Here is a 144,179-nt window from a genome sequence, read left to right as displayed (position 1 = left end):
ACCACTGGTTCAAGGGGTCATCTCATTTCTCCATGTCTCTGGGGAATCCTGCTCTCCCATTATTTCAGACAACAGCAAGCAGACTAAGTTTACCGAGCCTGTAATAATTTCTGCAGCTCTTCTCTCAATTTTCCCAAATTTTCAATATTATTCTCTACTTCAGGTCTTACTTGATATTCCTCTTTTTCATACCTCCACAGACTAATACTCGCTCTTGTGGCTACTTTTCCTTCTATGACCAGGTGACCCACCTAGTGGATGAGGGAAAGGCTGTGGATGTTGTCTACCTGGACTTTAGTAAAGCCTTTGACAGCATCTCCCACAGCATTCTCCTGGAGAAACTGGAGGCTCATGGCTTGGACGGGTTTAGTCTTCGCTGGGTAAAGAACTGGCTGGTTGGCCAAGCTCAGAGAGTCGTGGTGAATGGCGTTAAATCCGGCTGGCGGCCAGTCACAAGCGGTGTTCCCCAGGGCTCGGTTCTGGGGCTGGTCTTGTTCAAGATCTTTAATGATGATCTGGATGAGGGCATTGAGTGCTCCCTCAGTAAGTTTGCAGATGACACCAAGCTGGGTGGGAGTGTTGATCTGCGGGAGGGCAGGAGGGCTCTGCAGAGGGATCTGGACAGGCTGGATCGATGGGCAGAGGCCAACTGTATGAGGGTTAATAAGGCCAAGTGCAGGGTCCTGCACTTCGGCCACAACAACCCCATGCAACGCTACAGGCTTGGGGAGGAGTGGCTGGAGAGCTGCCCAGCAGAAAAGGACCTGGGGGTGCTGGTTGACAGCCGCTGAACATGAGCCGGCAGTGTGCCCAGGTGGCCAAGAAGGCCAACAGCGTCCTGGCCTGTATCAGAAACAGTGTGGCCAGCAGGAGTAGGGAAGTGATTGTGTCCCTGTACTCGGCACTGGTGAGGCCGCACCTTGAATCCTGTGTTCAGTTTTGGGCCCCTCACTACAAGAAGGATGTTGAGGTGCTGGAGCGTGTCCAGAGAAGGGCAACGAAGCTGGTGAGGGATCTGGAGCACAAGTCTTATGAGGAGCAGCTGAGGGAACTGGGGTTGTTCAGTCTGGAGAAGAGGAGGCTGAGGGGAGACCTTATCACTCTCTACAACTACCTGAAAGGGGGTTGTGGTGACGAGGGTGTTGGTCTCTTCTCCCAAGTAACTAGCAACAGAATGAGAGGAAGTGGCCTCAAGTTGCTCCAGGGGTGGTTTAGACTAGATATTAGGAAAACTTTCTTTACCGAGAGAGTGGTCAGGCATTGGAACAGGCTGCCCAGGGAGGTGGTGGAATCACCATCACTGGAAGTGTTCAAAAAACGTGTAGATGTGGTGCTTCAGGACATGGTTTAGTGGGCATGGTGGTGTTGGGTTGATGACTTGATCTGAAAGGCCTTTTCCAACCTTAATTATTCTGTGATTCTGTAATGAGCCATAGAGCTCCTGCTCCGGAGCTGGCTCCCTCTGAGCTCTCTTGCTTGTATCTGCACAGCACTTCCAGTTTTAAGGTTATTGTGCATAGGAGCCAGCAAGGAGCATCTGTCCTTGTGGTCTTTGGCCCCTTTCTAGGCCAAACGCTTTAAACAAAGCCTGTTTTAGGGCAGTCAGAAATGCAGGAGGGAGGCACGTCTGCATGGCAGCGGCTGCGGGCTGGTTCACGTGCCCAACGTGGCTCACTGGAGATGGGATTGCTAGCCATCGCTAGCCATCCAAAGTACTTGCATAAGGCAGCACTGCCGTTGCAATTCAAACCGCAGACACAGGGAAGGAAGACGTTATGGATTGCTGGACATAATCACATAGATCATCTTAAAATGTTGCTTTTCTGTTTACCTGGTTCTTAACACTAAAACGTTCATGCTGAGATCATATATTACACCACATTTCTTTCAGCAGCCACAGTGGTTTCTGCTATAGGCATAAATATCTGTATTTAAATACAAGATCATTAGGATTTAACAAGTCCAAGGTATCATACTGAAATGGCTAATGGTTAAATCATGTGAGAAATTTATACAAACGTGTATGAGCTGTGTTTTTTTTAAAGAAACTGTCTCCTACTGAAATATGAGTACATGACTACAGTTGTTAGAGGTGAGATGTAAATATGAATATAGATTTTTGTGTGCTTATATAATGTATATATCATTCAATATCAAAAATATATCATTCAGTAGAGTTACCATTTTTGTTTATAACTTTCATCAGACTTGTGATAATTGAGAAAAAACACAGAAGATTGAATTATTTCCTTATAAAATATCATTCTAAGAAAAAAGTTTTCATTTCAGCAATTAGTTTGGTTCCTGCTCCAATTACATGATAATTTTTTTAACAGTAACCCTTTTAAGAGGACCTCACATAGTCAAAGAAGTGGTTTTATTTTTCTTCCCTGCCTGGGCATGGGTCCATTAACTATCATGCAGCACCATCTGGTGGACATTTTCCTACCTATGAGACTGGATTGCCTTTTTTTGCTGAAATATTTTGACTACCAGGTGAAGGCAGAGCAGAACTTGCAGAGGTCTGTGTGAGATCAAGGATTCTCATGGGCTCTAATCTGGGCCGACACTAGTTCCCATTGTGTCTCTTGGATAGTTATTTAACTTTTTTGCCTCAATTTACATGTTTAAGATTCATTAAGTAAAAGCTAATTTTTGTTCAGTTTCACAGCATTATTTCAAAAACATTAAATTGACTTAAAATAATAGGATTTGCCCTGCTTTTTACAAAGAGGTACAAGCATGCAGGGTGACATTTAAATGTTTATTACTGTTACAGAGGGAAAAAAATGGAGTATTTCCTTTTACAGTTTACAAGACATTCCATCTCAAATTTCACCACGTATACAAGGTAAATAAAAAATGAGCAGAGAACTTCCCAGTGGGGCTTGCATACGTTCTGTAACATGTAAGCATAACCCCAGTCATGAGCCTTTTTCTACCATCTACTCGTTATGAAACACAGCAGCTTTCATCTAGTGGAAGATGTCCCTGTCCATGGCAGGAAGGTTGGAACCAAATGGTCTTTAAGGTCCCATCCAACCCAAACCGTTCTATGATTCTATGATATGCCATGGGAAATCCTTTCTGTAATCTTGGCACCAGATGTCACCAGATGCCTAATTAAAAACTGCGACTTTGTGGAAGGAAACCGCTCAACTGTTGGGAACCTCACACATGTTTAGCCACAGTAAGGAGCCTGACCCTTACTGAATATTGTTTTGCTACTCACAAGGGAATATATTCGGTGTGCACCAAATCCCTTTACAATCACTTTACTCCTTCAACAATACTAAGGAGAATAAACCTAATGTAGTCTAGAAGGAAATGGGATGGGAAACTCGGCAACATACTGGAAAAGTGGTTAGCAACATTGAACCAACAAAAGATACAATCTATTTGCATCAATGATTAGGAACGAAAAGCATCAGGATTCTTCTGTTTGGGGTACTAGGCAAATTGGCAAGGAAGGTTTCATCCCCAAACCCGTATTTCTAGGGGCTTGATTGCTCACCAGAGTTTTACTTTAAGATCACGGGAAATATTGAAAAAACGTATAGACGTGGCACTTCAGGACATGGTTTAGTTATTTCACCTCCCTCTGCTGCTGCTCATTTCTGCATCTACATCAACTCCTCCTTCTGCTGGCAAAAGCAATTATGAGGCCAAACTGGCCTGGGGAGCTTATTGCTTCCTGCTGCTCTTGGATCCGTTTCAACTTGGATTAAGTCCCCGGTTCAGTTTCCCGCACAGCCAACACGGACTCGTGCTGGCACAAGGGAGATTGCACAGACAGGACAAGCACTTCCCTACGCATGGGTAATATACTGATAACGCACGAGTCAACATAAGAAATTGGGACAGGATGACGTGGATCAGTAACAGTAGCAACTGGGCACCTGAGCATCTCTCTCTCTGGTCTCTCCTAGTCTCCTTCGTCACTTATATCAAAAAATACCCAAACTATTCCAAGAATACAAGGTTAAAGCTTCTACTTCAGAATTTTACTTTTAATACAAAATGTGCATTTTTATTATATTTATGCATTAAACAAAAATGTTATTTGATCAAATCTTTTGCTTTTAAAAAAATTACATAAACAAATTCATTCGGAAATTGCTGTCAAAAATGCCTGACGTATTCCAATCTTCTTAAGAAAAGGGGAAATATTTTAGAAAAAAATTACAACAGAAAAATTCTGAAGATAGGCTTCAACACATCACATTTCTAAAAATAATGCTGGGAACAAATCTTTTTCCCTCAGTCAAGGCTGACTGGATAGCTGTAAAAAGTAAGGCCACATCACATTGGGGGTCTGTCGTGGTTTAACCCCAGACAGCAACCAAGCCCCACGCAGCCGCTCACTCACTTCCCCCCGGTGAGGTGGGGGAGAGAATTGGGCAAGTGAAAGTGAGAAAACTGTGGGTTGAGATAAAGACAGTTTAATAGGTAAAGCAAAAGCTGCGCACGCAAGCAGAGGAAAACAGGGAATTCATTCACCACTCCCCATGGGCAGGCAGGCTCAGCCATCCCCAGGGAAGCAGGGCTGCATCATGCGTAATGGTTTCTTGGGAAGAAAAAAGCCATCACTGTGAACATCCCCCCTTCCTTCTTCTTCCCCCAACTTTATATACTGAGTACGACTGAGTCATATGGTCTGGAATATCCCTTTGGCCGGCCTGGGTCAGCTGTCCCGGCTGTGTCCCCTCACAGCTTCTTGTGCACCCTCAGTCTTCTCGCTGGTGGGGTGGGGTGAGAAGCAGAAAAGGCCTTGACTCTGTGTAAGCCCTGCTCAGCAATAACTGAAACACCCCTGTGTTATCAACACTGTTTTCAGAACAAATCCAAAACATAGCCCTATACTAGCTACTATGAAGAAAATTAACTCTATCCCAGCCAAAACCAGCACAGGCTTGAACATTAATACATTAATGTTGTGCTTAAATCTAAAAGCAAAACTAAACTGCAAACATGGTAATGGAACATTAAGCATTATGGGTAGACATGATTTATGCTCCTCAGCAACCATGTTCCTATCTGAGGTTACCAGAAGAAGGCTCAGAACTTCTTTTGGACTTCAAGAAGGCTGAAAGAAGGTCGGTTATATCAAAAAGAGAAGGCAGATTCAGCAAAAGGAAAATTGTCAAGAGTTAGTTCTTGAACAATGCTCTGAATGGTCTTACACCTTCAGAGATTACCCGACTCTTTCTGATTCATAGCACATGTTATAGGATATAAAAGCATCCTAAGAACTTGCCGGTGCAGTTCCCTAGGTGAAAGGAGGTGCTTGCGTACCAAATACGAGCAGCAACTACCTGTAAGAGCTGAAGACCAGAACAAGGAGTTGGGCCAAGGAAATACCTTCCCCTCAGTTTCATTACCTTGGCGCCTTGTTGCTGATCTGGCTTTAGAGATCTCACCATTGCACTCAGAGTTCAGGGCCCTCACAACAGGGAAAACCTGGTTTTAGACCAGACCTTTAGCCACCTATGGCAGCTGCTACACAAACCAAAGACGTCTGTGGTGATACAGAATAAAACAATTGAAGAGATGGGAAAAAATTTAAAAGTATATAATGAGATTCACCAGCAAACAGAAAGAATAATTATTAAGCTTAGGGTAGCCATGTACCTTTCTGAGATGCACTGCTTTTCCTATATAGATTTGGAGTCCACATATTTCTTGTAGCTTAAAACCCATGCTCCTTAGTACCAAATACCCGTGGGCTTCTCTGGCTAATGGCACCATCCTGTGAGATGCACCTAGGGACAGGAAGAGTGGAAGGTCTTAAGTACCGCTCAGCTTACGATGTTGTGATGTGGTTGGGATATTATGGTAAAAAAGACCACACAGACCCAGTTAGAGGAACAGGGGGCATGTAGTGGACTGTATCCAGGTAACAGGAAAAAATTCTTGTTTTCATAATATTATTATAATATAAGAAGTGCTGTTACTCAGTGAGAGTCCCTCACACAGCAAGCAAAAGAAAGTAGAGACTTAAGTGATGGCATAAGTTAGAAATCAGGAACTGGCAAGCTTAGTATTAGTACAGCCAGTTCTGAAAACTTCTGAACATAGATCAGTGCAGAACAGAACTGCTTTCTTATATAAACTTTGTGCTCTAAGGAAAACTAAAACTGGGATTTTTGTCTGATTAAGAATATAAAAACTGTTGTCTTGAAAATCTTAATTAAGTTTAAAACTTGGTTTCTCTTCTTTTGGTAACATTAGGGGCATAAGAACATTTTAAAACCAATTAATGTTTCTCTTCCAACAGTTTGTACCAGTTTAATCAAAGTGCAATTAAACCAAATTTTAATTCAGTTCAATGTGACTGATATTTGCAAATTGGACCTAATTACCCATTTTTATTTGCAACCAGCTAGCAGTGCAGTTTAAATTACTAATGAACATGCCCCTGTGTGTCATGCATTAAGCCTCAAATCATGGCTATTGTGTGCCTTTATTTAGATCTGAAAGGCAACTATTGTGATATTGACCCACAGAAATGTTAAAAAAAAATATAAATGTAAAAAAGTGATTGTGACAAGAAACAGGTACAATAGATAAGCATAACATAAAATTAAGATACTTTAAAAAAATCTCTATTGTTTCCCCTGTTATGCTTCTCTTTTTTGTTTCTGTTGTTATATGTATCATTTGATTGGTGCAGGTTTCACTACCTTGCCTTTTATCTCCATTTTCTAAATCAGGCATATTTCTCATTAAATCAATACTGTTTTTAATGCCACAAGTGAATTTATGCAGAGCATCTCTATGGTAAGGACATGGTTAAATTAGAGATGAATTTGGCTCACTAGACAAGAATTTTTATCATCACTCTGCAGTTGTCTGTTTATTATGACCTGATGCAAAACCCAAAAGTCAACTGAAGGACTCCAGTTAATATCAATAGGGTTTAGACTTAATTGTCAATGAATAAGAAAAACAAGCTAAAGAAAAAACAAAGAAAATTAACAAAGACAAATAGATCATCTTACCTATAATACCTGGAAGCATTATAGCCAGGCCTGTTTGTTTTTAATCAGATATTTAAAGAAAATTTTACCTTAGAAAGTTGCATATCGTGCAGTATTTTTCATATAGTAAATCTGCAAGAATATGATTGAAATTCTGCAAGAAAAAAATTGAAGCTATAGCTCTGGAGAAAAGTGTAGAGTAAGAAACGAAATATCGGTAAATCTGATGATAACAAAGCTGGTGTCAGGATTCTGGGATGTGTTAGTTAATTTAAATGTTGGTCGTTCATAGACTATGATACTGTAATATCATAAGGGCAGTTCTTTGACAGTATTTAGGTACCTGAAGGTACAAGTGGTTACTTAGCAGAATTCTCAAAATGCATATTTAAACCCCAAGCACTTTCACAAACTTTGCTCCTAGGTTTGTATGTCAAAGGCCTTTGGAAAGATAAGATCATGTTTATCCATGTGCCTACTGACCCTCCAAGGAAACCCAAGAATTCTGTGGGGCAGGACTATCTTTAGAAAGTCACACTGATTCTTCTCCACTATATCATATTTATTCATTATTCTCTCCATTATAGTTCCTTCAAAAAAACCCACATCCTCAGGATTTCTACATATTTTAGGCATACATATGGACTTCCGTAATGTGTTTTTGTATTTATATTATAAGCTCATTTGGACTGTAAGTTCACCAGGTCAGTATCTGTTTCTTATACAACAGTCAGGCCCTAACAAGTAAGAAATACAAATAAACATATAGCATGAGAAATCACTGCATATGTCCTCTAAGCTAATTTTCTCTATCTTAACTACTAGTGGATTAAAAAACCTCCGAAAGACTCAAATGCTTTCGATGACACAGGAAATAATATAACACACTACTGTTACACAAAAGCAACCAAAATTGTGCAAGGCCAATATCCCCGATGGGATGAGAAGGGTGAGAAAGTGGGCAGTCCATGCCATAAACCAAGCTCCTGCTCAAACTTCTCTGGAGACACCAGTGGGGACACCGTGGCAGTTCTTTCCAGTGTGTCATGTGCACTCCGGGCAATACGGTGTCATGGAGACCAAGCACTGGGTAGTCACCACTCACAGGCTAGATGTACCCAGGAAGGGTTTGTAAGAAATCAACGATTTCCAGAAGAAAGAACCATAATTCCTTCATTTTAGAGACAATGAAACAAATGTACAATATTTAAAGGCTCGTTAAAGATGACAGTATAATGCTAGGATTAAATTTTGGAAGCTCCTGGGTGTCCAGTCCCTTTTCAGTTTATTTTGCTGATTCTCTGCCTTATTTCATTATGATCACTGTTCTTTTTCACCTTTAGCAAAAAATTACACTGTGGCCTGACTGATCTGACCCAATAAAATACACGTGTAACTCCATTTCCCTTCACAGCTTTTATAAAAACACACCTAAGTGAGAGAGCTGGCTTACACACAAGATCCAGGTTTTGTTCGTAAGGATGCTGCAATCAAAACACGTGACTCGGTTCGAACCTTGCTGGTGAAAGCTTGCCTGTGGTCATTCATTCTCACATCAAAAGAGGACCTATTCCAGATGGGAGGGTGTATCCATCCTGACCAGGAGACCACTCTACATCACAGAGTTAGTGGTCCACCTGACAGCAAACCTGAGTAGAGTCCATCCATTCTGTCTGATGCTGCACGAATGCGGGGTGCCCACCACCTGGATGGGTTTTACTTACCACCTGTATTCCTTTTTTTATTATGCCGTATTAAAGAGGTATTTTATTAAGTCATTTGTGGTCAGGCATTTCTTATTGAGACCCAGAAAGAACGCTGCACCATCTTTCTCACCTCCCCACCTCTGCTGCTGGTGAAGAACAGAGGATTTAAAGTTGAGTTTGCACTGATTTAAGTAAAGCTATAAATTAAGATATAACTTGGTTTCCAATTGTGCCAGCAATTCTTTAACTCAAAATTTACCTCTAAATCTGATATCCGGGTCATTGCACTGACCATTTTTTTTCAATCTAATGAAAGGAACACCCAGCTACCTGCCTAAAAAGATAGTGTTCAAAAAAATGCTGAAGCATATACCAAAGTTGCGAGGTACTATGAAGTGTGAAACATTGCCATTGAAAATTCTTGGGGCACATGTCGGTCTGGAAAATGCTGATCTGATGATCAATAGTCTCATGAAGCCATAAATAGAGCATCATGCTGCCTTCTGAAGCAATTCACAGGTTTTGAAAGACCCCTCAAACCCTTGACACTTGGTTTGCTTTTCCAGTTTTGACATTCTTCAAAGACAACCTAGCCTAGAGATGAAAGCACTGCACTGAGTAACTAAAGAACAAAAACTGAGAAACAAAGCCTTAATTTAAAGAGCAAGCGGAAGCTCCACGTTTACCTCTGCCAGGGACAGCCAGGGTGCCCAGCAGCAGGGCATGCCTTTAGTAAGACAGAACCTTGACTTTAAAAATGTGCCATCAGGTCTATTAGGGAAAGCATCAATAATTAAAGTTAATGCCTGGAAACTGGCATCAACTACGGGCATGATGACTCAACCTCTTGGAGACCCATTCATTACATTCAACTGCAAAAGCTAGAAGTTATAAAAAATGCATGAATAAATTCTTTAAGTATTAACACACTTCTTCTTTAAATGTTTGTTCTGACCCAGGTGGCACTGCTCTGACTTTCGCTGCAGCTTCTTTTCACTTAAATGACCTTAGATTATTGTAGCTGTCTCTCAGGATTAAACAAATGACTCTTTTAAAAACGTATTGTTGAAGTTTCCTACTTTGTAAGAGAGAAAATGCACTCTGGCATCCTGTCTTCAAACTCATTACAAAATGTTAGATTTCACAGCAAAAACGATAAATTTAAGTATTTTGAGCTAGATATGTCATTTGCTAAATTCACTTCTGGGTTGGGCAAAATTAAGTAAAAGCGTCCTAGGAACTACAGAAGAGACCCCTATTTTGTGTCTCCAAACCTCACCACAGTAAAGCAGGTAGACACAGTTCCACAACGTATCTTTTGGCCAGATGTGGTAGCACTCAAGTATCTTCCACATTAAATCAACAGTAGTAACTGATAAAAACAACTTTATGGAAATTTGGGCATTTATCATTTGGTGGAGTGAAAACTCTTTTTGTCCTGTGATTTTGGGGTTTAAGTTTCTAGATTGCACTCCTTTCCTATTTTGCTTAAGTTTGTTTTCTAGGGTGACTTATTTCAAGATTCCTCACTGATAGGTTATTTTTGGCGTTTTTTTCCTCCCTGGTAGGGTTTGGTGGTACTTTACAAATAGAAAATTCACAGGTCATGAGGAATAATTCTCCCCTTCCTTCTGCACTTGAACTTTTCTTTCCAGAGGAAGAGGAGTCAGTAGTATTTTGCAGATGAAAGAAGAGCCAGATGTTTCAAAGAAAGAGAGCTTGAACCTTGCTGTTTCTGGCTCTGCAGCCAAATATCAGAAATTGCAAGCTACCTGTCATTTTTGCTCAAAAAGGTAATCTTTTAAAAAAACCAGATCACTTAGCATCTTGGTAAAAAGTAACTGAAGTAGCTACAGCTGTGTTGCATTACTTAATCCAAGATAGTAAAAGAAATCTGGAAATTAAAGGAAATAAATGTTTTGATTTAGAAGATATATAGTAAAAATTTCACTTTTGAAAATCATCACTGTGTTTAAATACTGCTAACAGTTCTTCATCTCACATACCACCACTGTTGTCCTGGGGTTTATGAACCACCCATACCTTACACATCTCAAGTGCAGACTTGGCCATTATTGGCCATTATTGGCCATTGGCCATTATCCTACCAGCTAAATGCTATAGCACCTTTTTGTTATCCCTTACTATATCCATGCATCAATCACTGCTGGTATGCTGCAGTAAATATGATTTTTTTTAAAGTATACATACAATGGGTTGGACTTTTAAAACCTATTTACATCCCTCTGCAAAATCAAGGAGTTGAATCCTGTGATAGTTTGAGAAAAGCTTGGTAGCTCCATAGAGCATTGAACTCTCAGTTCCCACTGAAATTAATGATGGTTGAAAAATACTGAGCACATCCCTCCTTCACAGAGTCAGGACCAGAAAGCAGCGCAGGGGAATTCCATCTCCAGAAAACAGGCAGCTGAGAATATAACCAAAAGACTTCCTATAACAACTTAACAATCCACTTCTTCTGGTAACAGCAGCAAGAATCTTGCCTTAGAGTTAATTTTCGCAAAGGCAAACATAGTAATGAGCTGTCTAACTCGAAACCCCTTGACAAAAGTGCATTACCAGTGCACTTCCAGCAAGTGGGGAACTGCGCAAAGTGCGGTTATGGCCGGAAAAGTGGCTATGTAGGAATGACACTTTCATATCACACAATACTGATCTTACATACTGGTGTAGGCTGCTACATTGCATTGATTTATCTTATCAGTAAAAATGCAAAGGCACCGTGTTTTGCCTATTTTTAGTCCCATGGAGTGAACCCTCTTACAGAAGAATATATAAGATTCCTTTTTGAGTCAACCTGTTCTTATTTCAAAACAAATTCTGAACACTTTTTTTTTTACATAAGGTGTGCATGTCTGTAAGATACATAGCTAGATATTGATTGTAATTATAACTGATATAACTTCATTGGGGACAGTCATAGCAATTAAAAAAATAATTTTAAATGCAGATTTCCATGAGAATTTTCAAGACTGACAGTAAAAAATAATACATTTTCATTCAGAAACTAAGCTAAATGCTGATGTTTCTTATCAACACCAAAACTGAACAACTAGTAGTCTGTATCTAGTTACTAACCTAGTCAATCGATAAGTAACGTTCACTGTATGTAAAGGTGACAGTGTGGCCCAGAAATGCCTTTATAAATGAGATTAAAAACACAAGAGTTACAAATTCTATGTTTATAATCTGTCTTTAAAACAGAACTACATTTTAAATCAGCATGATAGAATTTTATTTTCATGAATCTCATAAGACATTTATGAATTTTTTCTTTAAATTCCTGAAGAATTCACCTCAGCAATCTACACAGCTGATCAATAAACTGTTACAACATCTACTGCACTGTCAATTCAATCTAATTATACTGTATACCTTACTACAATTAAAAGCAATATGAATGATAAGCCACTTAAAGCTACAGAAGATTGATATTTATCAGTAGAGACAGACACTGTCCGACCTTCACGTGACTGACTATAGAAGATTCCAGAGCCCAAGTTAGGCACTTAATTTCTTTAGACAATATTTGGTGTCAAAATAGGATTAAGAAATATCCTCGTTTGACCCCAAAGGGATTTCATATATGGTTTGAAATTCCCTTAGAGGTCTATCCTACACCCTGGCTGACTGCTTTGGCCAGGAGTAAAAGATCTGCCTTTAGGGTTGGGGGGTCTGAAGGGGTTTAGGGGTCAGTACTTTGGAATGATGAAAGACACAGCACTTCTGGGTATTGGCCCAGAGGGCAGAAAGTTATCACGCTATCACGATATGGTCAGTACCACAATTCTGACACCAAATTAGGTGCTCATCCTGACAGTTTTGCCTTATCCCTTATGAAAAAATCTAGTGAAAGTGGTTCTAAAATCCTTCCTAGGATCAAGTTCTTGTGCTCCACTATCTTTATAATGAGGTTTTGAGATCTAATTAAAATCTTTTTGCTGCACATTTTGTTTTGTCCATTGTAGGCATGACATGAAGAACAATGTCATCACCCTCCTCTTCAAAGAAAGCTTTTATACACTGGCAGATAGTTTAATCAGTCTACAGAGGAGTAACAATGAGAGAGTGAAGCAAATTTTCTCCTCAACAATCTGATTTTCTAAATCTTTGATGATAGTGTTGTTGACCCTTGGGATTCCTCCTTCCTAGTCTTCAAATATGGATCCCAAACTAAATGGTGTGCCCCAGGCACCTGTAATCTCCAGGAATGCCTTCAGGGCTTGTGTACCACCGCCGAGGAAAGGATGTTCTTGCAATGCTTAAGGTTGAACATGAGCCAGTAATGTGCCCTTGTGGCTAAGAAGGGGAACGGTATCCTGGGCTGTGTTAGAGAAGAGTATTGCCAGCAGGTCAAGGGAGGTGATCCTTTCCCTCCACTCAGCATTGGTGAGGCCACACCTGGAGTCCTGTGTCCAGTTCTGGGATCCTTAGTACAAAAGCGATATGGACTACTGGAGATTGTCCAACGAAGGGCCATGAAGATGATTAAGAGACTGGAGCATCTCTCCTATGAGGGAAGGCTGAGAGAGTTGAGACTGTTTAGCCTTGAGAAGAAAAGGCTCAGGGGGATCTTATCAACATGTAGGGAGGGTGCAAAGAGGACAGAACCAGGCTTTTTTCAGTGGTACCCAGTGACAGGACCAGAGACAATGGACACAAACTGAAACACAGGAGGTTCCCTCTGAACATCAGGAAACACATTTTCATTATGAATGTGACCGAGCACTGGCACAAGTTGCCCAGAGAGGTTGTGGAGTCTCCATCCTTGGAGATGTTCAAAAGCTGTCTGGACACAGTCCTGGGCAACTGGCTCTAGGTGGCCCTGCTTGAGCAGGGGATTTGGACAAGATGACCTCCAGAGGTACATTCCAATTTCAACCACTCTGTGATTCAGTGATATCTTTATATAGTTTTGTTTAACAGAGACTTAGTATAAAAGAAACCAAACTTGATCTTTGCCTGAATATTACAGGGTCTTCACTTCAACTGGCATCAGCTTTTACTGGACAGTGCTGACCATTTTGTAGCAGTATATATATTTCAAAAGGGGGAGTTTACAGCAAATGCCACTGCTTTGGGATCTATACAATATATCTGTTGACTATAATTGCCATTGCTGAAATACTGGCGAAGTTTGCCCATGCTTTTTACTTCTGCACCACTGTTTATTCATGCAGAGGTGGAAAAAGAAAACATTTACAAGAGCTACCCACATACCAGACCTCCAAATTCCAAGAGCTGTGAAGGCTTTTAAACTTTTTTTCTGTATTCCATTACCTATTTCACCTTAAGTAGACAAATTTTTACAAAGTTCAAACTTCAATCTCTTTACAAAACGAAGAACCACAAGCCCTGCTGACTCTATGATATTAATGATGTATAAAAAGGTAGACAGACATCTACCATGTCAGTGGGAGACATTCTCTGTTTTGGAAGGCATTTCCACCGTCAAAATACATACAGAGAAATTCATAAGGAGCAAAGGAAAGCGGAAGAAACACCCCTTTAAAATTGCTAGACTATTGCTGTCTAACTATGGACATATTAAACATCTGCAAGCGTAACAAAAAAGTTATTGTAAAAAGCTATGGTTTTTTCACTTAAACTGTTAAAATATCTGTCATCATAATGGGCGTTGCAAAGAAGATAGAGGGCCTAGTGGTTCTGGAAGATGGTCACTGGCCCCGAATGGACCGCTCAAAGCACAGATGCTTTTTAGACCCAGACATGAAATAACTGGGTGAGTAGGAGCAGATGGAGATGTTGAGGAGATGGGCTTCCTCCTGGATATATTTAGTGCAGAAGAGAGACCCGCAGACATGAAATCGTACCTGCCTTCCAAATACACAGACGTATTTTGTCGTTTATGGCAAGTGATTTACAGTTCTGTGCGGGCCCATACCTGGCCTTCGAGCTATTACGTGTCTCTCAAAACTAACCAAAGCAGCTTCCCTCTGGGAGCTGCAGCATTACAAGACAGGTGAAAGCCTGTGTTGGCCTGGAGGAGACGAGGAGCCACGAGGCATTTTCAGTGTTAACCATGGTGCACTACTAGAGACTAGATGTTTACCTACCCTCTTCATCTGCAAAGGAAAGCTGTGCAAGTACCGTTGTCTTCTGGATTCGCATCTCCCCAACTACCCGGTTTTCCAAGCTATATGAGATGTTTCTTCCCATGGCTGATCACACAAAGATTTTGGCATTCAGGTCATAGAATCCAAAATGTTATCCGCCTTTGAAACAGCTAATACTAAGGGCGTGAACGAATAAAAATATGATCCTTTGTCTCAGGACACAGGGCGCTCTCTCATGCTCATTCCTATTACATGATGAAATGGGGCGATTCTCATTCTCTGCTACTTTGAGCAGCTCTGTCTCAAACAGGGCTATCAAATCAAAAATTAATCGAACAACTTTGAATCTTAGAGCAAAATACTGAAAAATTTCTTCTTATTTAGTAAGTATGATATTCTCCAAAATGTAAATTAACTTTTTTTTAAAAAAGGGGGCGGCAGCAGACAGTTTGCTTGTTGTGTGCCTCAAAGTCTTCACAAAATTTCCATTATCTCTTTCGGGTTTTCCTCAAGCTCTTCCAATCCCTGGATTCAGCTTACTTTTTTGTTTCTGCATGTTTCTTTCCTTCCCATACATATTCACACACATGCACAAAAATTAACAGCAGTGAAAAACGTGAATTCTATTGCTGCGTAAGATGAAGAGTGAAAACAGAAGAAATACTGATACATTGAGAGGCTATGTGAACCATTACTTACTAGGAATACTATAAAGTCTTCCAGTGTTAAAAAAATAAGTTATTTATATGGATACTAACTGTTTGTGCCTATAAATGCCCATTCAAACTGGTTGAAAATCTCTTGCTAAGGCCAAGTAACAGCACTCTGTAGAAAATCACAGACACACAGTCCACATCGGAACCATTTCATTCATTGTCTCTGTTAATAGTTGATCATTCTTCCTAGCGAAGAAAAGTCAGTGGGTTAATTGTGCTCCCTTTCTCCATTCCTCTCTACAATATTTACATATGGAACAACACGTCTTACTGATAATTTCTTTAATGGGGTATTCTGGGGTAATTCTGATATTATTACCTCACATTTACTACTTTCACAGTTTTAGGAAGAACAAGAAACTAGATTTAGATGTTTTGGTTAAGTTTTTTTTTTTTTAAATCCACAAAACCATGATCATCATGAACCAATACACTTTGCTAAAACATACAGAATGTTGCCTTTGACATTTTCAATTTGAGTTGCATTATTGTAGCATAACTTGGCCATTATTAGGAACTTGATTTACCTTTGCAAGCATCAAATAATGACTTTTATTTGCTTAGTATTGACAAAAGAGCCTGATTAAAAATATTTAACCTTTTATACCCATCTAGAACCATTATTTGATTCCATTAAATAATTCTGTGAAGTCTCTCCTTGCTTTCCTCTGTATGTCATTAAACACACCAATAACCAAAAGCACTTCTGGGCTATCACTGAAGACCACAAAGTATTCTACAGATACACTGCAATGCTCTAATAGGGTCAGTAAGTCCCCCCATTTCTCCATTCTCAACAGAGACGAATCAAGTTTCTTGCTTCAAAGTTCCCTACAGAGAACATAATCAATTAACTCCAGTACCTGGCACATCATGATATAAAAACTACTGCTTTCATTAGAACAGGAATACACTGTGTAAATAGCATTAAAAAACTACTTAGAGAGACTTCTAGCCTCAGGATCTCATCCTTTGAGTAAAGACTACGTCACTTAAAAATGCCTTCAGTAAATAGTTTAGAAATATAAAAAGAATCCTAGAATGGGCAATAAAAATTGTTCCTTATTTGTAATCTAAAAAAAAAAAAAAGACATCTTCAGCTTTATCTCTAAAAAGACTTCTATGTCAAATTGTAGTGCAAATTACTACAATTAGATCTTGTAGTAATTATATACTACCACACCCTGTCATGGATAAAGTTCAGAGCTTTTTCTCCATGTACAAAGTGTACCCCAGCTTGCCATTTCTTCCGTACAGATGTTCTTTCTGCAGGTCTACAACAAATGTTGCTGTCCTAGGGGCAGTAACGTCATCTCCATAAGTTTTCCCATTTATCAATATATTCTAAGTTGTGCGCACCGAAATCATCAGAAAACACTCATCATCCTCCATCACCAATAAACTCTTATGTGTACAAAAGTGTAGATTTCACTATTTTGACACTATGAATATTATTCAAGTCTTAATAAAAAGGATAGCAAATAATTTTCAAAGCACTGGCCTTCCTTCTTTGCCTTTGAAAATACAACCTTAAATATTTTAAGGGCTTTTAAATTATTTTTTATATTTGAATGTACACACCTAGCGCTATGAAATCTCCTTCTTCAGCTTCACATAATACTTCAGAGGCAAAAGCCTGAGCTTTGACATTTTCACTGTCTCTGAATTTTCCAAACAATAGTAAATAGCATTCACCTCGTGCATGTCCTTGCCTTATAATGTTTCCAACTTCACACCTATATATAAAAGGTGAAAAGACACATATATAAAAGCAAAAATCTAAACATGATGCAATGTCATCAGTAAATAATTATAAAATATAAAATGTAGACATCAGAACATTTCTTCAAAAATCAAGCATAAGATTCCCTCACTGGCACTTTATGAAGTGTTATATGGCTAGCAAGACTATTTTTATGTCACACTAGGGTCAGTACTACCCACAAAATCACTGACATATGCACCTCTCCTGTACAATTACTATCAAAACAACACCAAAACACCTGATTAATAAGTTGCATGCACATTTACTTCAGCAGTTCTCCAACCCATCAATCACACTTATACATTAGACATATAAACAGAATTTTTTCACAAAACCTTTGCACACAGCATTCTAAAGGTCTGATTTTTTTGTACTAAGGTATTGATCTGCAAGGTCTTTCAGAGACTTAAAAAAGGAAATAGCAAAATAATTGCAAAATGCACTTATGCTGTCCTGAGACATGTCATACATGCAGGCCATGCTTTCAGAAATGTTGACAAAGGAGCAAATTTTCCGGTGTAGTAGGTCCACAAAACCATGGAGGTGCTGCAGCTTTCCAAAGTTGAGCACCTCAGTTCCCTTTGACCTCATCAGCAGACAGGTATATATGCACACTTTAGAAGTGTATGACTATATATTTATTTTCATAATAAATCTTGGAATGGTAGATATAGGCTGGTTCACCAACACTAATTACATGATTATACGTGCTTGTGATACAAGAAATACTAACAACGGTCATTTGTTAATAGCTGGTGGAGTGGGGGTTGCTCGGCAATCCAGTTGGGATCTATCTCGTGCAGAACAGTGTGGAAATATGAAATGACTTCATATGGAAATATGAAGTGACTTCATATGGAAATACGAAGTGACTTGTCTGCAGCAAGAGCAGGTGTGTGCTCCCCACCTGTTTCCCTACAACGCCTTGGATCACAAACGCTATTCAAAATGTCAAACGTTAAAAAACTTACTAGGTCCAAAGGTGTGATGAATCTAAAGGTCTCATGCTGCCAGCCCAGTCTCATACAGCCTTCATCTACTCTCACCACAGCTTAGGCATAAACATGTTATATAATTACACAATGCAAGTGACAGGAGCTCAAAAGAGATCTGATGACATGTTAGCATGTTCCCAGTTCTTATCAATAGACTATTTTTTGCACAGCAAGACCTGCTTTTGCCCCATATTCATGGGCTTTTGTCCTCATCACAAGCCTAAAACAAGGCAAGGCCCTGGAAGTTAGACAAAATTTTGGAGGGAAGTGGGAGGTGGGAGGATAATCTACTTGAGGCTGGAAAATTTCTTGAACAGCTTGAAGAATTTAACATTTAAATAATCATCTTTAACATTTTAAAGAGTATCCTTCTATATAGCATGCTGCTTTTGCTTAGTTGCATAGCGTTGCTTTTGCTGCAGTGGACATTTACTATTAACTACTTTGGACACAGTTTGATGAGACTGTGGCTTAAACTGCAAGTCTTTGTGTCAGAAAGATAGTTGTCAACATTTTGTTTTGCAAGGTCAAGAGTTTGAGATATAATTAACTTTTCATGATGAGGCTTTGGGTTTTGTTTTTTTTTAAAAAAATGATTGTTTGAAGAATAGTACAACTTTCTTTCCTCTAACTTTTGATAAACTACAGCTTGGCAAAGTTGGAAGTGTGTTTTACTAGATGTTCTGTTCTTCTTCAGAATTATTTTTATTTTAAAAAAGAAAAAAAACTATTTTCTTATTAATAAAGGGCTTGTGGAAGCTGACAAAGCACACAAGAGCCACCTCAAGATACATTGTGGTGGAGGTGAAGTTAAACCCTGCTGGAAATTACTCACTGGCATAAAAAGATTGCAAAGAATGCTTTTGTTGGCTCAGTCACAGCAGTGCTTGACTTCCATTGCAAAGTTAATGTTACTTAGATTTGCCTAGTTCCGTCATTCCACTTCTTTCTTTTTTTTTCCTTGTTAGATCATCCATTGCTAAAGGAGTAAACCATTCTCCTTGTTTGAAAGTCTCTTTTGTCACATATTCCTTCATCTTCCTTAAATAGGATGCATACTACCTCCGACACGTCCTACTTCTCTAGGTCTTCCAGTGAAATTGCTGACCGTCGGTGATTCAGGGCCCCGTGGGAGGGCTCCTGCCACATCTGAAGTGAAAGGAGACAGGGGAACAAGTTGTACCAGTTGCTGCCATGCCCACTTCATTGCCATTCGGCCTGCAAATTGCTATCCCTCATCAAAATGCACGCAGGACTATCCCACCCTACCGCCTTCCAATAAAAAGAGAAGGGAGAGGGTTGTAACTTTCATATTAGCTAAGTAAAGGAACAAGAGATGATGCCACCCATGTCTGCCTCTTGGAAGAAGAAAGTAGAGCAAAGAAAGCTTTTCCAAGGTCTGAGGAAGAAACTCAAGCAGCAGTGGGGCTGCATCTATGAGCATGAAGACATTTGTCACCACAGGTTACTGGTGACAGACAGTTAAGAAGAGTTTTGTAGGACCAAAAGCCTAAACAGTCCCCAAGAGCAGCCTACTGCTAACCCTCCAAGGGCTGAACTGGAAATTACCTCATCAGTGTGAGCCGTGAGACTTCACTTCATTAACACATTTGTCAAATTAAGAAACGTTCAGTAGAGTAGAACAGTGATTATACTGTCAATGCTGTGAACTGACAAAAAAATGGCTTGCAAAAACTTTAAACTGGCAGCGTTACAGAAGTGATACCTAGTTTTATCAGTCACCTTCCTGATGAATGAGACAGCTGATGCTGCAGTCTCTTAAAGGAAGCAATATTTGTCAATATTTGCCAAATGCAAAATTATGTTAAAATGCAAAAGCAAGAGATCATGCCTCATGCTTACAGGAGAGGTTTATCCTATTAGTGCAACTAAACAAAAACCTATTAACTCTAAAAAGCCTGTTGATTTTGTATCCACTAAAAAAATTTGATCTAAATTTCTTTCCTCATTATTGCATATAAGAGGATTACTCTATTTACATAAGGATATTAAAAATTGAAGTGCAGAAAAACATCTTGTCCCTCTATGTCCTTCTTGTCCTGCTTAGTTGTGAGAAAAAACTCAATAACCCTATAGATATTGTCTTTGAACTAGTTTGAAAGTCTAAAAAAAATCTCATGTATTCAGACATAAATATTCCATCTTGATTATTCATCGCCCTGGTATCAAAGAACTGCATCCTTAATTATCTCGTTTCAACCTTATTCTTTCTCTTTCCCCTCTGCAGAATGTTTTCCCCAGTAAAATAACAGCAAAGACTCAATCCAAATTGCTGTTTCAATATGAGAAATAGTCACAGTTTTCTCAATGTACCAGCATATTTTAGTACTGTGGTATTTATGCCTAATAATATATACTGAAGGGCCAGGTTTCCCCAGGGTATACACATTGCCAGTGTTCGATACCGTCATCTGCTCTTCTTTCATACCACAGCAAAGACTGCCAAGTGCAGGTCCCTCAAGATCGGGAAACTGATACCAGCTAGATTAGCAGTCTTATACTCAAGGCAGGAATGACAGCTTCAAGTGAAATAGTCTAAAATGTCAGAACCATCAATAATGTTGCACACTCCAAGCAAATGCTCTTTCTCCTTCTAAAAGATATTTGCATAAATGCAACGGTTATGTATATGGGGCACCAGTATTACTGGATTAATTATTTATCAGCAGAAATCTATTTTGCTTACCTGCTGGAGGTCTTGCTGACTTCTATGCTCTGAGCAACTATTCAGTAAATACTTAAGCTTTTCAAAATCTTTGTTCTGAAACAAAAGGAATATGCAAAGATTGGTGTCTGCAATTATGTGGACTCTATCCCACCTTTCCCCCCAGACACGTAACATATTTTAATTATAAAAGTTTCTACAGTAGTCATGGAGAATGGCTCAGAATTCAGATAACATGTGAGAGATTAATTTGTTTTTCTTCAGAAAAAGTACTGAAGTACATCTTAACCTATACAACAGATTCTTTATAAAATACAGTAATGTACAGATTGTGAAATACTTGGCAGAAAATAGTTTTATTTGAATGCCTTCTACTACACAAATAAAAACTCAGCCAACAGCTACAACCTTCTGTTTTGAGTTTCAGCTTTGTACCGTAGCTACTTTACTCCCTGCTTGGTCCACTACAAAGTCCAGGTCTGGAAGGTGTTAAGCTTTCTGGTCTGATTTATTTTCTTACTGCCTCTTCAAGAATATAGGAAAAGGTGGAAAGAATGTGTTGTGATCAGTCCAGGCAGATCATTACATCTGGTCAAATCCCCTGTAAGTGGAGAAGGCTCTACATATATGTAGGGTCAACATACAGGCAGATTGCAACAAAGTTGAGGACTGGATGGGTAAAATGAAGAGTAAGTCTCCTCAAGTAGACAACATCCTGACAAAATTTTGTGTTTGACATTGCATATCATAAAAATTGGTAGGAATTGTAATATTTAACAGGATAAGAAGTAACACAGGTGAAACAAACTATTAGGGAAGAAACCATATGCTTTGCAGAGATGTTGTGGTTGTACCTGTATTAAAGTGCCCAAAAGAGTCAACAATCATATATTGACATGTTGTCCAGCTGATGGAGTATAAACAGATTCACAAGAGATTTCTACAAGCCCTCACCAAAGTCTCTGAAGGGAACTAGAAATAGAAAAACTGACCTAGTTAAGGCTGACATGGGGTAAAAAAGGAAATTCCTCCCATGGACCCACGAGTAGGGAAAAGAGAGGGAAAAAAAAAAGCAGAAGCAAATCATTAGCTTTCACAATGAAAAAAAGTTACTTCAGGTCCTTCAGGGATCTGCATTGGGACCCAAACTGTCCAATATCTGGACAAGCGAACTGGAGAAAAGGGAGCAGATAACAAGGTAACAAAATGTGTTGAGAATACAAAAATTTTCAGGTTGGTCAAATCTAGAGCTGACAGTGAGCGACAAACAGGTGACTTTTTGATGGGCTGCTACATTCAGCTGAGAGATCCTCTCCAAAAGTATATGGTAGAACAAGAAAATAAATGGAAGCAAATGTAGCAAGACTGATTATAGATATAAGGAGAAGGAAAACAGGCGAGGGTCCTTCAGTTTACAAATTAAATGATTAAGAGAGAAGATATGATAAAAGCCTATAAAATGACACAAACATTTTGGAAATAGAAAATAACTATTCACTATTTCTTACAACACAAGGACTAGGAGATGTCCAAAATATTATCGGATAGAAGGTTTAAAATGAACAAAAGGGAATACTTTTTTATCCTGCATATCAACTGAATTACAGAACTCACTGCCACAGGATGCTAAGGAGGACAAAAGTATAAATAATTTAAAAATGAAATTAGATAATTTCATAGAAGATAGGTCTACTGATGACTGCTAACCATAATGGACTGAACACAACTTCAGGCTTAGAAAGTCCCTAAGACATTGGTTGCCAGGAGCCAGCTGAGTTTAGGAAAGACCACTCTGCATGGGTCCAGCTTAGATTCTTTCTGTACTGGTACTCTGCATCAGAAGCAAGGCAGGATACTGAGAAGCAGGGGAAATCTCCATTTAAATATGTTTAAAATATGAGAACAGTTAATCCAATGAGATTATTTACATGCTTCAAGGTAAGCAGCTGGAGGGGAGCAAAGCAAAACAATAAAAAAATAGTATACACCAAGGAAACGGTGGCACACATGTTGCTATGTGTACATTATTTAAAATGTACATTTATAATTTAAACCACCGTAATCATTTGCAACATTCTAGCCTAGAAAACACGGCATCTGCAATTGTACAAAATGCACACGTGCAAGTGCACGCAAACACTATTGCCACATACCCAATTTTTCCATCTCTTGGTTAATATTATTGAGAGACAATTGAAAATCTACACAAAAGAGAACACCAGTAAGTGCTTCAGCTGGAGTCCATGATCTACCAGAGCAGCCACTCCAGAAGAAACTGAAACTGAGGTGATGTAGATTCTCCGATGACCAATAAGACATTAATTATGATCAAAACGTTTTCTGTGGTTAGGACATCTACAGCAGTTCCCACCAGCATGGTCTGACATCTAAGCAGGGAATAGCTCCCACACAGCCATAGTGCAACTCTGCTACAAAACCAACCAGCCACCAAGCAGAAGCTCTTTGGAAACCAAGTTTAATTAGTTTCAGAATTAATTATTTAATTAGGTCAATAGAATAGCTGGATTCTGAAATGTTTTTATGTTTGGCAGACACAATGAAACTTCATTATCCTGTTGCAATATGCTTAAATCATTTTGTGTTGTGTGGGATATATATTTGTTACTTTTATTCAGTATTTTTTTCCAGACTATTGGAAAAGCTTACCAAAAAATTTTTAAAAAAATTGACAGTCTCTAGCTTGGATTAACTAAATAGTGAAAATTGATCAAAATGGCAAATCTGTGGATATTTTATAATTTATGACCAATATAAGTGATACTTTTTTCCATGAAGACTGTTTCTGTCTGTTCAAGACTGCAAAAACCATAAAGTACTGTGCTGGAATAAAAGATGCTGTTTGCTCTTTTTATTCAATTATCCTTTGGTGAAAACATTTTTAAAGGTGACAAATTCAAACAGTTTTGAGTCCCAAGAGACAAAGTAGCAGAAAAATTGTATTTATATGCTTAATGCATCATGGATATAAGTTTTGACAGGCTTCTGTATCAACTCACATGATCACAGTGTGTAGACTTCCCACTATTGCCTCATGATTCAGTCATTGCTTTTTATACAATAACATATGAGCCATTTATTTACAATTTTCATATAATATTTTGTTGTGTCACTTTTGCACAGCATCTTTTCAACTTCAAAGACCCATAGTAATTTCTTTAAAACTTCATGTAGATAACAATTCCAAAAGTCCATGAAAACTAGTGTTTGGTAAAGATTTTACCATAAATGCAGCTACCTGACTTCATGTATATTGCTTGTGATAGAAGTAGAGGTGTCATTGCCTCATCGCAGTACAGCACCTGATGTTTCTGCTGCCAGTGTAATCAAAACAAGCCTCTGCTTATTCCAGGGTTTAGTGTATAAATGAGTGAATGGAAAAGCACAGAACCTTTTCAGACTCTCATTCTCCAGTAGCTGAACGGGGAGCACTTGAGTTCACCAGACATTAAAAATCTGCAACGTAAAAAGTATTTTGCAGGTGTTATTCTGCATAATCATCTTTAGACAACAAACCAGAAAGACATCATCGACAATATTAAAGATCTGAGTTTGAATAAGCTAAGGTACGGCATTGAATGAGGCTTGCACACACCAGCGAGAAAAGCTAGAAAACCTGACCCAGTTGTTCAAAGGCCAACAAGTCTGCATTCATCTGTAATAACTTGAATATACTTGAAATAAAGACTAGAGAACTGAAGTGATTATTTAATGACCAGATTGGAAGTTCAGGTTTCTTACAGAAAAGGCCTTGCCTGTAAGTATTTTTTAATTTTAATTAATGTAAATGTACTCATATCAATGGAAGCAAAGTAATTACAGCATAATTAACAACTTCCGTGTCAATGCTAGATTAAACTAGCTGGTTTGGGTTCTTTTTAGGACGTGTCTTAGCAAAAAATGGATTCAAAGGCCTTTGTCAAAGAATTCAGAGCTGTGGCTGTAGCTCTTTGGTGTGTTTCCTGAAGGACAGATCTCTCTGAAGTTCTGAATCTTGTTGACCACAGCACTTTTCCAACAGCAGTATAAGATATGTTTGGAGTGTCATGGTTTAGCCCCAGCCAGCAACTACCCCCCACGCAGCCGCTCGCTCACCCCCCCCCACGGTGGCACGGGGGAGAGAACCGGAAAAGTAAAAGTGAGGAAACTCATGGTCTGAGATAAAGACAGTTTAACAGGTAAAGCAAAAGCCGCGCACAAGCAAAGCAAAACAAGGAATCCATTCACCACTCCCCATGGGCAGGCAGGGGTTCAGCCATCTCCAGGGAAGCAGGGCTCCGTCACACGTAATGGTTTCTTGGGAAGACAAACGCTATCACTCCGAACGTCCCTCCACCCCTTCCTTCTTCTTCGTCCCAGCTTTATATACTGAGCATGACATCGTATGGTATGGAATATCCCTTTGGCCAGCCTGGGTCAGCTGTCCCAGCTGTGTCCCCTCCCAGCTCCCCGTGCACCCCCAGCCTACTCGCTGGCTGGACTGTCCTTGACCACTTAGCAACAGCTCAAAACATCAGCACATTATCAACATTGTCTCATCCCAAATCCAAAACACAGCCTTGTACTAGCTTCTGTGAAGAAAATTAACTCTACCCTGGCTGAAACCAGGACAGGAGAAAAATGTCTTCCTTAATAATGATTTTACAGATATATCTTCTTCCCCACAGTAAATGCGGCAGGTGGAGCAGACCTTCCAATGGACAGGACTTGTGGTTTTCTGGTTCCACAGTCCCAGGCCATAAGCGCCTTGTTGTCTGATTTGGTTCAGTGCCATCAGTAGCGTCCACTCATGGGTAGAGATCAGCCATGACAAACCAGGTGCACTTCCACCGGGCAAGGATCTTTCTATGTCTTCATCCAGCTCTTAACCATGATGCTAATGGGAAGGAAAACAATTAATGTGTTATGTGTCTGTCTATGGAAGGAGAGAAAGGGAGGCTATGAAACATAGGAAAATGCTAACCGTACGTGTAAGTAACATTAGCCGGCTGAAGAGCATTGCTTAGAGAGTCAAGACCTTTCACTGCCATAAGAAGGCAATGGTGAACAGGTGATGCAAATGTAATCCAGGTAATGGACTGAGGCCTGGCAGAGACCAAAAGAGGTTGGCCCACAATTTTCCTACCTTTGTGCAATATTCTCTAGTTCTAACTCAAAATTGAGACAAGAAAAAAGATGAAGCATCCTGTAGTTTTATTGTATGGAACTTACAGTAGTATGTAATTGGGTTTTTTTTTTTTTCAGTTTTGGGGTGAAATGTAAGAATTGAATAAAGACCAAGAAAAAACCATAATGAATCCAAGTTTTCATCACCAAACGTTAAGGACTACCCAAGTCAAAAAAGCAGAAGTTTGCCCTGGACACCTACTCTTTTTTTCAAATGCCCTGCATCAAATCACACTCATTCTTTGCATGCAGAAAGCCCTAAAGATGTCAGATGGGTAAGGCAAACTGGGTGATTAGAGTTCTTTAAGTGCTGCAGTTTGGTATGCAAGATATGAGACTTTATGACCACTGTAGAAGTTGTGGCTCTGATTAGGAGCAGACCAGACAAATGGGCTAGATTGGGTTGATCCTGCCTTGAGAAAGGCGAATGACCTTGTCATGAGTCTTGTGAGTAGTTTCAGCTTCAAGTAGTTTCTTCCATGTCCAGTACTCCAACTAAATTGGACAATGCAGAACTGCCATTTGCCCTCATTGCAACAAATCCTTCTGGCTCCATGAAGAGGAAGCTAGAAACAAGTTTAAGATCAGATCACATAATCTGCAAATGCTGGGTCATTACATTTCAGTTAATTATCCTTATACTGAACCCTGTACTTTGTAATTGACTAAAGCTACTCTCTGACAATGCCAGCCACCTTTGAAAGCATTTGGAGATGTGTCCACCATTCCCTTACTAGCTTTTGCCCATGATAAATTAAATTCACTCCCAACATTTTTGTATTTTCTTCCTTTGCTAGATGTATTTGATGTTAACCTTTTTGAGTAACTGGCAGAGTAAGAACTTATAAAGAACTATAGAGAATAAAATGTATTTTAAGCCACAAAACTGTCAACTATGTGCTCATCCCCTAAACACAATATCCATACAAATTATGTAGTTTTATAGATTCCCGACTCTTTATGAATTTTTAAAAAATGGATTAGATATCCAGCAGAAGTTTATAGTGTTTTAAGAGTGCTTTGCATCACGTTGATGTATTGATTTTAAATATAAATCCACATTAATCTGAAGTAATTGACTATCTACATTAATAATAATGTTCAGTTTTCATGAGGGAAGAGAATGGTTCTTGTGCCAAGACAAATGAAATTTATTACTAGAGACTACAGAGGTAGAGATGAAAATCATTATTAAAAAGTACGAAGAGGCTTTTGACAGAATATCTGTTAAAGTTGCTCAGGGTAACTCTTCAAGAAAAACTGGGTTTATTCAGAAAATTTACAAGCAAATGAGAACGCAAAAAGGCAGTTTGGTTTGCATCACAGCCTAATTTACTTCAAATACATTTATCAAAATATTTCTTCACTCATTGGTCAATGTAACTTTCTACTGCGCTTTCTCCCTTGTCTTTTTATAAAACATGCCACCAAGAGTTACTGTTTAAACAGAGCTGTCAAAATCCTGAGCTACGCTTTCAAAAGCTTTCAGCTGTTGGAAGATTAACAGTTATTTGCATGCTTAGAAAGTTATAGGATTTTTTAAAAAACTTTTTTATTTTACTATTGTCTTTAGGGTTTTACCTCCAGAGAGAAAACTGTATGACATTGAATGGGTTATATTTGAAGAACAAAATACTGAATCTACCAATGCCAGGATTTTATGCTGTAATTAAATATGGCTCCAATTCATCAATGCTTTATCATGTGCTTTGCTGAACAGGAACCTAATCTCTTATCATATAAGTTAACTTGCTTAAGGCCCTAATTTTTAGCTTATATATGTGTGAAATTCGACACATGTAAATTCTTCATAGAAGAATTGGAGATTCCCTATTTATGTGTTATGTTTCAAAATATGCTTCCAAATTTCATCTGTAACACAGCATCTGGCTACTATTCTATGAAGAATGAATATGCATCTTCTTTCGGAAGGAAAGCTTTGAAAGGATGGGATGTTGGTATAGTGTGGCACCATTTATCCAAATGACGGTCATGATTACATTTTGAAGATGATAAACCATAGTTCTCAGTATAAACTTGACAAATTTGAGCTTCAGTGAAAATCTCAAAAAAACTCTTTAATCTAATTTATTCCAAGAAAAGACATCAGTACTACTTTTTAAAACATTGTACAGTTAGAGAAACCATTCATATTTGGGTTTTAGTGTTCTTTACCAGAACCGATGAGAACTTGAGTCATCCTTTGTTTGAGCATCCATGTATCCCGAGGTTGGTAGAGGACTCTTTTAATGGTATCCCAAAAAGAAATTCAGGAGAAAAATAGTTCTACAAAAACATTTTAACCAACTGATGTCTTCTCCAGCATACATTTCTATGCTTCTACTTTAAAACTGAGTCAGTGACACAAGCCATACCTCACTGAATAGCACTTCTGCATGAAACAGTTATCTCTGCTGCTTCAAACAGTTTTCAGTACAACTTACCTACTTTTATGCTTCACTACACAGGATCTAATTTTATTGGCATAGCTGTCAAGACCTGTGAATAACTAGCCATAACTAGGAGACAGATCGTCTATAAATGTCAGTGGGAAAAAAGACCCGAGAAAAGTAAATCATTAGTAACAAGAGGGAGAAAACCTCTTGTTGGTCATGACCATTCAGAATTAGTTTTTTGAAGTCAGCTTTGGAAACCTCTCTATGCAGTTCATTGTAGAATGTTTTTCATGATTTCTAGTTTATACTCTAAGATCTCATCTATGATGTTAAAAAAGTGGTCTGGAGCCCTAAAGCTGTGAAGAATGGTTACAGACAATAAACTAAATGGTAACAGAGAAAACCATGCCTGGCTGAAACCTCAAGCAGAAACAACAGCTAGAGGAAAGTAAAGCCTAATTTAAATAAGGTGGCTATGTTTTTCATCCCGCGGGGATCCTTTGCAGCTCTGAGAGATTATTCTGAATGTTGCATTTTCCTTCCTTCTTTTTAGTTCATGACATTGTCAAGCAAGGAGCAATGGGAAAGAGGCTTCCAGCGAACACTGCTTTGTAAAGGTGTGCTTCTTGCCAGGAATTTGAGAGAGAGCTCAAATGTACATCCTCTGGAGGGCTTCAACATGCAGGACACAGTGAAGTCCCACCTAAACATGGTGACTGTTCTACTGTTCCAGTAATGACTACTCTGAAGCCCACCACAATCAAAGGAAAACTAGTTACTGACTTACTGGGTTTTGGATCAAGCCCCAAGTAATCAGTTACATGTATATACTAATGCACATTAGTAGATCCAAAGGAGTATAAGAACCCGTGATAAATATTGTTTCTAAAGCTGGTGAATTGATTTGTACCAACACCGTGTGACTGAGGAACAATAAACATTAGAGAGATTCATCCTTTTAGGACCTGCTACTACATCTATTAAAGTTAATGTCCCGGGTACAGTAAGGGGAACTGTATTTGGACATGGGAAAAGTTTGCAGGGAAAAGACAGGGCACAAAAAGGAACAGAGGTAATTAATATTTGGCGGAAAGGTCTAAGACATTCCTCTGGTGAGTACTTCATGTTGTAAAGGGTTCCTTTGTAGATCACTGTGAGCCTGGGGCAGAGGGTCCACAGCTTTCACAAACGTCTGTAATTCATCTATCTGGTCAGTTACAGGTAAACCCAAGTTAAATTTGGATTTAAATTTGATTGTGACACTGGTAAGGAGTTTAATTTGTCCTGGTTTATGTCTATAAGACATTCACAGGTGGGTTTAGCAGAAGTAGGGATGGCTGGCCAGGGTGTTGGATGCCAGAATGAGAACCTGATCCCAGACCCTGGTTAGTGTGTCCTTGCTGGCTGGGTAAGCTACTGCCCAACTGTTGGCTTTCAGTTATGAACTGTTAGGATTTGGGCTTACAGTATTTCAGCTAAGGTGGATCTGAAATCTCATTGCTCAAAACATCCACTCAGCTTCTAGGAAACTGTTTCTTTTTACACTCAGCAATAATAAAACCATCAAGAAGAAGTACTAAAGGGAAGTTCAGAATGGCAGGTATTGAGTGGGATTAAATTTGAGTGACCTGGAGAGCTTCAGATTGCAAACCACCAGGATTTCCTATCATAGCCTTGAACTGTGTATGCTGCTTTTCCAGTGAAAGCATGCTTACACATGTATAGCAGTGCCTTCCTGCTCTCAGTTAAACTCTAGCTTTGTACCTGAAATATGTGTTATTTTTTGCATAAGTCATCTAAAAGGAGCCTCTAAGTCCATAAGAGGTACATGTTGCAGAAGAAGAAAGAAAAAAGAAAGAACAGGTATAATATTGGAAGAAAAGCAACAGGGAGAACAGAAACAGAGCAAGGAAACAGACGACAGAAGAACTTGTAAGTAGGTAAGAAGCTCTGGGCAGGCACTGCAGTTGCTCTTTACCTACTGCAAGAATCACCCTTCAAAATTTTTAATGTACTGACAACCAAGCAAAGAGACATAAAAATTAGCTTTATGCATGCTGTAGAGGAAGGTGATTCTAAAGCCTACCAAGCCTTATTTCCAGTCCATCCAAGTCAGCAAAGTAATAGAGAAATAGAGAGGAAGAAAATGATTTTGTGAGTCAGCTCCAAAATGGGATGGCCATTTCTCCTGACTGAATTCTAAGAATGGAGAAAAGACTATGATGTGTAGGGTAGATAGGGGAAAAAAAAAAAAAAAATTATGGGCACTATCCAAAACATTACAGGCAGTCTTGATACCAGCTGCACCAAAACTGTCCTGCTACATTCTAACAGAGGATGGGTGGATAAAGGATCAAAAGAATGAAAAGCAATAGTGAATTACAAATTTTTCTGTTTCTTATTAAAACATCCAATATTAAAGTCAGCATTGTACCTCTCTACATATATACTCAGAGTGGTTGTTTAATGTAGCATTTGAGAGCGCATTAAAGGTTATTGCAGAAATAATTTAATCCCTATAATACTTTTTGAAATATAATTTCATTTAAGAGGAGGTATGAAGTAAATAGTTACATCACAGGATAGGAACGTTTGAGCACTGTCTGCAAACACAATAGCTCAGAAATAAATCCAGAGGAATCTTTTACTATATAGCAGTCATCTTTTTTTGGACAGCTGCCTCTAACAGGTAGAAATGTTTAAATTATTATAGATGTTATCAAAAACTTTTGCTCATTTTCCAAATGATTTCTAAATATGAAAACTGTAATTTTTCTGTGTCTGTGCTCTAAGAGTACATGGTTCAGGACATAATATGCAGACATTTATCAATGTGTTTGCCATGAGTCTCACAGGTACCCAGCATGCACAACAGATGCTAAAGTCAGTATGCAGGCAATGCTCTTTCCATAGAGTGAAATGGAAGCAGGCATGGACACAAGAAGGTAGGAGGCAGGGGAATGGCTGTACATTCGTTAGTGCTGCCAAGGTAGCAGCTACGCAGCCCTAAAGCCTGACCTAAAGCCCAGTCACAGCTTTCAATGTAAAGCTCAGTTAATGCCTGAATTTCTACTAGCCATGTACTACTGACCAAAGTGGCACAATATTAACATGCAAGAAAAGACAAAAAGTTTAAGAGTCTTACTATATCAAATGATATCAAACCTCAAAACACTCTTGTGAAAACTGAGGCAGAACAACTTGCAGTTTGATGAAACTATGAAAAATAAAAATCTAGAGAAAGAGCAGAGCTCCACACCACTGTTGTCTCAGCTCCATCACTTCCAAGATGCCAGTGACACTTCACTCTCCACCTACACAGTTTCTGCAGCATCAGCTGAATATTTCACAAGGGAAAAACTGATGGAAAATTCACCCAGGGTTGAAGATATTTTTCTGAGGGTATTTTTGTCTGTACATTCGTTGCTTCAAAACTGCACAAACATATTCAAGCATCTGAAATGCAAGATAAGCTATGGACTGGCTGCATCAGAACCAGCTTCCTAATGAAGACTCTGGCACTGAGTACGAACACTGAAACCTCCAGCCATGACACTATTAACACCAGTGGTGACAAACTCAAGTTTGGGGCACGAGGAGTCTCAGCAAAGCCTTGACATTTCTGCCAAAGGCTGGCAGAAAAGGAGGAGGGATCGTGAACTGCGAGCCAGTTTGTACATCGCTCCCATATTCAAGGCGCAGACAAGGTCATCAAGGTTGTGGGCAGGCATCGGGGCATCCCTGAGCCTCAGCTGTGCGGCGGAAGGTCGCCATACCCAGGCACTTTCCTGACATGCAGACATCTCGGTTTGGAAGTGAGCATCGTGCTCTTTTCCTAAAATAAGGCTTTAAAGGTAAGAGATGAAATATGTCCTTGAGCCCTGTACTAATAAAATATATCCAAAACCTGAAGCTTAGAGTAACCTTACTCTCCCAAAGCAGGGATGAAAATCAATCGATAGATTTAAGAATCACAACTCTGTTTCCAAACATGTGGGACCAAAAGGAAGCAGAATAAATCAAAATCTTCTAGTTTCTTTTTAATCCCCTTCCCACTCATCTAGCCAATATGCTTACTATCTACAGCAGCAGATGATTCTCCCTAATTTTACATCATCATTTTATGTGATTCCATCTTGCTTTACATCAACAAAGCACCATATAGACCTATGGCACTAAATTATTCTAACAGTATTGACAAAAAACTTTTTTTTTTAAACCCTCAGATTTTTCACCTCACCTTCTACGTCTTCACTTTAGGACTCAGTTTCATTCTAAGGTTGGATTCCTTTCTCAGTTACATTGAGACTGTAAGAGTGAAAACCCAGTGAGGTAATTAGACATAATAAGCTTGAGCGTAAGAATTAGAAGAGCACACCCAACTTCTATAGGCAGCCACGAAAGTCCAAAGGGAAAACTCTTAACACGGGCTACTGCAGCTACTGAAATTAGAAGAGTGCTTGCCCCCAGGAACTTCACCCACACACCTGCGGAGTGGCAGGAACAATCCGAATTTCTGCAAACACTCATGTCTGACGTATCGGGCCCCTCACGTACGTGAACACAGGCTGCACCTGCTCTCTGAGGGTTCCCGTGGCACGGAGGTGACGGTCACTTTCTGTTTGTGAGGAGTGCCATAAGGTAATTTTCCCCTTAACTCTGTTAATGGCCACAAAGCTGATGGCACAGTGACAACGTGGTCCCTTCTGTAAGGAGTTACTGTTTTCTGCTGGCGCTTTCACCTGCCGCTGGAAAAGAACTGCACTACCTTCGCTCGGCAAACCGCCTTTGGCGTGAGCACTTCGCGCGTTGCCCCGCTCACCCTCCGCTCCTGCGGCAGGGCGGGCGCCCCGACGGCTCCTCGGCGGCCGCCGGGACCTCACCCCGACCCCGGCCTCCCGCGGCAGCAAGAGGGCGGGCGGGCACGCGTGGGGCGGGGAGATCCGCGGCCCGGCCTCTCCCCGTGCCGGCGGCCGGAGTCTTATCGGCAGGAGCGGGGCCCCACCGGCGGCCGCTGCCGGCCATGCCTCCCCCGCGGCCGGGGGCCCCGCGCGGCCGGGGGGCGGCCTCCGCCGCGGTGCCCCGCGGGCGCCCGGCGCGGCGCGGCGGCCGCGGGGCGCGGGGACCCGGTACCCGCCGCTGAACGGCTGCTCGGGGCGATGTCCTCGCTGGTGAAGGAGGACCTGGCGAAGAGGCTGTTCGGGCCGCGGCGGCAGAGGCTGCACGAGTTCATCGAGGTGGAGGGCTCGGGCGCCGAGCGCTGCTACCTGTGCGCCGCAGGTAGCGGGGCGGCCGGCCCGGCGGGGCTGCGGGCGGCGGGGGCGTGCGCCAGCGGGTGTGCGAGGGGAGGTGGGCGCGGGCGGGTGGGGATGCGAGGGAGCGGGGCCGCCCGCAGCCCCGGGGCCGCCCGCAGCCCCGCGGCACGGACCCCGTCCCGCTGCCCGCCGGCAGCCCGCAGGAACGGCGTTTTCTCCCGTTTCTGACACAGCGCGGGCCGGAGGTTTGCTGGCGGCGGGGAGACGGGACGCTTCGCGACGCGGCAGTGCTGCCAGTGCCTCATCTGCTGTTCAAAGAGCGATACCTTACTGCGGTGCTCATTAGGCTTTCCGTAAGAAAGCATGACAGTACATCAACATTGCAGGAAACGGCTGTAATTTTTAGAGCTTTTGTGCTATCCCCCCTCGTGGTCTAATGTCCGACATATTGCCCCAATTACTCTGGGAACAGTAAACTCGACTTGTGGTTTAAATAAATACGCGTTTGAGTTCGTAATGAGCACGAACTGTGAGTAAAACAAGATTGCTGTAGGTGGTCATTACCTGGCTACTTACTAAATCTGATTTCAAGTGTATGTGTTTCATACTGTTTTTAGAACAAGGTTTCAGAAAAGCTTCTTGGTTGTTTTTTTTTTTTTTTAATGTATTTATTTCACAACACTGAAAGATACTCGAAAAGAGAAATGTTCTCATCCATAAGGTTGAAGTGAGTGCTTCTTCTAGTCTGTTTTCTCTTCAGATTCAAAATATATATAACAGGTAGAAATAATCTATGTACTTGAGACATAGATTGGGTTAACATCCAACATGGGATGAGTTCAACCGTATTCTGTGATCATTATCTTTCTAATCATCTGGAGTCTTTAGAATATTTAAGCTGTTCTACAGATTACTGGAAATACTGAGCAAGCTTTGTTCCCTGTGCTTATGTAATTTTAGTAGAACAGGCTTTCCATTTTAGAATTGTAAAAATTGTTTTAAGAAATGGATTCCTGAACATCATGGAGCTTCTAAATACAGAAATACCAACTTGATTCATAGTTTATAAAACTCATCTGTACTAGTATGCTTAGTTGCATGTGGTAAATCTAAACAGTTCACTGCTATGAAACATCCAAAGAGGAGAAATAACATTATGCACCTTTAAAATCTTTACTAAAAATTTCTTTTTAAGGTAGAGGAAGAACAAGCAGTTAAAGAAAGCCTCTAATCAGATTAACTGATTGGAAGTCTCTGAAGACATAAAGGAAAATTTATGTAGAGTATTAAGAGTGGGATCTCTCCAGTATGTAATATTAAACTCTCTTAATATATTCAGGCATAGTCAAGTAAGTGGTGGGTAGAGTGGAAATCTGATTCTGAAAGACGGTTGCATCTGGCTGCCAGCAGCTACTGTAATCTGCTGTGATTCTGTAGGAGCAGAACACAGTATCTAAAATCTTATCCCTGCAATGCAACCCCAGTGTATTCCTGTTGATTTAATATTAACATAATGAAAAAGAAATCAGTCAAACTATAGGCAAAACTTTAGAAATCTATGCCTTTTGAGATTTATATTACAAAAAAACCTTGGTTGGATAACTGAACAATCTTATTTTTGTGCCGTATGCCTAACACTATTTCCCTTCCTTTTCAAAACAGCAAGTTCCAGTTCTTAGGTGAAGGCAATAGCATCCTTTCACTAAATGCTTTATAAACCCTGGAAGAATGTAAAGCTGAAATGCAACAACATTCAGGGTTTTTCACAACCCAGTATTGGTACACCTGAGAACAATGGTAGGGATAACATCATATTATCCAACAGAGACTCTGGAAAAGGGTGTTCAGTCCATGGAAAACCTTAAGAAATAGTTTGTGCTCTATGAAGGCATTGCCACAGCCATGCCCTCCCCAAGAAAAGCTTTTAGAGTTTAATAGAATGACATGGTAGATCTAAGCTCATGCTCTATATAAAAAAATAAATTTTCTTTAACGCTGTTAACTGAGCGCAAGAACAAGCAATATCTAAAATGCAGGAAAAGTAAAGAAACATTTTTATCTTTTTTTTAAAGTTGAAAACAGTCCGCCCAAGTTTCACCACTGGGCAGGTCATGCTCCTGGTTTCGTTATTCCTAACACGTGTGCTCTGTCCTTATGTCATATGATTTCTGCTCCTGCATGAGGGGTGGAGAAGTGGCAGTCTGTGGGACCTGGGGGCCACTAGGACATCTCCTGTATTTCTGACAGGACTGGGGGCTTTGGGCATTAGGCTTGTTTCCTTTTATTTTAACTCCGAGGGAGACAACATATTCCCTCACAAGCAAGCAAGCAAGCAAACAAAATGGGAGCAACTGGAAGTATGAAGAGAACTTTCTAAGATTAGCTTACTAGACTTGCTTGCAAATGAAAACCATTGTAACTTCTCCATAGAAGGTAACACAGCGGTGGTCCTTTGGTTAAAAATCATTGAGCAACTATGACTAGGACCAGGAAAAAAAGCAACAGTGATTTGTATTTCCCAGGCAGGGCAGCTATAGGCTGAGAGAAATTATAATAAATTTATATATTTTTCCACTGTTTTTCTTTGCAATGGAAAGAAGGTGTATCTCCAACATATATCCCTTGTTTGTCTTTATTTAATAACTCTTATTTATTAATCATTATTTCCTGATTATGAAATTACATATGTAATAACCATTTTCTTATAAACAGATGAGAAGTAAGAGATGTTTTAACAGGAATAACATGAAATTAGACAATTAGACGTTTCAAAATGGGATTTTAAAAATTCAGGCAGTACTTAGAAATAGAAGAGTTTTTCTCCTGCATCTGTAACCTCATGCTATGATGTTGAAATGCTCCTGCCAGACGTAGGCGACATCTCTCCCTCACGTTAGGCTACCAGATGGCTTGGGGAAGTGGCCTGCCCTGCAGCTGTCCTGCTGGATGTGCAGGAGATTGTTCAGGCTCCGGTGCTTTTCACACTCATTATTGTGCGTTACAGAAATCCAATCTCCTGCGCAGCACTCAATGTAATCAATTAATAATGGTAGTTATTGCAGAGTGCCTTTGTCCGCTTTTTACTCTCATTTCCTGCCTAAGTCAGAAAATAGTAATTTCTACAAAGTTAGCACTGGGCAACTTGAAGCTTTAAGAAGTATTTTTGATGTTATTTTTGTTAAGTGGCCTACTTGCATATTTCATAGGGAAATAAAGAGTTTTGTTTTAAAAAAGTAATGGCTTCATAAGAGAATTTAATCCACAGAATGGGAAGTATAGCACAAGTCATATAAATACAGAGCCTTGTTAGCGGCTTTGCAACCTGCTGACTCCAGCACCCCAAAAGATTCCCCCTCGGAGTAAGTAGGATAAGTGGATTATCCATACAGATCCAGTGCCAGAATTAGGCTTTCATTGTACTGCTAGTGAATTCAGATGAAAGGCTTTTGCACAGAGAAGGTTCACTTTTCACAGGATGGGTAAGGTAAATCCTAAATCTACTAAAAGCTGACAGGTTTCATAGACTGAGAATATGGTACTATTCCTACTGCCTGGGCAAAATAAAACTGTTAAGCCCAGTACAGCCCTGCCTGTCATCATTTAAGTTATTATCTACAATGCAGTCTGACTAAGTCTTTTATTATTGGAACTTTTGGGAAGTACTTGCTTGCATATCTAAACTATTTTTTTTTTGCAGTGACTAAAAGTGAAGAAGTAGAAATATGTATGGTTAAACACTTGCGACTGGATCAAGAGGAGAAATATGAAATAGTTGAAAAGTGGTTTTTGAAAGATCTGGAGATGATTGATGGAAAAGAAGCAGATGCTGTAAGTGTTATGTATTATTAAATACAAATATTAGAGTATACTTTTCTTGTGTTGCAATTTGGGATACAAGTAATAAAATGCAATTAAAATGCATTATCTAAGAAAGAAAGTTATGTAAAAACCAAAGTAAATCAAACCTCCAAGGAATTTTGGTTTTATTGCATGTGGGAGGCTCCATATTGCCTTTGCACTGTTGCAGGGGGAGGATGAAGGAAAGATTTTCTTGTTTGTTGTAATCGTCTTCATCTCCAGTTGAGATCTGAGGGACAAGCTGGATGTTTTCTCATTTGTTCTTCGTAACATGGGAATAAAAGTTCTCCACCTGTAGCTCCTACTGTAAACTGGAACTAATCCCACAGATTTTAATGTATATTTGGAAACAAAATTTCGTTAAGTATTTTTATGGAGAATGTGACCCCATCATTTGAATGTATGAACCTGTTCTCTGTGTGACAACGTCTTGCAAGTGCATTTTCTGGTGTATCAGCTCATGAAACTGTGCCTCTTTCACGTAGCTTAATCTCACATTACCTGGATCAATTAAATATTTGTATATTTTTGTGTGTAAATATGAAACAGTTTTGGCTAGATCTGGCTGACTTACTGCTAAAAAAGTCCTAATCTCTCAGATACAACTTCAGAAGGGTAAAATGAGGCTGCAGAGTACAATACAGAACAACACCAAAAGTAGAATGTAAGTCCTATTTTACAAAAGCTAGAAGAATATGCCGAGGAGAATATCTCACTGCATGTATGAGGAGACATTTTAACAGTCGTCCGTGCATAATAAATGTAATCCAGGAAAAAAAGACTTTTTTCCCTTTGAAAGTGCTTTCAAAGGAACATAAAATAGAATTCAGATTACATTATCCCAGTGAAAGAGAAATCAAGAGCCCACAAGAAAGGTTTCAGAGCCTTGCTCCAAGGAAAATGACGAACTGTGGTTGTTCTCCTTCTGTCCTACGCATATCACCCTCAAGTCTAAAAGTAGGAACCTCAAGTCTAAAAGTCTAAAAGAGACAGAGGAGGTGAGCTCAGGTTCAGAGTATCCCTGCACCCTGTGAGCTCTTTGCAGTTTAAGCCAGAGGGGAGAAAATTACAAACTAATAACACCTTAAGTCTTCTCTCCAAGTTACCTTGCTTCTGCAGATGTTCCTGTCCCTTCCCCAGCCAGGGCAGCCAGAGGATTTCCTTATCACATGCCTACATGAATTTACTTGAGTTTTTTTCTGAAGTGTTGTGCTAAAACATCCTTCAGAGATGATTCAGCCTTCCACAACTAGGATGACCAAAATCTGTCTCATTTTTTGGTGAAAGGAAAGCCTAAATGAACCTTAAACTTGCAATTATAGTGTGATTAACACTGCTATAAATATTCCTAACAGTTATTCATAGCCATAGAATTTAACAGAACTTAGCTGCTGCTGGGATTAATCGTGCCAAAGAGCTTCAAAGCACAGAGAATTACAATTTAGGCAGGAAGGGCAATCAATACTCTTCTTCTGACAGGCATATATAGTTATAGTCCAAGGCAAGTGCTTTTCATACAGCATGTTTTAGGCAACATGACAAATTAGTTCATTTTAAAACAAGAGTGTATAATCCCAATAAAGTGCAGCATATCGCTAGGGCGAACTCTGACAGTTTTACTCAGGTGAAACTCCTAATGGCAAAGAATAGCAGCTAATTATAAAACCCAACTTTGAAAGTTTTAAAAGACCCTTTAGTATGAATAGCGGAAACGTGCGAAGCCCTTTAGAGTCCATCAAACTGAGAACAAGCCTTGAAGGTAGCTGGGCAGAGAACGAAAGATTGCCGTTCTAACATGTGTAATGCATGTAATAATTTCATTCTCTGTTGTTTTTTAGGATAATCCATATTTTGACATGCACTTCCACAAAGTCTACAATCTGGAAGCATATAGTTGTGCATCTAAATATGCCTTTGCTCGAACACTAAACAAGCTGAATGAAATGTACCTTAAGAAGGACTTGAAGATTGTGAACTTTGATGACACCTACCTAAATGATGATTCAATCTGGTCATCCAACAACAGGGATTGCTTAGTACTTATGAGGATATGCTTCTATGCTTCCAACCTTTTATGTCTCTCCCTGTGTCCGTTGTCCTAAAGATGCATTTTCTAATATTGAGGTGACTGGTTGACTTTCACTGACCAGCGTTTCATAAACCGTCTGATCAAAAAGATAGTAAGTGATATGCAGTATCTGCTTTTTAATTTTATATCTAAGTAAAAAATGGAACATACTTTTTACATAAACAATTGACCGTTCATTTATATATGGTAGGAGGGCCTCACTCGGGCCTCACTCATATACACTTACAAATTTATGAGACTTTCAGCAGAGGACCAGTAATTCTCATGGTCCAGTGGTGATTGCTTATGTAAGTAGAGATCAGCATTTGCTCATATGTTCATGGAGGTATAAATTATCTTTCATTAATAGCCAGAAATATTTTTAAATCTTTAAGAGCATTCACAGTTAATTTTTATATCCTGGAAGTAGAAGCAAGCAACCAAATGAGTCCTGTACGAGAATGATGCACATTTCCATTTTAACTCTGTTAAAGAGATCACACCTACATCAATACAAGAATCAAGCCCTTGTCCTGAAGAATTGGAGTTTTGCATTCAGGAACCATGGGACCAACTTTTCACCGATGCAGTTATAATTATTTTTCCCTCAGAACATCTAGTACTGCCTTTGGTCTTTCCATTATTTCTGGTATTGTCTTAGAAAATGAATATTCTTAAGCAAAATTGCTTCATTTATCAGACCTTTCAGAACTTTCTTATCATTATCATTTATGTGTATGAGCAGGCCCAGTTAGGGAACAGAAATTGTTTGTTTATGTCTCTTCTCTACCTCTGGACCAAGAGTTAACAAAATCCTGTGTAAACAGCAGTTGCTGGCTACAACAGTTACTTTATAGGCAAGTGGTAGGCTTTTCAAAATTCACAGAATTATGAGGAGAATTTTCACCAGTTTCTAGCTATGTGTTAGCATATTCAGTGCACTACTTAAATGCCTATTAGTACTTAGAGTTACATTTAACATGGCATGGAGCCTGAGTGGTTTGGAAGATCTCGCCCATAACAAAAAATAACAGCTGGACTTGTGACAGCATTGTATTTCTGTAGAAACAGAGGATGAATTCAAGCTGTATTGACTGAGAGCTGAAGAAGAACAATGTTGACAAGAAGCAGCATAGTGATATTGCTCCGTGTCAGACAGCTAAGCTAGCTGGCTGCTCTTCCCATAGTCGATAGAGAAAGACATGCCAACCCAAAAGGTGAGCAGGAGAAGCTTCTGGTCAGAACGTCCTGCAGGAGAAAATTTGCTTTCCCTTTTGGCAGCCAAGAGAGTACAGGGAGACCAGCTGTACACGAAACCAGCTATGTATCTAAAGCTGACCTATGTAAATAGCTCCTGGGAAATCACAAGCTGGTTACTGTCCTGTCTTAGTGCCTGCCATCTGTAAAATGGGATAGTCACACACGGGCATTGTGATTCGTACTTCACTGCTGTCTTTCACATGGACTCGCACCTTTGAAAACATTTGTATAAATGTACTTTGGATTCAAGATTGAAATAACATCAAATAAGGGAGAATGTATTTGAAAAACTGTATAAAATGTACAGCTTTCTAGTTTACTTTTTAAATGTTATCCTATTGCTTGTATATAGGAAAGACCATACCTTTGATTATCTAATCTGCAGAAGTTATATATCTATTCTAGAGATATGTTGTAAATTACATTCATTCTAACCCAAATCTTAGTTGTCATGTGTACCTTGAGAGTTGCGAAGGCAGTTTATATGGGCAACACAAATCCTCTGGAATTTGCAAGGGCTTAAGTCTTACATTTGCCCCCTAAATACTGTTAGAGAGAAGGGCCATATTTGTAGTAATTGTTTATGAAATGCAGTTCTTCTGTTCAGAATGTCTTTGGGATAATCCAGTCCAAGTATGTGTGTTGTAACATTCGATCCAGAGCCACAAGAAGTACTTGCCCAACATCCAGGTTCCACAGAACCATCTTCAGTAGCAAGTATAATTCAGACTACTGTTACCTATGACACATTGTCTTGTTTGGACTGTGTATTCATTGTAGAGGTCACGATGTTTTCTGTAATGTTTACAAATTCCTTGCTTAATAGGCACAAGGAAATATTTTCTGGGTGGAAAAGCTCCCGTCATTCATCTTGTAATTGTAATAAAAACAGACATTTTATATCATTATATATGAAGTGCTCTAATAATAAGCACTTCAGAGCATTCTTTTAAAATAAAGTACAGGTATAGTGAATTCCTGACCAATAATTGTCTATATTGTGTTAGAAACTGATAAGCTAAAAATGACTATAATGTTCAACTGTATTTAATGCACTTGCATTAACGGTTTATATCTTTTTATTCTTGTACTGTATAAACATTAAACTGACTATATTAGAAGACAAATAAGCCTGCATTTTATGTGGAATAATAAGCAGTTAAAATCTGTTTGGCATTTCTTCTGTCCGATAATGTAATATTTCAGACATTCTTCCCTAAGTGATCAGACTAAACAAAAGGAAAGAAGGTGCATTGTCCATGTAAACTATTTCAGTTATTATCAAAAAGAAAAAAAGATTTTTTTAAATTAAAAAAAAATCTTTAAAAGATCTTCGTAGACCTAATCTAGGGAGTTTTTACAGTTACACAGTTCTTTATAAGATGTCAAATACCAAGACACTGTAATTTCTAGACTGACCTGATGGCACTATGGAAAGTCTTTGTCCTGAGGTGCGAGAGACCGTCGCTTTGTGGTTAGTATAGCACAGCTGCACCACAGGAGAGAGAGAATATGCTAAATTATAAATGGAAAAGACCTGACAGGCAAAATAGCACATCATTCAATTAATGCCAAATTGTTTCCTACATCACATTTCCTGACATTGCATATACAGAATGTAGTCTGAAATGCAGTATCTGGGGATTCGTCTGCCTCTCCTGGAAGACTTCTCCAAAATTGAATAGGAAGAAGCTTACAGGAGTAAAGGATTATCACAAATGGATTTGTGCCTTGCTTATAAAAGGTTTCAAATAAATTATGGAGTGAATTAATACCTGGGATTGTGGACACAATGTGGATTTTCTTCAGAACAGAGAAATTACTATCAGCCATATCTGTTCCAGAGAAAAGAAAAAATATGGCAGCCTGAAAATGAAGAAGAGTGATAACAAGCAAACAGAATTTCATGCTCACTTGTCTAAAAGGCATAGAGAGAATAGAGGCTGCCATAAAAGACAGATGATGTTTTTTCCTAAGTGTATTTTTTTAAAACTCTGTAACCAACATCAGAATTAAGAATACAGGGAAACCTATGACAAAAGAACTTAAGAATATTTTGTATGTAGTGTTTATCAATACCATATTTGTCTTATTCTATACTTTAAAAAATACATAAGTTTCCTGCAGCTCCATGCTACAAAAAAGCATTTAACATCATCATTCAGATAAGATAGTTCAATATCAATAAAACATACACTGGTGAAGTTCCACTGGAGTTCATGGATTTAAGATAATTTTCACCATCTAAGACCCATGACCTTATATTTTAGAACAGAAGGACCCTTTTCCTGTGTGTTTATCTTTCATGAATAACAAGTCTTTTCCTGCATCTTAAATTAAGTAAATACAAATCAATGCAGAATTTTAAAAATAATTTTGGAAGTGAAACAGAGTGGGGAGGGGAGCCTTTTCTGGACTGTGCCTTCTGGGTTATTTGTCATTCTTACTCCCCTTGGTATATTGGAGTTATACATATGGTAACCCACCTCTTCCCAGAGAAAGCCTATACTACTTCTTTCCCTGTCATCTACTACATCCCCAATACTTTTGGTCACTTTCAGCATATAAGTTTATTTTCTTGCAGTAAAACAAGGGATTGCATTACATGATTTGTAATATGTAATTTATGAGTATTTTGTTGTGAGTTGAAGTCAGTATTGGAAGATCAAAGCCCCTTTCTAAAGAGCAACTGTGAGAAGCTGAAGTAGGAGAGGAGAGAAGGACCCTGTGCATCCTGTAAGATGATCTCACGTCAGTTTTAACACGTGTAACCACATTTTAGCATTAACAAACTGTGTTTTGGTTTTTTGCCCTGAAGCAAAATTAACAGCTAAAGACAGGAAGCTAGAAGGGGTTTGACCACGAAGAACAAAAGCTTTCTGAAACCCTGTCTGATCTTTTTTGCCTGCCTTGTCCAGCCTTTATAGACCTAGCCAGAGACAGTTGTATTTTGTGGCTGAATTGAGAAATTACCAAACTGTAACTTCTCTTTTAAGCTTGGACCTCATGAATGATATATTATAGCAGTATACAGCATGTTGGTTCATAAGTCAGAATTAGAAGTACATTCAGCAAAACTTTATTAGTCAGTTGTGTTCAATGCTTTCAAACAAGTAGAAAAATGATACAGGAATGATGAAATCAGTTTTACGTGTTAAAAGTTCATGTTTTGGCCATTCATAATAATAACTTGGAAAAGATGTTTTCTGTTGCTCATTATTGGTCATGGCCTGGCTAATAAATTTTATCAACCATACCTTAAAGGCATGCTGAAGTATTAATGTGAATAAATCATACAGGTCAAGTAATCTGTAATGATTTCAGCCTTCCCTTAACTCTGCATGCAAGCCTTGAAGTACTGTATTCATTTACATGAATAATGCTAAAAATTAATGAAGTTTATCGATCACGTGGAGAACTCTGCCACAGCAAAGTTTGAAATGGAAGGTCATTCCAGTTCTCACTGAAATCAGAAGTAGCTACGGCCAGATTTGGACATCGTTTCTCATGGTTAGAGTCTAAATCCTGAATGTCACGATCACCAGTCACAGAGTGACATTTCCCTCTGAATTATCACAGGCATCAAAGACTGTCAGTTATTAAGCGTGCTTCTGCTTAGGAGTAAAGCCAAAATTTGAATGCTTTTCATTGAAGTTATTTTAATCATGAAGCTGTGATCAAATTGTATTACAGTAGTTCCCTTGCAGCTGCTGTTAAATATGGACTTGTCATTTGAAATTCTAAGATACTACCACATTGTAATGCGTCGTGTGTATCTTTCAACCCCAGGTATACCTGCGTTTCTTTTATGAATACGCTTCTCTCCTAAAAGACACAAAACTTAATAACTCAGCCATGAGGTCAGTTTAGGACACAGACACCAGAAGCAAGTTGACATGACATCGGTTTTGCTTTTGGTGCAACCCATGTTACTTCTCCCAGGGCATTTCGCTATTCTGTTACAACCTCTTTGATGGCAAGAGCTGTCCCATCCTACCAGCATGTGGAACAGCCCTCGCAGGCTGCAATACAGAGAGGTCGTATTTGCGTTGCTTTTCTTGCTGGTTTATGCCTTGTAATTACACAGCAGGGCTTTACCGAACAGCTGAATGGACCTAACCGTTCACAGCTACTGGAAGGAGCTTTGTCCCCCCAGCTCCTTACAGCCTGGCGAGGTTTTTCAGGCCCTTCTCTTTTTTCCCGTTTTTTTTTCTCCCCTCTACCTGAATCAAGCCACCTCGGAGTCGGGCAGGAGCCCTCTCAGGCAGGCGCACCCTGACAGAGGGGAAAGAAGAGGCACCACCCTTTACCGAGGCACCGCTAAACAACCTCCGGGGTCCCTCCGCCGCCAGAGAACCTCGGGGGCCTCAGGGGCGCTACCGACCGCGCCGGCTGCCGGCGACGCCCGGCTCACACCGGGCCCGGCCATTCCCAGAAAACCACCGCCGTTACCGCTCCAGCCTAGAAACACCGCCCAACCCCACGTAGGCTTTTATTGCCCTGGCCGGCTCGGCAGCGCTTTTAGGCCCATAGCGCAAGGCCTGCCGTGAGAGAGGAGCGGCAGCTACACCCACGCTGGCCGCAGCACCCGCCCCGCCATCACCACCCGCCCCGCCATCACCACACACCGGAGCCGCGCCCAGCCCCTGCCACCGCTCCCGTCCCGCGGGCGGGCGTTGCAGGCGCTACGCCCATCTCTTCCAGGAGGGGGCGCTGCGGGCGCTGCATGGGACCGTGCGGGCTTCCTAGCCCGCAGTCTCGATGTTGCCGTCACGTGAGCGGAAGCGGCGGCTGCAGGCAGCGCGCAGCGGCGGGGGACTGCGGCTGGAGCCGCAGCGGCTGGAGGTGGAGGCAGTTCCTTCCCTGTGCTGGCCCGTCCCGACTGGCCCTGGCTCCGCGGTGAGAGTGAGGCGGCCCTGGCATCCTCCGTCCTTTCCCCCGCCCCGGGTGTGGGGCTCTGCCGCTCTTTCCTCCGCCGACCGGGCCTCTCCGGTCGCCCCGGGGCGGCTTGGCTGTGTCTGGGCCGCCAGGCTCGGGGTGAAGCCGTGGCGGGAGCGGGGCGCCGCGGCTGCGGTGGTTGTGCGGGGCGGGGCTGTCTCCGGGGCGATTTCTGCAGGACTCTCACGCGGGAGGCGGCGGAGCTGGTGTCAGACGGGCCCGGGGAGGCCGATGCTGCTATAAGTAACTTTTCTGAGTTTCCCCCCTTAAACGACTGATCTATTCCCGGGGAAGTTACAGCTAGGCTACGCTCTCATGTTCTGTTTTAACCTGGTGGGATGGGGGAGTAGCGTGTTTTCCTGCTTACACGCTTGGAGAGGCTAAGCAGTGCTCACTGAGCACTTCTTACCGCATTGCTCTGTTGAGTCTTTCCCATGTATTTCCTGGACGGGCTATGTCTGTGATGTCATGTCTTTGATAGACTTCATGTAGCCGAGGCTTTGTCTGTAACGGTACTGGAAGAAATAAATGCAGCAGTGTCTAACGGGATTTATTAGAGACTGTCATGGTCTCTGCTGTCTTGAAGCTTTCTGAGGAAGCAGCTTTATCTCGAGGTCCTTGTGCTTAGTTCTGTGTTCCTTTGGGACAGCAGGAGTCCTGTGTGAAGAATTTGGTGGTGGACTTGGTCCTGGCACATTGTGAAGGTTTTGTTGGCTGTGACTAAGGGGGCTGAGTTAGAAGTCCAGTAGAAGTTGGACTATATGTCAGAGCAAGTCTTTGATCTCGGGTTTAACATGTTCTGTTTTATGGGAAAGATATTCTGCACAACTAGGAAAACTTGTGTTAGCATTGAAATGGGAGTTAGCGAGTCGCAGCAGCCTGAATGTGACAGTGCAGAAAGTAAAATCTTAAATCAGGAAGGAAAGGTGATATTTCTGAAATGCAGAAGCTTGTTGGTACCCTATGTGTGTTCATCTTGCACACATGTTGAAGAGTAACAGGAACGACAGCCTGATACAATTTGGGAAACAAAAGCTGTGACCAGCATTTGATGAAAGGGGAGGAAAGTTATTAGACAGCATGTATGGAGTGTTACATTGCCATAGGGGTGTCAAATGTAAACAGCATTTCTTTGAATGCCCTAGGCCTGTACACTTGGCAATGCTGACTGCAGCCTGATATCTTGGCCTTTGTTTTCCCAAAGCCCTTGGGTTACTAATCTTTAAAACTACTAGATTCCCTAAGCTGAGAGATGTGGTGGCCGGCTGACCTCAGGCATAGTGAGATGGAAAAGGCTAAAAGAAAAGTCGGTGCCTTTTCTGTTTCAAGTGCTAAAGGAACCCTTTTGTCTTTGCTATGTATTTGTCAGAGAAAGCACCAGTGCATCTCCATTTCTCCATGGAGAAAAATCCAACCTAAAATTTAACTCCACATAGTTTTGTTGCCTCAGCCTCAGGCAGTGTAGGATGTGATGTATATTAATCATGTTTTAATGTTACTGTAGAACTTTAAGTTCAGAGTAATGTTGGAGCTTCAGTATTTAAATAAAAGCATTGAAATGTGGTGTCTAAGTGTTGCTCTTTTTAGTGTACCTAGAATCTCCCCTGCAGTGTGAGAAATTGTTCTGAATTGGGTGAATATTGCTAATTCCTTAATTTTTTGGAGCTTGGTGGGGTTTTTGTTTTGTTTTGTTTTTCTTGCATGCTTCTTACCTTCTTTTCATACAAGGTTGAGTATTGGGTGGTGCTGTCCCATTCTCCCCTGTCCTGGATTTCTAAAACCTGGTGGGGACTAGACCATGCTTTGCTAGGCTTCAATATAATCACCTGGTTCCCTCTCTCAGAAGTCTCTTTCAGAATTTTGTGACTTCCGTGGGATTTTATTCTTGTTTGGTGCATGGTTAATTTAATGGTGGTCTTACTTTACCTCTGCAAATTCTTCATCATAAATGAACATGCTAGAAGTTCAAATGCTTTCCTCTGAGCATGTTGCATACTTACTTGAAGGCATTGCCAAAGAAAATAAGAACTCTCAGTGAATGGTTTTCAAACAAACCAGTTCTTAATCTTTTCTTACAGCCCCTCCTTCCCACCCTTTACTTTCTCCCACTGCTGGCTGCTGATACTGCAGAGGTGAATCACTTGAAGAGGGAACGCTGTGAGCAGATCCAGCCTCCCCCTCCGTCTCTCTCTACCTCCTTTTCTGTCCCTCTTCTTCCCTTAAATAACCTGAAAACTCTGTTCTTAATGAGGAGCAAAACTGGAAAGCAAACTTTTGGGTGGTGTTAGGAAAGTACTTTTGCTGTTAATGGCAGATGCACCTCAGTGACACAACCTAATAGTCTGACTTGGTATGCGACTACATGATTGACGTTAAGCTATATCTGCCAGTGTACCAGAAGGTGTAAAGGGCAGTCCATGGTGTCCTTGTACAACCTCCTATGTTTGCTGTTACAGGCTATGAGAGTGTCCTGGTTTCAGCCAGGGTAGAGTTAATTTTCTTCATAGAAGCTAGCATGAGGCTATGTTTTGGATTTGGGATGAGAAAATGTTGATAAGGTGCTGATGTTTTGAGTTGTTGCTAAGTAGTCAAGGACAGTCCAGCTTCTCATGCTGGCCTGCAGCGAGCAGGCTGGGGGTGCACAGGAAGCTGGGAGGGGACACAGCTGGGACAGCTGACCCAGGCTGGCCAAAGAGATATTCCATACCATATAACGTCATGCTCAGTATATAAAGCTGGGACAAAGAAGAAGGAAGGGGTGGAGGGACGTTCGGAGTGATGGCGTCTGTCTTCCCAAGAAACCATTACGCGTGACGGAGCCCTGCTTCCCTGGAGATGGCTGAACACCTGCCTGCCCATGGGGAGCGGTGAACAAATTCCTTGTTTTGCTTTGCTTGCGTGCGCGGCTTTTGCTTTACTTATTAAACTGTCTTTATCTCAAACCATGAGTTTCCTCACTTTTACTCTTCCAATTCTCTCCCCCGTGCCACCGTGGGGGAGTGAGCGAGCGGCTGCGTGGTGCGTAGTTGCTGGCTGGGGCTAAACCACGACAGAGAGTGAACAAGAAATGTCAGTTTACTACGTTTCATCAGAAGTCTCTTTTTGGTTAGAGTACAGGGTTCAAGTTCAGCACTTCATTCCTGGAAGAAATCTCTTGATTTATTGCTAAGCGTACATGCTTACTTTCTTTCTCTTTTTGAAGTACCCTGTTACTCCCTCGCTAGATAAGAAACTCCGTAATTAAAAAAAGTCTTCAATTTCTGAGCTTCAGTCCTTGCATCCAAGAAAAGGCAACAAACTAGTCAAACCTCATAGACTTTGCAGACTTGTGTTGTGGCCTTTTCAGATCTAGACAGCTTTGAAAGTCAAAATTTCTACCAGCTAAAAAGTTGCATTTTGTTGTTCTGCATTACTGTAACAATTGCCAGATGTTCATTTGAGGATAAAGAGTAAGAAGTTACATTTAACAGTATGTGGTAGCTGGCAAGAGCAGTGAAACAGGTCTTTGCAAAGCGTTGAAACACAAAACAAAGAAACCCAACTCTATTTCTAGAGGCTGAGAGATCTGTTATCTTAGGTGTGTATCTGTTTGTGTCTTCTAGAAGCTGTTCTAGGGAACCTTTTATGAAAGAGACTTCAATATCCAGAAGTAATCTGACTTAATAAAAATTTATTAAATTCTATTACATGGGCCCTCTGCAATGTCCTATGTCTTTATTAATTAAAAAAAAAACAAACAGAAAAACTAGTGCCAGTTTGCTGGCTAAAGTTAAGTCATAAACACGGTGCTACTCATTTGACAATAATAAGTTTCTAGTAACTCTCCAGGAATAGGCAATGATGATTTGACAGCAGATAACCACCACAGATGTTCTTTATGGAGGTATCACACCTCGGAAAACTCTAGTACAGATGTTGTTTGGTTGGTTTGAGGTTTTTTGTGCCACCAAATAGAATGTGATGTACCCATTCTGCTTTAAGCAAGCTGTTTGAGCAGGATACTTGAGAATGCTTTCATGACGTGGGATTGAGTGCTAATCTAGAATTTCTCTTATGATACCAAGGGAGGAGGGAGTGAGGAAGCATACAGGGACACTGATCCTGAATCAGAATGATCTTTCGCTCTACCAGAACAGAATTAGAATATGCATGTGGTACACCAAGACTCAAAACTAATACTTTGATAGACTTGAAATTGTGGAATCTGGGTGGTGGATTGAATGACTGCTATGGCATACAGTACCCAGAATAAATTCCAGAAATCTTCCTGCAAAGCAGGGAACTACAGATGCTTTTTTCCCTCCACTAAATGGAACATTATTTTCAATTTGGTCTGCCCAACATATAACCTTGATTTGGTGAAAGAGTCCTGAAAATTTAATTGAAAGGTTTAGGTATATTTGAGGGATTCTGGACTTGTAAGTTTCATTTAAGGTCAACACTGTAGTGACTTTAGTTTCACATTTGCCATCCTGTTAAATTGTGTGGTGGTTTTTTGTTCCTCTGTCTTGATACATATTTTTACCAGATCCATGGCATTCATACCCATTCTAAAATTCCACTACTTAGTGAGGGAGTCCTTTTTTTCTTTTTCTTGATTCCCATTTCAACTTTTTTTGTTAATGCCTCACATTCCACTTTGCTACTAAGAAACTTTTGGTTCTCCATTAAATTAGGCAGAAGGATCATCCTAGTGTTCATAAATTACAGTTGTCTAACTGAAGTAAAATAGTAAGCTTTATCATGGACTTTTTCCTAAAGTAGGCTGGTCTTCTATCTAAGTCATGCTTGTCTGGATTATTCTTTAAGTTAGCTGTAAAATTTCATTTCAAAAAACTGTAGTTGCTGTAAGTAAATGACTGGGTTTTTTGTTGTTGTTAAATGTGCCTGAGTGTATTATGACTTCTTAAAATCTTTCAGCTGAGAGAAAATGACTGCAATCAAGCACGCGTTACAGAGGGATATTTTCACTCCCAATGATGAACGCTTGTTGAGCATTGTGAATGTATGCAAAGCAGGCAAAAAGAAGAGAAACTGCTTTTTGTGTGCCACAGGTACATAGTAATATTACACTGTATTTTGTGTCTTTACCTTTGTTTTTTATTTTGTTGCATTTGTCTTAGCTTTATTTACAATATTTATTCTTGCCTCATGTAAAACAGGTGCTTTCCATTTCTAATGGAGAAAATAAATTGTAGCTTATACTTCCATTATTGCTTCTTTAAAAAAGTAACAAAACCTTGTACTTTTATTCCCAGATCTCATTGTAATTTGAAATGAAAGAATCAAAATTATTTGTGTGGGACTGGTGAGCTTTTGAAGCAGGCTTTATATAGTGCTTAAAAAGGGATTTAATAGGCATTTAGGCTGATCAGCCTATATAAAATGCAGTGAAGAGTACTGGTTAGAGTCTGAAGCAAAGGGCTCTGGAAAGGCACAGTAGCTGAACTGAATTCTAATGTTCCTTTGAGTGTATGTGTGTTATTATATCCCTTCAAAAATTAGGTGCTTTACAAATAAAAATAGGATATGGTGGATAAAAATGTTTCAAAGGGTCTGTTTTCATCAAATAAATATTATGAAACCTCTCCCACAGATAATTCATTTCAGAAGTTGAAATACAGCAGAAGCAGATGTTAAAGTAATTTGTGCATTTTGAAATTACCCTCTTACTTCATTTAACAGTGACAACAGAACGACCAGTGCAAGTAAATGTGGTAAAAGTGAAAAAATCTGACAAGGGAGATTTCTACAAAAGGCAAACTGCATGGGCACTTCGAGATCTCGCTGTTGTTGATGCCAAAGATGCTGTTAAAGTATGTGTAACTTTTTTCGTTTAGTGCTCTGCTCAGAACATCCTTTTGGTTCCAAGTTAGGGTTAACTTCCTTGATACTGACTGCTTAGATTGATAACAGATTAATACGGAATTAGGATGATATATTCTTGTGCTGCTTATGTCTGCACTTTCTTCCAGCCTTTCCAAGAATATAACCCTGGCAAAGTGAGTCAGAGTACTCTAGATAATGAAACAAGGATCTAGGTTTTAGCAAGTGTGACTAATCAACTGTAAGTTTTGCAAATTTCTTAATATATGCACTTCCTAGAAGGTTATTGATTATGTGATTAGTTTAACTTTTAGCCTAATAACTCTGTGATTATGTTTAACGGCCTATTCTCATAGTCCTTAGGCTGTATTTGCCTCAATGCTAACATTGCAACTATGTGTAAACAGTTAATCACGAGCCTCCTGAAAACTAAAACACAAGTAGAAATGGAGAAGACAGGTGGAGAGAACCAATAGGAGAAGAGTTAAGAGCAAGGACTGAGAAATTAATGAGTACAGAGAAGATATCTTAACCTTGAGAATAGAAACATCTTAGCAGGAGCGCTTTAACAAGGATGATAAGAAGGAACTGTTGGCTGAACAACAGAAGGGGCAAACATCCAAGGAGAAGAAATTATCCTTGAGACCCGTGACCATAAAAGGGAAAAAGGAGTAGGGGGCTGACTCCCCAAACGACCACCGACGACCACCCGAGACCCTCGCGCATGTGTAGTGTAGTTTTGCAACGCCAGCATTACGTAAATGTGGTAGATAAGCAAGGAGGTGGTGATTTCTTGGAAAATGTGTGAATATTCATGTCTTTAAGGTATATAAAGGATGAACTTTTGTTTCAGTGCATGCATGTTAGGAGGAGATATCCCCCATGCGTCCAGCACTGCAATAAAGATGTCTGCTTAATAACACTTTGATGTTACTGAGTTTAAATTTCTTAAGTTTGAATTTCTTTGAATCAATATGTTTGAGTAGCAATATTCTGAATATCTGCCCTGTTTATTGTAGTGATCTCTCAGTTACTGTAGAGTCCTTGTGCTAAGGACCAGTAATTCTTGGTTGTTTCAAGTCATAGCTAAATTTTTACTCCAAGCTTAGTTTCCTCTTAAAAAAATTTATTACCATCTTACTAATGAGAGAGCTACATGTAATGGTTTTTGATGGGACACTTAAAACATTCTTAATGAGCAGCATACAAGCTTTAGCTCTTATATCTGTTCTCCAAATCATGACATTAGCCATTTGTTGGAAAGTGTACAGGAGAATTGCTTCTTTCAGTTTAAGGTTCTGTTTAAAATTATACCATCTTTCACGGCTTTTTTTTTTGCAAAACAGAATTTGTTTAACTGTTTTCAGAAATGTGCTGTAATGTATATACCACTCTAACAAAGGATTTAAAAAAAAATTTTTTTCAGAAAACTAACGTTGAATGCCAAACTCTCCCATACTAAAAAACATCAGAATTAAAGTCGATAGGTGCATCATGTTTTGGTTTCCAAAAGTGATCCTATGCAACTTTGCTGACACAGACTTTCCTGCACTAGTTGTGAGACAACTCAAATTTTACGTAATGGTAATTTTTGTTTAGAAATGTATGGTAATTATATTTATCTATATAAGCTACAGAAAAGAGAACTGCTTTTACTGCACTGTACAGGAAATACCATTGTGTAGAGTTTCATATGCAGCCTGCTTCTACAGATGGTAGTGACAATATAAGTAATAAGTAGCAACACTAGTAGTTTTTACATGTTAAATTCTTACCGATGTATAGTTTGTATCTGAGGCAATAACATTTTTCCTCAGAAGGAGGCTGGACCTTGTAAAATGCTTGGAATATGATCTTTAAAACCAACTATTACCAGTTACAGTCCATACTAAGTTTGTAAGTGGCTGTAGAAAGCAAAGATCTTTAATGAAATGTTATCAAAGCGATGTTCTCACCAGGCAATAAATCTCGTTGAAAATACTTCTGTAGTAGTTTTTTACCATTAAAATACCAAATGGTCTTTTCTATCCTGTTCAGTGCTATCAAATACTATCACTATTATCACTGTCTATAAAGTACATAAAGTGCTTATAATTTTTTTTCCCTTGCCTATTCCCCTAAGTGTCCTTGAATTGTGGTGTATATGTTGACAGTAATTCCAGCTACTGTTTTTAGTTTCAGAAGGCTAACACAAGGCATTAGTCATTCTGAGGACAGTGTTTCAGGGCAGACAGCACTGCCAAATGTTTCTTTAAACTCTTAAAACATTTCTGTATTATATGTTATTGTTGCCTTATCTGGCTTGACAAAATACTGTCTTCATGGTGTGGATTCTGGTTTTTCACTTTCAATGCTTTAGCACTTTTGCTAGGGTGCGTCAGGGTGCCAGAGTTGGTGTATCAGCTTAAGATTGGCATCTGTGTAATTTAATTTTTATCCTGTCATCTCAATGATTGAGTGACCAATCTCTGCTGCTCAGAAAATTATATGACCATAACATATCTCATCTTTTTCAGGAGAATCCTGAATTTGACTTGCATTTTGACAAAGTGTACAAGTGGGTTGCAAGCAGCACAGTGGAAAAGAACACCTTCATTTCATGTATCTGGAAGCTCAATCAGAGATATCTTAGAAAGAAAATTGACTTTATTAATGTTAGTTCACAGCTTTTGGAAGGTAAATTTCTACAACAGTATATTAAGTATAAAGTTTAATAATTATTGATGTAAAACAGATACACTAAAAAAACCTCCCAATCCTGACTTTTTTTTCCTATTCAATTTTATTCTTTTATATTTTCTAAGTCTTCAGATAAACAAGGTGATTAGAGAACAGATTTTCTATTAGAAAACTCAGAACTGAGGCAAAATACTTCATTACGGAATCATGAATGAAGTTCTAAATTTTTATAAGCTTATTGTATTTTTAAGGCATTCTGTTTCTTGAACAAAATAAAATCTACCTGCAGGATCTGGTATGTCTAAATGTGTAACAAATCTGCTTTTGTTCTGGTTTTCACTTGTCCTGAATTAGAAAAATGCTTTAAAAAGTGACACTTCAGTAGAATGCCAAAGGTTATGTAAGGTTTTATGAGGTTTCTAGTTAATCAGCTGTGAAGCATGTGTTAAATTCTGCCGGACCCTATTACAATTCACATGATTGGTTCCTAAGAAGGCTTTATATCTTATTAGCTCATGCTGTATTAAATATTTTCGCAGTTACATTATCTTTTAATAGTTAAAAATTTTTAATAGAGCCTAGTGAGTGACCATATCTCACATTGAGTCTGTCAGAAGTGGTTAAACTGTTGATATTAAATACAAGACTGGCTTGTGCAGAAGAATTTGAATTAGAAATGTAAAACAGGGAGAACAGCATTTCTTTGTTTAGGTGTTGACTGACTGAAATTTGTTTTTAACCAATGTCTTTTCAAGTTCATGCAACATTGAAATATTCAAACTTACTGCCACTTAAAAATACACGCACTGTTCATGCTTTGTCTAGCTAACATTCTCTGCTTCCTTTCCTCTGCTTTTCCGTACTTTTTAATTCTTCAGAACTGCCTAAAGTTGCAGAAGGTGCGTAACACCTTTTTCCTTTATTCTGTTTTGTAAGCAATTTTTCTTAAATAATGTGCTTTTTCTTTCTTTTTTTTTTTTTAATAGTGCTTTGGATAGCTTATCAAGTTGCTTGAAACATCTCTTATCTCTAATGTCCTAAACACTTTCTGTCTGTGTTAATGTTTGGTAAATTGTTTGTCAGCCTTTGAATGGCTTGTTGATTTAAGTAAGCACTGCCATGAGAAATCGTAGTTCATGAAAACTTTGTTATATAATTTTCACTTACCTCAGACTGATTTTCCTGCTGTGAAGCTTATTTTGAGCATCAAGATTTTTTTTTATTTATTCAGTGATATATTTCTTAATCAACTTTAGTACATTTCGCTTATACTCTGTCTACTAAGAGAGAGTCTATCTTCTACTGATCTTCTGCTAACAAGTCTAGCATAATACTGTAATTCTGACGTTGATTACCAGTATGAGAGGTGAATGAACAGACAGTATGTCCTTTTGTACATGCAGTAAAGGAGGGTGGCTACTTGTGTTTTGCTTATGTTGCATAATTTGGAAAACATCACTGTTGGGAACCGGTTCTGGAAATCTTAATGAAGCCCATGGAAGACTGAGACTTGGGAAAAAGTGTATGTAGGTAGCAGGTGTTTGTTATGGATTGTTTGTTAATGGATTCGTTTACTTAAATATAGTTAAACATACTTAAGTACCCTTAAAATGCTTGTGACTTTCTGCACTTGATAATGTGTTGTATTTCCCTTCTCTATGTAAGAATCTGTTCCAAGTGGAGAGAATCAAAGTGTAGCAGGAGGTGATGAAGAGTCTGTGGATGAATACCAGGAGTTAAATGCAAGAGAGGAACAGGATATTGAAATAATGATGGAAGGGTGTGAATATGCGATTTCTAATGCTGAAGCCTTTGCAGAGAAGTTGTCGAGAGAGCTACAAGTGCTAGATGGGGTAAACATTTCTTTTAATGTACAGTGTGTTGAACTGTTTTCATTTATACTGACTATGTAGTGTTCTTTGAAAAGGTAGCTAATGTGTTCTGCCATGTATTTAAATATAAATGTGTATCTGCTCCTAAGCAGAGCTACATCCTGTCTATTAACAGATTTTGAAGATCTTCAACTTTGCTCTTAACCTGCCGGACCTTCTGGGGTTGAGTTGCAGGCTTTCAAATGAGGAGTTGAGAAGAAACAAGGGAAGCATTCTGCATATACCTTTCTTGCAGGCAGGGGTGCAGGGAGAGAGAGAATAGATGTTCATGTTTGTGTCCATGGATGTGAACTCTTATGCTTAAAATACTACTCTCGGTGTAATCAGGAAACTGTCTCTGTCTAATAATGTTGTAGTATTTGGCTGGCTGTAACAGTACCAGACTGTTTGATATTTTGCTTTTTAAACAGCCCAACATTCTAGAGGTCACTTAGAAAAGTTAAGGAGGTGCAGGGGATACAGTCTTGATGAAAGAGTCAACAACATCCTCAAATTGTCAAGTTGTATGTTTCTCTTCTATGTTGAAAATGGCTGTTATCATAGAGATAGCTGATCTTGCAACAGAAAATGCGACCTTATCACTTAAGCTGTTTTTCCGGGATGAAAAATGTTCTGGTATAGTAGGGATTGCTGCTTGGTTTTCATTTTTGTGCAAATCAATACTTCAATTCTAAGGACTTGAGCAAAGTTTTAGTTTTATATCTTTTCTTTATGAAATAAAGAAGCGTCATAGACTGAGACACTCCTGTCTTCAATAACACTTTAAAAGAGAAATACTACAAGTTTATATTGCTTTGTTGCTTTCATCAAGAGTTTTGGAAACTGTTTATTTGACAGTAATAGAGAGAAGGTAATATCAGGATGCTTTTGAGATGTAAAAATGTCTCTTAAAATGTTGTGGCTTAATTCTCTGTACAGGCAAATATCCAGTCAATTATGGCCTCAGAGAAGCAGGTGAATATCTTGATGAAGTTGCTGGATGAAGCTCTAAAGGAGGTTGACCAAATTGAGCTCAAGCTGAGCAGTTATGAAGAAATGCTTCAGAGTGTAAAAGAGCAAATGGATCAAATTTCAGAAAGCAACCACCTAATCCACCTCAGCAACACAAATAATGTGAAACTGCTCTCAGAGATAGAGTTCTTAGTGGTAAGCTTTTTTATTGCATTTACTATGGTTTTTCACATCAGGTATAAATTTCTTTTAGGCTGCTACCCTCTTTAGCAACCATATATGAGGTTCATTGAAAATAATGAGTTTATTTTTTCGGTTTTATTATTGCATTAACTTCAGTAAGTTTTTATTATGATGGAATAGTATTGATCATTCTTGGTTCAGCAGCATAACAAACTAACCTGCTTATGGACAGTACTATCTGTTATTTTGTAGAATCACATGGATTTGGCTAAAGGTCATATAAAAGCCCTTCAGGAGGGAGATCTGACATCTTCTCGAGGCATTGAGGCCTGCACTAATGCAGCAGATGCCCTTCTGCAGTGTATGAATGTAGCTCTTCGTCCAGGTAATTATTTTGTCAGGTAAAAGTCTAACATACAAAATTGATTATGGTAGTGCCTTTATTGTATGTGCCTTTCCAACTAGTCTCAGGTTTTCTTTCTGTAGATTGAGGGAATTGTGACCTCTGGTCCTTTTGGTTCCTACATACAATATATTACTATATATTTTGTACTCTGTGAAGTTCTTCTTGTTTTTAGGGCATGATATGCTTCATGCAGTGAAACAGCAACAGCAGCGGTTTAGTGACTTGCGTGAGCAATTTGCACGGAGACTTGCCAGTCATTTGAACAGCGTATTCGTTCAGCAGGTATTATTTCTTACTATTTTATGTTAGATTTTTGGTCACAAACCTTTCCTGAGAAGAAAAACAACCCACCTAAAATAGGACATGTTCTGTGATGTAATCGGAAAATGGATGGACTGCTAGAGGCACTTCAGGCAGAGATATTACTAAGCGTACCAAACTATAGTTGCCTACAGAAGTCCCTTACATTTAAAAAAAGCCAAACCACCTTTCTTTAGGGGGTTTGCTATCTGAATTAAACACATTTTGTGATATATGAGGATTCATTTTAATTGTAAGCCTTGATTAATTGAGGAGAAAAAACATTGACATTTTTGTTTAAAAGAGCGTCAGAGGCTGAGAACATTGGAGTTCTTGCTGTCTGAACTTCAAAGGCCATAAAAAAAAAAAACAACCATACAAAGCGAAATGTCTAAACCTTGATTTTTGAGCCTTAACTTGAAATAGTCAGAAATCACTGTCCTAAGACTTGTTTCCTAAAGGCTGGATGTCTTTTTTTTTAGCATCAATTTTATAATTTCTCTATTTTTTTTATCTCCAATTAGTTTACTCAGACCTTCCTTCAACTCTATAACAGGTCCTACTATCTTTCAGTTCCAGTGAGTACATTGGATTTGAAACAAGCTTTTTTAACTAATTTTTTTGAGCTTGACTTAATCTAACTAGCAGCTGCATCTTTGGCTTTACATAAAGAAATTTAGCCTTATGAATTGCAAAGCATCAGACTTATACCCTTTCTCACTTACATTTTTTTTTTTTATCGGCCCTCAAGCTTTGTTTATCTGTTTGAGATAACATTCCTCCTATCTGATCTCCAGAAATTGCTAAGAGACAGATGGACATGTATGGAGGAAGAATATTTTCAGGAAATTGTAATATCTGTACAACTGTACAGATACTGCAATTGTGTGAAATTGTAATTCTCGTAAATAAAAAAAGGTACAAGAAATTAATTATTAGCACAATTAAAGTTTCAGAAGTTTTTGGTTTTATGTATTAGACTGTGTGCAAAAAATGGAATAGAGATGCTGGATAATTGTATAGAAAATTGCATTTGAGAGTACAAGTTTGGCTTTTTATGGAAAAGATAAGTGCTTCTTATTTTTTTTTCCACTTTGCAGGAGATTTGCAGTTCTACGGCATGTGAAATTTTTTGCCTATAGTTTCTGTTCTTAAGCAGGTGTGTTTCTCCTGCTACTTTTCATATTTTGGAAAACTGAGCAGACTACGTGTCTTGGACTCAACATAGCTTCTACTTGCTTATTTAGTGTAAGTCCTGTGTAAATGCATTCAGAGTTTGAATACGGGACTTGCACATAAAAGTGGCTGTTTAACAGAATGTCTTTTCTGATGTTCTGTTTTTATTTTTAAAATCCTTATTACTATATAATACTACGTGTATTTGATGAAATACTTCTAAAGAGCCTTTTCAGTGCTATTGAGAATACTCTTATCAATTTGCTATTTATTTATTAAAATTCTGGTACTAATAGTGACCTCACATTGTCTTTCATATAAACTTGCCCTCTGAAAAGTTTTGGCCTTCTGTTAGCTGTGAGGTATTAATCAGCAGATAAAAAATATGACCTCGGTGTAATGTTATGTAGGAAGAGTTCATTAACTGCAAGAGTTAAAGCTCTGCAAAGCCTTTTTTCTTTTTGCAAAAGAAAAAAAAAGTTTGCGTACTTCACTTTGAGGTGTGGATTCAGACACTGGAGGTGTAACAGATTTTTGTGTTATATTACTAAAATGACCTTAGTTTTTTAGTCTGATGAATAAAATGTAGCAATTTCTCAGTCCCATGTTTTTGAAAAGTCCAACTGGAATAATTTACCTCTAACATCTGAAGTGTTGCATTATTTGTTTAGAATGTTTCTTTCAAAAAAACAAATCAAAGCACTTAGAAAAAACTAAGGCAGATCAAGATTTCTAAAATAAAATGGCAAATGAAAACAATGATGTCTAGGTAGCTGCTAATACATGCAAGACATATTTTGATTTAGAACTCATTAGATTGAAAACCAAAGTTGCATTGAAATTTCAGCCTAAATATATTGTCTTAGAAGTATGTAACTGTTCTTTTTTTTGAAAAACAAACAAACCAAATGCTGTGATTCAAACTACTGTTGTAAGATATTACAGTGCTTCATCTCCTTTACGTAAAAATATGAACAAATATGAAAAGTTTTAAACAGAAATGCAACTTCAGATTGCCATTCACTGCGGTGTTAAAAACTGTTTACAGTCACTGTTACTAACAGTTAATGTAGTTGTCTTTATTGTGTCCTAATAATATTTGATTAACCTTATTGTATGTCTATAACTTCAAAGATATTTTTTTTTTTTCCTGACAACCAGGTTCAACATTCAATTAAAAGGCAACTCTGGGCTTTCTGCCTTTGAAATATGAAATAGTTTGAAGCTTTGAAACTATGAAGTAGTTGAATAACAAACTTGGCAGTATTATTTGGTAACAGTATAAGTGTACGTGTAGTGAGAGGAAGCCTGTTAATTAGATGGAGAAGGAACACCGAGAAGCTCCATAATGTTTTGGAGCAGACTTGAACAGGACACAATTTAGGACAACCAGAATGATTAATCCTGTGGAAAAGTTGGCTTGGAGAGAGAAATTTATCTTGGGAGGGGATTTGTCATCTGGCTTTATGAAGAATGCAACTACTAAGTAAAAATAAAAGTTTGTATGCAATAAAATAACATGAATAAAATTGTTAGATGAAAGAAGCAATAAAAACTTGGATAGCTGAGTGTTTCCTAGCAGTAATATGAACTGGCCTTTGGACTGATTGAATTGAAAGTGGTGAAAGCCACCAGTTAAATGATCTTAAACTATAATGAACTTGAACATGAAAATACATGCTGTTGGACTGTTGCACACCAGGGAATAGGAGAGGGAACCATAAGTGGTTTTCTGTATCTAGTTTTTATAAAAGCCTATCAAAGATCTGTTGAAAATATTTGCTATATGCATGCCCAGATATACACGCGATATGGAGTATGACCTCAGTAATCACATCAACAACTGTGTGGCTTAAATGGCTGGATTCTAATTCCAAATTATATGTTGCAATAATTACATCTTAGAAAGTTAGCTTTTTGTTGGAGTCAGACTACAAGACTGTTTTTAGAGGGGAGATTAACAGTATGACCCTTCCTCATTGTCTGTGAGAATAAATGAATGAAGTTGTCTAGGTCTTGTTTCTTTGGGGCCATTTGTGTCTCGGTTTATGCAGCTAAGAGAACAGGACTTAAAGTAAGTGCATGTTCATGTTAGATACAAAAAGTAGTCCAGCTTTATTCAGAAGCTGACACGTTTGCATTGCATTAATTAGTAAAGGCTAGTCTTTTACAAATAATATCAAGACTCATATCTTTTTTAAAAAGGCAAAAATCTGTGAATGTATTGTGGAAGCTTTTAGGGCTTTTTTTATCCAAAGACTTGAACTCATTAGTACCAATACAATAGAGAAGGGTGAGCCAAATTTGCTTTAGTTTTGACTCTCTGATCCAAACTGGCTTCTCTTCCAACTTAAAGACATGCAAAGACAGTTTTTAAACTGTATAGACTATATTCTGCCAACTTGTCATATCCAAGACAGAACTGTCTGGGAATGTTTCCTCTGTCAGGGACTGACATTGACTGACCTGCATAAACCACCCACATGTTACGCTGCAGGAATTGGAGGCTAACTGGGACGATCTTTTTGTGCTGCCATGGCACAAACTATACTTAAGATCAAGTTATGTTACTGTATTTATTGCAAGCCTGGCAAAAAGGACTACAGAAAATATTAAAGCCATTTGGAAATTAAGTTCCATCCTCCCCTCCGTTAACCCAGGGCTCATGGTTGTGTGTTCTGCTACATGGCTGAACTGTGGTGTTACCTTGCTTCTGAAATGCCCAGGAAGCTTGTGAGTTTAAGCAAGTGGAAGCTAAAAAAAGCTAAATCACACGTTGTTCGAGCAATATGGTGTGATCTTCACTTAAAGGCTAGTGTGTTTTTCAGCAGATAAGCCAGGGAAAAGGAGGAGCGTGAAGTTAGTAGCTTGCCGTTAAATGGATTGGTTTATGCTGCATGTTGTAAACTGTTTAACTCTAGTAAATATTTACTGAAGGTGTATGTGTGTGTGCATTTGTGTGGAGGGAGAGAGAACGTGTGTGAACTGATGTTTTTAAGACTTGACCAAGGCTTGGCCAAAGTGGCCTAAAGTGGGTTGAATTGCAGCGGGCTTTCAGAGGCGTAGCATAAAGCTCATTGTTAACACCTAGGTCATGACTGGGGACTCAAAATGTCTTACGGTATGTGGGAATAACATCTTTAAAAAGAAGCAGCTATGGAATTTTTTTTGTAGTTTAGAGAAACAATGTAACAATCTCTTAGAATTTTTCAGAAACAGGTGAAGACCTGTCATTAAGTCTTCACTCGGGTGTACCTTGCGTTCTCTTGCAAAAAATGCCATATTGACTCACCCTGAAGGCGAAGTGGTAAAACAGCCAGAGCCTTTCAATGAACAAGCTTACTAAGGTGCATTAGCTGCCACAGCTGTAACAACCCTGTGTCCCGATCACGTTAGGCATCTTTTCAATCTGCAGCTCTAGACTTTGTTTCTATGCGAGGTATTTTGATGCTTTTCTGCTTGTCTGAATGGCATGGTGTCTTCATTTTACGTTCTTCGGGAAACTTCTAGTACATCTGCAGAGTGCTTCCGGATTTACTTTCATACTTTCTCTTATCAAGGGTCATGATCAGAGTTCTACTCTTGCCCAGCACTCTGCTGAATTGACATTACCCAATCACCATCCATTTCACAGAGATTTACTTCGATATGCTAAACTGATGGAGTGGCTTAAGAACACGGATTATGGAAAATACGAAGGACTAGCAAAGGTATGTGAAGTACTCAAATGATGCTAGAGAATGTACATAACATACTGTTTTTGAGAGTCAACAGAATTGCCTGTGCGTATGTGCATGTCCTTTTAATATTCTTTATATTAAATTGAATTCACTGCTCCTCTTTTCTTATTGCTCTTTGGAATAGGAAACTTCATTTTTTGGCATTTATTGTATCCTGTATTTTTTTTTTCCTCCAAGATTCTATGTCTCTGTTCTGAAGTATCGTAAGATATTAATTTAATATTTACATAAAACAAGTTTGCCATTTTACAGTCTAGTAAGAAAAATAAGCTATTTTCATGTTGATGTGCTTATTGCCTATTTGTGACATCTTTGTTTTAACAGACCTTCATTCACTTAGGAACATCAAAAACTTAAGAGGTCTCTTGTAAAGTAGATTAAATGGAAATATTTTGTCTTGGTATAGATGTAATTTTTAACTACCTTGTTTAAAACTGACATGGAGTGAAAAAAATTACTGAAGAAGTATAGAAAATGTTTAGATAGAAGTCCAGGGAAAGCTAGTCCTTATAGAACAAGTCTTCTTTTATTAAATTACTGTCGTCTTAAAATCTCAACTGTGGAAGACTTAAATTAGACTTAAAATGGCTTTGAAATAGTTGTTCTTTTGCCTTCAGTGTAAGGCAAATGGTCAATGAATGGTTGACACCTTCATGATTTCTAATAAAAAGTTGAGAGGCTTACATATTTATGCATTATGTGTGCTAAGTAACAAAATTTTGAAGAACATAGGAAAAATTCTTGAGTGATCTTTGTCGATAAATAAAACATTATTACAGCCTTTGTACTAAAAATCTAAACAAACCAGATAATCTTCAAGCTTATCTCAGTTGTTGTGCCTCTTGTCTTTTTAAAATTTGAGCTTATTTTTGGCAGTGTTGCAAACAAATTATTTTGGGATTGTTTGAATCTTGTGGTAAGTAGGCACACAGAGCTTGTGTCTCCCAAAGTTTTCTGGTCTTTTGTTTTCCTTGTGAGAATAGTAATAAAGGAGGTCATGTACTCAGGAAGATGTGTAGGAATGGCATTGTAATTGATTTTTTTTGGAAGGGGCATAGTGAGAGTCTAATAAAAGAGACTACAGAGAATTGTGCTGAATTCTCTCCATTCTACCCTTGAATTCTATTATGCTCTACTACTAGTGATCCTGTTTCCATGTACCACATTGCACATTTTTCCTTATGGAGGAGGAGAAGCAGTTTCTGATGCTCAGTGAACTTGCTAGGAAAATGAATATAACCAGCTTAAATATAATGAATATATTTTTGTGCATGCTACATAAATATACGTACACATATATAGTCCAAAACAATTTGTTATTTAGTAGAACTTACTTGCTGTTTTTTAAGGTCCATTTAACTGTAATCAAACAAATTCAATATGTATACCTGTTAAGTAACTTTACATTTGTCTTTTAAGAATTATATGGATTATTTATCACGACTATATGAAAGGGAAATAAAAGATTTCTTTGAAGTTGCCAAGATCAAGATGACAGGCACAACCAGAGAAGGAAAAAAGTTTGGTAAGCTTCCAGGAGGCCCATATCTTGTTTTGAATCTTATTATTTGCTTATAAAATACTCACTACCACACCGAGGGACAATTTTATAATGGTGTAAAATTGTTTACTTTTGGGAAGGTGGAAAAAGTTGGATGAAAAATACAATTGGTAAAACTTCTGACTTCCACAAAGACAAAGTAGCACAACTGAAATTTGTGAAATTGGTCAAGATGGAAGGATAAAATATGGTATTTCTCAGATTTTCAAATCTACACTCAGTTTTAACAAACTACCAACCATATTTTCTTACTTAACTATCCCACTTTATTACTGGAACGAATTTGGAAAATCAACTTGTGTAATTAAAGAAAGCTTGGGCAGCACATGTGTGTTTTCCTTCTGCTATTCTGCTTTTAAGAAGTTTTGGGTGGATTTTGAAGAAGCTAATTTTAATGCAAATTCTGGCTAAGGAAACTTGTGTATTTCATTGTGTTTTCAGCGGGATTCACCTGTGTAGTCTGAGACTAGAAATCATACTTGGTTAGCTCGTAGGTCTCTCCATTTAAGGGAGTATGTATTCCTGCTAGGATTAAATAGTCTAGTGTGAGTATGGAAGTGAAGTTTTTTAAAAAAAAAAATCTGAATACTTAGAAAGCAAGAGTGGTATAGGTGTATTTATGTATTAGCTATTCTATATTTTAAACTGCAGTGTTTCAAAACTTGTTTAAAATACTTGTATTTGCCACAGTTCATCAGTTTCCAAATTGTAAATTCAAAAATGATGTGCAGCTTTAACTAGTAAGTTCTGTTAAGCCTATTTTTGGTCCTGAACTTATGCTTTGGAATTTGATGGTAGAGAACAGAAAAAAGTAACGAAAGGAAGAAAGCAGGAAGAGCAGTGAGGCTTGACTGAGGGAGGGGGAAGCTGGAAAGATAAGTCTAGGCAATCTATTGGACATGGAGAGCAAGTGGTGTCATAATGTGTCGTTGTCAGAACAGTTAATTCATAAATCTTGAAAAGCTTTCTTATTGCAAGAACAAAACACTTTAGAATGTTTTCAAAATCAATTTATATTAAACACTTTATCCTGGCACTTCTTTTGTGATTTGCATTTGTGAGGAGACAGTTTTCATAGCAATTTCCTAACTTCTGTAAACGTTATGGAGTGATGAGGCATTTTGGAGAAAGAGGTCCTTCAGTTTACCAGCGTGAGAGCTGCACCTTGAAAGCTTCTGTCATGTATTTGTGCAAACTTCAAGCATGTTTGAACTTTGCACATAATAGTCAAGGAGGAGAGTAGTAAAGGATTTTTTTAACCAGTTCTCTTGAATTGATTTCTTTTGTAATATTACATTTTCACACTCATAGAATCATAGAATAGTTTGAGTTGGAAGGGGCCTTTAAAGGTCATCTCGTCCAATCCCCCTGCAGTGAGCAGGGACATCTTCACCTAGATCAGGTTACTCAGAGCCCCGTCCAACCTGACCTTGAATGGTTCCAGGGACGGCACATCTACCATCTCTCTGGACAACCTGTTCCAGTGTTTCACCACTCTTACTGTGAAACACTTCTTCCTTCTATCTAGTCTGAATCTGCCCTCTTTTAGTTTAAAACTATTATCCCTTGTGCTATTGCAGCAGGCCCTGCTAAAAGGTTTGTCTCCGTCTCTTACAAATCATACAAAGAGTATGTTTATGTTTGTCTTGCTGGTGACTGACTGACATGCAAAACTTGACCCCAGTGCCCAGTCATCCGAAAATTAGTAGGAACCAGTCACAAAGCCAAAACTGGAAGCTGTATCCAGTGGGGACTCTCCTAGAATTATTAACATTATGAATGGGAGTTAAGCCATTAAGAAATGGTTATCAATAGCCACATATTTGAGGCCACAAGCAGATTTGACTGTAAATTAGATAAAAAACCCCTTTAGTCCTCAGTACTAGTCTTACAAAGAGTGAAAGCAAATTAGGTATTTTTAAAAAGCTGTTCCTTATATAAATATGATTTTATTCACCATTTAAATATCAAGTTATGAATTTACTTTGTAACAGCTTATAACGGTGTGTAATTTCAAAGGCTTCTTTGAAGTAAAACAGTGGGTTTACTATTACTAGTTGCACATTAATTCAAAATAGATCACTTCTTAATAGTAAATTTATTTAAGGAATACTGTAGGTGCATAATGCTCCAGTTGTACTCGGACACTAAAGATGACTTGTTTCCAAGCTATGTTGGTGTGTGTTCTTGCCTTTTTTTTTGTGCTTTGGGAATAGCACTGCTATTTGAATGCCTCAAACGCAGAGGGGATGCTGGGAGTTTTCTGGCATTCTGTGCTAGTGCAAGGTTCTTTGTCTGCATTTTTATGGCAAAAAAAAAAATCTGGGTCGTAAGCATTCACACTTGTCTTAAGTAGTTTCTTTTTTTTGTTCTTTTCTTCTGATGAAGCCAAGACTTTGGTACTTAAATACCATCCAATCAACGTGGGAAGGAGTGCTACTACTGTCGTATGTTTATATGATGTGGCTTCTCAAAAGCCACTATGGCTCCCCTGATTGTCCAGGGCCTGATCTTTGCCTGTAGTACTTCATGTTCTGTAATATAGTCCTGTGTGTTTGGAAATTGAGGACAATAAAGAAGTGGGACCAATGCATGACAGATGCATATGCCAAATATATCAGGCCTCAACATTTTTATTCAAAAACTGCCAAAACCCCCACGATCTAAAAACTAGGCTGGAATTAAATTTGAGTTTTACATTATAATTGTCAGTAATGTTGCCTACTTGAGAATATCTGGTATTTAAGACATGTTTCTGGCATTAGAAGTATCTACTTGTTCTACTACAGTAGGTTCTGCTTGCCTGCTCCGTTTTGGGGGGCTTGTAGCATCCATCCTCATCAAGACCTTCTTAATACCACATACTGCTTTTAGTGTATGTATGCAAATGCCTTTTACTGATTAGGGATTCTCTATTTGCTACAAATGCCCATTTAACTTTAAGTTTCATATTCAAGTCCACTTGAGGAACCTGTTTTATTCTCCAAAAACCAAGAAAAATTAACAAAACCCTGTAAATTCTTTTAACTATGTATTTACTATTTTCATCCTCTCCAAATTTGCAGTCATCAATTTTTGGTGCAGCATGAATAAAAAAGATGTATTCTTTACGTAAGCATCCTGATTTGTGAACAACAGAAAAGGTTAGCCAGTCCTTACTGTCGATAGGAATGATTTTGCACTATTGGTGTGTGTTTTTTGAATCGAAGAGGTGGACAATATCTCTGACTCAGTACAAAATTACATAAATTTTAATTTCTTCGTATCTATTATAGATATAATGGTTCATCTTGGAAACTGAGTCTGCAATATTAATTCTGACAAATAAAACCCTAATTCAATGGACCTCTCAATTTGGAAGAGCTTAAATACATCTTACCAAAAATGTTCTTTGAGCACTCTGTATAGGAAAAAGTAAAGTTTAATACCTAGAAACTTACTCTGTTTTCCACGTAGCTTAGATATTGAATTTCTAGAATAGTATCTCTCCAACTAAATGTGTTTGCTATGTAGTTAGTTGCTGCTTATATTTCTCTGCATGTTTCTTTCCAGTTAGAGCTTAACTTGCATCTTGTGCATGGTTTGTGCAAACTGCATTTTAACTTGTCTTTGTCTTTGATGCTTGCAACCTAATCCATCCCAGCTACACTGCCTCGAAAAGAAAGTGCTGTCAAACAGGAAACTGAGAGTGAGTATAACTAGTTGCATTAGTTGGTATTGTGAATGCATGTGTGTCAATGTAAAGATGTAGTGCTGCACCATGGAAAATCTACCTAACCCTGAAGCACTCTGTCCAGAATGAAATAAGCATTAGCAGAATCATTGTTTTTGCAAGGCAGAAATGAAGCACAGCTAAAATGTCCCAACACAGAAGCTGGGAAGGTTTGCAGGTTAAAGGAACATGTTTTGGTTTTCCCATGCTACTAGTTGATCTAAAAAATATGTTTGTGCCTGAGAGCTTGTCATAATTTTCCAACTCTTCCAGTAGGTTGAGGTAACAACTTTTATTAGATCTATAGACTGTCTTGTTTGTGTCCCTAGACTAGATACCAACATAGCAGTTAAATGAAACTTGCAGTATTGCTTTTAAGTTTCTTTGTGGTTGAGATGTGAGAAGTCTACATGGGGGACAAATACTTACCATTTCTTGGTCTTTTTTGTTACTAGCTTTCTCCATCCTGTTCCAACATTTCTGAACATTTGGGAAAAAATAAAAATATATGCTCCTCACCTAGGAGAAGGCCTCGCAATATCAGGAAAAAATGTCGAAAGGTTAATTATGATCAAAAGGAGGGGGGACCATTAGCAGTAGAGTTGCTATGGGATTGCAACACAGCTGGAGCAAACTATGTAGATGAAAGGATGTTAACAGCAGAAAGGTCAAGATCAAAATGGAAAAAGTGCCTGTGTGTATATAAAGCTTTTTGATAATTCCCTCTTGTGGATTAATTCTTCTGCTTGTGGCAGCCTTTGCCCAAAGTGCACTCACAAATATCATAATTGGCCTTTGCTTTCAAGGAGAATATCTATCCCAGTGTTCCTGTATTTCACAATTTTGTTCCTTCTGTACCTTTTTTCATACTTTACAATGAGGGTTTATATAGCTACATTGTACTTTGAAACTTGCTGAAGTATTCACTTACTTTGTAATGAGAAGAGAATGTGTTTATAGCAAAAGCGTTTGCAGCTTAGACAAAAATTGAGTTGTTTCATTTTAATGTAGGACTGCTAGCAACTCTTGATCTCATACATTCTGTAATGAACCAGTTCTTCTTGAGTATTTTGTTCTGCCTTTGCTTCCTTCATAGTGTCTTTATTTCACAGGTCTTCATGGAAGCTCTGGAAAATTGACTGGGTCTACTTCTAGCCTAAATAAACTCTCTGTTCAGAGTTCAGGAAACCGTAGGTCTCAGTCATCCTCACTGTTGGATATGGGAAACATGTCTGCCTCTGACCTTGATGTGGCTGATCGAACAAAATTTGATAAGGTAAAGCCAAAATGTTGCATAGGATTCCTGCTTTAGTTTTGTATTAGAAGTGTGTTGCATATCCTTTTTTGGCATGTTTTAAGATTTAAACAGTACAGATATTTGAACTATACAATTTCAAATTCTCTATGCACCACACATCTTAATAAAGGCAGTTTCTAAGAAATACGTAGATCAGAGTATTATTCTCTGATTAGAAGATTCTATTTAGTTCCTTTATATGCTTAGTGGGATCTGTAAAGAATATCAAACATAAAGTGGAATATTAAGTTTAAGCAAATATGCATTTTTAAGCAAATAGGAATTGAACTGATGGATTATTCGACTGATTTTTTTTTTTCTCTCAATACAAATATACATGCGTTCTGTCACATTTTGCCAGTGTGTAAGCAAAGTGAAAGATAAGAAAACATAATCTTCTTCTATCCAGGACTTGAGCATGGCCCTAAAATTTTATTTAGAATGGTTTCACATCAAAGTTGTCATCAGTTTTCAACTTTAACCAATGGAACTAAGTTATTATTGGAGTGTCCTCAGCATCTGTTTAAAAACCTGCCGTCTGCAGCATCTGTGGGTTTGGGGTTGTTTTCCTTCCCCCTGTACCTTTAAAAGTGACAGTACTCCTAACTTCTTGTGGAATTAACTCCTCAGTACTGTGGAGGGAAAAGGAACTATTACCAGAGTGAGAGAAGAGTTTTCTGGTTCTCTATTGAATTATTTGGAGATGAGTATTTTTCTTCTGACTTTTTCAAATCCTTGCTTAATATTTTTCTGGGAGGAAATCTTATATGCATGAAACAATTTTAACTCAAGTTATTACACAACTGCGGCAGCAACTTGTCTAGAATTAAATTGGTATCTTTTAAAAAACAATTTTATACAAGTACAAATATTGTGCTGTTTTTTTCCAACAACTTCTGACTTTTATCTCACACCCATTGGGGATATGTGAGTGTGACTAAGGTATACAGAGTTGTAAGCTATTGAGCTGACCTAGTAGTTTTTTTCAGTGTTTCTTTTTTTTCTAGAGGAGTATTCAGTAGTGTAGATTTAATATGTGGCTAGATTGGTTTCATTTATGTAAATTACTGCATGTCTTAATCATTAAATACTTGCAGAGGAAATTCTACGTTGTGTCAAGATGACAGATTAGAAGCATGTCTAATGCCTTACAATTTCAGTAGTTTGTATTAATAAAACTATGCTAATGAATTCTTGCCAAAATAGTGTTTCATTTTAGATTAAATCTAAAAATCATGATGAATACTTGTATTTCAGTACAAAACCTGCTGTTTGTTTCTGTAGCAGCTATGTAGAAACTTTGTCTACAGAGCAGTTATCTTCTGTATATACAGTTTACCTGCTTTTCTTCCCTGAGGCTTTTGTCATCTTCCTCTCAGTAACGCAGGCAGAAAAGAGAGTGGTAGAACCCATGACTTACTACTAAATGCAAATGTTTTCATTCTAGCACAAAAGCCTTTCCTCAGTACAAGCTGTTTCCATTTCTATCAAGTAGAAATAAGCCTTCTAAAGCTTACTGAAGCTGTAAAGTATAAAATCCTATGCAACAAACAAGTGAAACGAGTATTACTAACTGTTCATAGTATTTGGTGTGTTAATAAAATATTTGGCTTTCTTTAGATTTTCGAGCAAGTATTAAGTGAACTAGAGCCTCTGTGTCTGGCAGAACAGGACTTCATTAGTAAATTTTTCAAACTACAGCAGCATCAGAGCATCTCAGGAACAACAATGGTATGATTCTCTATTCTGTCATTGAAGTAAAAAATACTGAACAAGACTCATAAAGACCTGTTTAAAAGAGAACTTCTAAATTTATCTGGCAGTTAGATGATCCAGCTGATCAATAATTTGTTTTTCTCCATTAGCTGGCAGAATCTTTATTTTTGTCTGACCAATACAAAATCTATTAAAGGAGGACTGTCATGTTTCTTTTGCTATGGCTTTGTTTCCTCGTAAGATCACAATAAACACTTCATCATGCTATGTAGGAAGGCAAGGAGGAGTAATTGTGAATAGTGGTGTATTCTGGGGAACATGACCAAAAAAATACCAGCACTTTGCAAACCACTGTATTTGCTATTTTGAAAAAAACACAAAACAAACCAAAAAAGCCCCAAGATGATAATTATGTTGCTTTTGTCAGATATACTTACCACTTAACTATAGACTTGGAGACAAGCTTTCAGCTTTCTGTATATACGTTACTTGTTGTTACAGAATGAAGCGGAGGAAATGGATGGAGGAAGTTCATCTCGTTCATACACTTCTGGTGTTCCACAAACAATATCATCTGAGTATGTGCTGCTGTCATTCATTATTGTTTCTTAAGCCTATATGTGAATTTATTTGGCATATAAAATTTTTTTCTCTATAATCAGAAATTGTTCCCTTTTCAGTGAAAATGGATAATGAACTCTTAATTTGTACCTAGACACTGAATGTGTCAGTAAATAAAAAATTTTTGCATTGAGGATGGATCTTTATGGTAGTACTAAAAAGATGCTTAATTCTCTAATAGTTTGCAAAGTGAAACTAGGCACTGCAATATGCAAAATGTTTTGGAAAACATGCTTAGCAAAGTTCTGAATTTGAGTATGTGGCAGCTTCCACACAGAAAATATTTTTTGGAATATTTTATACCTGTGACTATGGATTTTTACTGTGTGGCATTGGCATTTCTTCCCTTAACAGTATTCTGAAAATCATGAGACTTGTTGAATGCAAATGAGACTACTGTATCCAATAAATTTATCCTAAAAATGTTATCAAAGAACATGTAAAATAGCTTAATAAACTGTCAGAGTAATATTTTTATCTTATGCATTTTTAATAGGAAGGACATGATCCGACAAATGATGACAAAAATATTTCGTTGTATTGAACCTGAGCTGAATAATCTTATAGCGCTGGGGGACAAGATTGATAGCTTTAATTCCCTTTATATGTTAGTTAAGATGAGCCATCATGTATGGACAGCACAAAACGTGGACCCAGCTTCGTTTCTCAGCACAACACTTGGAAATGTTTTGGTGACTGTCAAAAGGAACTTTGATAAATGCATTGTAAGTTCTTTAGTTATTCTGATTAAGCTAACTATAATATATAGGAAGCCCACTCCTACCCAGTTTGATTTTGCATTTCTTTATAGTTAATTTTTTGCTTTTAATTTGAAGTGAAAATGAGTAACTTCTATTGCTCTTCTACTGGCCAAACCTTCAAAAAAGGTAAACTAATTGGTGGTTGTGTGTGTTTTTCCTCTCCATTCCAGTTTTATTCAATAATTAGCTATTTGTAATAAATATTACCACTCATTCACTGCTATAAGCTAGTTGACATTTTCAGTTGTTTGTTTAAAGTTGTGCTCTTACTGAGATTCCTGAAATCAGTCAAGTAAACTATAGTTCTCTGCCTTTTTTACGTGCCAAAACAAAACCTCATGGACTTACACAGGTTTTGCTTTTCCCCTTTGAGCATAATATGCCAAGTAGATATCCCCTCCATGTGTTTGGTTATTTCTGTCTTACATCTACCAAAAACTTGGTTTAGATAAAATGGTGAGCCTTTTGGCAGTAGGAGAGGCAGCTTCTATTGTCAGAAACTTCCTTTTTCTAATAAAATATGAACATTATATGAAATACAGCAAGTTTAGTGAAAACATAGTTGCCAGCATAACTTTTTTGTACTGTCATAAATGTAATTTGACTCTAGGCCAACGTAATAAGACCGACTGTCCTCGATCAGTTCAATGCTTACAATATTTTGAAGCTGATTTTTTTTTTTTTTTTTTTTCTTATACTCAGAAATAAAATTTGAGTAGAAGATTAGAGAAACTTCCTGTAGCAAAAGGAATTGCTAGCTTGGCTGCATCAGAAGAGTGAAGTTCCTTGTTAGATTATAGACTTAAAATTGTTAATTGCTTCTGATGGATAAGTTTGGTGGGTTTTTTCTTTTTTTTTTTCTTAATACTAAGTAATTAAACGAAGGAGGATAAAAGCTGGAAAATTTTACTTGCCCATTGTCCTTTTTTCTTTCCAATTATTTTATTTCTTAACAATTTTTTGAGGGTAGAAAGAGAGGAAGACTAAGTAGATATACCAATTGAAAGATAAAATTATTTCTGTGTTTGAATAAGTGTCAGTTTTTCAGTATGTCTGCGTTTTTCTTTTCTTTTACTAATTGTTACATGGCCTGGAGTCATACATTAGAGGCTAACATCTGTACTTGTTTTCAATTTAAGAGTAATCAGATGAAGCAGATGGATGAAGTAAAAATCTCAAAGAAGAGTAAAGTTGGGATCCTTCCATTTGTTGCTGAATTTGAAGAGTTTGCAGCCCTCGCTGAATCAATTTTCAAAAACGCAGAACGACGAGGAGATCTGGATAAAGCCTACATAAAACTTATTAGAGCTGTTTTTGTCAGTGGTAGGTCTTCTAGAGGTTGTCATAGTTACTAAAATGATTAATTCCTATTTATATATAACTTTGCTCCAATTAACAGTTTGGGTTTTTTAAAGACTATTGCAAGCCACATGACTAATGTAATGAAATTTTGGTTATCTCTGTTATCAGTAGGAGAGCAAGTCTAAACCTTTTGATTGTAATATACTTTTTAAGAGCAAGCTGTAGATATTTCCCTTTGTACATACTTGTTAAGTAACTTTCAGTGATGACAGAGGGAAGCGGTTAAGACTGTGGAGGGAGAGAGGAGACGGCAGCAACATGACACGCTCAGAGTGAAGTGGTTTCCTGTCTCTTCTCCCCTAGTGTAGCTTAAATGGGGAGATGAATCTGTATGGGATCCCTGGCATTTAGCCCTGATACTGTGGACGTTCATAGCCCTGTCTAAAATAAATCACTTGAGTTCTGGCTATGAATTTGACCCTTTCTTGGCAGATTAGGTCCTTTGTGTCCTCGCCTGATGCAGCAGAATGTCTCTCCACTCCTCCTTATTTTCCCAGCAGTAGTGTGGAAAACAGCAGAAACACCCTTGTTCTACTGGTTTTATTTAAAATTAAAAAAAGGGGGTGGAGTGGGAGATATCCAAGCCGATGAACTGTAGAAAATTGTCATTCCCTTTTAAAATTAGGGGGACACAGATGGATGGACCTTACCGTGCTGATTTACCTGAAAATTTTCAAACAACTTCCACGTATAGTAATTGCCAACCACTGAGACTTGCCTCTGTTTTTTAGGGGAAGATTGGGCAAGAGGAGACAGTAGAGGCAATAAAGCTAATTTGAGGAAATTATAGCATAGTGGTTCTGAACATGTTAGGAAATCATGAGGAGATATTACTTCATATTACAGTAGACTAGAGTCCATATGTAGTCAGCAAGAGCATCCCAGCTGATAGGACAGTAAATTTTGAAAATGTTTTTTGATTGCACTCAACTCTTCTGTCCTTAAGAATTTGCTGTTCAAGTGATAAAACTAAGCAAACATCAACAGACAGGCAAAACTATACAATGATAAAATAACTAGCGTAGGAAGAATTTAGAAAATCATGTTTTAGAAGGGGTTTAAAATTACGCTAGTCAAATACCAAAGAAGAAACAAAATTTGTTTCAGACAAGTACAGAGCAAACTTAAACAAATAATTATGATGGGGGAGGATAAGGGATAGAAATAAAGCATGAAGATGAAACAAAGTCAAAATTATGTACAAAACTATTAAAGATTTTTGCTCAAGCAAAGAGGGGAATGAGACTTTTCTTAAATAGTTCTGTCATGTGAAATTTATTAGGGATGATGAAAGCATGCTTGTAAGCCTCCACAAAATGTGGGTTGTTTCTCACTTATGTAAATGACCATATGTAGTCACTATTTTGTATCTTTTATAAGTGACTTTTTTGGCATACTAATTTCATGGTCTTCAAACCTGTACATACCTGTTACTACTTTTGAAGGCTCTCAGATACTGATTTATTGAGTGGCAATTATGAAAATCACTCAGACAAATGGTTATCATTGACATAAAATCCAAAATTCTTTTTCTGACACTATAGTTAGTGATTATGTTTTTCCGAATTTGATTGTCCTTTTGGTATTTTAAGTATTTTGCTTCCGTTTTCTTTCAGTTGAGAAAGTAGCTAATGAAAGCCAGAAAACACCCAGAGATGTGGTCATGATGGAAAACTTCCATCATATTTTTGCAACACTTTCTCGCTTGAAAATTTCTTGTCTTGAGGCTGAAAAAAAAGAAGCCAAACAGAAATACACTGAACATCTTCAGTCTTATGTAATCTACTCACTCGGACAGCCTCTTGAGAAACTAAATGTACGTATATTTGAATTTATATACATGTAAACGGCACAGAGTAGTCTTTTTCAAGTGTTTAGTTTGCACCATCTGATCTCTTTATCACTGCATCTATCATAATCTCTATTTTATTATTTTAGACTTGAGCATGCCTGGCAAGAGTACTCATGAAGGTTAACGGTCTTGGATGAAAATAACCAAACTTTTCATGGCAATGAATAGTACTGACTAAACATCAGTTGTCCTAAGCAAAGGGTTTTGAGGAGGAGAGAAGTAATCAGGAGCTTTGGCATAATTTTCCCCACCTCAGCTGCAGAGAAAATTACTGTAGTTTCTGAACTGTTCAACAGTAAGAAAAGTTTCAGGAAGGTTCTGTATGTCCAAAGTTGAACGAAGCGTTAAACTGGATGCTGACTTAGGTTCAGACTCAGTTCTGCCCACTGAATGTTTCACACTGTTAGTTGTTTTTTCTATAGGTGGGATTTCAGCCATTCATTTTCTGAAAAGTCCAAGATGTATTTTATTTTCAAAACCTAAAATGCTTTATTGCTGCTTCCCACTTGTGGTGGGTCAAGTCTGGCGAGCACCTAAGCTGCCACATAACTAACTGCTTGCTTGCCCCCTCTTGTCCCAAGCAGGATACAGGAGAGAATAGGAAGAGCAAAAGTGAGAAAACTTGGGGTTGGAGATAAAGGCAGTTTAATCAGTGAAGGGTGGGGGGAATGGTGCAAAGGCAGTCATTCACTACCTTCCACAAGGAGACTGATGCTCAGCCAGTTTCTGAGCAACAGCCACCTCAAAGACAAACACCACCACCACCCCCTGAAACCCTAATTTTTAAGGCAGAGCATGATGTTAACATGCTATGGAATACCCTTTGGCCAAGTTTGCCCTATTCGGCAATAACCAAATCATTGGTGTGTTATCAGTCCTGTTTCAGCCACAGATCCAAAACACGGTAGCATATGGGCTGCTATGAAGAAGCATAGCCAGACCCAGTGTGCTATTTCAAATGATGTTGTGGCTCCACATGCATGTTCACAGGCATACTTCCCTCCATTTTATTATGTTGAGACAATTGGTGCGGGGCAGTGAGAAGAGAGGGAAATTATGAACAAATATTGCTGTTGTGTAATTACGGTTTAAGTAGAGAAATTCCTATTCAGATGCTTACTCATGTTATCTGAAAGATCCAGTATTCTCCCAGGCTATGGCCTCATTAATTGAGGATTTTGAGGCTGATTCAGTATTAGCTATAAGGTTGCAAAGAAAAGCCTGATTGCTTCTAAAAATGATTGATTTTAGTTTTACACTAGTATTTAGAGTGCTGCATTGTTGGGCTGTGCTTTAATATTTATAGCTGAGCACTATTTCATGTCCAATTAAAAAAAAAAAAAAAATGGAGGGAACATACAACAGTCATCAAGCAGAATCCCGACTTAACTACACATATGCTTGTCTAATTAATTAGTTTAGATTTGTGATAATCATTAATGCTGTTTATTAGCATTTTTTCGAAGGTGTTGAAGCTCGTGTGGCACAAGGCATACGAGAAGAGGAAGTAAGCTATCAACTGGCTTTTAATAAACAAGAGCTTCGTAAGGTTATAAAGGAATATCCTGGTAAGGAAGTGAAGAAGGGATTGGATAATCTCTACAAGAAGGTAGATAAACATCTCTGTGAAGAAGAAAACTTACTGCAGGTAAACTAAATTGTGGCTTCAAAAAAACTTGTAATGTCTACACAAAGGCTTTTATTATTGCTTTTGCCTGTGTTGTCTCTGAGAAGTGCCTACCTTCAGCATAACTCTGAAAAAACACAATTTTTTGAGTGGACTTTTTAATAATCACACTCTGATTCTATTTTTTGCAACATTGACTTGAATATACTGTCAATTACATCTTTTCTGATAGTTGTATTATCTAAGTTTTTTTTTCTTCTACTCTAAACTTTCTCACTGGAGTAAATGATAAGTAGATTTAAGAGTTAAGCATGTATTAACAGCTTTTAAAAGTCTGAAATGTGAATTAGTAGCACTATTCTGGTTTGGGGTGTTTTCTTTAAAGACAAAAGCAATACCTCTTTCAAGGCAACTTCATCTTCTTTACTATTTTCTGTTTTGCAGTATAGATTTGGTAGGAGTCATGTAAACATTAAAGATTTAAACTTAATGGGTAAAAAAGCATCAATCATTCCTTTAATGCAGCAACTCAGTTTACTGAACTTGGTTGCTAGCGAGCTTTAATTTTGAAATGACACCTGAACTGAGAGTCAATTAATGAGCCAATGTTTTGCAGTTCACATATAGTGTATTGTGCTCATTGACATTTCCTAAAGTTTGCTTTCTTTGGCAGGTTGTGTGGCATTCCATGCAAGATGAGTTTATACGACAGTACAAGCACTTTGAAGGTCTGATAGCTCGCTGCTATCCTGGATCAGGAATTACTATGGAATTCACTATACAGGATATTTTAGACTACTGCTCCAGTATTGCACAGTCTCATTAAGTTCCAGAAAGGTGAAAAAGAAGCTAGCCAAGTTTCTGCCTGTGTATAAGGGAATCAAACACTATAAATGCTGCTTGTTTTTTAAAAGGTGGATTTCCCATGTGTATGTGTAGTTAACTGCCATATATGTTGAGTTACACTCCTGCTTCAGGCATCTTTTAGGGCAGAATGAGACCTTTGGGTATTTGTTGCTCTTCTGCTGGGTTCAAGTACTGTTTGAAAGCATTAATCCTGTGAAACACTCTAGATATAGTTTTTCCCTTCCCCTGATGTTCACATACTTCTATTTATAATCCCTTATGTTGCTAAAAGCAGTAGGCACTACCTTCATAGCACACAAAAAGGATACTACTGTTTTCACTAATAGTTTGTATCTAGGAAATCATATAAGCATTGAAGACTATCAGATCTTTTCCCTTCCTTGTTCTAGAAAGTATGGATGTGGAATTTTATGCAGCGGGAATACTGAATTAATGTTCTGAGGCGTAATGTGACTGTGGCTATAACTCTTAATTAAATTGTTCATCATGTTCTTTATTTCTATGGAGTGTTATTTCAAAAAGGTGAAAATGCGGTTACTTCCATTGTTCTGTCTCTGGGCATTGAAGTAGAATTGCTCTATTTCTCAACACGTGGGGTTTTTTTGTCCCTTTACTATGTGTGATGTAACATCAGTCTACTCCCATTTCATGCAACCCTTACCCCTCTTGGAGCTTCAGCTGCCTGTGACTCAGGACCTAGTTTTCCTGTACAGCTTGAGGAAATTGTGACATCCTTGGATAGAGCTGGGGTGTATGTAGAATAGAAACAGGCACAATAAAGGTAAATAGGCAGAGAGAGGCAAGACTTTGGCAAGAATAAAAAACAAAAAACAGCAGTGTGAATGAGAATGTCATAAAACTCAGAAGGAAAACCTAATCTGCTACATGGCAACTTGGCAACGCTCATTAAATCCTAGTTGTCTTTTGTTTACTAATAAAATACTTGATCCAAGTTGCACATAACCTGCTTCCACGGTCTTTGCATGTGACAAAAGGTAGCCAAAGCAACACCAAGGGGAGGTAAGGGTTACACTTAGAAATTCCCTTTAAACTAGTATAGACATTAACACAGGTGGACCTGTCACCTCTACACCAGATACTTAAATCCCTGAGGTCTGGCCACAGCAACTATGCAACCGGCAACTATCCTACGGGCAGTAAAGGCAAGGAAGACTCTCTAGAAAAGGGTCAGGAAGGCGGCAACAGCTGTCTTTGCAGTCGGCGCCAAGCTGCCAGCGTGGGCCGTTCCTCTGCATCCAGCCAGCAGCTCACACCAGGAGACGGCTCCTCGGGCAGCCCGACGTTAAACCTTGTGCCAGAGTTCCTGCTGCCGCGTCGGCGGCTCGGCCGTGACCCTCCGCTCTCAGCCCGGCCCGCGTCCTTCAACCTCCCTCGCTTCCTGCCCCGACGCGGAGGAAAGCCCCTCGCGCTGCCCGACCGAGGGGCTCGGCTCCTCGAACGCCGCGGCGTTACACGTCACCCGTCCCCGCCCCGCAGCGCGAGGGCTGCCGGTCGCGCGGGGAAGGGGCGGGGCGGCTGACGCGGGCGGCGGTTGGCTCGGCCGGCCGCGGGTGCAGGCGCGTGTCCCGTTGCTGAGGTGACGGGACGGAAGCGGCCGCTGCTCCGCGCGCCATTTTCAAACCGCCGGTGCGGCCTAGGTGGCTGCGCGGGGTCTGTGGGGCGGGAGTGCTAGCCCCGGGGGAGTGGCGGCGGGGTAGGCGCGTGTCCGCCGGGGCGGGGAGTCCTGTAGGGGAAGAGGGAGGGTGCTGCCGGCGGGACCGGGCCGCCTCGGAGGCGGGTGGCGGGGGCTGGTTTGGGCTCCCGCAGCCCCGGCAGCTGTGTAGCACCCCTGAGGGCAGCGTGGCGCTGGACCGCTTCTACCTGCTCTGCCCCTGGGAGCGCAGGTTAGCCTGGGCAGCCGCCCGCAGCGTCTGGCCTACACACTGGTCTCTCGTTCCCCTCCGGAGCTGCATCTCTGCCGAAGCCTCGCTGAAACGTCTCGGCCACTCCTTAGTGGCTCGCACTGGAAGAATTTGCTTTTAACGGTGTGTCTGGTAAGACCGACCTGGAGGGAGGGTGGAGAAAGGAAAAATAAACCTATTTCAGAAGGGACTGACAGCCCCTCTGTAGGTATAGATTGGCCTTGCTGAAAGGTTTTCTATAAAGCTTGCAGTTCGAGGAGATAGGTGACGTGCAGGTTTGTAATCGATAGGGTTTTCTTCTACTGTAATGTAAACTTACAGGTTTTGGTGACCCTTTAAAGAAGAGAACTGTTTTCTAGAGCAAACGTTGTCTTCCTGTTGCCAAAGTGGCAACACTTCCTAGTAGTGAAGCAAACATGGTGTATGAATATCTAGTCAGATGTGAACTCTCAGGAAATCAGCTTGGAAAGAAGACTTTGACAAAACAAGTGCAAGCTCATTTAGTGTATATTGAAAATGATCTTATGGTAAGTGGTTTTCACAACACAGCCTTCAGTGTCCATGGACTGTATAGAGGCATGTATTGGAGCATCGCTATGGTCAAATGGTTGGTCCGCTAGGTGCTTTTTTACCTGGGTGAAAGCAAAACTAGCTCTTTATAGCAGAATAAGCTGCATGACCAGTAATTACAGGACAGGAACAGATGTTTTGTAACCATTTCACATACATGCACAAAAAAAAAAAAAGCCTTTAGCATATCAGTTCTGATGAATGAAAAATGCATTTTGGTACTTCCCAGAACTGAGACTGGAAACTCCAGTTCATAATTGTCTTTGGTGTTAATGTTATAGACTCAATAAAGAAATGGATTTCATAGCGTATAAATTTGTCCGTGCTAATTTCTTTGTGTTCCATTATCAGCTGTGCAGTCTTATCTTTCTTCTACATGGCTCAAGGACTGTATTAAGTCTTCCACAGTCAAGATACATTTTTGCTCTTCTTTTTTGTTAATATGCTTTTCTTACTGATAACACAAGGATTGCGCCTGGAACAGTTCTTAACCTGTACTCACCATGAAGTTTGCTGCACTATTTTCAGACTGAAAGGAGGGCTTCAATATGCTAAAGATTTTCTGTTTCGTATTCCACCTGTAATGGTTAGTCTAATACCTATTAACATTGCTTCTTTCACACAATTTTATGCAAATTGATTCTATACTTAGAGCCTAAAGGAATGGGATTTGAAGTTCCACTATTGCCCATGTTTCATGTCAATGTTCAATTTCAGTCATTGGTGAATTAGAACAATAGGAAACAGTTCACAGGAGCTAAATATGTCTATTTCATACACACCTAGGTCTTCAAAAGACTGCTCACAAACATCCAGGCATGTCACAAAGTGAAGCACATGAAAGTTGTCGTCTTTAGCAGTCTTTGAGAACAAAGGAGGAACAAAAAATGACGCTATTGTCTCTGAGTATCTCCTCTGTGAATAACTGAAAGATGCACTCATTCAGACATCGTGATAAATCCTTGTCTGGAAATGCTTGATTTAAAGTACCATTTAATTTTCCCTTTCTGTTTGTTCATCTGATTTTCTGCTTTTCACCTAAAATGGCACTAAATTACATGAAATAGTTAGATAATGAATGATGTGAACTATTTATATAGCTAACACAGCCTATCTTGTGGGAAATACCAAAGCTGTTAGAGTGCTTTCCAGTACTTTGCAAATTCACAGGCAAATCTAGTAAGTTCAACCTACCTCTCATCATGACTCAACTGTGATTTACAAGGCTATTAAGTTTCCTTAAAGAAAAGGATATCCTGGATTGAGTTGACCAGTTAAGAATGATGTAGGAAACTTGAATTTACAAAAAGATTTAGAGACTTTTTTTTTACCAAAGCCTTTTAAGAACGCAGGTCTCTCTCAGAAATAGAGACAAGGTCATTTAATAGCTCACTAAGTGGTTAAAAGAAAGGGTAGAAAGTACTACCTTACCCTGAATGTGCAGAAGATTTCATGCTGTTTAACACTGGTTAGTGATCTGAAAGAATGGGTTAAACAGCCAGGGACAAAATTTGCTCATTATATGGACTTGTTAAGAGCAGTCCAAGGCTTGCAGAAGAGTATCACTGGACTGAGTAATAAAGTGGGAGTTAAGGAACAATGTTAATAAAGGCAAAATAATACATGTGATGGGCTCTAAAGTGGCAGTTACTGCTCAGAAAAAGAGATGTTAGTATCACTGTGTAAGCATCTAATTAATGCTTTAGAGCAATCAGAAAGGCAAATGATAAGTTAGGAATTGTTATGCAATAGCGAAGGCTACAGCAAAGAATCTTTATGGCTGCTGTTTAGCTGCTTAGAGTGATCTCAATCTCAGAAAAAGCATGGAAAATGGACAAGCTGTACAAGCTGCTAGAAAATTCTGGAAAATAGATTTGCTAAAGGTGCCATCATGGATGACTGAAAGCATGAATAAGGAATGATTATTTAGTATGTCTTACAATAAAAAGAAAAAAAAAAAAGGAGGAGGATGCACACACCTGTGAATTTACGATATACTTTTCCGGACATATAGTTAAAATCTGGAATTCATTGCCGTGCGCTATTTCAATGTAAATATGCAAAAAAGTCAAGAAAACAATTAGATATGTATAAGAAAGATCTATCAGGTACTGTTATAATGATTTAACTTCAACTTTAGGCCTATCAAGTCCCTGCACTATAGGCTTATAGAAAGAGAAGGTATGTAGGAGTAAGATTTGGCTCGGTTTTTTATGCTTTTGTACTCTTGCTGTGGCAACTGTCAGAGACACTGTCAGGGTATTGGGTCAGACTGATCTGGGATTCTACTGAATCAATACAGCAGTTCATATATTCATTTTATATTTCCAGAAAAACGAATTTTCCTCGTGGAGAAGTTACTAGATACTTTTTGATGTCGTCATAAGACTAGTGATAGACTTTAAAGTTTATGATACGAGATTTATGCTATGGTTGTCTGTAATGACAGAGGTCTGGACACATAATTTCTTTCCAACAGAGTGTGCAATGATCATTGTTTTTGAAGACTTTAATCTGTGTTAAGCTCTCTGAAAAAACGACCCCCAATTTTTATTCTTACTTTCATTTCTGGACATCCTTTGGACCTATACTCCAGCTACTCATTTCCTGGACTAATTTTGGATCAGATGTAGCTCTAGGGAATATAAGATAATACCCTTTCTTGTTTGATTCTGGTGGCAATAATGTCTTGAATTAAAAATTCAGTCATTAGGAAGGAGAGTGATTCAACCAGAAAGCTGTTGGTACCTCTCAATATTAGCGTACGTTTAGGTAACTACATGTCACTTCAATGTCCATTGCAGTGATTTAGCAAGATGCTGTACCTACCTCCTAGCCAGTTACTGCAATGCTAACGTGTCCATTTATTTTCTCCACAGTTACTTTAGAAAAACTATATTCCCTTACAAACTGAAGCACAGCTTTGTTCCTAATGTTTGTTCTGTAAAACTTTCTCGATATGATTAGTAGAAAAATCCTTTCTCTTTCCAAAATACAAGCTATTAAATCAAGTCTGATGAAGGATTTTCAATTAATTTAATCTTTTTAACTGATGTGGTCCTTCTTAAGGAGAAGGTGGGCTCAAGAGTTATCAGCTCACTTCTGTAGTAGTATAAGATGCATTCCTGAGACCAAATCTAGATGCAGTAACACAATCGGTTTTCTTGAATTCAACACAGAATCCTCATCATTGATGCAGAAATATCAAGGTATCATCACTTTCAGCTTTAATCTTTGGCTGCCAAAGGAGACCGAAGAGCATTTAGTACACATTAGTACATTGACTTGCACTTGGTACATTGACAGTTACCATTTAGAGGAAGGAAGTACGCTACCTCCTTCTTCAACCATCCCAGTACAATATGTAAGAGATCTCCATGTTGTTGCCTAGTTAATATCTCAACATCCTGAACCTTCTCAAACAAATATTTTGGCAGTTCCTGGAACAGATGCTGTGCTTATAAGACCAGCGATTTTCTCTTGTCCATGGAGCAGTACCTGGCAACCACAGTCCCGTTGCTAGATTTATTTGTAGTGTTTTGATACAATGAGATGAAATCTTGTTTTCCAGCCTCAGACATGAAAGAAACTTGCATGTTTTCTCATTTGTTTATTCATAAATAATTTTATTTTCAAATACCTGCATATATTTGTTTAATATATTTTTAAAATCTGGGGGATTGTGAAATAGCATGGTTTAAATGATATCTATATTCTTTCCCCTTTATATGAGGTGCAAACAATGCTTCCTCAGACTGGTAGTTTGGCTGCTGAGGTCTTTGCAGCCAGTAGGTTAATACTCAAAGAAATGTGAGGGAAATGTTTTACAGAAGTAACTATTTTTCAAAAACATTTCTAACTATTGAAGAGATGTTTTCACATGTTGAGGAGCATCAACTTTAGTATTCCATTTCTTTTCTCATTCTATCTCTAAATCCAGAAGGACAGAACAATGTAAAAATTCTTCCTCCCTCAAATGTACATGGCAAAACCAAAATCCTCCTCTGGATTCAGATACAGTAGTGCTGATCCAGCCTCTTTTAGATCAGGTTGGTAATAAGAAGGTAACTAATCAGTCAAAAGAAAAAAAACCCCTCTGATCCTTGAACTGTATTTTCCAGAAAACAATGCAGGTAGGACTATAGTACACTGGTGTTTTTTTCTTTCCTGTTTTACTTCATAGAAAAAAGATGTTCAAAGGTAATCAGTCTTTAAAATTTTACACACTTTATGCATTTTTACAAATGGTTGGCATAAGTTATGTTAAGTACTGCCTTGTAAACTTTAAAAGTAAGATTTATATATGAAATAAAAAAGTATATGGGTTTTTTGAGAATAACCTGTCAATTTGCATTGTGGAAGATACCATGATGACCGTGATTCAAAAAGATCAGAATCTACTTCTTAGCGTTCCCACAGAAAGATCTTTTCGGAGTTCAGTTCTTACAACTGAAAAGAAAAAATTATGTACATGCTGAAAAGAAAAATTTATGTTCATACTCTAAGATGTTAGGAAAGAGAAAACTAATTGCCAGGGCAAATATTTCTTTTTAAATAAATATGTAAATATGTTTTAACCTTTTTAGTTGCTCTATGATTCTCTTCTGGTTTACTTAAATTTTAAGAACATGCTTATGCACTGCATTTCCTACACAAAAAATGGTTTTTCCATTACTTCTTTTCTACATTATTCCTTCTTTAAAGGACAAATGCTAAAACAGACAATCTTTTGCAGGTGTTCTGTTTTTCTTGAGTGTGACAAAAGCTGCTTTGAAGGTGCGTTTACAATGACTACAACTGCAGAGCGAAGATTTGTTAATCTCAGGAAACGTCTAGATCAGCTGGGCTATCGGCAACCATTGGGAGTGGAGAGTTTACCTTTGGTGGAAAAGCTTTTTAGGTATTCAAACGGAGATTCATTAAAAACATAGTAATCATATAGCAGTTATTGTTTGATTTTTTTGACATATAAGGGAGAAGAAGTAGTCTGAAGATTATTTTCAAGCAATGTTATTTCACAGCTTACATTCAGTTCCTCTGTATGAAGTCAAATGGGTTTGCTTAAGTGATGAGAACATCTTAAGATTTCATTTAATTCAGTAGAATTGTTTCTAAGGATCTATAGTGTAGGAAAACTCAACATTTCTAACCTCATAAGAGAGCCAAGAACAGTCACTATTGAAGGACACACTCATAACTGGTTGTGTAAAAAATAATCCCTGTTGTTTGTACTGTGACTTAAGATAAAACATTCACAGCTCTCTTTTTATGATCTCCTTTGGAGAAGTTTAGATTTGCCATCTCTGCAGTTTTTACAGGACACATAACAGAAGAAAAACAATTTTTCAGGTGACCTCAATATATCTGCATTTCATGGCTTTGATGTCACTAGGAACATAGTAATTTCCATAGTAAGCCAGTTATATTTGGCTAAACATGCAAATGTAGGTATTCGGGTTCTGTTGTTCTCTAGAATCTAATACAAATGGAAGAACCATAGGTAGGCAGATGTGAAGTAATCTGCCTTCAACATGAAGTCTTATTCTGGTGTCTAACAGATTTAATCTCTCAATCACTGCCTTTGATATTATTTTCACAAAAATGTTTATAGCTACTTACCAATAATCTCTCTTATGGAGCTTCTGATTGCCATATAAATACTAGTAACCTTCTGGCTTTTCTAATTCTTCATGTTTCTTCTGTGGTAAGTAGTGCTACAACTTATATAGTGCTTGGAGGAAAAAATCATCTTGCCAATTTTGAATGTCTCGTTTTATGTAGAAAAGATAGTTTATTGAATTACCAAATTTAAACTCCTGATGTGCTTTCCTAATATCTTTATTTTGTATATTTGTCCTGTCCTTTCCTATTTATTTTTTTTAAGTGAATGATTCCTGTCTTTCAGTTTTCCTTACGTGAATGTTCTCTTTGCTTTTCTTTGAACCCATTTGTTCTACAGTTAACATGGTCTCGGTGAAAGGGTTTTGTTTCTCAGGTCATAATAAATATTTGCATGTGCAGTGTAAAGGCTGGTAACATTTCTAACATGTATGATGCTCCTTTACTCCAGTGACCTTGTTCATACAACTGAGAGCTTACGCAGTGCAAAGTTATCTGCTGGAAAAACTGAAAAAGAATGCAGCAATTATGATGCTGTTTTGGAACCTTATAAAACAGAGAATGCTAAACTTACCAGAGAAAATAATGAACTACATTTAGAAATACTAAAACTGAAAGAGCAATCTGATCACCGTGTTAAAGGTAATATAAAAATGATGATACTTTTTTTAATCCTTCCGTGCCAAAATAACATTGCAGACAAATCCTTGGTCTTCAGATTCATTTATCTGTACTTGTAAGTGCGTGTGAGTGGTCATTGACTTTGGTGCCTATAATGAATTAAGGTTCGTGCACAGACATTTCTTTTGTAGTTAAAAAGCTTCTGAGGTCCTGCAAATCCTAATCAAACATGAAACTGTTAGAACTTTTTACGGTATGCTTTCATACCCTGAAATGCTGTTTTTTAATTTAAAATGAAAAAATACTGCTGTTAAATGTGCCTTTATTCTATGACGGGGTGTTGTTTGTATAACGTGTATAAATACATATTTTTGTGTGTTTGTGTATATATATGTCTATACATATGTATGGGTATATGAAAATTTCATGTTCTGGAAAAAGAATATAGGATTCTCTTTATGACTATTTTGGTGCTACTAGGAAAGATAATAATGAATAAGAAAGATAATACTGTTTTTTCTCTCCCTTGAAGATTTGAAAGGCTCCTTAAGGAGAGCTGAACATGAAACGGCTGACTTGAAATTTCTGAATAACCAATATGTACATAAAATTAAAATGCTGGAAAAAGAGAACAAAGCCAAGACTGAAAAAATTCAGCAGCTTCAGGAGAAGAATTTGCAAGCAGTGGTGCAAACACCTGGTAAGTGTAAATAATCATAGAAATGTTAACTTTACCCTGGGCTTTTGGTTCTTCAGAACATAATCTTTTTTTTTTCCCCTCTAGGAAGAGAAGCTACTACAGTAAAATAATTATCCAATAGAATAAAATTACCTTTTTGACATTTTGGCCCTGAATTCAGTCGTCTTCTATGCACTGAAGAAATTTTTCATTAGCACATCAGTTTTGTTAGGCACAAATTTGAATACAAACTTAGATTCTATAGAAGACTATTATGTTAAAATGTGAATGGAAAGCACTGTTAATCAACAGCTATTTTTATTTTTTTAATGCTGCACTTAATTTAGTCAGAAGCAAGTTCTTTGATACTTGAATCTTTTTGGCAGCTAATTGATGATGTGTGACTAATTCAGATTTTTGTAACCAAGATCTAAAAGTAGCAAGATGCAAATTATGTCTACAAGTGAATATTCCAAGCCTCTAAAAGCATTCAGGTTAACTTCTTTCTCCAGAGTTTCCTTTTTCTTCCTTTTTTTTTTCAGGCTAATGGAAATAGCGAGAAGTATTTTGTAAAGTTTTGAAATTGTCTTTCCTCTCCAAGTCATTGAATTACCTATCTATTTTTGGCATCTGTGGGAAATTAATGGGTAGTTAGTTGAAATTAAATTTGCTCTCTATTTTTCCACACCTTTCTGCATTTCGTGTCTGTCGCTTCAAAGATGCCATGTTACACTTTTGTTTGTCTTTCCGCATACTTGACCCAGAAGGTCACCAGTCTTCTGGGCTTTTTCTATATTACATCATCAAATATTGTATGTTCTTACTTAATCATGTGATAAAGAGTAATTGTTCCTTCTGGAAATAATACTATGTTTTGCTTTGTTTTTAATATAAAGTTACCATGCAAGCAAATAGCCTGCTCTGCTTGATATGCCTGTGATATTCATTCACTGAAATGACAATAGGATAGAAAGAAAAAAAATTACTAAACAATGCAGATGTTAGTTCAGTCATGATATAGTTCTTAAATGTGAAAACAAAATGTCTTTTCTGATGTTTTAATTTAGCTTTTTTAGCAAAGCGCAGTGCTAACAGATTCAACAAGCTTGAACTGTAGAATATTTAGGGTCCTAAACACTGGGGAAAATTACTTATACTGAACTTTGCATGTTTCGTTATTCTAAAACTGAATGACAAAGGTGATACTAACCTGCAAGAATGTTGTCGTCTAGAATGTACAAATTTTATCAATTTATCAAAACAGTGAAATGTGCCAGTTCAGAGGCAGTGGAATAAATAGGAAATTTCATTTGGTATTAAAGACAAAAACTCCCTTGCTTTAATTCCAAGTAATAGGCCTTTGGTTTTGGGCTTTCTTAGGTGGCAGAAAAAGAAGCATTCCCTTCAGGCGTCAACGCATGCAGATAGACCAGCCTGTCCCTCCATCAGGTGTTAGTGCCTATCCAGTTCCTCAGCCAGAGGACCCGTATATCGCAGACCTTCTTCAGGTGGCTGATAATCGGTAATCTAAAGAAATTTTAAATTTTGAAGTACAAGTGTTAAATAGCTGCAGTGATTTTTCCAACCCTCCTTCTGCCTTTCAAATTTGCCTCAAACAAAATGGTATTTCATGATGTTTTAGGAGCACTATAATTCTTAAATAGGATTTTGCTTAGTGATTGACAGTGCTGCCTGTGACAAAGTTGCAATGGATATTTAATAAGCTCTTTCTTTCCTTAAAGGATTTCCCTTAAGATTTATATACTGGTTTTACTGTTATTCTTAACTTTAGCTTGGGTATTCTGGAAAACAACTAGGTGTAATGTTTTGCATAGGAGTAAACTGATCTTTCATATTTGTTTTGGAAGACTAAAATATTCTTGGTTTTGTAATACTATTTTTGGCTTGGGAACCTATGTGATGAAAGGTTCAAGTCACTTCTTTTTTTCTTATTTAGAATACATCTGTTGAGGGTTTACATGGCAATGTGCTGGCAGTGGGGGGACTGCAAGGGTGGCGCCTCTAAAAAGAGACCAGCGGCTACTCTGTGCTGGACACAGCCAGCTCCACTTGGCTTCAAAACGAACCCAACATGGGTCACAGCTGAACCCATCAGCCAAACTGGTGGCTCCCCTGTTAAAATTTATTTAAGAAAGGGTAAGAAACAGTTCTATGCAGCAGCAGTGAGAGGGAGGAATGAGAAAGATATGAGAGCAACAACCCTGCGGACACCAAGGTCAGTGAAGAAGGAAGGGGAGGAGGTGCTTCAGGCACTGGACCGGAGATTCCGCTGCAGCCCATGAAGATGACCATGGTGATGCAGGTTGTTCATGCAGCCTGTGGAAAGCACCACATCAGAGCTGATACCCACGCTGCAGTCCATGGAGGATCCCATGCTGGAGCAAGTGGATATGTCCTGAAGGAAGCTGCAGCCCATGAAGAGCCCACACTGGAGCAGGCTCCTGGCAGGAACTGCAGCTCATGGAGAGGAACCCATGCAGAAGCAGGTTTTCCGGTAGGAGCTGTGGCCTGTGAGGGACCCACGCTGGAGCAGTCTGTTCCTAAAGGACTGTACTGCATGGAGAGGACGCAGGCTGGAGCAGTTCATGAAGGACTGTATCTCATGGGAGGCACCCGATGCTGGAGCAGTGTGAGGAGGAAGAAGTGGCAAAGCCAAAGTGTTATGAACTGACCACAGCTCACATTCCCCATCCCTGCTGCGCCTCTAGGGGTAGGGGAAGAGTATAAGAGTTGGGAGTGAAGCAGTGAAGTTGAGGGTGGAAAAAAGTGGAGGGTCAGAGGAAGATGTTTTTAGTTTGTCTTTGTTTCTCACCATCCTACTTACCTGCCATCCTACATCCTATATGTATAATCTTTCTCACCATCCTACATCTATTTTTAATTGATGACTTGACCCAAAGTTGAGCCTGTGTTGCCTGTGACGGTAATTAGTAAGTTATCACCCTGTCTTTATCTCAACCCGTGAGCTTTTTCATCTTATTTTCTCCCCCATGCTGTTGAGGAGGGGGAGCGAGAGAACAGTTCAGTGGGGGTCTGGCAGCCAGCCAAGATCAACCTGACACAGTATCTCAAACAACGACTTCTGCATTAACATTTTATATGGACAAAACTATTTTTTGTGAAACATTGACATTCAGGAGCAAAGAGAAAATACTAATATTGAGTTGTTGTGTACCTATGATTCTTCCATGAATCCACAAAAACAGTATATTGCTACATTTCAGAATTCATGAACTTCAGTCAGAAGTAACAGAGTTACAGGAAAAACTGGAGATATCTGAACGTGGAATTAAAAATTATAGCAAACAGGTATGTTTACAGATTTTATTTTAAAATACTGTTATTTGGCTGTAGTAGACATTGCAATGGCCTTGATTATAATTATAATGAGGTGTTAACCTCACTGGGAAAGCATTGTAAGACTTGTGAAATAGAATTATTCTAATTTGCCTACGTTGAGGTATGTCTCTCCTCTTTGGAGAGACATAAAATACTTGCCCACTGCTTTTGCTGATAAATTTTGTGTATTAAAATTGCATTAAATAAGCTAAACTTGATGACCATAAGTTGAATTTATGTATGTGTAGGGTTTGTTTGTGCAGAAACATTAACTGGCTCAAAATAATAATTAGATCTACAGGTAGGCTAGGGTAATTTTTTTTTTTCACTGTTTGGACTGGTTATATATTTTGAATTTTTAATTTTTTTAAGTTAATTTATGGACAGCAGATTTTACAATATTTTAGTTAGAGTGGATTGATACTATATGTATAATTGTTAAGTGAGGGAATTGCATCAGTTGTTCATATCTTTCAATAACTGGGGACACAATCCTCTTTTTTTTGTTCACATCTTTTGGTTTTCCTCTTTCAATATTCTCTGTTTTTCAGCTCTTTGATTTTTTACACTGAAATAGACAGCAAATTAGCCAATTTAAAAGATTTTTCCCTGAATTTAAGTGCTAGTCTTGGATGGTTAATTTGCAACATTCATTAACTTCGCTTTAAATGAAAACTGTTGGTTTCCATTGAAGGAAATAGTCTAGTAGGAATTGTTTCAGTATTTTTTTCCATAAATTCTATTTGATTCCTTTATTTTTATTTCAAAGAAAACACTTTGTTCAGAAAAATCCAGACTTTTTTTTTTTTAATTAATATTAAAGATAAAAATTGCATTATTAGGTGCATATCTTTTTACTGAATGCTATGTAGGTGTTTATTTGAACAAAGGTTCTATTAAATGGTATAAAGATACTAAAGAACTTTTTTTGTTTCCTCAAAGGTTGAGCTAAGAGACAAAGAAATAGAGCGCCTAATGCTAGCATTGGATGGTGGTCGTTCTCATGAGGTTATCTCTCTGGAATCAAGAAGTAAAAGTAATGAGAAGCTTATCGCCCATTTGAATTTGCAGGTAATGGATTTATTACTGGTGGTTAGTCAAAACTAAAAATACGAGCAATCTAAAAAAACCCTACAAAACTTCTAGCTTTTCTTTAAATAAATCACTATTAAATCAATCAGTTTAACTTCCTTTGCTTTTTAGGTGGCATTGTTTCTTGTCTAAGGAAATTTAATTTCTTGTTTTAGAAGTTTATTAGAATGGTTTTGATAAAGAATTTTATGAACTCACATCTGTACATAATAATGTTAATCTGAGAGTATTCAGAAAATTTCTGTATGATACACTGTTTTCACCAAGTTTGAAAATATTTTTATTTATTTTGTACATACCATTTATGTTTTAGGAACTAACAATGATATATGTACTTATGATAAGGAATAGTACTGCAGACAATCTCATCAGAGAGTGGGGAATCTTCCTTGCTGAATTCAAATGGCCACCACCTTTATTCCAACATAGACTTGCAAGGAAAGGATAAGCTTAGGATAAAGATGTTTGTGTTTACTGTGCATATTAGAATGCATTCAATATTGGTCTGAGAATGAGGATTTTTAAAAAACGATACAAGACAGGCTGGAGTACAGATCAAGTAGAGCCCATCTCTGGACTTATACCATCAATTCTCTGTTTTTCCAGCTGAGTTCGAAGTTTTGTGTACTGGTTGTGCATGATGTACAGCGGCGTGAGAGCCAGGTTGCAGAGTTAATTAGCTTAGGTTCAGTGCTGCAAAAATACAGAATGAGCTATGACTTGGAAGCAGTACAGCTGTGTTCAGGGATCCTGAATTAGTAAGTCATGCTGAACACAAATTGACTGTACAGAGGGTGAGCCCAGAGCTGCATAAAGCTGGTTTTAGGCCATCAAGACTATTTGCTCAGGCTCAGTGCCAATATGCCACTTATATTCTCTAACAGTAAATGGATAGATATCTCCATGTAGTAGTATTCGTGACTATGAAAGGGCTCAGACTTTATTCTGTGTCTACAGTAATACTACACCATGGAATTTTGAGGAAAGTTGCGTGGAGTTGGAAGTGCAGCACCTCTTTTATCTTAAATCTTTCAAGATATTCCAGGCTCACATTTTCCTTGGTAGTGTACCTTATTATATATATTTTTTATTCCTACTCTGCATCCCTGCTTCTCTTCCCTTTACTCTCAGGGGAAGGTATTCTGGGTAAAACAACGTCTGTAGAGCAGGATTTCTGAGGACGTTGTTTAAGGTGCTCAGATATGTTGGGGGCAGGACAGGTTTTGGGAATCTGACCTGTAAAGCTTCACTTTCATGAAGGAGTAAGAGTGAGACTAAGCCTAGCAAATGTACTACAAAGGTGGGAGAGAAGAATGTGTCCTCGTAACTTGTGAAATTTAGGGAAACTCTGAGTACACGGGGTCTCCCAGACTGATGCCCGAGACAGGTTTCTATACAGATCTCTGCTTTTCAGTACTTTGTTTTTAGAATAAACCTCAGGTTTTGGAGACTACATAAAGAACAGTGTAGTAATGGATTCCTTCACCTTGCACCTTTGTAACATCATATTTTTTCATAACATTTTGGAATCATTTAGGTTAGAAAAGACCTTTAAGATCACCAAGTCCAATCATTAACATAGCACTGCCAAGTCCACCACTAAACCATGTTCCTAAGTGCTACATCTACGTCTTTTAAATACCTCTGGGGATGGTGACTCATCCACATCCCTGGGCAGCCTTTTCCAATGCTTGACAACCCTTTCAGTGAAGAAATTTTTCCTGATATCCATCTAAACCTCCCCTGGTGCAACTTGAGGCCATTTCCTCTTGTCTACTTATTACCTGGGAGTAGAGACCAACACCCACCTGGCTACAACCTCCATTCAGGTAGCTATAGAGAGCGATAAGGTCTCCCCTGAGCCTCCTTTCCTCCAGGCTAAACAACCCCTGTTACCTCAGCTGCTCCTAATAAGACTTCTAGTGCTCTAGACCCTTCACCAGCTTCGTTGCCCTTCTCTGGACACGCTCCAGCACCTCAATGTCTTTCTTGTAGTGAGGGGCCTAAAACTGAACTCAGTATTCAAGGTGCGGCCTCACCAGTGCCGAGTACAGGGGCACAATCACTTCCCTACTCCTGCTGGCCACACTGTTCCTGATACAGGCCAGGATGCTGTTGGCCTTCTCAGCCACCTGGGCACACTGCTGGCTCATATGCATCCAGCTGTTGACCAACACCCCATGTTGATAAGCATTATGTTCTAAAAATAGAAAATCTTGCTATGTTTAACAGGATGTCCTTTTTTTATTAGGGATATAGAGGTATGGGCGGAGCTTTTGCTACCTAGTGTAACAATACGTATTAATGTTTTAATGAAAAATGTCTTTCAGGTTGAATATCTTCAGCAAACAAACAAAGAACTTGAAAATCGCATTCAAGACCTCTTGGACACTAAACAAAATGTGACTAGTGAGGTAGTGCATTTAAGCAATAAAAATGAAGAACTGTGTCAAGAACTGAATGAAATAGACCACTTGGCACAGCAGCTGGAAAGACACAAAGAAATTGTGCTCGAGACTGCAGATAAGGAAATAGGAGAAGCAAAGGTAATTACTCACATGTTACAGTGTGAAGGATCTGCTCAGCTCTCAGGTGGCTTTATATCTTTTAATTGCAACAAATGACCTATCAGCTTGTAAAGGAAGATTAAAAAGATATTTTTTGCAGTTTACTTAATATTATACAGAATATCTCACTAAAAGAGGATTAATTGCAGCAATTTTGTCTCCCTACTATATTAGGTGAGATGAATTTAAGTAAGAGGCAATCTGTCTTCTTGTTTTAGCTTAGTATGAAATAAAATTCTGAGCTACTTAAAACTATTGATAGGTAATAGATATTTGCAACAGTGATGCCTGTGTTCAGAGGTTTTTTTCCTATGAGGAGTCATGCAATTATTTATTTAATTGTTGTGCTCAAAAAGAGCATGGGTGTGCATACCGCAAATTTTGTGTGCCTTCAGTTTCTAGTAGCTTTACTACTTGATATTTAGCAGATTACATGGAACCAATTATACTTTATTTCTTACAAAAATAGTCTGTTTCCTTAGGTTTTTTGTAACAAAGGTATTGTTGTCATTTTGAATATGTAACTTTTAACATATAGGTTAATTTTGGTTGATAGAAAGAAATTGAAAGAAAACACAGTGAAATACAGGATCTTGAAGAAACAATAACAAGGCTTAAATCAGTAAGTAAAAATATTTTCAGTTCTTGTTTGTAGCATTTTTATCATACTGTCATACACGTGATTCTTTCATTTATTATACAAATTAACACTTTAACAATTAACAAGAAAACTTCTATAATACCCCAAAACTCTATTGTAATAAATTTGTAATTAATAAATGAAAGATCTAAAGAAGCCACATCATATTTTTGCAAAAATAAACTGAAAGAAACCTCTTTAGACAGTATGGTTGACTACATCCTTATTGTACATTTCCTTATTTCTGGTATTGGAAGTTGTAATTTCCATAACATAATCATTTTTACCACAGATGAATTCTGACATCCTAGAGGATTTTCTTCATGTAGAAACTACTTTGTCTCTTAATCAGCATGTGAATAATTATGAAATACGTGCTCACTCAGAAACAAAGCATCGTAGCCCAGATGAAAAACATCAGTATTATCAATTCCTTGAAGAGCAAACTCTTTCCAGCATATAGCAAGATGTGTATTAGTCGAGTACAGTGTTTTGTTTTAGTATTTCTAGTGAACTTGAAAATACAAAAATATTTCATTTACAGGGCACCAGATTATAGGAAAGACATGCCAAACAGCATTTGATTAGCTGCAGAGTTGGGTTGACCAAGATGCCGTATTGTGATGTACTTTATCACCAACAGTGTTACTAAATGCCATTAAAAATTATTTCTTGCTTTAGTTATTACTTTTTCCTATGTTTGTATCCCACTATCCTTTGGTTTGGTTTCTTGAATTAAACAAGGGTTAATATTGCTTGTTTTGTTACTGATTGTAAACCATGTCAAAAGTAATTCTTACTTGATGTAATGAAAAGTAGTATAAAAACAATGGTGGCCTTTAACAAATGTTAAAGTATAAAACACTCAGGTTAAACAGAAGTAAACAGTGTTGAATACTAAAAGTTTAACAAAATGTTAAATAATTTTTCCAAATGTCTCTGTTGGCACTTCTAATTTTTGTAATAATACTTGTTACTTCAGGAGTTGTGCTCATGTCATAGGGAGAATGAGAGACTGAGTGAAGAACTCTTTGCAAAAGCAGATGGCAAAGAGAATCTTGAACTGTTGTTAAACCAACTTGAACAAGAAAAACAAAGGCTAACAGAAAAAAATGAGAACTTAGAAATAAAAGGTAAATCTTCAATTAAGGATTCCTGTAAATTATCTTTGTAATTTTTGAAATAGAAAACCTTATGTATTTAAGGCGCAGTTAATAATACTAAAAGACTTGTATATGTCAACTAAAAAGAAGACTGTAGGTCTTCAGTCAGAATTGGAGTGAAAACTTTTGTCACAGAAACATCTTTTCATTTGGTATGTGGGAAGTAAAAGTTGAACTTTTTATTGTGGTCCCACAGGACATCCTAATACTAATATTATGTCAGTTTCATACAAAATAATTTCTTTTGTCCAAAACTGTTTTTATTCTCTCTCTCTCCTTCTGAGTGAGTGAATTCAGACTGTTTCTTGAGAGCTTTATCCAGTTGGATCTTGTAAACCTCCAGGGATGGAGATTCCACAACCTCTCTAGGCAACCTATTCCAATGTCTGATTATCCTCCGAGATAAAAATTGTTTTCCCTGTATTGCTCGTAATCGCCTGTAGCAATTAATCACCATTGTTCCTTGTGACCTAATGACAGTGCACCTTTGTGAAGAAACTGGCTTCATTTTATCTATAACCCATTGTTGGTACTGTCAGTCTGCTCTTGGGTCCCCAGCTCTTCCTCCAGGCTGAACAAGCCCAGTTCCTTCAGCAGTAATTCCCCACAAGGCAAGTATTGTGCTCCCTGACCAGCTTGGAGGGCCTCCCCTGGACTCACCCAAGTTTAACCACATCTTTCCTGTGTGAGGGGTGAAAAAACTGGACACAGTATTGTAAATGCTATCTAATGAGTGCTAAGTAAAGGGTAATAATCACATACCTCAGTCTGTGTCTCCATTGATACAGCCCAATATGCTGTTAGACCTCTACTGGGTCCAAAGCATGCTGTTCACTCATGTTTAGCCTACTGTCAACCAGACTCCTACATCCTTTTCATCGGATTTTCTGCCCAGACAGTTGCTGGAAGTTAGTCCGTCCCAAATGCAATGTTTTTGTGGAAATTCATGAGGTTCCTACATGGTTGTTTTTATTTCTTTTTCTGCAGAACGAGAACTTGTCCTAGAAATAGAAAGAATGAGGTTAGAATATGGTATAGCCCTAGGAGACAAATCTCCATCTCGCCTAGATGCATTTGTAAAGACTTTAGAAGATGACAGAGATTACTATAAGCGAGCATTAGAGTATCTTCAGAAAATGACAAAACGAAAGCCTAGCCCAAGCCGTAGGACTACAGAGAAGGTAAAGTTCCTGCTGTCAAGACAAGGTGAAAAAATAATGGGAATACTGTAGAACCATTTAAGGAGCTATCAAATATATTTTCAAATTCAGTAGCAGTAAATGACTGTATTAGTTTTTTTAAATCATATTCTTAACATAAAAAATTAACTGCGAGGAACATCAGTGAACTTGTATTTTATTTTCCTATTCACGTTTTACAGTAATGTGTTGATTAATTATTGATCAGTTTCAAAGAAACAAATAGAAATAGATGATAAACAGAAAAAGGTTGAAATCTTGTTACCTGTTTTGCTTTTTCTCCTTAACAGTTAGTTCTTATTGTTTAAATTATACCACCAATGCCAGGCTTTTTCTTGCAATTAACATTTATTATGTATGTATTTTTCATGTATTACTAAAGGGTGAGTTCGTTCTTTTTTGTATTAATTATCCAAATATTTTGATTAGTATATTTTAACATAAATTTTATTAATCACTTTGCAGAGTGAAGATCTTAGATTGATCACCAGAGAAAGAGATGAGCTACGGTCTATGTTAGACAGATTTGAAAAACACATGATGGAAATTCAATCCAATGTCAAATTATTGACTGCAGAAAGGGATAGGTTAAATGGTCTTTATGAGCAGGTAAGAAGAGATTGTTTGTAATTGGCATTAAAATAACCGATTAACACTTGTACTGCTGCTTATTTAAAATGAAAAAACTTCTCTCCATAATAGAACTTGAGGAGTATAGACTTACTAGAATAAAACCAAGAATAATAAAATATATACCTACTTTTATTACTTGTTAACAAAGTCATGTATTCCAAAGTCAGTGCATTAACTTCAAAGCCATTATAACTTATTGTACTGGCATTCAGAAATGAGAAAGATCAGGAGAAAAATTAATAGAATGGATGAGAAAGTTGGGTAGGGATACAGGTTGGAAAGCAAGGAAGTAGTAGTAGTAAACTGATAAGAAAACAGAGTGAAGTTAGGCTATACTTGGACCAGTAAAAGGAGGATGAGTATGTTGGCAGCATAAGTTGTCATGCCACCGCGTGACTTAGGGAATATGTTTTAGTTATGTGGGGAAAAATAAGACTATAATAATTGCACTTCTGTTGTAATGACAGCATTGAAACTGTCTTTTTTGCTAGTATATACACTGTATCAATTGCAGTCCATGTATGCTAACACACGATAATCTTTTAAAGTCTCAGGGTGAATTAAACAGGATGAGAAGAGAAGCAAAACATAGTTTAGTTTCTCAAAGTCACATGGAAGAAGAAAGAGACACTGCACTGACTGACTTCAGAAGACTAATGGCAGAAAAAGAAAGCCTCAGAGAAAAATTAAAGGTGAGCTTTTATAGCTTCATTGCTTACAATGAGATGGTATATAGGGAAGGCTTCTACAGTAATGCTGTATTTGTGTCTGGCTGTCTGTCAGTTCCCATTTTCAATAACTTTTGAACTTATCTGATTTCAAACTTACTTGAGAGAGCTTGATGAATTGAATTATCCTCGTAAACTCAGTTCCTAGGTGGGGATAGGGGGAGAGGAACATGCTTTAGGTGTCTGAGGGCAAGCATGGCATCACCTTGCGTGAAAAACCTAGACATGAAGCCTCAACCACAGAATATTTGTGGGTGTATGCACTACTTCAAAGATCACGTATGGTTCTTCTCCCAGACTGGGGACTTTATGGACTTTTTCATATTAACTAATCTTTAGTTATTGATGCATTTTGTAGCAGAGTATATTTTAAATGACATATAACTGAACCATCAAACATAAATTCATAGCAATCTGAGTTTCATTATTTTTAACCTTTATAAAAGTATTTGTTAATGAAATCATTTTCCTGTTATTCTGACCTTTTGATGTCTGGAATTAATGTCTTATTTGGTTGTGGTCAAGAGCATATGATTTCAGGGAGGTTTACCTGACTTCTTTATTGGGTCATTAATATAATATATACAGGTTTTTAAAATGTCCTGAAAATTCAGAAATTTAAAAATCATATTAGTGGACTGATACAAAGACATAATATGTCAAGAGTGACTGTACAATGAATGTTTTCATAGTTTGATTTATGACCACAAAAATAGAGAACTGTAGTGTATCTGCAGTGGCAATAACTCTGACCTCAGTGCTTAAAGCATGTGCATGCAGTGGAAGAGATGTTCTTCCATCCTCCTTGTAGGTGACCACCAACATTTTGTATGTGTGCCACTTTGACATATTTGCACGAAAACACTTATCTTGGGCATTTCTAGGAAGTTTGAGTTTGTTTAATTTCACTGCACTTAGGCACAGAAGTCAGAGAACAGACAAATCATGTAAAAAAAATTTCTTCATAGACTTTGAGAAAGACCAGTTAGCTGTGTAATCTGTCTTACATTTCATATTAATGATAATTTGGTAAATTAATTTCAGACAGCTTAGGGCACTGAGCTATACAAGCTTGCAACCTTTCCTACCACCCTGTTGCTCAGTAATCTTTCTATGAGAACTCACAAATATTAATCTGGTTGGAAGCAAGTGTAAATATACTTTAAAAAAAAAACCTGAAACAAAACCAAAGTCAGTGATGTTATATTGAACTACAGTGGTGTATTTTCAGCTAATGCTCTATAATTTTATAGACAGAACTTTGCATTTGGTCATCCATCTAAGAATGTAGAGCAACATTTTCTTGAAAATTAAGCTTAAATCTCTATGGTTAAATCTAAAAATGTGTATTTTATTACATGTAATTCTATATTTCTGTCTCAGATTCAGCAAGAAGCAGCTAACCTTGAAAAATCAAAGATGCAGCGTGATATTTCAGAACTGGAGAATAATATTAAAGGAGTAAGTGCATTTTTTAGCAAGTAAACTTCTATTACTTTTAAAATAGGATAGACTTTTCAAGCAATTAATTTTGTTAGCTGTTTTCAACTTAAATTTATTTAACAGCCAAGTTGTGACAACTTTCTACAAGAATAACAAGTTTGATTATTTTTTTAAATTGCAGGTTGAGATGGAAAGGTGTGAACTAAAGACTACAGTCTCTATCCTGAAAGAAAGAATAAACTCTTTGGAAAATGAATTAAAATTGAAGTCCAGTAAACTTGCCCAGACATCTGATGATTCTTCTCAATTTAAAGCTGAGATTTGCTCGCTTCAGTAAGTCTAATAAAAAATGTGGTGATCTTTCACAGATGCTAACATAATTTTGTTTGTTCTATGACCATATAGCAGAGTTGAGTTCTTGGAAAAGACCATAAAATATTTTCAAAATGACTTGGTGCTGGTTTTGTCTTAATGAAAAGAGTAAGGAAAGTGCTGTAGTGGGTTTTCACAGCAAGCTCCTCCTGGACTTGTTTGATGACCAGATATACTGATAATTTTTATGGCTAATTGTGAGTGACATTTTTCTCATCCTTCTAGAGTTGTTTCCTCCAACAACCATGTTCTCTGCTTATGCATGTAGCAGAACAGAAAATTTCTAAAAGGACCTCCTAAGCTATCTATTAAAAGGAAAACAGATGCCTTCACAAACTGCAGCAGTAGGACCTTTTTGTGCCAGTTTTACAGAGTCGTCAGTAATACTGAGAATTTTATGCCAAGCATTGGGCATTGATATTCCACAGTTGAGTGGTTCATGGAGTGTCATGGAGTGTCATTCTGTAATGGCATTTTACTTGAGCTGTTTTTCTTGTTCCACTCTCTTTCATATGCTAATACTGTCACACACATACTACAGTTTTGAGAGTTGACATCTTATGATCCATAGAATCCCCACAGTCTGTGGGGATTTGACCAACTTGCTCAGAACTGGAGGACCAAGTATACCTATGTATTTTTAAGGCCTATTTAAACTTGCAGGCTCATTGCTGCACTCTTTTAAAGCTGTTTTAGAAAAGAGCTCCCATCAGGTATCTGAATGTGATGGAACAAGAAGAAGGCTTAGAGATAGTGGAAGTAGAGTATTGAATAAATCTGCAGAAATTTGGAAATCTGGTATTTGGTTTAGGTGGAAATGAGAGCCTTTGATATGAGATCACTACAGGATAGGTAATGCTGTAGATGAGGTCTTTTGGATGTTTTACAAGAGAAACCAGGGTCTGTGTCTCACCCTTCCCTGCCCCCAAACCTGATAGACTGCGCTGTATAACAGTGCAATAGAGGGCTGGGTAACTATGAAGAACTGAAGCTGGGAAGCAGGCCTTGGAGTTCATCCAATGCTCCCAATTGCACAAAGGCGGCTGTTAGTAAAACAATTAGTGTATTTGTTGGTTAAATTGTGACATCGTTCATAGAAGTGAAATATCTTGTTAGGTTTCCTATAATTTTAGTGGAAAGCATTAATACTATAAAAAGAGGAGAAAAGGGGTAGGGCTACAGTCATTTCACTATTTGGTTCTACTTTGTGCATGGTGGCAATTTGTTATAGTGGTGTTTGGGGTGTGTCCTCCCCCTCCTTTTTTTTTTCTCCTATAAAGTGTCACTTTAAAGTGAGTGAGAGCGATCGTTATCTGCAGACATGCTGTATTCTGGATTGCTGTCTGTTTTTTTTAAATGAAAAGCTTCTCTAGCTTTTGTGGGTTCCCACTTCAGAGTGAATTTTATTTCCTGACCTGTTTTGTAAATAATCTATTTAATTACATCGGAGTTCTATTTTGCCTTTTTTTTCCCCCAAGGTCACTCTGATAAACAACTATGTAGGTAGACATATATCATATATCTTTCAGGCTTTGTATTTCTTAAAAGTAGGATCAGAACTGCAATTGTCAATTTGGTTGCTTCTTAAAACGTGGTGTGGCCAATAATCGTAGCTATGAGCTACATATCAAAATCTTTATGAAGCAAAGAGTCAAAAGACACAAGTAACAAGAGTTACATGATGAAGAGGAACAGAAATCAGAGGAAGTGAATGTTTCAGATTATCAGTGGTGGTTCCACCAAGGTTCCATTGCTCCATTTTGGAATGGTGTTAGAGTGGACTTGCTGCAGGAGTCCAGAGCAACCAAGTGGTGTTGGCCTCAGCAATCCTTAATAGGTAGTATGGTTAGTATGACACAACCCTGTGCTGCTGGTTGGTATGACACAACCCTACCATGAGGTTATGCTGGAACTGTTCCAGTGCTTCAAGCAGCTTAAGAGATGTAAGTTGAAGACCCTGAATAGGTCCCAAACTTCTTTCAACTGTATACTGATTTTTTCCAGGCTCTTAAATGACCAACTCCAGAGATCTGTTGAAGATTTACAGCACCGATTGTCTCTCAAAAAGGATGAACTGCAGTCAGCTCAAGAAGAAATTGTAAAGCTAGAGGAGAAAATAGGTAATCACTAGTTATTTTTATGTTTAGTTCCTGCTTTTAAAATAGAAAGTACTTATTCTTTTATTTATAGATAGGTTAAACCAGAGGAGCACTTCACAGGATGAAGCAGTCAATGTGCTTAGAAGTACTATTACTGTTTTGGACAAAGAAAAGGACAGTCTTCAAGAAACCGTAGATGAAAAAACAGAAAGAATTGCATGCTTAGATGACAACTTAGCTAACAAGGTATGTGCAGTAAAAGTACTACTTTGCAATCCATCTGAGGATTTTTAAAGCAGTTTAGGAAGACATTTTGCCTTGATGACAAAGCCTGTGCAGAGCTCTAGGCATCACATAAACACTGTGTTTGGACCTAGCCAATGCAAAGAGTCATTTGCCAACTCAATAGCATTTTAGTTATGATATTTAAATATTCCCTAAACACTCCAAGAAAATAGAGGCATTTTTTGCATTTTACACTTGGAGATATTTATTGAGATACAAGGTTCTAGCCTGAGGTGACAGAATCTATAGCTGACTTCCATCTTTTTTGATGACAGAACAGTCTTTTCTCAGCAAAGAAAACAAACTTGGAAATTTCAATGTGCAAAGATGCAGTTACTTGTTGGTGAAGGGTTAAAATAAAGATTTAAATGTAAAGTTCTTTAACTTGAAGTATCCCATTATGTTGCAATATAATAATACCTAATACAGCTTTTGCTTTTATTTTTGTAGGAAAAAACAATTACTCATTTACGTCTAACTCTCTCTGAGCTGGAGGCTTCAAAAGAGTAAGTAAAGACTAGGATGCCTTCTTCAGTGGTTTTATTTTATCTGGTGGTCTTAAAGTGGAAGTAGATGGCTATTGTAGCTATTTTGGTGAAATTGAGTTAATTTTCTTTAAGTCAAGTAAAGAGTTTACTGTGTTGAGAAAGTTGTACACAACTTTTGAAGAGACTTCCTTGCAATTATATTGCAGTCTGTTAAGATACTGTTAAGACAGCCATTAACACTTGTTTGCCTATATTTATTTTCCTAAATTGATTACATTTCTTAATTCTCAGTTAAGAAGTAGCTTTTCAGTGTTCTAACTACTCTACTAGGTATTATTAGATTGACCCAGGTAAAACTCAGAGCTGAACCCTTAATTATTGGCAAGTTAATTCTTCCAGCTTAAGCTAGTAGAACAGTCTTAATTAAAATACATCTATGTGTTTTTTAGCTGGGCTTCATCTGATCTTTCCTTCTTGACTCTTTTTAAGCATGATGTTTTAAACTATAGCTTTTCAAAAGAAAATATTTAAACACCAATATTTAAAGAGCTGAAGAACAGTGTAACTGAATATTTTATACATTGATGCATGAAGTATCTGTGGCAAAAAACTAATACAAAAGTTTATTTAAATTTACACATATTTATATTAATACTTTTTTGTTTAATCTTTTCCTTACTCTTTTGGTTGTTGTCTTTCAAGTGTAAGCTATCTGTCATCTTCATTTATAGTTTATAAAATATGCAATGTAACCACTACCAAACACAGATAAACATAAGTATCTGTAATTACTGTTTGCGTAATAAGATACATCTTACCAGATACATCTTCAAAGTTGAGGATTAATTCCTTTTTATTTGTGCATATTGACATTTTACATCCTTAGCTTACGTTTATGTTTAGACTCAGTTTCACTGTTGGCCCTCAGAGAGCAAGAATTGTACCTTCTTTTTTAAATAAAAAAAAAATTTAAAAAAGCTTTTGCATATCCAAAATCCACATCAGATCATTTTCAGCAGTATCTGGTATAGTATAAGAAGGGACAACTGAAATAAGATTTTCACTTGACAGCCAGATGAAGGACATGCTGAGCAACAGAGACCGTGAGATCTCTAGCTTACACCACCAGCTTGATACGTCCCATGTAGAGCTTGCAGAAACAGGAAGAGTAAAGGAAATAGCTCTGAAAGAAAACAGACGACTGCAAGATGACCTAGCAACAATGGCCAGAGAAAACCAGGTATGAAGGCAGTATGTAATACTGAAGTATTAAACTATTTATTGCTTCCTTACATATAGTGGCACCTATATCAAAACTGCTCTATCATCCATTTTGTTTTGGTATATTTAATTACTGGTATTTCTTGAACACTGAGATATTCAAAATGACTGGGCAGAAATTGTAAAAGCAAATTACTTTAGATACTTAAGCATAGTCAATACAGTGGGGGAGAAATAGACAAGCTTTCAGTTTAGTCACCCTTCCCCAGATTAAAAAAGAAATCTAAATAAAATAAATCTAGGACAAAATTGTTTGTACTATAATGAAATTATGGGAATTGGTTATATCACTTGATAACTGGTAGTAATTGGTAAAAATTGTGTTTTATTGTCTCTGTGGAACAGAGATTATTGAGAGCAAGCAAGAAACCACAAAAGCAGATAACAGATTATTAGTCAGGTGAGAGGGAGAGGAAGGAGATTGCTAGCACATCTGAATTCATTCTAGTGCATAGTGATTCATTAGTTTCATCCATCTGTTTTCCATGAAGCATTGGATGTACTGAGTGAGGTATGCCACATTTTGAGATTAGAATGCTTTGGAATGTAGATTTTAATGTTTATGTTCAGTGAGCCTTGGTAATAGTGGTTGTAGAGAGGTATTGGCAAGTTTTTAATTAACAGTTCTGGCAAGGTTAGTTTTTATTCATGTGTGTTGCTCTGTAGGAACTTTGCTTTCACCGGATGAACTGGGAAAGGTTAATGCTGGGGGAGAAAATATAAGAGGGCTTAAAAGCTATGAGACTGAGGGATTGAAGAAAACTTATTTTTAAGGTATGATAGTCCTGAATAGTCTGAATTTGTTTCCTGATTTCAGGAATGGATAAGGATGCACAGTCGATGGGAATAGGAGGGGTTTCCTTTCCATTGTATCAAGGTTGTGTGGGGTTTTTAGATGGTGATTTCTAAAGGTGCCATCTATTTCCCCAGAGAAATGTTCTTATTGGATTGTCTTTGCATTGGTAAGGTAGGTGTCATGGTGAGGTGGTATATTGCAGCTTTTTTGTGTGTGGGGGTTTTGCTTTTTGTGGAGATTCTGTTCAGGTACATCATTTGAATGCTTGCAGAGTTTTATGTTACATATTTTTATTTATATTAGTTTTATATGATTTCTTCTTTCTGTAGTTCACTAGTAGTTAGAGTCATAATGCACCTCCTTGCTAACAGCTAGCCACTCTGTAGCTTTAGGCCAAAAAGCAGGTGGGAAGTGGGTTATGAGACCCAGTAAAGTTTGAGTTGGCTCATGTGTATTCCAGTTTGGGAGGTATACAGTTCTTCTCAGCTGCTGATGGCTAAATATAAAGTGCATGCTATAAACGCACAACTTAAACTTATGTCAGTTACAGAATCAAAGTTGAAAAAAAATCTTTAATGCCTTGAGGAATTACCTATTTCTGTAGGGTGTCATTGAATATTTTATTGAAAGATGAGTTGATGGTATGGGTTAAATAAAAATTTTGTAAGACAGAAACGATTGAGATATTCAGTATTATCATTTTTATTCTCGTAGCATCTTCATCTTGAGATTTTTTCCAGGGGTCCACAAGTTAAACCAACCGCTGATGTGTAAGGCTCATTCTTTCCTGAGCATAAGGGGCTTATATAGTATATGTCCATTTGCACTCTTTCCAGGCATCATTGCTTCATCTCTTAGAATCATAGAATAGTTTGAGTTTGAAGGGACCTTTAAAGATCATCTAGTCCAACCCCCCTGCAATGAGCAGGAACATCTTCACCTAGATCAGGTTGCTCAAAGCCCCATCCAACCTGACCTTGAATGTTTCCAGTGACGGGACATCTAACACCTCTTAGGGCAACCCGTACCAGTGTTCTACCCACCCTCATTGTGCAAAATTTCTTCCTTATATCTAGTCTAAATCTACCCTCTTTTAGTTTAAAACCATTACGCCTTGTCCTATTGCAACAGGCCCTGCTAAAGAGTTTGTCCCCATCTTTCTTAGAAGCCCCCTTGAAGTACTGGAAGGCTGCAATAAAGTCTCCCTGGAGCCTTCTCTTCCCCAGGCTGAACAACCCCAACTCTCTCAGCCTGTCTCCATAGGAGAAGTGTTCCATTCCTCGAATCATTTTTGTGGCCCTCCTCTGGACCTGCTCCAACAGGTCTTTCCTGTGCTGAGGGCTCCAGAGCTGGACGCAGGACTCCAAGTGGGGTCTCAGCAGAGCGGAGTAGAGGGGTAGAATCACCTCCATCAACCTGGTGGCCACACTTCTTTTGATGCAGCCCAGGATGTGGTTGGCCTTCTAGGCTGCGAGTGCACATTGCCGGCTCATGTCCAGCTTTTCATCCACCAGTACCCGCAAGTCCTTCTCGTCAGGGCTGCTCTCGATCCCTTCATCCCCCAGCCTGTATGGATACCAGCTGAGGTGTAGGATGTCTTCTTACTTGGAATTCTCTGAATCTGGGATCCATGGCTTTGAGAGTGCAAGTGCATTCAGTCTTGTTAATCACTCACATAGTTTGAGGAATATTGAGTTAATATTGTGCACCAGCTGGTTACTGCTGACCAAATGCCTCACAGCTCCAAGTGCATGACACAGGTGACCCTGTACAATGGAATGTACACATGGACAATATCTAACAAAAATGTCCAGTGTTTTATAGGGTAACATTTTTTTTAATTGGGCTAAACATTAGAAAGACTATGTAGAGAGTATGTCAATGTGATTTAAAGAGCTAGCCCAGAATTTTGTTGCAACTCATTACTGCCCATTCAATTTGTATAGCAAATACTACTACAGCTCAAACGCCTTGTACAGTTTTGATGCTGAGATAGAAATGTTTGTTTGAATTCATTGTAAATGCCAACATTAAAAATAGTCAGGGCCTTGTTAGCTAAACCCTTTATTTCAATTCCCCTCAGTCCAACCCAGCTGAGTCTGAAGCTAGAAAGTACAATAGATTACATATTATCATATTATGTAGGATATATTGATATATGATGTATTACATAATATCACAATATGTTGTGACTGAGTAATGTAGAGCCCTGAATAGTTCTTGTAAACCTGTGGGACAATACATAGATATGTGGGTGTAATATTGAAATTAGAGATGCCATTCACAGGTGTGTAATAAGATGAAATATTAAATATTGTCATAATGTGATGATTAAAGCTTTCCCAGTGTGCTTCGGAAGGCTACCACAGAGACAAGCAGACTGATTTCAGCATATGCTAAATAAGGCGCACAGTAAAAGGGCTGCTGTCAATGAATATTAATATACCACAAAAAGAAGAAGGGAAAGAAATAAGGCAACATCCTCTATTTCCCCAAAATTTGATAGTGGGGATAGAAGAAGATACTTGCCTTTTTGGCTTTCTGGGCTAGAGGACTCAGGGAAAGGTGAGAGATGAACTTGAGAGGGCCAGTGTTAGCAGTTCCAACATCTCAAATTCCATGGTGTGTTTTTGATGCCTAAATATAATCTTAATAATGCATTTAGTTATTTTATCTTGCAATTCTATTTTAAAAGACATGCTCTTTTGTTGTAAGGTTGACTTTCTAGTGACACAAAACTTTCCTTCACTTAAGGATAGTGAATCTTAAGGCTAGAAGAATCCTAGCTCCCAGATCTGTATGTTGAATTTTCCAAAGATCAGTAGGGTTTGTCCTCAGAGAAGCTGCAGATTTTATGAACTGGTATGATATTAATTGTTTTCTGTGATTATTCTTGCCTGGAAAACTCTTTGGTGTATCTAAGGTAATAGGGGATATTTCTGAACCCTACAAATCCTAAAGGCCTTTGACTAAACTACTTAAAAGTAGAATAGAATAAAATATAAGGCATATGCAATTACTTTGATTTAGTCTGATACAGTTAATATACAGTGACTAATTTACTCTGTTGCACTGTTTTGCCTTTATGTAATCTCTTTAGGCTATCAGTACTGAGCTTGAAGATGCAATACGTGAAAAAGAAGAAATGAAATCCAGAGTTCATAATTATATAACTGATGTTTCCAGATTTGAGACCTTGATGGCTTCCAAGGTAAAAGTATAATCTGTAGGCAGTAATTACTGCTTTTAATAAACCCATTGATTTTAGAGTATAATACACTCTCATTAGCATACAATAAACAAATTAAGAAAGGTATGGTTTGGGTCCCTGCCTGTCACATTTCCTTCTTTTATTGTTTTTTTCCTTCTTTCCTCAGCAATGTTTCAAGCTATTAGTGGATTCATATAAAACCTTATTAGATCTGAAGCACTGATAAATTTTGATACATCACAGTTTCACTGATTATGTTTCAGTTGGCCTTAATACTGGAGAATGACAAACAAATCATGTTTGAATGTTGTTTTTGAGTTTTGACAGGGCAACTAGTAAAGTATCTGGCACTCTTTCATGGTTGTAGGCACCAAGCAGTTTATAAGATAGTATTTAATATTTTACACTTTTTAAAAAGAGACATTTTATATGTAATTCTGCAGGAATGTATACAAATAGCACATCGGAATGTTTTCTCTATGAATAGTAAGAGTTTAGAGTTACTGTACTCACAGAACAGTGCTGCTCTTACATGTATTTTATCGAGACTTGGATTCAAAAGTGTGACGTGTGTGAATTAAAACTTATAATCATTTAAAACAAATAGAATTTATGTCAAGACAACATGGACTCACAAATTTGTTATGTGACTTTGAATAGGAAAGAATAAGTTTTGATCTGACTTTGACTTGCATGTCTAGGTGAATGCATGTAAATTCAACCACTTCTCACAAGTAAAAACTGAAGCATAGAGAGAAAAAATTAAGGTCAGTAGTATGTTAGCTTAGAAGTCTCAATTTAAAACACCTGAAGTTTAGTTTTTAAGACTTTTATAATATATCATATGTCCAAAGCAGTTCAGCTACAGATGTGGCCACATCTTTGGCAAATGAGAATCCAGTTATTCAAGTCAGGTACCAAGAAGCTTTAGAATATACAGTGAGTGACCAATTATGAAAGGTTGGTTTCAGGAATTTGTCTAGTATTACATCTGGATGTTGCATATGGAGACAAGGATTTGCTTTTCTGCACAGTGTGCACTTGCTTAATCGTGAGTTTCTGTTTCCTAATGCCCCGCCTCATTCTGTCTGTATCTTCCAAGTTTTGCAGGAAACACAGAAAGAATTTCAAAAACAGTAGCCTTCCTCATTAGATAAATCTGATTCATACTAGCAACATGCTTATCTTGCTGGGCATTACATGAACAGGGGAAGAAGGGAATGGAGCTAAATAAAGAAGAAAAATTAATCACTGCCTTATAATATGCACTTGCCATTGGGCCAAATTAAATTCTCAAGCAATGTTTGTTCTATCACTGCATAACTTGTAAGCACTAAAACTTGCAGTTTTGTACTTTTATGATAAACTACTTAGATGTATATGCCTGAGTTAAGTCATCAGTCTTTCAGGCACTGCTGTAATATAAATATTTCTAAGATCACAGTAAGTAAAATAGCTGAAAATGGACTCCTGCTGGAATTTCTTGGAAAGGGCAGCACTGGGATCAGTACATCTCAGTAATGTGACCCTTGACAAAATAGAAAGATCCAAAATAACCCCTCCTCTTGGAGCCTTGAAACTCATTAACAGCTGCTAAATGTAAATACTTCCACTTAATAAAACTGAATGCCATCACTGTATTTATTTACTATTTGGACTTGCAAAAGGGATGATGCCCTTTAGTAACTGCAAGATAGTGAGATTAAGAAAATGGAGAAAGATCCACTTTCTTCTGGGAAAAAAAAATATTGTAGAGAGTAGGCATGAAATAAGATCAAGCAACTTGAAGGTATGTTGATCATTGCAGAGTGATTTACTGTTTCACCTAGGAAAAAGAAAACCAAGAATTGTTAGAGAAGTTCCAAATGCTCCATGCACAAGCTGAAGACTGGGAAATGAAGGCTCATCAAGCTGAAGGAGAAAGTAGCTCAATACGACTTGAACTCCTTTCTGTAGACACAGACAGGAGACACCTTCAAGAGAGAGTAGAACTTCTGGAAAAAGAGATTCAAGGGGTAATAACTTGTGCAATGAAATTTTGTCAGTGGGATTTGTGGAAAGTGGGATACATTCAAGTGTTTTTTTAATAAAGTCAACATACTATTTTTAATGCTTTAATGGAAAATAATTCCTATATGTGAATGTTTCAAATGTGGACACCAAGTTTTTGAAACCGTAACTGATTTTTCTTAGATGTGCTTTCCTTCTACCTTCCCCACTTCCCCAAAATTAGAATCACAGCGTATATTTTAATACTTTTAGGTCTCTTATTTTGGGTGATCATTGCTTTTATGTTATTGTCTCTGTACAAACCTCTTGTTTAGTTGCTTCAAAATATTTGCATATAGCTTTATGAGTATTTTGTCACCTAGCTTTATGCGTATTTTGCAAGCTTAGTTCTTACGTTTCTTTAAAGTTTGAATTAAGTATTTGAAGCGTTGGTGGCTGGAGTAAAAAATCTGGTAGTAGTAGTCCAAATCTAGAATCAGGACTCCAAAATACAGAAACCTAGACCAGTAGCATAGAAAATAATGAGGTTTATATTTTAAAAGCAATAACTTCATGGAGATCAAGGAAGTTTTAGAGTATAATAGTTGTGGATTGACAATATTTTGTCCCATGCTTTTAATTAGCCAAAAAGAGTTAAAGACTTTAATATGGTAAGCTGAGTAAAAAATAGATTGTATTTTGGGGGTTTTAAAGCTTTTAATTCTCTTCTGAAGCTGGAATCTAGCCTCATTCCACTCTTGTATAGTACTTGTATAATTCTTCAAGATGGTGATTAAAAGTTGCAGAGATGGTTTATTGGTGGTTCTTAGCTGTGATTTAGGGAGAGGAGAGGAATGTAAAATAAAGTTAATTTTATAAGGAAAGTTAATTTTGAAGGGAAAAGAAAGTATTAAAAAAAATTTCTTATCCAACTGATAACTCTTAACATTTAACATTGAAGGGGTATCCATATTTGTCTTTCTTTAGCATATCATTGCACATCAAGCATATGAATCTCAGATCTCCTCCATTACAAAAACTATGTCCAAATTGGAAGAGGATATTAAACGTGAAAATCAGGATAAGACTTCTGCATTGGCAGACCTGGCTTCTGTGAGAGAACTCTGTGTGAAACTTGAGTCTAACAAAGAACTTTTATCTCGACAACTGACATCCAAAAGCATGGATTATGAAAGGGTAAGCAGCAACAGCAAATTCAATTAGTTACAATAAAATATCTTCCTTTGCTTTCACTAGTTTTTGAAAAAAAGAGTAAATTACTTCTGAGAGCAAAGTAAGTTAATTTCCATCACTAGTTTTGCATTTATATAGAAATTCTAAATTTTGCAGTATACAGATCTATATCTGTAGACTTTGTACAAAAAGAGTGAGTTTCCTTCATTCATTATCACTACTAAATGTGGCAGCAGTAGTTTTTGCTGTACCACAGAGACAAATTATATTTATTTGGTTTTATATACTATTTTAAATATACTCAGATTTTCAACTTTTATAAAAAGTGAATAGTGCATTTCTTACCTAGATATTAAAAACTTTTCCTTAATGGATTTTTTCAATTAAATTGAAATTTAGATTCAGCTGATGTTTATTAAGTGCTTTGAAATAGTTTAAACAGTTCTAAATAGCCTTCATTCCTGAACTTTTTTTCTTAACAGCCGATTGTTGTGTCTTTACTTAGTGACTTGATCAGACTTTCTGTTACTGTAATATTCAAGACCTTGAGAACAGTAGTTCTCAACCCCACAGAATTCACTTATATTCATAGAACTGATAAGGAAAACAAGCATTCCTACATTTTCCATTCCCCATTCCTGGAAACATTCAAGGTCAGGTTGGATGAGGCCCTGAGCAACCTGATCTAGTTGAAGATGTGCCTGCTCACTGCAGGGGGGTTGGACTAGATGATCTTCAAAGGTCCCTTCCAACCCAAAGATTCTATGATTCTATGATTTTCAGCAAAAGCCAAGAAGGTAATTGTGAGCTGCCCTAGTTGGAACAGAATGACATATAGTAAGTACTATTTTTGTACTTGTGCAAAGCCTACTGCTGTTAAAAGCCAATGAGTATTCTGGGTACTTACCTAAGCATTTCCAGCACTCGGTAATCCAGCTCCCGGTAAAACATTTGACAGATGTACAGCTTGAATAGTTTTTAACTACATATAGTCTTAAATAATTGTAGGCTTGAATTTGTGAGCTCAGTTTTCTATTAATTTTCATGAAACTTCCAATCATTTCAGTTTTTATAACAACTCTTCATGAAAGAGAACTCTGTGTGTTTGTAAACCAGTGTACTAATAATATATAAAATTTGTGCCCTAGGTTCTAGGTGAATTAGAAGATATAAAATCAGAAGCAGAATTGCTGAAAAAGCAGTTATCCAGTGAGAGACTTACAGTTCAGAATCTTGAAACATTGCTGGCTACTAGTAGAGACAAAGAATTTCAGAACCATTTAACATCTCGTGAGAAAGATTCTGAAATTCAGTTATTGAAAGACAAGCTCACACTCGCCGAGAGCAAACTGTAAGTTTTAACAAGTGTATGTACATGTTATGTGGTTTACAAAGAAACTTTTTCTGTGTGACAACACTTCTTCGCAAAGTAGTCAAATTGTTGATGTTCAATATGGCTAGGCAGATTTTTGCAGCAATGTCTTTTGGTCTTTCGTGGCATTGTTTACTTAAAAGTTTCTTTGCAGATCTTTCGTATCACTTTCATTAATCAGCACTCTGGTGGACATCAGTTTAGCACAAGCAGTAAACTTGGGAGTTCCAAAGGAAATCTACACTTAAAGGAAGGAACACCCTGCTGAGTTTTTAGAGTCTTGAGAATAAGCATGCAGTTTCTCTCTGGATTTGTCCCCAGTCTGACTCCAGAAAGTCTGCTTCTCTTTCTCTGCTGCTTATGACTCTTTCTCACATCAGTCAGGCGCAGGAGGTGATACCTTTCCTGAAGTTCACTTGTCTGATATAACTCTCTCATTTTTTCAGTGCAATCATGAAAATCCTTCCCTTCTGAAGCCTCTTAGTAGACATAACTACCCAATGCCAAGGTAGCTGATCTGTTGCAGACATTACTGGACATTCTTTCCACTACAGAACCAGGCAACCCATGATAATTTGTGAATTTTTTTAGCTGTTGAGTACCTCTATAAATGTATGTATGCATTGCAGTATGATTTGGTTATTTAACCTTTGCATCAGGGTGTATCAATTCTCAAAATAAATAACCACCTCTCACAGAAAATCTCTCTGATTTTCTTCTTAGCTTCAGGAAGCAATCTAACTGAACTCTGCTTTTCAAGCAAAATGTCATATTTTTATTTGTCTTTGAAGAGTTTAACTATGAGTTTAATTATTAAGAGAACACAAATTTTCTTAGTCTTGAGCTATGCTTTATGTTCTTACATTGGAGAGTATTCTGAAGTCCTAACTCCTTTAGAACAATGTGGATTTATCAAGCATCTGAAAGCAAATTGAAAGTAAAATTTTAACATATGTGTACTGCTCGCAAAAAATACTAATTAGTTTAAATCCGTGGCAAATGTGAATTGCTTACCTACTGAAGAGGCCTGTTGTCCTTACTTTGATTAAAGTAAGAATCACTTACATAATAAATAGTGAAGTCATTGCGCTCTAAAAAAGCAAAAGTACTTTTGCTGCTGTTAATATTAACTGTTAAGGAAAAAGTCCTGTATCATTTATTGTTCTTTTGAAATACAAATGGAACGGAACCTGACACCTACACTAACTGTGGCCAGCACTTTAAATTACAGCTAACTGCAACTTTTTATGCTGTGCATCTGCCTAGAGTAGAAATAACTTTTTAGCACTCTTACAGAAGAAAGACTAATCTGTTTTGAACACTGAAGTTAAGGAGGGGATATTTTGTGTACATGAAATTAACGTATGATAGAAGTCGGGGATTTAAAAACGTTTCTTCATGATATAGGGCAGGGAATTTGAAGTTTCTGTGGTACGTGTCATCATGACATGATAATTCCCATAGGGATACATTAGCCAGTGACTGTAGTGGTGTCTCTGCATTAAATAGCAAGAAGGAGGAGTAGCAGCTGCATGTAGATGGTGGTGAAGAGTAAAGTCTAAGTAGAATTTCAGAAAAAGAAAAACAGTGAACACTGAGGTAGGGTGTGAAAGGAAATATATAGAAGGTAAAAGGATAGATAATGCTTCCCTATGAGATACAGAATATAGCATACCTAAACAGATAAAAGCTATTTGTAACTTGGTGCTGTAAATGTGCAAGAGAAATGCTTTTGGTTTATTTACGTAAAGGCTACAACTTAGCACTGATGATGGTCCACCTCAAGTAGCAGTGATCTCAATGAATCCGTAGGTGACAACACTATTAATTGCCCCAGTGCAACTCACTCCTTCATGTTTTAGAATTGCTGAGTTTTGTTTACTTGGGGGGAAAAAAGTTAATTGCATACAAAGAACATAAACTAACGGAATGTCCTAACTATGAAATTCATTAAATATGAAAGTTAAAAAAAAAAAAAAAAGGAAAGAAGGAGGTTTTCCTGTAATTTAGCTTCTTTGTGTACAAACATTATAAATCTCTGTTTAAATAACTTCATAGTAATTTTTTCACAATTTTTATTCCACACACATTGTAGGGTTCCTTTCTTGTTTGTTCAATTGTCAGTACTTGCATCGTTAAGGGAAGGGATATTGCACAAAGAATGAAAACGTTCTCTTGGAGGAACAGTGGCTATTCTATTGTTTTCCTCCATTTATCTCAAAGGTTCTGCATGTTGCTAGGCAAATGTTCAGGTGTGAGAACTAGTTGTATATACCTTATTTTCTACTGTACAGTTTGTAGTAGTTGCAGTCTAAAGAACAGAGACTTTAAATACAGCTGTGACTGAAGTATGTGACAATTATATTTGTCTTATGAAATATAAAAATTCATTTGACTTGGCAAAATTTCAGTTTAACTGACAAAAATCATGTGTCAATATTTTTTAGCATTATTTACAGTTTTGGCCTTATTGTGCCTGTGCTTCCACTCTATTTCTTAAATGGTACTAATACAACCTCTAACTTTAGAAGGATTCTCAAAATTAAGTTCAGCTTGTGAAGTTCTCCAGTGCTGTAATTTTGAGCTCTATGAAGGGTAAATAGTTGTGTTATTCAGAATGCTATTTGGGTGATAGTACAGTAAATGAGATCTTGAGGTTCTACCGTGATTAAGTATTAAATAAACAGAGAACATTGACTACTTGTTAGGAGCTATCTGTATCTACTGTGAAAGAGCCAGATGTCCTGTGAAAAAATAGTGCATCATCATGTATTCTTATATGATGTTTACTGTGCATAGAGGTGCCAAAGTAAAATATTTCTTAATTTTTGAGTGGTTCACTTCATGATCTTAATTTTGTTTAAATGTCATTGACATGGAATAACCTCAGAACTCACAAAACTGTTTGCTTTCTTTCTTTATTTTACAATAATGATATTGGGCCCTGAATTCTTACCACCATCCTGAAAGCATATGCCTGTCTCTGAAGGACTTAGAATAAGATATCATCGAAAGCTGGTCCTCTTGTCTTCTGCATCTGTTCTCAACATACTGGATCAAGATACCATTCTAGGAATTTTACTGATGAATAGGGAACACAGGAAAAAATATTCTGCGGTTCTTTTTGGATGAAATCTCTTGAGTAGTTTGCATCTTCCTGGAGTCAGAGACCAGCGGGTGCCAGACAGGAAGCCTGTGACCGAGCTAGGAGTGGAACTGGTTTTTCAGAATTCAAGTCCAGTGCTTTAGTAATAAACTAGTACATCTTTGCTTCTCCGGAAGTTACTTTTGAGCGCTCCACCTCATATTGGCTTTGAAGACTATGGAATAACATTGTTGTCTAGATTCTGGTTTATTTTACACTCAATGATCTTTTTTTTTTTTTTTAACTTGCTTTATAATGCAATTAATGGTGTTTTGCAAACAAGCATTGAGTTGTTGTCCAAGCTAATAATTTGCTGAGAAGAATATTTAATTATGTTACTTAAGATTTTCAAGGCTGCTTTTCATTTTGATTCTTGCAGTTGAAACAGTTGGGCCTAAAGACCAAGGGTGTCATTGACAAGCTTTCAGACTCTGGGTTTTGCTGATCTGAGCTTGCATTAATACAGCTTTTACTTAGATTTGATTCAGTTGTGTTCATTTCTAGCCAGACACTTCCAGCCTACTTGATATAATTTTTACTGAAGCCATATCTGTTATGTTTGTGTTTTTTGTGGATAGTCACTGCTTTTTTCTTCTTTTTTAAGTGTACACATAAAAACCATCTCACATTGCAACAGAGGATAGTAAATGAATAAATTAATTATTTGTTTTGTCTGTTTTTATAAAATGTGTTTGTGTTTACCTTTGTCTGAAAAAGAACGTGATGTATTGTTGTAGTAAGGTTGTAGTGAAAGGCTTGCCAGCTTCTCACTTCTTTCTCACCTTAGCTTCTTCCAGAAATGTTCTGTTGCATTCACTTGGTTCTTGCTGCTTCTAATTTGTCTTTGATTGGGTCTGTGTGAAACAACATGTTCAGTATCTATTTTTGTTTTATCTTGCTCTAATTGTCTAAGCTCTTAGCTGACAGTGTTCAAAGAAAACTTCGTTGCTTCTCATGATTTTTTTTTAGAAGCGGCTATAATAGAGAGGTTCCCATACTTCGAAGTAAAGTTGCACAGCTGCAGACTGACTGCGATGTTTTAAAAAGGCAACTGACAACTGAACGCTTTGAACGGTAAGATGCTGTTTTTTTCAGTGAGGTGATCCTTCTCATTTCTTCTTTCTCACTTTTAAAACTGTTGCTTTTTTCAATACTGAGGAACTTTACGGAAAATTGTGTTCCTATTATCATGCAAAATCTTGAAAACTGAAAACCGAAAAAAAGAAAAAAAAATCTACAGTTTCTGCATTCTCTTGTAAATTTTGTGAGTTTACCATTGCATCTAAAAAAAAAAATCCCTTCTCATGGAAACAAGAAGAAAGTTGAGTGACATTACAAGAAAACAAGGCTCTTTGCAAAGTATTGTGAAAATCACCAAGTAAAAATATGGGAAAAAAAGTTAAGTTTTCTTTCTTTAACATCCTGCAGTACCAAAGTGTTATGTAACTGAAATTGCTATCTGTTGGTAGAGAGCGTGCAATTCAGGAAATGCGTCGTCATGGTCTCTCCACATCATCATTACGTGCCTCACCTCCTCTCAGTTCAACATTAAGGTCTCCCTCACATTCTCCAGAACGTACTATTGTAAGGACAACTGATCAAGCAGCAGCTGAAAAGTAAGCGATTTGATTTTTAGCAGATTGTTTCTGTTTGAGGGTTAGGTTTAAGCTGTTTCTAAATAATACTTTTTAAATTATATTAAATTCTTACACCCTTTAGTTGGTGCTAAGTTCTCCTTTTGTTGACTCTCCTACTATAAAATATTGATTGGAAATGATAGATGCAAAGTGCTCTCCAAAGACCATATAAACTAATGGATTCCCGTTCCTGGTTTTGTTAATGGTCTTGCACCAGCTAACAGCTTCCGAATATATATTGCCTGCTTATTATTGCCATTAATTATATCCAAATATATATTGACATTATATTATTGTTAATAGTTACCTCCAAACAACCAATGGTGCAAGTTAAGAGAAATGCCATGAAATTCTCTCAAGTACAGCAATGAAGGGAAAACACTCCATAGGAGAGAGTCCAACTAAAATGCACTTGAACCCTACACATTAGATGAAACTGTCTACAAAACAAGTGCATAAAAATAATTAATGCATTTTTCATTGTTAGAGCTTGAATGCTACGAATGTCTAAGATGGTGGTCACTAGAGCCTGTAAGAGAGAAATCAAAATCAACTTCTCACCTGTTCATTTTCACTGGCATTTTTTTGAGATCACTGTTGCTTTAGATGATGTTTGTTACATGCTACAGATGATTGAATTTATATCCTGTCTGTCCTGTGCTGCACAATAAATTGCAGTGAATAGTGGAAGGACAGGGAGAGATAAACAGTGATTGTTTTAGGAAATGTGTATGCTCTTAACAGCTCTATAGTAGACTATAACAGCTCATGAATCTAACTGTCTAACTCCTAAACTCCAAGAAACATTCTAACTCCTAAACTCCAAGAATTTGAAACTGATAAGATTTTGAACTTTATTTTTGTTGGTAAATACATATGGCTTGTTCTTAAGCTTACTTTTGTTAACAAAACACAGGTTTCCTGAGAACTGAGGTAGGCATGGCACGATCACATTGTCAGCAATTTTTCTTTTCTTCTGTGAGTTTTTGGACAAAGCAAAAAGAGGAAACTGTAGCAAATGAGATATTGATAGTGGGGATGAAATAGCAGTTATGACTTTTGCTTTACTGGTGAGCCATTAGGCAGACCCTATGTAATTGCAAATCAACATTTTGATTGAGATAATGATAGATAATATATTTCTGAGAATTAGTAGCATCAGTAGAGAATTGTCTTTAGTCTTCCTTGTTTTACAGTGAGTCCCAAGCACAATAAAAATAGTCCAGTTGCTATACTTGAAGAATACCATGTAATGAACTATTTTTATCCTACTATTTGTGTACTTAGTTTTAACAATGACAGCTCTGTACCATATCTTATCAGAAAATATCCCATTTTCATGAAGTATGTATTTTTAAAGAAAGTGTTTTTTAACAACTGAATTTTCATATGCAGTTTAATTTTTTACTATCTTGCTTTTTAAACCTATCATTGGATTGTTATATGAAAAAGATCTCTCTGTTACTGTCACCATCTTTCACCCTACTTATTTATTTCTTCCTGGCACCTTACCACAGTAAAGTGTACTCTGCAATTACTGTTCTGTAGTGTTACAACTTTCTTCTTTCTTTTTCTCTAATCTGAATTAATGTTCTCAAGAAATTATCTCTTCCTGCTCATCTCACATTTACTTAGTTAAGCATTAGAGTCATAAGTCAATGAACTGAATGTAGAGTTTTAAATAATATGCTAATAGTTGATATTCAGGTATAACAGAAGAGAATATGAGGAGGTTAAATCTAGTTATTACTTTTTATCCTAATTTTCATTAGTAGAATATAATAGATAGTGTTATTTTAAATTTTTTTTATTTCTCCACCAGAAATGTGAGCTTCAAGGAATAACCGGTTCTTAAGCAACTGAGGCATTACCTTGTTGCAAGGACTTTTTTTTGAAAATTATGAAGGCTGATGTATATTCTACCTCTTTTCGTCAAATCAGTGATTACCTTTGAAATTTCTGAGCACCTGTGAAGTAATTAACTTTGCAAAATTCTACTTTCCCAACTGGCAGGAATGACTAAGTTTTTGCTGGCTGTTTGATGGGTTTTGTATCAAGGCTGGCCAAGTTTTGCTACTATTTTGCAAACATAATACTTATAAGAAGGAAACGAGTACTTGATGTGACAATCTCTTGTTTTCATTTACTATTTTATTTCTGTTTGTCTATCTCATATGGTTACAGAAGTTTGTTCATCTTAGTGTAAGCTAACATAGGAGAATAACATACATGATTGGCTTAAAAATGCTGAGCCAGTGTATGTTTCATACTCATGACAATTTGCTATGTTTGGGCTTTTAACAAGTGTTTTAACAACTGTTTACATGTAAGTCTTTATGGTATTTAAAAGTATTGATTATTATTTTGTGAATGCATTTTGTTTGCTGTACCTTTTCATAATAAAAAAAGTTATTCTTTTTAATGTTTTTGTCATCTAATGACTACTCATATCCTTTTGTTTAATCTTTGTGTGAAACTGCATTTTAAATACTATCCCAATATTAAATAAAAAGTTAAAAGGAAAAATTGTATTTGTAAATATGTATTGAAATCCTTCAAATATTATAAAATTAATTTGAAAGTATTTTATATTCAAATTTTTTAATCCTATGTGGAGGTTTTTTTCAAATTTTGGCTTTAAAGGATCGGAACAAAACTTGGAATCCTTCACACAGTTGAGCTCAAGCTGTTGGAGAAGGTGACACAGGCCTTTATGTTGTGACACACATATTAGGTAAATGCAGTGGGAACTAATCTTTAAAATATCTGGTGTATTTATCAGAGGAGCATTGCAAATTTAGGCTATGAAGTAAGATGTGATTAGCAATCACAGTCTCATGATACGCTCTTAAAGTCCATCTATACAGCTAATTGTATCCAATCATTCTTCTATTCAAGAACATAGAGTTTTCTAGTAATTACATGCCATTCAGGTTGACATGATGTCATGAAGACTAGAAGTGGGAGGATGTATTGTTGTATGTCCTTGCACTGGCCAACAGATAGTGTTCTGCTTGCCTAATGTTGAGTAAAACCCCTGTGATTACCAGCTAACATGACAAGCATCTCTAAGGTTGTTGAGTTTAACCCGCAGGCAGCTAAACGCCACACAGCTGTTTGGTCGCTCCCCCCCTCTGCGTGGGAAGAGGAGAGAATTGGGAGGGGGAAAAAAAAGGTAAAATTTGTGGGTTGAGATAAAGACAGCTTAACAGGACACAAAAGGAAGGGATAATAACAATAATAGTGATGATTATGACAACAACAACAACAACAACAATAATAATAATACACAAAACAACACAGTGCAGTTGCTCACCACTCACTGACCAATGCCCAGCCAGTTCCCAAGCAGTGGCCCCTGGCCAGCTTTCCCCCTAGTTTATATGCTGTGCATGACATCATATGGTATGGAATAGCCCTTTGGCCAGTTGGGTTCAGCTGCCCTGGCTGTGCCACCTCCCAGCCTCCTCGCCAGCAGGGTGGTGGGAGAAGCTGAAGTCCTTGGCTTAGTGTAAACACAGCTTAGCAACAACTAAAACATCAGTGTGTCACCAACATTATTCTCACCCTAAATCCAAAATACAGCACTATACGAGCTACGAGGAAGAAAATTAACTCTACCCCAGCCAAAAGCAGGACAAAGGTGTAAACAACATATTAAATGACACAAAAAAAATTTTTTTTTCTTTTGCTTTTAGATTTTGTCTATTTTGCGCTAATATTGTTACAGATAGAAATTATAAAGAATATTGCGTTAACTGGAAATATTGTCTCCTTTACAGATCAATATTTGCTGCTGCAATTGTAGATATATTTTTCATATATTGTATTTAGCCAGTTCTGTTATTAATATGTGTCTATAGGTATTAAATTTTAATAATTAAAACCAACTTAGAACACACATTCAGAACCACCTGAAAATACTTGTACCACATTAGGCTTCTGAGCCACTGGAAGGAATTGTCTATTTAAAGTGGATGCATCTCATACCTTTTACTTTATAGGTCTCTCATTTGCCAGATACAGGAAGGGGGAGATTATCATCTCTAAATGTTACTTACCTATTAATACTGTTCGTAATTAAGTCAGTAGTTTCCACTGATGCTGATGTTAAGTATTCAGGATGAAGCAGTTCTGTAAGAATAAGAAAAGAACTCATGTTCTGCTCTTGATGTCGTCAGTGGTGACTTCTAAATATCTTATTAAACCCTTTTAAAATGGAATCTGAATTTAAAAAAAAAAGAGCAAGTGTCCCATTTTATTGAAAATACTGTATTTTATCTTACCAAAAAAAGTATATTTGGACATTACAATTAAAACCATAACACTTCGATAAATAGTAATTTTTACCTGAATATCAATTATGAAGAACTACTGGATCCTTGAGCACATGTGGTATAATAAAACCGGTATCATTTTGGTGACCAAAGCCAGTGCAGTTTTCTAAAAGAAAGACATTATTAATATTCAGAATATAGTAAAGCTGTCGTTTCACCTTCTGTTACTATTATTTTATATACATTTTTGTAAGCAACTAGAATAAAAGAAAAGTAATATTTATACAACTTTGCTTTAAAATGAAGTGTTTCATTTCATGAAGTGTAAAAACAGCACAAATTTGTGGAAGATTTAAATCTGTGGACTACCATATACATCATGTATGAAACAAGCCTTATGTGAGTCGGGATATTAAAATGACTCTCCTGGACTCTGCTCCAGGAACCTTCTGTGCTGTCCTCACCTTCTGGAAGATCAAAAGATTGTGGAAGCCTCATGACCTGTTTTAGTCCTCAGGGGTCAGCTGAAAGCAGAGCGGGGCAGACCTTAAATCATGGGAAAAGTCCAAATATTCAAGTTGTCTGTCTTCTGTTGTTATCTGTGGTTGGGGATGGGGGAGGAATAACATTAGAAAAAAAATAAAGGAGAAGTGATAATCAGTGGGGCTGTTTCTGCATGGAACAAAGAAAGGGTATTGTCAGAAGCAGAAGAATCTGGAGAGAATAAAAGGATAGTTTTGGTGAATCTATTAAAACCTAAACTGCTCAATTAAACTTATCATAATGTGTTTTTAAGAAATTCTCAGAATTTGTTTTGTCTTACAGTATGTCCCTAAAATTTAGACAATTAACCCGAAGTTAAATAAGCAATTTTAGGGTTCACTTGGAAAATCCAATTTGTTCATTTTTTCTCACCCTGAATCTGAGAAACACTGAGATTCTCATGTGATGCTAATTGAAAAAAAGAGTAGAGCTTCAATCTTTCAGTTTAAAATATTTCTCATAGAAATTGGTGACAAGCTTGACCTATTCAAATGCTATTATTCCTATATGAAACCATATGACCACAGACATTTTGGGTTTTTTAAACCATTCTTTGGGACAGAATTTTATACTTGCTCTTTTTTTTTCCCCAGTAACAGTGTAAGAAACCACTTGTGTACAGTTTTGGTACCCTAGTCTTTCAGCTTTATGTGTACAGGCATTCCAGTTTCATTGCCCTTCTTGGGCAATGGGGGAAGAGAGAAAGCCTTGACGCTGTGCAAGCACTGCTCAGCAAGAGCTGAAGCACTGGTGTGTTGACAGCACTGTGTGAGCCACAAAAGCAAAACCCCATCCATCTTATCATAGAATCACAGAATCATTAAGGTTGGAAAAGACCTCTAAGATCATCAAGTCCAACTGTCAAGCCAACACCACCATGCCCACTAAACCACGTCCCAAAGTGCCACGTCTACAGGTTTTTTGAACACCTCCAGTGATGGCGACTCCACCACCGCCCTGCGCAGCCTGTTCCAATGTTTGACCACTCTTTCAGTAAAGAAATTTTTCCTAATATCCAGTCTAAACCTCCCCTGGTGCAACTTGAGGCCATTTCCTCTCGTCCTATCGCTATCTTCTGGCAGGCTGCAATGTTATTGCTGTCACAACATCCACCAGCATGTTGCACGGACCGGCCGTGTGGGGCACGCCAGCAGGTTCCCTGCACGGCAGCTGCCCATGCTGATGTACAGGCTGCTCAAGCCCAGTGGAGCAGACCGGGCTTGCCCAAGATAACCAACTCCCTGAATGCAGTGTCTTCCGTAAGGTTCCCCATAGAACATGGACATTCTTGGCAAGTCCAGCAAAGGGCCCCTAAGATGATTAAAGGGTTGGAGCATTTCTCACGTGAGGAGAGGCTGAGCAAACTGCGGTGTTCAGCCTTGAAAAGAGAAGGCTTGGGGGGGGGAACATCTCCATGCACATAAATACCTGATGGGTGGGAGCAAAAAGATCGAGACAGTCCATTCTCATTGGTACCCAAAGTAAGTACAAAAGACCACAGCTGCAAATTGAAATACAGGGAATTCCATTTAAACATATGAATATTTTTTTTTTTTTCCATAACAGTGGTCATAGTGGAACAGGCTGCCCAGAGAGGTTGTGGAGTCCCCATCCATGAAGGTGTTTAAAAACAATCATATTGCCATTTTTTGGTCATAATAGTAGGTTTACGTACCTTAGAGCTCAGGTGGATGGTGAATTTTGGTATTTATCACATCATAGTTGCCTATCCCACCTCTGCGCGCTGGTAGCTCAGCATAATCTGAGCAGAGTTGCTCCACCAGGTTTGTCAGTGGTGTGTCCTTTACCGTTTCAAGGTGATGGTGCAGGAATTAGACTGTTTGCTTAAACTAACTAGAATGGCACGATAGCAAATGGAAGAAAGTGGGAAAAAAAATGAGAATGTCAGTAGCTTCTTCTCCTCGGTTTTAATACTGCGGAGCAGGGGCAGACATATTTTCCTGAATGCAAACACCTGAGCTTGTTTTTATTTGAAAAGAGATGTGTAGGTTACTGGACTACAGCTGCGTGCGCAATCTTTATCTGTGCCCATTGCCTTGCATAAATACATAAATAAAACATGTTGAGTAGGAGGCAGGCAGCCCCTGGCTTGCTCCTTGCTTTTAAATGGTGTCTTTGTGCCACCTAGTGGGTCCATGGCTTTTCTAGCGATCATGGCCCATGCCTTACAAGTTCGTGTTTCTCCTTAGAAATTCTAGATACATCTAATAATTAAACTCAAAGTGAGTGGCTAATAAAGCCACATGTTCCTGAAGCCCATACATCACTTTGCTAGTGAGGTTTGTGACTGCATCGCTTTCCAGAAAGCATCAGTTCTTAAGAAAAAAAAATAGATCTTGTTTCATCTTATTTTCTCCTCTCTCTTTTCTCCTCTTCTCAATCTTTTCTCCTGAAAAGATTGACCTTTGTCAAGAAAGACCTGATGTAATTGAGCAATTTGACCAATCTGAAGGAATTGGCAAATGCTGGGTTCACCTCTGGTGGCTACTTTTGAAGTTTTCTATCTGTACCACCCAGTTCTACTGCCTAAAAACGTGTAAATACTGTGATAGCAGCAAAGCAAAACACAGCAAAACCCTTGAATCTTTCAAAGCAGTGCCGCAGAATTTAGCTCTGGTAACTGAGGTGGTTTGTATCCATATATTTTGGATATAAATGTATAAATATGTAATTGCTAATGTAAAGCTAGCAGTCAATATACTTCACAGCCCTCCAAATACTAGATCTGGTGCATGAACTTAATTTCTGGTTTATCTGTGCCCCGTATACTATGGCTTTAGTCATGGAGGGGCTAAAAAGGGAGCAGACTGCACCTCTCATGGCTTGTATGACTGGCCATCTATAGAACACTGCAGGTGACAAAGTGATTTCTAGCATTTAACTGATTTTTTCTTCCACAGTAGCATAGCTAGGTTTTTTTGCACAAATATCACTTCTGACTCAGCAATTCACTGAGCTGCAATAAGGAATGAGAGAGTATCAGTAAATGGTTGCCTAAACTTACATTCTTACTTTAAAATATCCAGTGTTGGGCACACTCAGAGACAAAAAAAAAAGTGTGAGAAGGCTGTTTGGTCCGACCCAGCATGGGTGTTATTTTTCTATAAGGCCCAGTTCCCCTTAAGAACAGCAGAAGGGCCACTTTTGACTGGGACAAAAAGTTAAGGACCTGGCAGAGTCCAAAGCTGGCATTTTTGTCCAGGGAGCACCTGAATCTGGAGAGCTGGCTGGCAAAACACATCTTCTTTCTCAGCAGTGGAAGGTCATCAACCACATAATGGTTCAAAAATTGGCGGAGTCTGGATGGAAGCAAGTGCAGCATCTCATTTCACTGCGGTCTCCTTGGGAAAGTCAGGAAAACGGTGTCCACCACTGGTAAAAGCCTTGGCGCAGGTAGCTGAATTCTGAATTGGAAGAGTGGGGCCCCCGAAAAGCTGATACAAATACCAGATTTAAGGACGTGGGAAAGAAGGGAGGCTGTGTTGGGGGACAGCTGATTTTTGTTCTGTTTCTTGTAGTTCCTCCCATATTTTACTAAATGAAGGAGATAAAAACTTGTCTAGTTATACTGCTAGCCGGCTGGTGGGTTCAAGTCTTTAGTCTCACTGGGAGATGGGACCAAATTAGGGTTCAGAGCGGGGCACAGCCAGAGCTGCGGTGGGGTGGGGGCTAAACGGTGCGAACATCAGCGGGCTCCAGCTGAATCCGGATAAATCCAGCCTCACCCCTCCCTTCCCAACAAAAGGAGCTGAGCAACTAGTTCGAGGGTGAAGGCAGGGATGCGGGAGAGGCTCCGGCTGGGGCGCGGCGCTGCGGGGCGCCCGTGAGCGGCGGCCGTATCGCCATGGGGCGGGGGCGGCATCCGACGGGCTGGGCGGCGGCCTCCTCTCCCCCCCCCGCCCCCCCCCGGTCCCGGAGCCACCGGCTCGTCCCTTCTGGCAGCACGGAGAGGGAGCGGAGGTAGGACCCCCCTCCCCGCCGCAGCGCGCAGGCCGCCGGCAGCCCGCCCTCGGCCGCCCCTGCCGCGCCTTCGGGAGCGTTGGCCGTGCGGGGCCGCCTGCTGCTGTGCCGAAGGCGAGGGTGTGCGTGGGGGCGTGGGCGTGGGGGTGTGCCTGTGTCCGGGCTGCTTTGTGTTGCCCACCCGCGCCGGTTCTTGGCTCCGTCGGGCGCTTGGCTCCTTCGTGCCATCCGCGGCAGGCGGATGCTCGGGGAGGACAGCCAAAAAACCCACCCTATGTGAGTAGCTACCTGCCGCTGTGCAGCCGCCTTTGTTCGAGGAAAGGTGTAAGGAGGCGTGCGGGTGATTTTTTTTTTTTAATTATTATTATTATTATTATTATTGTTTTTTGGAAGGTGCTACTCTGTTGCTGCCGGGGAATTCAATGGCTGGGCTGGTTCTTTCAAATTCCTTCTATTTTTCCTTTGTGAGCATTTTCCCGGAGAGTCCCCGTATTCTTTCAGCTTTGCTGAAAAGCAGGAGCCGTCAGAAAGATGACTTTGTTTCGCACGATGCTTCCCCAGAGCAGCATTGCTTTGTTTAAGCTCCCGTAAAGCCTTGATCACAGAACTGCCACCACGCTTTAATGAGCTATGAAATCTGCTGCTTTTCACGGCTGAAAGGCAGCGGTACCTCCTTTCTGTGCCTTACTCCTCCCTTAAGCACTGGAGCAGGTAAGCTAGAGGTAGTATTATTTTGCACGGGAAATTGCTGCCTTGCGCAATCTCTTCAGTGAGAAAATGCCTATTTTAGAGGTAGAAATATGTGTAACGCAAATCCCTTCTATGTCATTAGGACATCTTTAATGAATGAAGGTGTAGGGTGGTTCTTTTTAATTAATTTTGTTGCTATTACCATGAGTTGATTACAAATCTGCTTCTCTGTAGCTGTGGTACGCGAAACGTTACTATGTCTTTGCTCTGTCGTTTCAAGTGTAAAAATGCTCAGCTAGAAACACAGTTCAAGGGGTAAATAGAGACCTGGAAACCTCAACTCTGCATCCTGAAAATTTAATATGCCCGACGATAACGGCGCTGAAAGTGATCTGCTCTTGGGGGGATGGGAACATGGAGAAAGAGAAGAGTAACTTACAACCACGGGCCTAATAACAGCGATTCTGTCGATAATAGATATGTAGATAATATAATTTGTTATATTCCCAAGCAGCTTTTCCTGTACATACCCTAAACTCTGTATAGCAATTGTATAAGAAGAGCTCTTTTCTTAGAATCTGAGCTATTTAAGCCACCCAACAGCAGTAACATGTATCAGGTCCTATATTTTAACAGATTAAAGATGATAAATTAGAGCCAGAACTGACTTTCATTTGGTGTTTAGTAACGCATGCTCAAGAAATTCCCATCACCAAAATAATTCTCATTGCACCTTGCATAGACAATTAAGTCTTTTAACTATAGCAAAACACGAATTGGTGGCTATGAATGTTATTGTGAGTTTTTTCAACAAAGCTGTTGGTATTTTTTTATTATGAGTGGTAATCAGCGGTTCTGCGTATCACTTACTGTATGTGGTTTGAATCCAGGTCAGGAATTCATCAAATTAACAAATCCAGCTCTTCCTCGGTTGCTATCAGTTTATCAGATCAGAGGTTGTGTTTGGTTTTGAATATTTCATTCCAACAATGAGCTCGAAATTTAACACTGTGAAGTGTATCAAAACTGTCTAGGAAAGGGATTTGTATATTTATTTATGTCACAGTGTGTTAATTACAAGAACTGCTCAGAAGTCTTTATTAATAAATATGGCATGTAGCAAAGAGATTGCTGCTGCTTGTTAATGAGCCTTTTTTTTCTGCAATAGGAAAATGCATCTTGGAGCATTGTGTTCTAAAATTAAGGACCCTTTTCAAATATCCATTTGGGCAATCCCGCATTTTAAAGAGGATTGCTGCACACGTATGATGTGTAATGGGATTTTTAAAAGTCCAGAGGTAGCGAACACAGTTGATGTAAATTATGAAAGCCTTGCTGTCTTCCATGTTACGACATTGACTCTTTTCTTCTTGTTTTAAGCTTGTTTCTTGCAGATCATTTTGGTCTGTTGTCTTGTGAGGTTATGCAGGTAATAGCAGTGGCGAACCGTTAATCCACTAGGTGAAATCTTTTTTTAATTTTTTTTTTCCAGTTCCTGCAAACATAAACAAAATAGATCTGCTTTTAAAAGGGGCTGTTATTTTGGCAATGATATTTCATTTTAATTGCAGATACTAAAAAGCAGCATTATTAGTTTCACACTTCTGAGCACAGCAGTAAGAACTCTGAAGTTTTGCGGTTTCTTCTGCATTGCCTCTTGCTCATTCTGAATACTGTTTTGCCAGGTATCTCAGTCACTGAAAACTGATGTATCTGTGTGAGTAATGTAGCTTAGGGTTATTTCAATGTATTCCTACTGTAGATGTGTCAGGGAAGCTCTTTTAAAATAAATACACGGCATAATAAGTGTTGACTGAAATGTGATGATGAGTTTATGAATATGAATCTATTTGGTTGTTGTTTTACAATGGAGTCTAAGATAAACAGATTTTTTTCATAGAGACAGCATAAGCCTAAATGATGGTATTTTGACTTTTTTCCTCATAAGCCAAGAGAAGTAAAAGATTTTTTTTCATATTCTGAATTATTCATATTTGGAAATCGCTGACTGTGATTGTTAGGAGGGATTTTTTTTTTCCTCGCACAAATTCAATGTACAGTCTTTATTCTGTAAAGGCCCAAATAAGAGAGTTACAGCAAATATAGATAAGCCTACTACTGGCATGTTAGAAAAGTACAGTTGATTTCTTTACAGTCAACAGATTCAGGGCAATGCAGTTGCATAATAGCTTCCATCAGTGTGATGTACATCTTGAGATGCTCTAAACACCTATATATTGTCATTGATTCCATGTGTTTGGTTAAGATTTAATAAAGTTGCAGGAAGCACACATTAGAATAGAATTCATTGGTTTTGAATAATGTGATAGAAGGCAACCTAAAGTTACAGTGTTAACTTTAATTACACTAGTGCTTCCACTGGAGGAGTCCAATTCTATTTTTTTAATCTATTATTTATATCAATTAATGGTGGATAAAAAGTGTGTTTGTTTCCATGGAGCCTGTGAGTTCTGTCTTTAGGAAACAATGAGTTGCTGTGTAGACCTTTACACTTATTGTTTCCCATCACTCCCCAAAGGAACTTCCACTCCTTTTGATTCTCTGCATTGCATATCACACAATTTCTTTGTTTAAAAACTAAAATATATTTTGTCAGAAGCACACAGTATTTACCCATACTTTACATTCAGCATTTACGCTTATATTGATATGAAGTCTTAGAAGGAAATAAAACTGACTTGTAACAAATAATTTTTAATTAATACTAGTCAAGAGACAGTGACTCACATGGGCTGAATCACAGTGATTTGTTAGTTAAGTTCAGTGGGGAGGAAAATGTAAAGATCTTGCTGCATATTATCCTGGGTAAATGCCTTATGCTGCAGTTGTGCAACACGTGAAGATGATTCAGATGCTACTATAAATGTATAAAGTACATCAATACCTTTTTAACACAGTTAAATTTCTCCTTTGTATATGCGTGCTGTATGCCAAATTACAGAAATACAAGTCTCATGCCTCCAACAAGGCCATTTCAGAAAATACTCTCATGTTCAGCTTATCTTAGCTCCATCACTCTGTCCTGTGAGTTAAGTAAGGGTAGTTGTGACTTTTCTGTTGACTAACTTTCATTTGTGATAACCAACATACACAGCAAAATCAGCCAAGTCAAGTACTTCGCATCCCAAAGATGCTTTGAAATGGTTAAACTTATCGCTTTAATGACAACACATGTGCAAGCTTTGTTTTCTTCATGTTTATTGCCTTAAGAAAAATGATATGAAAACGATCCAAGTAAATAAAAGCTTGTCCTGCAGTTTAGTGTTCGGGTGTGCAAAATGCTGTGCACGCTGCTGACCTGCTTGAACATCTTTTTCATTACTAGGCATGTTTTCTAAGTCAGAAGTCAGACTTGGGCAGCTTCATAAAGCAGCTCAACCTAGTGATTTGTGGTGAGGCTTCTGCAGGAGGATGCTGCACGTGAGAGATGATGTTTATTGTTAAGTTGAAATGTGGAGGGAGTGTGATGAAAAGAATTGAAGTGAACTGAACCGCACAAGATACCGACTTTCATGTTGCTCTTCAAAGAAAGTTGGTTTTCTTCAAAGTAACTTGCTGTCTTTCTCTGTGACCTTTAATAAAGCCATGTTTGAAACTCTTGAGCACAGAGGAAAAAAACAAAGAAAAGGTGCAATTACAGTGATCTGTGGAACAGTTTGGCCCAGAAGAGAAAAATAGTGATAGAAACCCATGTGAATGCATAGTATCTGTGGGTATCTGTTGGCACACACGTGATATAGTTGAGTTGAGCGGAACCATCTGACCACAAAATTGAACTGTCTTTGCCGTTGCCTTTTTTCTGTTGCTTATAACTTTGCCCAGTTTTAACCATATGAGCTGTAGTTCATCACATGTCTTTATGACTCAGGCTAATTTTTGTTTTAATTCAGCCAAATGATTAATGGAGAATTAGACTAATTGTTTCTCCTTGCTACAAAAAAAAATACTAAGACCTTTCGGGAATGTGACAGTGTCATTCTGCATTGTGTCTGCGCTCCAGATCCTGCTAAGGTGGTGTCCTGTTAGCAAAGATCTGCATTTTTACCATCTTCATGACAGCCTGCCCAAATTTTCTGTCTTATGTGTTCAGAATATTGCAGATTTTACACATTCACCTGTGAAAACTTTAGAAAATAAAATGCGAGATTCCACCTTTATTCAACACCCAGTACTACAGAGTATTTTCATCAGTGACCTCAGTGGTGCTTGCTACATCTGCAGTTGACTTCTAATCAGAGAGGGACCGTGAATATACTGGAGATGAAATTAAAATTAAATTATTCAACAGGACAAAGATATTGTAGTTATCAACTGTATAAGGAAGGGATTGGCTGGTAATCCTTTAGAAAAGATGTCGTATATGGTAGATTACATGAGGAGTTGCTGCAGTAAAGATGAACATCGTACTGTAACGTATAGATAGGACACCAGCATGGAAGACACAAGAAGTGATACTTCCACTCGACACAGTAGTCCTCCTCACCTTATCTGGTTGGGGTGCACACTTCAAGAAAGATGTGGATGAATTGGAGAGAATTTGGAGGAGCGGAATGAAAATAATTAAAGATTTAGAAAATATGGCTTATGAAGAAAGGTTGAAAGGTCTGAAGTTGTTTCAGCTCCAGTGAAAGAAAAGTGGCAGGGTGAACAAGACATGATAACCTTCAAATGTCACACACCTGTTGTGAAGCAACGTTCCCTGTGCTGGAGCAGACAATACATAATGGTTCAGCATTAATGAAATGGAATAAATGGAATAGATCATTGAATTGGAATCTTGAGGGTTTTAGCCTGATTAAAAGTTATTTGGATATTAGGAACAGTATAAATACAGTTGAATTATTTCTGGAGCAGTGTGGTGGAACAGATTACTCTTTGAGGTCTCTTCTAGTCTTATGAATCCTCAACACCTATCCTCCCTGGTGTTGACCAGATTGTATCTTGTCCCTTCACAAGTGCTGGGCTGGCTGGATTGCCTGTGTGACAGTTCCAAAGTGAGAAGGCGTGTGAGCAGAGAGGTTCAGAACTCTTCCTGTAATCTCTCGTTTTGGATCAAATCTGACATCCACTCGTCTCTTCTGTGGTTCCTCTGCTGGTGCTTGGGCAGAAAGTGTGAGGGATCAAAAGGCCAGGTGGTTTTGGGAGGAACCTGAGATCCAAGTGACATAGGGAACAGGAGAATTGGAGAGCATGGGTACAGATTTCACAAGAAACTGGACTATGTGATGAGTAGGATAGTACAGGAACACGGGACATAAAGAATGTGAAGCAGGGCTGAGACTTTGGGGCAGATGAGCAGGACTTGGATATAGACTAAGCTAGTAGGTGGAAAGTCAGATTGCTGGCAGAGACACCCAATATACCAGAAACCTTGAAGTGCAAACTGGGATTGCCCAGTAAGGCAAACGTGACAAAGAGCCAAGGGAGGTGATATCACACAACTAGGAAAGCCACGTTGGAGACTATGGGGCAGAAATAATTAAAGGTTGGCTGAAACTGGCAAAGAATCTGTCTTCTGAAGATTACATGGTCTTCTAAACGTACTTGTGTTTTGGAAGATCCATCATAAGTAACTTCTTGGCCTTTTCATGTGGGGAATGATGACCCATTACTGCAATCAGCTGTTCTGTTCTCTCAGGTAACAGAGATCAGTGCTGTGGATGTGGAGACCATACTGCACCACGCTTCTCCTGGTTGGGTGTGCAAAATAGAAGCATTTTTTCAATTTTTTTTTTTTTTTTTTACAAATGGGATTGCCAATTTTGCACATGAAAGAAAGGAAGTGCCAGAACTAAAGTTCTCTTGTACGGATTTAGCCTCTTTGCATGTATTTATTTTAATTGAATCTTTAATGATATTACTGGATTTTCTTTTACCCACATAACCCAAGCTTTGCTGAGTGTACAGAGAGGATCTGCCCTCAGTGTTCGTCACGGCTGTGTGCTGAAGGAAGCTGTGCTCTCTGGCATCAGCGGCATTTGTTGCGGAAGCAGGAAGATATCTGGAGAAGTTGAGGCAGAGGATGGCTTAATTAAAGCATTTTTCAGGCACTCAAATTAAAAGCTTAGCTAAAGGCACCAAAAACATAATTATGGCTTGCTCTTGCAATTCTGACTTTTTAAAATACTTGGGTTTTTTGCTTCTGTGGGTAATAGTGATGTATGTAAAAGATCAGGTTCTAATTCCCACCAAGCCCAGCGTGAAGCATTAGTACCTCCCCAACCCTGCAAATGACATGAAAAGGAGCTTCCTCTCATGTAACACGATCAAAAGATAAGAGGTTTTGCTCCCTATTTCTGCTTCTAGTGGCAAATAAGGAACTTTTTCATACCTTTCTTGAGCAGAAATCTTGTACTTGGACTTTACAGAGCTGTCAGAGCATTGTAAGTTGTTCGGGAAAAAAATGGGGCTGATCTTCCTCATTCTTTCAGGATCCTGTTCCAAGCCTGGTAGATATTTTGCAGTAGCCTATGCTGGCCCACCTGGGGGCTATAATGATGAATAGTGCCATACTGCAGTCAGCCCAGAAGGTTTGGCAGTCATTGCTTCTCCCACTGCCCGTGTTTGGAGGAAGGACAGGCACCCTCAGCTTGTACATGTGGGTTTTGATGTTCTTCCCAGCCACCCTGTTCCAGCATCCCCTGTTGACAGTGCAAGGGTGGGTTGTACTAAACAACCCTGCTCTGTTTTTTGGTTGTGTTTTTTTTTTTTTCTGGCAAGTTGATTAATCTTTCAAGCACCCACACAGCCTGCAGAACGCTGTCACGAGTTACTGGGGTCTGGTATCCTGATACCAACACCTGATACCTGATGAACTCCATGCTTTGGGTGATTGCATTTCCTCAGATAAGTCAGGGGAAAAAGTAGGGAAGCCTTGGAGCACACAAATGTTTCTTCAGATGTGAAACCAAGGCTCTGCTTGGCCTGGGACTGCATCCCCTCAGACACTTGCATGCTGCAACACCCTTTTTAGCAGTTAAAGGACAGATTCCCGCTGCCTTAATGATTCCCTTTCCTGGCACTCTTCGGGAGCCGTTCCAGCCGGAGGCTGTGTCAATAAGAGGCAGCTGTGCTGTAAGCCAAGGGCTCACCGAAGTAATGTTTTCTCAGCTCACGTGTTTTCCTGGAACTACTCAACGTTGTCAGAGGGAAAGAGTAGATGGAGACCCATTTGTGACTGAATGCCGAATGCTTTTGTTTGTCAAACAGAAAGGTGACGGTGGCATTAGCCGTTAGACCCCATTTTGCATCATTTTATCTTCAGCATGCTTATTGACAAATTGCAGCTTGACTGGTTTGCGACATCGCCTTCAATTTGCCGTAGTCGGGATGCAAAACCAATAGAGGGTAATGCCATTTCAGCTCCAGGTGGCTCTGAGATTGTCTTCCAGGTTATTTGTGACAGCAGTTGTCCATTTTCAGGTGCGTGGGATGGCTCTTCATCCTTACAGCAGTGACCGATTAGCGAAGGGCAGTTCCCCAGGACAGAAATAGAGCTTCTGCGGCTCGCTCGCTGTAGCTTTCGTTCTCTGGCTGTCACTGAGCGTAAGAAACATCTCACCTAACGGTGCACTGCAAGCCGGGCGTTGCAAGTATTGTCCTAGATTTGATGATTGGCAGCTGACCTGGAGATGGGTCCACTGAGGACTGGAGGACGTACTCTGCTTAATCCGCTTACTCTGCTTGCACCTGACGTTTTGTCAGCACTGGACAAGACAGGAGTCCATGCTTACGTGAACATGACTGCACACTTGGGTGAACCTTGCAATATACGTCAATTTGCAAGTGTTACATTTGGCTTTGAACTGTCATGACTCAGAAAGACTCCTTGTGACATGTTGATCACAATTTTGCGGTCAGATTTGAACTCTCTTTTGATTATGGGAAGTCCCATCCGACATTTTGGTGGGAATGCCTCTTTACCCCTCACCCTCATCTCTTCTTTTGTCAAGCAATGGTTGAGACTTGGTATCCGTTCATCCAGCACCGGATCATCAAACAGTAACTTTTGTCTCACAAGTCCTGCGTGGTCCAGCCGACAATATGAATCACTTCCAGCCAATGGACCACAAGTAGGACAGCATTTTAAGAATTAATTTTTTTGGAACTGAGATTTTAAAGTCAGTGTTGTTTTTCATGGAGTCACAGAGGGATAAGGAGTGTGATGCCCATGGGTAATCCTGGAGTCAAAGGGGGTTTTTTACTGAAGAGTTTGTTTACATATGTACACAGAGTATGTGAGTGTGCATATAACACTTTACATGTTGAAGAAACTCCAGTTGTTAGTAAGTGACTTTCCACCTCCATGGATGTACCTTTATGTTTCTTAAACTAAGCTGTTCTCATGGGGTCCTAAATTCTGCGTTCTTCACTTTTAGGTGCCGCAGTTAGGACTTCTAATTTTAAGTCAAATTAATGGAATTGCTTAACACTATAACTTTGAGTGCAGTCAACAGTTATGTTTCAAATATGTAAATAACCACATAGTGTTAAATAGTCTCAAAAAAACAAGCATAGATGTTTGTGTATCATTGGATAAATAAATCTGTGCAGTGTTTTGCTTCTTTTGTTCAACCTGAGGCTGTCAAGTAGATGTCTCCTGTTCTTTATAGCTGCTGGCTGCAACTGACTTTGCTCTTCACCTTCTGCATTTTCTTTCCTTGGGCCATGAAGAATTCAAGGCTCAGAATTAATTAGCTGTCTCTCAAAAATGTTCATATTTTGGCTATTGTTATAAATACTTAAACTGAGAAATGTTTAGGATTTTCAGAAAAAAATTCCTTTTAAATTAAGAATTTCTGAAATTTTTAGATAACCCTAACTGAACTTGAAGAAAATTGGTCAAGGTTCCTTAAGAAAAAGCATTTTTTAAACCAAAACAAAATCTCAACCTTGTTTTCTAGTAGGCAAATAAAAAATCCAAGAAAACTATTGACAAGGCTTTGTTAATATTCACTCCAGCTTGGCAGTGCTGTATGAGTTAGGATACAATACTGACTTTATAATTTAAAGCTTTAGAACATTGTAATTTCAGCACTTGCAGGCTATGAAGTTACTTCGTCCGCAATGAAATGGAAGGAGATTGGGGGAAATAGCAGAAACACCCTAGGAAACTCTTCGGCTTGGCTTTATCTTTTGTCATTCAGTAAATCAGTTTAATTCCCTTCTATCCTCTTTTCCAAATGAACAAACAACACCCACTCTCAAAGAATACAAGCGTACTATTAAATATAATGTAATAATTAATGATTATTCCAAATAACATGTTAGGGAAATCACTTCATGGACTGTGATTTCAGGGACCATCACCAGCCTGCCTGGTCTTAGTCCTGCCATCCCTGTGCAAATATCAGCCTTACAGCACCTGCTTAAAAAGCCACCCCGGGCACAGCCGTCCCAAACCGCTGGTGCCGGGGGAGCCGATTTCGGCAGGGAGCTGCGCACCGGCGTGGGAGCGGGGCAGCACGCGCGAGGCTGCGCGGCACGGTGGTTGATGCGTGCAGGAGCTGTGCCCGCTTTGCTTATGGAAAGAGGCAAAAGGAGCACGTGCACGTTCCCGTTAGGTACTTCGGAACGCTGTCAGCGCCGCTGGGAGGTGCGGCGGGGTCTGTGAGGTCTGCGAAGAGGTGGTGGGGTCAGCTCGGCACCGGAGGAACCATGGGTTATTCTTCTATGTAGGTTTTTTATTGCTGAAGGTCGGAACTCACACCTAAGAGATGCGGTCCAGCTTTGGACGGTTGCGGGTGCCAGACCCGCCGATGGTGGTGAGACAAGCGTGCTTCTCCTCGGGACTGGTGCTGGGAAGGTCTCTAGCAGTGTTTAATCGTTCAAACTCTTATCTGGCGACCTTGACGTGTGCTGCTTTGTATGTGTTTGCTTTTGGTCTCCGTGCTCTGCAGATGGAGATCGTGCTGAATTCTGCCTCAGCCCTTCGCGCCCTCGGGGACTGCAGTGCCAGCTTTGCACTTCTTGGCAATTAATTGCAATTACCCATTGTTCTCTTATCGCTTATAAGTTTCAACACTCTCCTGTCGTTTTTTTTTAAGAAGTTTTTGTTAACCTGTCAGTCTGCAAACGAAGAGGCCACTTGGATTTCTGTTTTATGCCCTTTCCTGACTGCAAGTGTGATTTTCTTTTTTATTATTATTATTTTTAAGCCCTGTTGGTCTTGGTCAGCAGAAAAGAGGCAGCTTGGGCTTTTTTTTTTCCCAGACCATCTTTTAAAGTTGCAGAAAAAACTCCTTGCTATAACAAGTTATCAAATTTCAATAATTAAGCTGTCAAATGTCAATAATATGTAATACTAATAACATAACAACTATGTAGTGGTGTTGCGTGGCAAGTGATAAGGTGCATTGATTAGTGTTGTGTAGTGATTAAGATGTGATGGGTAAGCAAATAACTCATGTCAGACTTTTCCTAGGGAGGTAAGAAGCTGAAGACATTAATTTCTTTGAGAAACTTATTTCAATATATTTATAACCTCTTGGTATATGGGGATGGAAAGCAGTCTTCTGTTTCGATAAAAACAGGAGGAATAAAAAGCTCAGTGGCTGTTTTTGGGCTTTTTATTGAGTGATTTAAGTCAGAAAAACACAGCATTATTACACTGTGTGCTGGCACCTTGTAATCTTCTAGCGTTGGCAGCTGAAGAAAGTGAGCTCTTTTCTTCTTTTACTGTTCGAAGGTTGCCCTCCAAAAACATTCCGGTGATATTTACTTTTGGTATTTCTGTTAAACACTACCAGAGACCCCCTCTGAAGTGGGAAGCAGATACAGATGACTGCAAACAACGGCAGGTATCTCGTAGTCTGCTCTTGACTTCTGATGAATTCCTGGTTGGTTTGGGGTTTTTTTTAGGGCAGGGATGGAGTCACACAAGTGTGTTGAAATAGCTGCGTGGTGAATCTGGAGATTAAGTGGCAAAGTTTCCTGGCTTTGTGGACTTTGGGATTTTAGTAGAGGAATTATGTCTTATGGCAACTTTGAGCTTCGGGACAGAAAAAGGCTGCTGTCACGCACTGTCAGTGACACTGCCAGCAAGGATGTTTGGGCCATACGAATTTTGCGGAATACAGCTAAACTTAAGAATATAAGAAGACTCAGACTAGCCAGTTCCTTACTTATTTTAACATCACATTCCAGCTTCCATCTTGACCTTTTCATCCTTTTCTAAAGAAGTTTGAATGCCCCCCCCCCCGCAATTACTCTCCTAGTGTTTTATTATCTCTTAGTTACTTTTGCATAAATCCCTTATCAGAGCTGATACTGGACAAGCTTGCATGTACAGATCCTAGACATGGGTGATGGTGGCAGCAACCGCAACCTTTAGTTTAAGTCCTTATCAGGTGCCTCATAAACTTGGTTATAAAGGGGTGTTTTGCAGTTGGGTAGAGATCTGGCTCCTAGATTTTTTTGTTGGACTTTTTTTTTCTCCTTTATCCTTCACCAAGATCTAGGAGTATGCTGCTCATCTGTGTTAAAATAATGCCAAAAGTAAATAAATGAACTTGCAGCTGGTAAGTAGGCCTAAACAAGGAGGACAACCTCACGGCGCAAGGTGATGTGCAAGGAGGAGGCTATGAATTTTGGGATACGTTTCTGTCCTCGCGCAGGTGCCTGGCACGGGCAGCTGCTGGCCCCGTTCGCCATCTGAGAAAAGGCAGTGAAGCCCTGCCGAGCGTGAGGGGATGCCGCTGCTGGGATGGCTCCACTGCTCAGCGGGTTTTATGCTCCCTGTAAAATGCTCTGTTAAGCTTCTAAAAGATTAAAAGGAGAAGCAGCGCTGTGCTGCACATACATTTGCTTGCTTGTCAGCCACGTACGTTGTCTCCGCCTGACTCACCGTGGCACTTCCATCCTTTCTCTGAGTTGCTGCTGTTCTTGCAACTTGTGCCTAACTTTTTCTGGTAAGGGAATGTCTAAGGTTTTGCTAACATGCGACGCATACTGCCTCATTCTTTCAGTTTCCATACAATCTAGTCTTCATGGAGTTTTCTGGAAAAATAATTGGTACTCGTGTTTTTATTTTATCTTCTACAAGCTGTGCTAATATTTTGCATCTTCCCTGGGACTCCACTATCATAACGCTCAACACTTACTAATTTTTTTTTATGTAGTAACAGACAAACAACAGTGCCTCATTTGCCTTGCAAAATATTCCTTATTTTCTAAATATTTAAAGAACTAACGCTCATTGACAGTCATTAATTCTGCCATACAAACTTGTTCATTAGTATTTTGTATTGTCGATGTGTACATCTGTTCTATGCCTAGGGACATGGGTTGACTTAAAACCAAGTAATTTTTCTAATGGAGGAAACACTGGGACCGACACTCTGAAACTCAGGTTCTTTCCAGTGCTTTAGAGTGTAAATAAGCACCGTGCCTCGCAGCAGACTTCATAGTAAAGATCAAGGCCAATAAAAATACACATCTGTTTACAAAGTGGATTCTTTTTCTTTCTTTTTGCATAAAACACACTTAAAGGGGGAATGCAAAACCCGTTCATGGTATGAAATGAAATGTTTTCGCTGTATAGCTTATTTGTTCTTTTTGTTCATATGAAAACACTTTGGAAGACGGTGTAATAAAGTATATTTAGTGCCTAAGGCAAATGTAACTCTCATTGATTATCTGTCCAGTGCCTGTTTTTTTGCTCAACTATTACTAATGCATGAATACCGTACTTAATACACTGGTACCACACTTTTTAATATTATAGCAAGAAATTGTTTGTAGGTTAATACATGCTACGGTGATTTGATGTTTCTAACTCTAGTACATTATATCAGAAAACAGTTTAGTAGAGAAGAATATTTTGCTTTAGGAAAAATAATTTTTCACTATAAATTCTAATATCTGCTGGAGAGGTATGGGAATAGAGAAAAGTGTGTATAAAAAATAAGAGGGAATAATATTTTTCCTCTATAGACTCTAATGTTAAGGAGATACTAACTTTACCTTTTAAAATTTCACATACTGTGACAGATCTTCTATTCATAAAACCATTTACAATGAGTCCGTTGACACACTGTTTTCATATCTGAAGGACATGAAGGGCATTCTCCAGTCAACATAGGCTATTTAAGATACAGGCCTGGTTTTAGTAGTCTCAGGTAATCATCAGGATAATGTACAACAGACTTGTCCACCAAAGGCACTCATCAGCTTTGCTTTCTGTGAACAGTTTCCCGATCACCTAAACTATTACTAAGTCCTGTAAAATAAATAAATACACATATGTATTTACATCTGTTTCTCAAAGCTTTTTTCTTTTGTAATGTATGAAAACTTTTTCTGCCTAGGTTCGTAAACTTCATTCAAAAGTCAAGTAGACTCTACCGATTTGGATTCTCTCCCCTTTTTCCCAAAGTAACAGGTGTTGCTTTGCTCTGTGCTTATTCTTCCTACATCTGTGTCTGTTTTTCACTATGAGCAGTTGAATATAGCATTAATGCCATGCCAGTTGCTGTCATCATGCAAACTAAAAACAATACATGCATATTTTCCCCAGTAATATGTTCATATATTTATATATAATGTATTTATTTACGTACACTTTCACTGATAGTGAAGCGCAGATGATGATTAAACCTTTCAGATTATTTGCAGTTTCCTGCAGATGAATGTGAACTCTAGCTGGTCTCCAAGTTGTCAGGACACCAAAAAAAAAAAACCTCCAGTCCAAAAATCACGTGACTGCTTCAGAGTCTTCCTGAGTTTACGGCTCCAGGTCTACGGGTGCCGTGCTGAGGGGGGCACGTGTTTTTTGGTTCACAGCTGGCTGGCAGTGTTCTCTCCCCTGTTGACTGATCTTAAAGGCTATGTAGATGTTTTTGGGTAGCACTCTCCTAGTTGCATGAAACGTTGGACCCATTAAAAAGCTCCAGCAGGTTGGAGGGATTTGGACCGGCGTCACTCACGCTGCCCGATTAAAACACTTTTGATGGAAGACCTTGGTTTGGCAGAGCAAATACAGCAAATGGAATGGGCTGTCCTCATCTATCCAAAAAACCCCACCTTTCTCTGCTTACCCCACGGCTGGGCAGGTCGGCTGAGGCGGTGTGAGGGATGCCGTGCGGACCACAGCCGGGCTCTCCAGCCTCCCGGCCACCATCTCGCTCATTTGCACGTCCTCTCCGAGTCATCGGAGGTGGCTTTGGTGTTTGTATGCGGGCTGATAGCCATTGCAAAGTGGCAGCCTTGCCTCTCGTGCGGAAAGCTTACCCCAGGTTACCCCAGGAACAGCCATCTACTTTTTTAGGCTATTAAGCCTATATGCCCTTTTTGTAAGTAACCTCCTCCGGGCTGGAAGCAGTGGGCGTTTCATTGGCGTAGGGGGTCTGGTCCCACCGCCCGCCTGAGCTGCGGCGCACGTCATCCCTGAAAAGCACATGCCACTTTTCTCAACTTGCACATCTGCAAGGCGGTACTCTGCTCCCCCGGAGCTGGCAGGTCTCCCGTTGGCCACAGCTGGTGATTTGGGTACTGGAGTAAGGAGGAGTAATCGTGGAGGTGGTTGACGTCTGGAGTCAAGGAGGGACTTTTCCAGTGCATTAGAAAATACAAAATTATACAGAATTGTTATATGCTATTAAGAGAAGAGCTGGAGTCCTGCTGTGCTTGCGCGTGTGTGTGCATAAAGAGCTGTTTTCTGAAGATTACCTTTTTGCTTTCTTTTTTATTACTAATGTAACCAGGAAGAATATTGAGACTTTTAATGCCGAAACATTCATCTCCTGATAGCCGTGGGCCTCCTGAAAAAGCTAAATTCCCATTAAGAAAGGGAAAAGTGAAATGGTTATAACATGAAATATGTCTGCTGTCTCAGGCAAGAGTTGTATCTTTCTCTGCAACTGCTAACTGCTGAAGCACTCCGAAGAATAATGCTCACCCAAATCTATCTTCTACTTTAGAAAAAGGCTTTCAGAAAAGTCAGTGACAGTTTGATCTGAGAAGATATTTTAAAGGTGATTTAATTGAAAGGTATGAGGAAATATTTTTATTTCCATTTTAACTCAACTTACTGAAGTTGTGTTGTGATCTAGGTTACACCACAATTGAAGCCCGTACGCTGTTTATGACATTTTTTCTTTTCATGCAGACAAAACTTATCTATGTATAGATTCAAGAAAAGCAACACAAGTAACTTAATGCCCCGTGGGGAGTGGCAAATGACTTGGGGCGTTAAATTGACAAATGAGGAATACCAGGTTGGCCTGGCTGTGACCAAAGACTGACATGCAGAACTATGCCTTTCTTGTAGTTTTGGCTTTCACACACTTGTGTAACTTTAGGCTGAGCAGTTAATCACTGAGTTCTGCTTGATTATCTGTGAAAATATATGCAGTAACATCTGTACTACTTCATCTGGTAACTCAACAGTTTGATCACATTGTTTAATGCCTTTGTGCTTCTAGACCAAAGAAAGCACTATGTTGGTGGTGTATAACTGGGGTCCACAGGAATAAATTTCTCTTGAAGACATACATAAAAGCAGAGAGGATCCTGAAGATGTTCTTGCATTTTGGGTTGTATGTTTGTATATGCCTGTGCATGCATGTGTTTAATACGCATGACAAATTTGTTTTGGTAGTGTCCAAAACTACCAGCACAGCCACTAATAGCAACGAGTCTGGAACCACATCGTGCTAGGCCAGGAAAACATAAGTTTCTCTGGTCGGTATGGAAGATGATGAGGCTTGACTGAGATAAGAATTCTGGGTTTGTAAAGTAAGAGGGATCTGATCCTTGCTGGGACTTGTAAGAAGTGATGTCTTAGTTACAACAGCCCAAACCAGATCTTAAATTTATTGTCTAAAATAAGTAAGAGGTCACAGTGATATGCCTGGGAGGAAGAAGTCAGCTTTATGCTGACCTCAAGCTGACTTTGTCTCTATGAAGAGCAAGCAGGAAAAGAGCCAACTCTGGAGAAACATTTCTCTTGCCCTGCTGAAGGATTCATGAGTTTGGTAGACAAATCTAGATCAAATCAGAAAACTTGGAGGACCGGATTTGCGTCTTAAACTCAGAAGAGCATTGGAATTTGTGAAAGCTAATCCCTAGCTTGCTTGCTCATTAATTTCCATGTGGGAGCAGGCATCCCTTCTCTTCGTAACAAGCCTG

General features: G+C 38.3%; 3 protein-coding genes across 3 annotated transcripts; all 3 read left to right on the top strand.

Annotated features, from left to right (window-relative positions):
- Positions 1–33,685: 33,685 nt before the first annotated feature.
- EXOC1L (exocyst complex component 1 like) lies at positions 33,686–39,741 on the top strand (the record flags this gene model as incomplete). The annotated part of the gene is made up of 3 exons (XM_081999230.1): positions 33,686–33,806; positions 37,479–37,609; positions 39,478–39,741. The coding sequence occupies 3 exons, from the start codon at positions 33,686–33,688 to the stop codon at positions 39,739–39,741; spliced, it is 516 nt and encodes a 171-aa protein (XP_081855356.1).
- An 11,094-nt stretch (positions 39,742–50,835) lies between these two features.
- On the top strand, positions 50,836–78,393 carry EXOC1 (exocyst complex component 1; the record flags this gene model as incomplete). The annotated part of the gene is made up of 18 exons (XM_081998850.1): positions 50,836–50,959; positions 51,591–51,721; positions 54,248–54,407; positions 56,076–56,263; positions 57,221–57,448; positions 57,689–57,821; positions 58,015–58,124; positions 62,879–63,028; positions 64,478–64,583; positions 68,263–68,307; positions 69,444–69,607; positions 71,249–71,359; positions 71,846–71,922; positions 72,462–72,690; positions 73,866–74,049; positions 75,705–75,904; positions 77,394–77,588; positions 78,241–78,393. The coding sequence occupies 18 exons, from the start codon at positions 50,836–50,838 to the stop codon at positions 78,391–78,393; spliced, it is 2,688 nt and encodes an 895-aa protein (XP_081854976.1).
- Positions 78,394–85,713: 7,320 nt separating this feature from the next.
- Positions 85,714–120,731, top strand: CEP135 (centrosomal protein 135; the record flags this gene model as incomplete). The annotated part of the gene is made up of 25 exons (XM_081999375.1): positions 85,714–85,826; positions 86,997–87,187; positions 87,699–87,866; positions 89,226–89,367; positions 91,091–91,175; positions 92,148–92,276; positions 94,628–94,843; positions 95,421–95,486; positions 96,487–96,637; positions 97,655–97,848; positions 98,332–98,475; positions 99,048–99,191; positions 100,611–100,688; positions 100,852–101,003; positions 103,047–103,162; positions 103,233–103,387; positions 103,877–103,932; positions 104,986–105,154; positions 109,092–109,202; positions 111,032–111,217; positions 112,179–112,388; positions 113,534–113,736; positions 117,872–117,976; positions 118,372–118,518; positions 120,362–120,731. The coding sequence occupies 25 exons, from the start codon at positions 85,714–85,716 to the stop codon at positions 120,381–120,383; spliced, it is 3,453 nt and encodes a 1,150-aa protein (XP_081855501.1). The 3' UTR covers positions 120,384–120,731.
- Positions 120,732–144,179: the final 23,448 nt, after the last annotated feature.

The sequence above is a fragment of the Phaethon aethereus genome (genome assembly GCF_964289735.1).
Source record: "Phaethon aethereus genome assembly, chromosome: 4".
In the NCBI taxonomy this organism is placed as follows: Eukaryota; Metazoa; Chordata; class Aves; order Phaethontiformes; family Phaethontidae; genus Phaethon; species Phaethon aethereus.
Note: the sequence above shows the minus strand (reverse complement) of the source record. Positions and strands in the feature narration are given on the sequence as shown.